Source organism: Ochotona princeps, chromosome 1, assembly GCF_030435755.1.
Source record: "Ochotona princeps isolate mOchPri1 chromosome 1, mOchPri1.hap1, whole genome shotgun sequence".
Taxonomy (NCBI): Eukaryota; Metazoa; Chordata; class Mammalia; order Lagomorpha; family Ochotonidae; genus Ochotona; species Ochotona princeps.
The window spans coordinates 110,797,196-110,937,042 of record NC_080832.1 but is presented as its reverse complement, the minus strand read 5'-3'; the positions used below and the strand labels follow the sequence as shown (position 1 = coordinate 110,937,042).

The following is a 139,847-nucleotide window of genomic DNA, read 5'->3' as shown; positions in this document are numbered from 1 at the left end:
CTTGCCCTTGCACTTCAAGGCGTCTTCAAAAAGTTCATGGAAAGTAAGTATGATAAAAAAATATTTTTTGCATAGATTTTACATCTTTGCAGCAAAAAATGTATATTTTACTTCCATTTTTAATTATTTATTTATGAGGCCAGTGTTGTATCCTATAGGGTGTGCTGCCACCTGAGATGCTGGCATCCCATGTGGGCACTAGTTCAAGTTCCGGCTGCTCCTCTTCCCATCCAGCTTCCTGCCAATGGGCCTGGGAATACAGCAGACTCAGTGTTTGGGCCACTGTACCCATGTGTGAGACCCAAAAGAAGCTCCTGGTTTCTGCCTTCTGCCTGGCCCAGCACTGACCATTGTGGCCATTTGGGGAGTAAACCAGCAGATGTAAGACACCACTCTCTCTGTATCTCTCTCTCTCTCTTTTTGTAACTCCATCTTTTAAATAAATAAAACACGAATTTTTGATTATTTTATTTATTTGAAAGGCAAAGTTACAAAGAGCGAATGAGAGAGAGAGAGAGCTTCCACCCAGTGATTCACTTCCTAGATGGCCTCAACAGTCAGAGTTAGGCCAGAAGAAGCCAGAAGCTTCATCTGGGTTTAAGGGTTCAAGGTTCATATGGGTAGAAGGGTCCAGGACTTGGGCCAGCATCCACTGCTTTCTCAGGAACATATCTAGGGAGTTGGATCAGAAGCAAGTAGCTGGGACTAGAACTGGCACCCAAATGGGATGATAGTATTTCAAGTGATGGCTTAACATGCTATGCCACAATGGTGGCCTCTCCAGGAACTTTCTGAAGAACTGTCACAGGTGAAGAATCAGTGCTCAGACAGGAGAGCTTGCCTCAGCTTTCATCTTGCCAAGGAGCTCATCTTGATTTTGAACTGAGTCTGCAGAATCCAAAGGCTATATCTAAATCATGTCAATGCTGAAAGCCTTGCAGAAGTTCCATCCGGATCAACCCCAGGGGTTTCCAGGGTCACTCTGGCTGTTGGGCTTATCACACCTGCCCGTCCCACTCTGTCATGTTAGCCGTGGTTCCATTTCTTTCTCCCCTGCTCCAACACTCTGTGGGTGGACAGCTCCCAATGACCAGGCACGTTCACTCTAGTGCCACTCTCAGCTTTCATTTTCTGGCCCCAATGGGGAGGTATCCTGTAGCTGTCAACCATGGCTTATTCTACCTGCATCCCTTCCTGGAGGGACTCCTTACTCGGGAACCTGTCCCCTGGCCTCAGCAGAGCTTTCATGATGGACACCTAACCGAACTCAGTTCAAGCGCAATGAGTTCAGATACTTGGGCCTGGTGGGATCTTGCTTGGCAAAGAGGAGTTATATTAATGTGATGCCTTTTCAAAAATTTTGGGGGCTCAGCGTGATGCCTCAGTTGATTAATCCTCCCCCTTACAAGTGCTGGAATCCCATATGGGTACCGGTTTGTGTCCCAGCTGCTCCACTTCCCATCCAACTCCCTACTTGTGGCCTGGGAAAGCATTTGAGGATGGCCCAAAGCCTTGGGACCCTGCACCCGCATGGGAGATCCAGAATAGCTCCTGGCTCCTGGCTTCAGATCAGCTCAGCTCTGGCCATTATGGCTACTCGGGGAGTGAGTAAACAGATGGAAGATCTTTCTGTCTCTCCTCTCTGTAAATCTTCCTTCTCAATAAAAATAAATTAATTAAAAAACAGAATTTTGGAAGTGGTTAAGAATCTGTCTATCTCTCTCTCCTTCCAAAAGGCTGTGAAAAATGTAATGTTATTTTGGTACTCCCCCCCACAAAATTAAAATGCATACAAGGAGTCTTCCAAAAATTCATGAAAAAATTCTCTGTTAAAAGAAAGCCATGTGCGGATTTTAAATTTGCTTTTGAAGTCAGCCACAAGACCACGCTGTGCTGCAGTTTCTGCCCCAGCAGTCCTGTGGCTTCTCTGTGTGCTCCTGTTAAACCTCCCGAGGAACACTCAATGACTGCCTTTTTCTCCATGAAACCAAAGCGGCTTTGTCTAGACCAGGAGGAAACCGGAAATAATTTCTAAAGTTTGAACTTCCTCACAACTGGCCAAGGACACCTTGGCATTAAGAGATCCCAAAGGCTCCAACCCGCAGACCCCATGCAGGAGACGCTAGGCAGTGAGAAAGGCAGTCACCGGTGCCTCCGGGGATCTAGTGCTGCGAACGATGCCACTCAGAGGCTCAGAAAGTAACATCGTTCCTATGGCTCCTATAGCCATGCCTGGGACAGGGCTCCGTGGGGAACAGCTTGTTTAGGCTACCCTTGGCATCAACAGGGTGTCTCAAAAGCTGGGGTTTGGGGCCCGGCATGGAAGCCTAATGGCTACAGTCCTCGCCTTGCATGCGCTGGGATTCCATATGGGCGCTGGTTATAATCCTGGCTTCCCCGCTTCCCCTCCGGCTCCCTGCTGGTGGCCTGGGAAAGTAGTCAAGGATGGCCCAAAGCCTTGGGAACCTGCACCTGTGTGGGAGACCCAGAAGAGACTCCTGGCTCCTGGCTTGGGATCAGCGCAGCACCGGCCGTTGCAGCCGTGTTGGGAGTGAATCAGCTGACGGAAGATCTTCCTTTCTGTTTCTCCTCCTCTCTGTATATCTGACTTTATAATAAAATTAAATTAAAAAAAGAAAAAAGCTGGGGCTTGGAATCCACCAAAGGCTCATGCGCATCCTCAAGGCTTCACTCACTCCCTGACTCACATATTCACATGTCTGCAGATGGATGGGTGCAAGCTGTGAATGGACCTTGCTGTCAGCCAAACACCTACACATGCCCACTCTGTGGTTTTTTCCCCTTCCCCACCATGCGGTGGTTGTGTTCCCAGGACAAGCCCGGCTCGAGGCCTGGGTGGAAACTGGATCACTCGTCATGCCCTTGCAAGTTCCACAGCCCCCCAGAACTGCTCAGCTTCAAGGCAAGAAAGCCTGTGTAATGGGTAGATGCTAGCATCTGCTGGATGGGAGAGCCTGCGATGTGCATGCTCTGAGCATCTCATCTGCTGCACAGAGCTAATGAGCTCCATCCGTGGAGCAGTGAGCTGACCCACATTCAGTGTGCTGCATGGAATATGCAGCAGTAGATTGAGAGATTCAGTTAAGCAACCACTATAGGGAGGAGTCAGAATTATGAAAGGCAGAGAGAAGTATAACACACAGTAGGTGCAAACAGCTCAGTAGGCCTCAATAAGGGTGGCAGTCCCACTGTTTATGAGTATGCCACTATTTGGGTCAGCACAGTGGCTCAATAGGTTAATCTGCTTGCAGAGCCAACATTTCATACAGGTACCAATTCATGTCCCTGCTGCCCCCACTTGTGATTCAGCTCTCTGTTTATAGCCTCAGAAAGCAATAGAGGATGGCGGAGGAGGTGTGGGACCCTGGTGAAGCTCCTGGCTCCTGGCTTCAGATAAGCTCAATTCTGGCAATTGTGGCCATTTGGGGAGTGAACCAGTGGGTGGAAGATCTCTCTCTCTGTAAATCTTCCTGTCTAATATTTACACACACACACACATATATATATTTAAAAGGTATGCTAATGCTGAGCTTAAACTCTGTTAAGTAGGTAGGTATGAAGTGATACATATTTGGAATTCTACCTCATGTTTTGTTTCGTTTTTAAGATTTATTTCATTTTATTGCAAGGCAGACTTACACAGAGAAAAGAGATAGAAAGATTTTCTACCTGTTAGTTTACTTCCCAAGAAGCTGCAACGGCTGGAGCCGAGCCGATCTGAAGCCAGGAGCCTCTTCCAAGTCTCCCACACAGGTGCAGGGTCCCAAGGCTTTGGGCCATCCTCCACTGCTTTCCCAGGCCACAAGCAGGGGACTGGATGGGAAGTAGAGCAGCTGGGACACGAATCAGCACCCATGTGAGATCTCAGTGCTTAGAGGTGGAGGATTAGCCAACTGAGCCATCGTGCCAGACCCCTGAACTCCCCCCCTCCGCTATGTTTTTAAAAAAACAGTGTTTTGGCTTTTATGTGGATAACACCAATAACAGATTAAATTTCCCTAAAATTATATATAAATATTGGTATGGTATGCTGTAATTATTTATCTTACCTTCCAATCTACCTTACAGATGTGTTAGATGCATCATTCTATTAACTTCCTTTTTACTTAAAGATTTATTGATGTATTTGAAAGTTATATGGATGCCAGTTTGAGTCCTGGCTGCTGCACTTCTGATCCAGTTCCCTGCTGATGTTCCTGGGACAGCAGCAGAGGACGGCCCAAGGAGGTTGGGCCCCTGTGCCCACATGGCCGACCCAGATGAAGCTCCTGCTTTCCAACCCCAGCCTGCCCCAGCCCTAGCTATTGTGGCCATTTGGGGAGTGAATCAGTGTATAGATGATCTCGCTCTCTTCTTTCCTCCCTCTCTCTGCCATTTTGCCTTTCAAATAAAATAAACATGAATTTTTAAAAAGGAAACTTTTAGTGCTCTGCTCAGATCTTCTTAAATCTCTTTTCGGTTCTGTTCCTTTTCTTGGTTTCTATGTTGGCTCCTAAGAAAAATACCCTAGTGGCTGGAGTCCTTGCATTGCATGCCGTGGGATCCAGCTACCTGCCTGTGGCCTGGGAAAGCAGTTGAGAATGGTTCAGAGCCTTGAGATCTTGCACCTGCATTGGAGACCAGGAGGAAGCTCCTGGCTTTGAACTGACTCAGCTCCAACTGATGCAGCTGCTTGGAGAATGAACCGGGGATGGAAGATCTTTTTCTCTGTCTCTCCTTCTCTCTGTAAATCCAATTTTCCAATAAAGATAAATAAATCTTAAAAGAAAAGGAACATACAATTGTGACTTTCTGATTGTCAGTTACAGGAAGGCTCTTAGAGCTGCTTCCCCCAGCTTTAGAAAGCTGAAGAGGGCCCAGCACAATGGTTGAGTTGGCTAATGCTCTGCCTGCAAGTGTTGGGATCCCGTATGGGCAGCATTTTGTGTCCTGGCTACTCTACTTCCCATCCAGCTCCCTGAGAAAGCAGTGGAGGATGGCCCAAAGCCTTGGGACCCTGCACCCGTGTGGGAGAGCTGGAAGCGGCTCCTGGCTTCAGATCAGCTCAGCTCTGGCCATTATGGCCATTTAGGAAGTGAACCAATAGATGGAGACTTTTCTCTCCATCTCTCCTTTCTGTAGATCTGGCTTTCCAATAAAAATAAATAAATTAGTCAGTGACTGGCAACGTGGACATTCAGAGCCAAGCTTCCTACCTTGAATGGAGATAAACCCTGAGGTATAACTTACACGTGGTCGGGCTGAGCCTAGGACCTGGTGTGAATGATACCCTTACTTGCTTGCATCTCTTTTCCTGTCCTTCCCTGGATTCTTCCAGGAACACTTCCTGGAAGCTGGCCATGTGATATGCTTCTGCCCATGGAATGTGATAAGGAACCATGGGGATGTCACATGTTGCTCGTGACTCATCAGCCATCCCATACTACTGCCCCACTCTTTCTTTGGGTCTCGGAACAAGACATGTGACACATGTGACTATAGCTGACAAACAATGTGTAACCTGCGCGAGAAAAGATCTTTCTCTTTGTAAGACATGGAAGTGTCAGGTTGTTACGGAGGCCTGACCTAACAGATAGAACATGGCCGGTGCAACACGGTCAGTTAGGGGTATATTGTTAGAGTCCGACAGCCTGGGATTAGAGCCAAAGTTTCCTACTGTCTAACTGTGTTGTACCCAGATTTTGAGATCCCCAGAAATCATCAGGAGTCTGGAGTAGATGCAAATGCATAAGAGCTGTTTATTCAGGTCAGCCTAGGCTCCCAGTCACCAGCCCAGCCCAGCAGGACTGGAGGAGCATCCGCGGCATCAGCAGCAAAAACAGGCGGCAGAAGCAGCAGAAAAAAAGGGCTGAGGTTGGACAGCACAGGGTTTGTATACATTTCAGCCAATTCCACAGTCATGATTGGTCAGTTTAACTGTTAACTTTTAAAAAGAGCAAGTTGAAAGAATTCTATTGCTGTTTTTTTTTTTTTTCAGATTTATTTATTTTATTACAAAGTCAGATATACAGAGAGGAGGAGAGACAGAGAGGAAGATCTTCCGTCCGATGATTCACTCCCCAAGTTAGCCGCAACGAGCCGGTGCTGTGCTGATCCGAAGCCGGGAACCAGGAACCTCTTCCGGGTCTCCCACACGGGTGCAGGGTCCCAGTGCATTGGGCCGTCCTCTACTGCTTTCCCAGGCCACAAGCAGGGAGCTGGATGGGAAGTGGAGCTTCCGGGATCAGAACCGGCGTCCATATGGGATCCCGGGGTGTTCAAGGCGAGGACTTAGCCACGAGGCCATGGTGCTGGGCCCTATTGGTGGGTTTTAAGTAAGCAACTTTCTAATAGTATAAACTGGTGGGTTATAGGACAGTGAACAAGTCTTATCTAACACCAGGGGCGTCCTTCCTGAGGAGGGCTCTGCCTATGTGACCTGCCGGGTGTCACGCAGGCTGTCAGGCCTGGAGTTCACACAGCCCCCAGCCAAGCAAGCAAGGCAGAAATCACAAAAGCAGAAAACACTTAGCTTCCTCAGCTGTATGATATCAGCCAAGTGATGTAGCCCCAGCCTCAGTTTCTCCAATTGTAAAACAGGGTTGTTAACGAGATCCATCTCACACTATTATTGTAGGGATCAAATAACTTACCATATATTAAGTACTTCAAGCAGCATCTGGCATATGGTAAATGTTTAATAAGTATTCACTCAAGTGAAGTATAATTATGAACTGCCCTAACTCGGCCCCAAGTTTTCCATGCTTTCTTCTACAACCACTCAACTTGGTGGTTTCTTCCTGTGTCTGTTGGGGGGCGGGGCCTCTGGGAGGTGACCAGGCCATGAGGAAAGAGCCCTCACTAATGAGTGCTCTATTTTTTTAAAGTTTATTACTGCTTTTATGAATTTGTTTTATTTTTGGTGATGTTTACATAATTGAGAAGGATGTATCCCCATATGAACCACTGATTAGGATGAAAAGAGTTGAGCTATGGGAGAAAGTGGATGAAACAATTGCTTTATTTTTTATTTGAAAGGCAATGTTACAACAGAGACTGTAACATCTCTCTCTCTATTGAAATACACAGATTTCTTCCATCTGCTGGTTCGTTCCTGCAACAGGAAGCCAGGAGTATCTTCAGGGTCTCCAAGGTGGGTGTCAGGGTCCAAGCATTTGAACCATCCTCCATTGCTTTCCCAGGCCACAAGTAGGAAGCTGGGTCCCAAGTGGAGCAGCCAGGACTCAAACTGGTGCCCATAGGGAGTCTCCCATGGGGGCTGCAGGGGCGCAAGCACTTGAATCACCTTCTGGTTGCTTTCCCAAGGAGCTAGAATGGAAGTGAAACAGCCACGACTCAAAACAGAGTGTTATGGGATGCCGGCACTAAGACTGGAAGCTTAACATACTATGGCACAGCACCAACTCCAGGGATTAGCGTTCCAAAAGGGCCACCGGAGAGCTCTCTCACTTCCTCTCCTGCCCCAGGAGGATCCTGAAGATGGCAGCCAGGAAGGAGGCCCTGTAGGAACCCAGCCCTGCTGGCTCCTCCAGACATCTAGTCACCGGGATGCAGAGAAACACATCTCCCTTGTTTATAAGCACACAGCCCTTGGTAACAAGGGCTGTTTATTGTAACAAGTAAAAACAAATGAAGGCTCTCTCCAGCACCCACCCAGAGCCCTCAGTTTTACTTAGGGGTCTAGGCAGTTTTGGAAGAAATCATTTTACTGTGACATTACCTGGCCTTGGTTGTAAAAAGCCACACTCAGGGGCCCAGCGGCGTGGCCTAGCGGCTAAAGTCCTCGCCTTGAAAGCCCCGGGATCCCATATGGGCGCTGGTTCTAATCCCGGCAGCTCCACTTCCCATCCAGCTCCCTGCTTGTGGCCTGGGAAAGCAGTCGAGGACGGCCCAATGCATTGGGACCCTGCACCCGTGTGGGAGACCCGGAAGAGGTTCCTGGTTCCCGGCTTCGGATCGGTGCGCATTGGCCCGTTGCGGCTCACTCGGGGAGTGAATCATCAGACAGAAGATCTTCCTCTCTGTCTCTCCTCTCTGTATATCTGACTTTGTAATAAAAATAAATAAATCTGAAAAAAAAAAGCCACACTCAGCAAATTTAGTTCAAAGATCTTAAAAAAAAACCAGACTGATGTGCATTTTATGCTTAGAATCTATTCAGTTTGTATTAGTTGTATTTCTTTTTCTTTTTAAAGATTTTTTTTTTTTTTTATTGGAAAGTCAGATATACAGAGAGGAGGAGAGACAGAGAGGAAGATCTTCTGTTTTCTGGTTCATTACCCAAGTGGCTGCAGTGAAACTGATCCGAAGCCAGGAGCCTGGAGCCTCTTCTGGGTCTCTCATGCGGGTGCAGGGTCTCAAGGCCTTGGGCCGTCCTCAACTGCTTTTCCAGGCCACAAGCATGGAGCTGGTTGGAAAGCGGGGCCATTGGGATTAGAGCTGGCACCCATATTGGATCTCAGGTATGCAAGGTGAGGGCTGTAGCCACTAGGCTACTGCGCTGGGCCCTCTCTCTTTAAAAAAAAAGTTTTATTTATTTATTGTTGGAAAATCAAATATCCAGAAAGGAGGAGAGAAAGATCTTCCATCCGCTGAATCACTCCCTAAGTGGCAGCAATGGCCAGAGCTGATCCGATCCAAAGCCAGGAGCCAGGAGCTCCTCCAGGTCTCCCACACTGGTGCAGGGTCCCACGTCCTTGGGCCGTCCTCAACTGCTTTCCCAGGCCACAAGCAGGGAGCTGGATGGGAAGTGGAGCTGCCGGGATTAGAACCCATGTCTGTATGGGATCCTTGGCATGCAAGGCGAGGACTTTAGCCACTAGGCCACGGCACCAGGCCAGGCTCAGAGTTTTTAATTGGCTTGATTTAGAATTCTAGAAGCAGGCATACTTCATCCTATTAATAGAATAAGCATTCAGATGGGCAGTTTGAGTTTTCTGAAAGGGAAACAGAAACAGAACTAAATGTGGCTTTGGTGTTTCCAAGTGGCTTTTCTTGTAAAGGTTAAAGCAGGGAACTCCCTTATGTGGCCACCTATCCCTGCCTTGCTTGGGGATTCTCTCTCTCTCTTCTGGGTTCTCGGAAGATCAGCTCAACAAATTAATTTCACTGGATGACTTGGGACTTTCACCCAAGGGACTCCATTTTGGTTTGGCCAATGGGACCTAAGTGTCGCAGCTCAGCTAAAACCCTATGGCTTCCTACACAACTTATTTTCCACATAAAATGAGCCAATTCTTCCTCTGCCCCCACCTCCCAGAAGTGTGCTGGTAATTCAGGTCCCAGAAGGGAAAATGAGAAACTGGGTAAATATTCCCCTGGGGCTGGTTTATGGCATAGAGAGTAAAGCCTTCATCTGTGGTGCCAGCATCTCAATGGATCTGGTTTGAGATCTGGCTGCTCTACTTCCAGTCCAGCTCCCTGCTAACGAGCCTGGGAAAGCAGCAGCAGAATGGCCCGAATATTTGGGCCCCTCTACCCACGTGAGAGTTGGAATGAAGCTCCTGGCTTCAGCTTGGCCCAGCCTTCGCCAATGTGGCCTTTGGGGATCAAAGTTCTCTGTCTCTCCTCTCTCAGTAAGTCTGTCTTTCAAATAAATAAATGAATATTTTATTTTTTAAAATATTCCCCTCATGCCAGGATCAGGCATGAACTTGGAAAGTTCTCCCCACTACTTAGCAATGACCTCATGAACCAGTATTAGTCAGCTCCAGTATATCATGCAGCCCCTTTAAGCCAAATCCTTCTATGCAAATGGCTCCCATCAGTGGGACTCTCCTGTCTCATGTCATAAAACCTGAAGCTTTCCAAAACATATTAAGCTAAATATGCGGAATTGCCCATATCTGACCCTGTAGATCTACAACAACTTTGTAACAAATACAAAATACGGAGGACTGAAAGGACAGGAAGAGGAGGAAGTCTGCCGTCCCCTCTCCCCCAAGCAGATCTGAAGCTTGATCGCTGGGAGTTTAAAAAAAATAAAAATGGTAGTTTCGTCCTTTGCTGCACGAAGGCACTGGATATCATTTGGGACCATCATTTACTGCACGGTTCAGCTGCGTGCCCTGAGCCGTATTTCCACTGTAACAGAATTTCTGTCACGGGCAAGACATTCAGAAAGGCCTTGGGATAAAGAGATTCTGGCGTGCCCCTTCTGACAGGTTTTTGGGGACACACTCTCTAGAGAGCTTTTTGCGGTGGGATTCGCCAGTAGGTGACAGGGACGGGGTGGGCGGCCTTCACGGCGCTGCGGGGGTATGCGGTGGGGACGGTTAGGAGAGACGCTGAGCATGCACGGGGTGGCTCCAACAGCGGCCATCCCGGGCCAGGGCAGCGGGACACGAGGCCCGCACAGCGCCCCCGCGCGCGCGTCTCCATAGCGCACACCTTGGCCCTGGTCCCCGGCGGCCTCCCGCCCCCTCAGGCTGCGCCGCGTACACCCGTGTGCACTGTGCACACGCGGCCGCCACCTCAGGCAGCCCTCGGCGACGCGCCCCTCCTCTCTGCCTGAAAAAGCCCTCGTGCCCCCTCACACGAAGCATGCGCACAGCACTCCCCTCCACACTGACAAGAATACTTAGGCACTCCATGAGTTTCCCCTTCACCAACGCCCTATCCAATTCCACACCACACCACACGTAAGGTCCGTGTCTCCACCCCTGCTGCATAGCAAGCACATTCATCACATACCAACCCGCATGTATGCCCTTACCCATACCACAAAAAAAAACCCACTCAGCCTACAAGCCCTATACATATACACACATCTTCACATACGTGGCATCCTAAGGCCAGTGCAAACCAGATGTACCACTAAGTCCACAGTGCACCCAGTGTGTGCAAGCATGAGTAATCACACATAGACCCACATCTAGCACACAAGACTTGCATTTAAACCACTCCAGTTCAGCAGCTCAGCAGCACCTGACCTGCACCACCCCCAGGGATACCTGAAATAGTCAGCTGTCCATTCTATGTGCCTGGAGAGGCTGGCTTTTACCACAACACATCCTGGGGTGCAGGACACCCTTCAGTCCTGGGCAGTCCCACTGGGTGATTCATCTCACACATCTTTCGATGAATCCTGCCCAGCCCCTTAGTACACATTAGTGATTAAACTCCAGCGGCAGCGGCAGGCCAGCTGACTTAGTTAAGACATGGTTTGGGGCATCCACGTCCCAATCAGAGTGTCTGAATGCCAGCTCCAGGTCCTCTTTCTGTTCCAGCTTCCTGCTAATGCATACCGTGGGTGGCAGCAGGGGATGGCCCAAGAGGCTGAGTCCCTGCCCTGGCTCTGTGCCTGTCAAATCAAAAAACCAACAAAAGCTTCCAACCTGCTCGGTGAGGAGAGAGTTGGGGACCACATTGACTCAACACCCAGGGAACCCAGTCGCCCTCCCTGAACACCAAGCTCCCCACCCCCCACCTTTCTTGTCTGAAGGGCACACCTGGATGGAAATGCCTGAAAACAACAACAATGAAGAGCCGTCACCTGTTACGGAAAGAGGCAGGAAGATCCAACCATGCCTGACTTCCGGGTTTCACCCTTGGCGGAGCCCTTTCACTGAACTTAGCTCACCTGATGGCTACACAAACCTGTGAGGCAGGTGGCGTAGGTGCTGTTGGGACAATAATGACAGAGCAGCCTGGGTGAGGCAGACAGAGCAGGTCTGTGAAAGCCTCTCTTTTCCCCAACTCCGGCTTCCCAGCTGTCCGCAGTCTTTTTTTTTTTTTTTGTCCGCAGTCTTTTCTCCCCACTGGGTACCCACACCACTCCCCCACCCCACTCCCCCACCCCACCTTGCCCCACCCCTCGCCCAGCTCCCCTATCCTGACCGAGACTTTGTGGCGGAACTCAAGAAGCCACCTGTCTCGGGCCAAGCCACCACCCTTCAAAAAAGCCTTTCATTCCGTGCTAATGGGGCAAGATGCCCAGGGCGCCCCACCCTCGGGCTACATCAGGCGCCTGCCTCCCTTCTGGAGTGTGAGGGACATCAAAAGAACTCCCTGAACCAAAATAGTTCTTGCAGGCCCTGCCTGGCAGTCTGCACTCACAGCAGGAGAGCTTCCTTTTAGGCTAGGGCATCGTGCCTCACACGCACCAGTGAACTTGGTTGGGACTCCCTGACAGACAATGACAGACTACTTCCAGCACCAACACTGATATTTTCTCCCCGTCATGCCACGCATTGCAACAGAACCTTGCCTAATGCCAGCTGCTGATGGGACTGGATTGTTTCCAGCAAGTTCTGTGGGAAAGGGGCATGCGATGAAGAAGCTTGGGCTGTGGGTGGAAGAGGGTGTGATCAGTGTGCAGACTGACTTGGAGGGGGGTTTCCCCGGGTAGAAGAGGGGTGAGGGTGTTGAGATGGGTGGGGCACACACTTTGCTGGGTCTGAAAAGGAAGCTAGAGGGGATGGGATGAACTTTCTGGAGATGCCAGGAAATAGAAAAGGGTCAAGTGTGTGGGCTTGGGTCAGGAGGGGTCCATGCCTGAGGAGGGCAGTGTTTTGTGGGGGCTCCTCTGGTGCGCAGGCAGTCACGGAGTCCTGCTCTGTAGAAGCTGAGGAAGAACACATAATGACTTAGTAACATGCTTGTGACCTGTTCCTCAGTGAGGAAAGCGAGGCTCAAAAACAACGCAGAGCAAAAACAACGGGCACTTAGCCACAGATTTCCTGCCACGAACTTGAATGCGGAAAATATCTAGCCTGTGCACCCCCACCCCAAAATTCAGAAGCAGTGAAGTGAGCAAAGGATATGTCAATCGTTGATCGCTTATTAAACTCTCCAGTGTTGGCTTCAGATCAGCAGACACCAGGCTCACTGCTCTCCAGTGGCCTGAACCCCACTGTGCTGCAGGGCGTACAGTTCAGTGCAGAAGGTTCTGGGGGGTAGACAGGCTTCCTGGGTTCCATGAGTCTTCAGAGGCTGTGTGACCTGCACAAGTGGCCTGATCTTCCCGTGTCTTGGTTGCCGCATCTATGAATTGGGGGTGATAATGGGACTGGTCCGGAGAGGTGGAGCTGATGTGTGTGAACACTGTGGAGAGCAGCTGGTAGAGGCAATCACAGCCCAAGCGTCAGCTGGTACTGCCATTAGTGGTTTAGCACTCAGCCTCTGGAGCCAGCCTGTCTGGGTTCAAATCCTCAATGCCTTCTGTCTGGCTTGGGAAACAATTTCATCGCCATCACTACCTCAGTTTCCTGATCTGTAAAATGGGGATGAAAGTAATTGTGCCTCACTCATGAAATGAGTAATGGTGAAAATGAACCGGGTAACTGCGGACACAGGCCAGCACATAGAAAGTGCTCAGCAAATACAAGCTGCTTTAACATTAATTGTTACTATTATTTTTGGGGCGAGGCAGGGCATGGAGGCTGGGAGGTGCGAAGCAGGCACCCTGTGTAGAGCCAGTAAGGCTGGTCCTGGATGCATGAGACAATTGAGGTCCTTCTCCTGTCCCATTCAGCAGTTTATTATCCCGATCCTCTCTGTTTTAGCACTTCTTGAGAGCTTGTTGGCGGTTCTAGCAGGGGAGCACAGCTACTCATATACCCTTGACTGAAGACCGGTCCTCGTCTAGGGGGGATGGTTGTCCTCTTCCACCAAGAGCACAGCTTCGGGAGGGACGCACATGGAGCGCTGAGGGAGGAAGGGGACACCCGCTTAGCCAGCCAGATCAGCCAAATCAACCCTGGTGATCAATGGGGTGACAGATGTAGCAGCCAGATCGCCCTCACATCCTGTTTTAGCACTTTTTTTTTTAAAGATTTATTCATTTTATTACAGCCAGATATACACAGAGGAGGAGAGACAGAGAGGAAGATCTTCCGTCCGATGATTCACTCCACAAGTGAGCCGCAACGGGCCGACGCGCGCCGATCCGAAGCCAGAAACCTGGAACCTCTTCCGGGTCTCCCACGCGGGTGCGGGGTCCCAATGCATTGGGCCATCCTCCACTGCTTTCCCAGGCCACAAGCAGGGAGCTGGATGGGAAGTGGAGCTGCTGTGATTAGAACCGGTGTCCATATGGGATCCTGGGGCTTTCAAGGCGAGGACTTTAGCCACTAGGCCATGGTGCTGGGCCCTGTTTTAGCACTTCTAAAGGCCAGTGCATGACACAGGAGGTTAAGCTACTGTGAGGCCAGCATCTCAGATCAGAGTGCAGATTTGAGGCCTGGCTGCTCTACTTCCAATCTACTCCCCTGTCTATGTGCCCAAAAAAGCATCTTAAGATGGCCCATGTGCTTGGTCCCCTGCCATCCTGGGAATTCCAGGCTCCTGGCTGCAGCCTGACCCAGACCTGGCTATTGCAAGGAATTAGCCAGTAAGCAGATCTCTGTCACTTTTTTTTTTTAAGATTTATTTATTTTTATTGGAAAGGCATATATACAGAGAGGAGGAGAGACAATAATTCACTTCCCAAGTGAGCACAATGGCTGGAGCTAAGCCGATCCGAAGCCAGGAGCCAGGAGCTCTTCTGGGTCTCCCATGCGGGTGCAGGGTCCCAAGACTTTGGGCCGTCCTCAACTGCTTTCCTAGGCCACAAGCAGGGAGCTGGATGGGAAGCGGGGCCGTCAGGATTAGAACTGGTAACCATATGGGATCCTGGCGCGTGCAAGGCGAGGACCTTAACCACTACACTATTGCGCCCGGCCTAACTTTTCAAATATTTTTTTAAATCAAGTTGTGATTACCAGGTGCCATCTCCTTCCCCCACCTGCCACAGCCACAAACGCAGGTGGATTTATGGCGAAGTGAACAAAAACAGCGTCCAGGATTGCTGTTGGCATGAGAGTTGCCCTGACCATGTTTTTTTTTTTTTTTTTAAGATTTATTTTTTTTATTTTTATTACAAAGTCAGATATACTGAGAGGAGGAGAGATAGAGAGGAAGTGGAGCCACCGGGATTAGAACCAGCAGCCATATGGGAGCAAGGCGAGGACCTTAGCCACTAGGCCACGCTGCCGAGCCCAACCCTGACCATGTTTTAAGTCTAACCCTGTCCCCACCAAGCCAGGAGCCTTCCTTGGTTTGGGGAATCTGAATTCAGATTCTCAGGACCCTCTCTGCTGAAATCCAGCCCCTGTCCTTAGGCTGGCCATCTGAGACCTCTGGGAGCTGTTATTTTTGCCCATGTGAGTCTATTTACCTTTGTCCCTGAATGTAACCTCTTGGGTCTCCTCCAGCAGCCACATTTCTACCTACCACCCTGGGAGCTGGGAATAGTTTTGACCCTTTTTTTTTTTTTTAATTGGGACCATCTCTTGCAGGGCTAGCATCCCATATAGGTGCCAGTTCAAGCCCCAGCTACTTCACTTCCACCCAGCTCCCTGCTGATGGCCTGGGAGAAGCAACAGAAGATAGCCTAAGTATCTAGGCCCCTCCACCCACATGAGTGACCTGAAAGACTTTCCTGGCTTCTGGCTTTGGCCTGGCCTAGCCCTGGCCATTGCAGCCAATAGGAGGTAAATCAGTGGATGGAATTATCTTTCTCTCTGTGTCTCCTCTCTCTGTAACCCTGCCTTTCAAACAAGTAAATAAATCCTTTAAAATGTTTTAAATGTATTTGAAAGACAGAGAGATGGGGAGAGAGATAGATATCTTCCAATTGCTGATTCACTCCTCTGGATGCCCACAATGGTTGGGGCTGGACCAGGCTCAAGCTGGAAGTCTAGAAGTACAACTGAGTCTGGGTGGCAGAGACCCAGGTATTCGAGCCATCACCACCGCTCCCCTGGGTCTGCGAGTGCTGGGAGCTGAAGTCAGGAGCCAGAGATGGGAGTGGACAGCAGCCTGTCCTGCGTTGGTACACTGGCATCTTGACCACCAGGCTAAGCACTCACTCCTTGAGCTGGTGTTATCCTGGATGAATGAGTATGCCTGAGGTCTGTTTTGTTCCTGAGGAAAATTAGCAGGGAAATGGTTTAGGATTGGGATGGAGCCAAGCCTGGAGTGATTGGCAGCTCCAGAACCCAATCATGAAGCTAGTTAGGAAACCCTGATGGGCCTACCTCCTTAAACAGCAGCTGACATCAAGTGAACAGACTCAATCCCGGGCACATGTTTTTACATTTAGGCTTTATTAATGCTGCTCGGCTGGTCTGCTTTATTCAAGACTGTTTGTTTTTTTAATTTAAAAAGAAAAATCAAACAAACATGGTGGTGCAGCAGGTTAAGCCATCCCTTGGGGCAGGTGGAGTTTGAATTTCACCTCACTTTGGATCATTTCTTGCTGAAATTCCTGGGAGCCAACAGGAGATGGCTTAAATTCTTGTCACCCACATGGGAGACCCAGATGGAAGTCCTAGCTCTTGGCCACCACCTGGTTGAGCACTAGTTATTGCAGGTGTTTGGATAATCAGTCAACAGATGGGAGATCTTCTCTCTGTCATTCCACCTTTCAAGTAAAAATAAAAAAAATAATCATAAAGTAACTAAATAGGACTGAGAAAAGGGAGCCTGGCCACTTCTCTGTTAGGTGTGAATTCCCAGGGTGTCTCTGGCTTTCGGGATTGGACCTGGGTAGTTTGTTAGGCTGAGCTCAGGATCTGCCCTCTCCCACCATAGACCCTCCTCCATCCCAGAGTGTTTCATGGGCTCCAGCTTTGTCTCCTCCCCACAAGGCAGGGACACCTACAGCCCATCCCAGAAGAGCCAGAGTCGAGGCCAGAGTTCGAGGGTCAAGCAGCTGTACGACTAACTTTATGTGTCAGCTTGGCCAGGCTGTGAGAGTTGATGGTTTGGTCCAAGCTGCTCGAGATGGTGCAGCAGAGATATTTGTGAGTTGTGATTGGCATTTAAATCAGCACATGGCTGAGTCAAGCTGACGATCCTGTTATACGACCGAGCCTCATGCAGTGTGCTGACAGCTGTCCTAAAAAAGACTGCGGTCCCCCAGGAGCAAGTCTTTTGCCCTCACGCTGTCCTCTGGCCTCAGCACCGCCACATGTGCTCTGCTGTGATTCCTGGGCCGCCGGCCTAGCTGTCAGTTACAGATCTGCCAGTCCCATCAACCAACTCTGGTTTGTTATTATTATTATTATTATTATTATTTATTAATAATGCAGAAGGCAGAGTTATATAGAGAAGGGGAGTGAGAATGAGAGAAGGAGAAAGAGATATCTTTGATCTGTTGGTTCACTCTCCAAATGGCCCCAGAGCCTGAGGCTCAGCCAGACCAAAGCCAGGAGCCTGGGACTCGATCCAGGTCTCCCATGGGGGGAGGGGGTGCAAGGCCTTAAGCACTGCAACCATCATTCTATTTTTCCAGATGTATTAGCAGGGAGCTGTTTCTAAAGTAGAACAGCCAGGACTTGAACCAGCACTCATTTGGAATGCTGGTATTGCAGACAGTGGCTTAATCTACTATAGTACAATGCCAGCCCAAACTAACTTCTTAAGCATTTTAAAGCAATTTCTTTCTCACTTTTTTCCTTCTTTATTTCCTTTCTCTCTTTCTTTTTCTCTCTCTTTCCCCCCCTTCTTTCCTACTGATCTAGCCAGCTATTGTTTCTCTGGAGACCCTGGCAAACAAGCAGGTGTGACTTTAAGCTCTTTTATTGCTTAGAAGCACCATTTGGACAGGAATGACTTTCATGATGAAGTGGACAGACAGAGCCAAAGGTCCCGGTGACCTCAGCTGGCTTCTGGCTCTCCCTCCAGGCCTGAGCGGGTTTGGGTATAAACTTCCCGTAACAAAAAAGCATGAGAATGAAAACCAGGCCTGGCATGGTAGCCTAGCAGCTAAAGTCCTCGCCTTGAACGCGCCGGGATCCCATATGGGCGCCGAGTCTAATCCTGGCAGCTCCACTTCCCATCCAGCTCCCTCCTTTGTGGCCTAGGAAAACAGTCGAGGACGGCTCAAAGTGTTGGGACCCTGCATCCATGTGGGAGAACCAGAAGAAGCTCCTAGCTCCTGGTTTTGGATTAGCTCCAGCCATTGCAACCATTTGGGAAGTGAACCATCAGACAGAAGATCTTCCTCTCTGTCTCTCCTCCTCCATATCTGCCTTTCCAATAAAAATAAATAAATCTTAAAAAAAAAAAACAAAAAAGAATGAAAACCAATTCTTTTTCCGTCCCCATGCAGTGTTCCATGGAAAACCAAACAAATTCACCCTATACATCCATCCACCCACCAGAGGGAGTACGATGCAGAGGCGAAAAGGAAGGAGAAGACTTTGTGTTACTGACACAGAACAGCCCAAGAGAAATGGAGCAGAGAGAGAGAGAAGAAAAACAAGGTGCCAACAGTGTTTCCATGTGGATGAATGAAAAAAATAGTATTTACTTACAGCTCTACAATCTCTCACCCATCAATTCAAAACCCTCAAATCTCCAAAAGCCACAAATGTTTTTTTGGCTTGTGGCAAATCCACTTGGTACCAAAACCAGAGCTAAAGGATGTGAAGCCATTTGCCCTCTTTCTTTATCCCTGCTTCTGTGTGAATTTTTGGTGCATGCTAGAACAATGGAACCAATTGTCCTGGGGTGCCTAAGCTGAAGGTGCTAACCTCAGTTCAGTCTGAGGCAGGCTGGTACCACTGGTTATTCTAAGCAGAGGCTCCTGGGGGTGCTGGGAACTGGGTGCCAGCAGCACGTTATTGCCTGTTTGAAATCAGGAAAGTTGTGGATTTTGCAACTCAGAGATCCCAGGAGTTGCTGCTGAAGGGCCATGGACCCTCCATGCGTGGAGACAGACTAGGCCGGCCCCAGCCTCTGGAAGGAAACGAGGGCAGCTGGAAGGCATGGGGGTGGTTCACCACATTTCCTTCTGCATCTTTTCTCTGCGAGCCATGTGAATATATTACCTACAAAGAAAAAACAAATACAGGAAATTATGGAAAAAGGAAATGGCACTTTTGACTACACTGCAGGCAGTTTTAAGGATCTTAGCAAACACAAATGACTGTATTGTTGCTGATGCTGTGGATTGCAGCTGGCCAGTTTCCAGCCATCCCCAGCTGGCCCCTACTGGGGGACGCCAGGGTCTTGGCTTTCTGAGCAGAAAGGGTTAGAAGCCGTCAGGAGCAGCAGGTGGAACAAAGATCTCAGACTTCAGGGACAGGTTCCACACCCTGGAAGATTTCTCTCCCCCCCCCCCCCGCCCCGCCAACTTGTTATTTGTTATTGTTATTATTATTTTGAAAAGTCAAGAAGTATCCCACAGAACAAGTAGGGACAGGCTGGGCCAGCTGCAAACATCCACCGGCCTCTGCCCTGGGTCTCCAGTGATATAATTAGCTGGTTTTTTTCCAGCGGTGAGTGGGTGGCTCACTCCTCCACTCCCGGCAAAGCCAAAGCCACACAATGATGCAACCGAAGGCAAGCCCGGGCAAGGCTGGCCACGGGTGCTGCTGAGATGTAGGGCGGTGGGGAGAGCGTCCTCGCCCAGCGGGCAAAACCGGCCTCCTGCTCACTTGGCCTTGAGCTTGCCCACTCTACCAGGTCCACATCCTGGCCCCCTCTCCCTCCCTTACTCAAGGACAGAATCTATCCCCACTCCCTCCTTCTCCCAGAGGGGGAAGGGAAACTTGGGAACTTCTGGCGGTGAGATGGGGGCACCCCATACCTTGGGGATAGGGGCAAGGAGTACTCAATCACCTGGCGTGATTGTTCAGAATACCTGTGCTTGCATGCTGACTGCCCCCTCCCCGTTTTAATACAGTAGGGTCAGATAAGGCCAGAACTTGATGTATGTTTACAGAGTGTGTTATTACCTCCAATGATATTAACCATTCTAAAATGGAAACATTGTGAGGGGTAAACCTGCTTAACAGCCAAAGACGCATAGCATAAGTCTAGGGTATGCCACCCATGTAGCCTGCAACGCTGCTGCTGGGGGCCTGGAGGCAGGCAGCCCCCAGGACCTGCTCCTCTTCCCAGAGGTGGCTGCTTTCTGGTCCTTTTGTTGGGTTTAAGTACCCAGAGCTCCACAGTGTTTTTGCATGAGGGAGTTTAGCTTCCTCCAGGCTGGCCAGGAGCAGGGACTCATACACCCCACCCCACCCCAACCCACCAGGTATGTTGAGCCCCTAGGCTACCACAAAGTGGGTGATAACCCAGGTCTCCCCAGGAACCCACTGCAGCAAGCTCCTAGAACAGTCCTGCACCCCCTCCCACAAGCCCACCCACAAACTGTTGGGGTCTCAGCACGTGCAGTTCTTTAATCAAGCAGCTTTTTGTCTCTGGAATCCAGGTCCGAGGCCCCCAGGGAATTTTCAGGTGGATGTGCTGACTCAGGGCTTTCCTGTACTGGGGACCAGGGACTTGTCATCAGACTTTGATGTTGACTAGCTGCAGGGGGGTGGGGGTGGAAGGCGGGGAGCCAGGAGAGTGCTGTGTGTAGCCAGTGGAGGAAGCAGTCCTACTGGGAAGCTCAGACAAGTTACACTGTCTCTTTGTGTCCTGCTTTCTTCCTCTGGGAGCCAAAAAGGGCTTGCTTGTTTGTTTCTTTGTTTTCCAGGAGACTGGTAAGGCTTGGAACAGGGAAGTACCCATTTGATAGATGAAAACACTGAAGTCCAAGCTCGCTTCATAGGGCAGAGGCAGAACTGTCCTCGTGGCCATGTCTTGCAGGAAGATGAAGGCGAGAGAGGGATCCCCTCTGCTTGAAGCAGTGGAGGCAGTTAGCAGGTCACCCCAAATCTGGGCCCCACTCAGAGACTCCACCCACCTGTGCATCTAAGATGAAGCTGCAGGGGACGGGGCAGGACAGAAAGAGGGTATCATTTCGGGGCCCTGCCTTCTTTGTGGTGCTTCTCCCCTTGCCAGCTAGAAGCAGAGATGTCCAGGTCTGACAGAACCATAGGTCTGACAGAGCCATCAAACCTAGTGGACTCAACCCAGAGGCAAAGCAGGGTGAGCTGCCACCTGCAATGTCAACATCCGATGCCAGAACGCTAGTTCAAGTCCCAGCTGCTCCGTTTCCTTGTTGATGCACCTGGGGAAGCACTGGAAGATGCCCATGTACTTGGGCCTCGGCATCCACACGCCATCCGGATGTCCATGCCATCCAGATGGCATTCCAAGCTCCTTGCTTTGTTATAGCCATTTGGGAAGTGAACCAGTAGATGGAGGATCTTTTTTTCTCTCTCCTTTTTTCCTCTTCCTCCTCTGTCTTGCTCTCTCCCCCTGTCATCCTGCCTTTCAAATAAATAAATCTTTAAGAAAAACACGCTGAATTGCTTAGTGGCAGTCAGTTACCTGCTGAGCTGAATGCCCTGAATGACTCTTCCTGGTTTCGTAGGTGACTGAGAGATATCCTGGCACGGGGCTGCTTCCGAAACATGACAGTGTATATTTGTCATGGTGGTCAGTGTCATCCTAACATCCATGAGTTGCAGGGGCACCCAGGAGGAGACTTAGCCATTGATGCTCTTAGCAGGTGCAGGGCTATTAGAAGCCACGGGGGATGGGGAGGAGAATAGCATCTCTGTGGTTCTGAGCTTGGTCCCAAGAGGGGCCACCAGCAAATGGGGCATGATGACTGCAGCTGTTGCGTTCCACAGTGGAGCTGCTGGCCCTAGGATCACAGATAACACCCAGGGCCGCTGGAGAGCAGCAAAGCCAGGGACAAGCAGCTGATGGGAGCGGGGAGCTCTGACTCCTGCCTTGTATGACCTTAGCCAAAGCCAGCACCTCTAGGGGCCCCTGTTTCCAGCCTGTGCAAGAGTCCAGAATATCTGTCCTGAAAGGGGGTGCATGAGGGGACTGCTGAGCAGCGATGCATGGATCTGGAGTCACTGAAACTCCACTTTGCTGTGCCATCACAGACTCCAGATGGAGCCAGTGCTGTGGTGCAGCGGCTTAAGTCACTGCCTGCAAGCACCAGTTTAAATCCTGGCTGCTCTGCTTTGGATTCAGCTCCCTGTTAACATACCTGGGAAAGCAGCAGAAAATGACCCAAGTACTTTGGACTCTACACCTTTCCAGGAGACTCAGATGAAGTTCCAGGCTCTGACTTTGCTCTGGCTGTTGCAGACATCTGGAGAGGGGGCTAGCAGATGGAAGACATCTCTCTCTCCTCTCTTTCTCAATCTCTCTTGTTCTCAGTCTCTCTCTTGCTCTGTCTCTGTTTCTGTCTCTATAACTCTGCCTTTCAAATAAAAATAAGTAAAATTTTTAAAGTTTATTAAGGAGTCTTTATTAACAAGCTTGGTGATAACAGAGCATATTAGAAATAGCAAATCAGAAGTCCATATGGCAATCCAACCAATCATAATCCAAAGGGGAACAAGTGGTTATTACCCTTAAGTCCATCTGTTAAGCTGAAGTCTATGTCCCAGCTTCCCCAACAATGTAAGTTATCCTAAGAGACATGCAACGAATAACCTGGACACACTTATAAAACTGCAGACATTCACCTTTCCCTGGCTTCTCTGCCCACGCTCTACTTCTGCTGGACCTCATCTTTCCTGGAACTCTCAAAAATACACACATTAGAAAGACAAAGCATCTTAGCATTAACATTTTCAGTGTCCTGCCCAAGCAGTGAACAGGAAGACATACAGGGGCCATGCTCAGAGGAAATCTGTCTTTACAATCTGTCCACTGGGAAGCCAGGGAGCAAGCAGGTGAGCAATGGAGGCACACGATCAAGAGGAAAAATAAATCAATCTTAAAAAAAAAACCCTCCAAATGCAAAATTCTTAGCACTTTGACATCTGATGGGCCTTTTCTTGAGAGGGGCCTAAAAACAGTTTGTTAGGGAAGAAAAAATTCGATGTACATTTTGTGTCTTTTTTGATCATCCAAGCAAAGCTAGAGGGCTTGTGGGAAAGTGACTCAGAGGTGTTGAGAGCGGGTTCACATGTCTGCACCAAGTCCACGGGCAGTTTCCCTGGCCCTCCAGCCTCACGGTATCTGAAATTCCACCATCCGGGCTTCATTCCTTCCGATTCCTTTTTGTCCCACCACCAAAATATGCGTGCAGTGGTTATCTTCCAACACCCACCCTGAGAGGGACGTTGAGATCCACACACCTGGGGCGGGGCTTCGTGACAAAGCGTGCTAAGACAACTCTAATTTAGGCCGTGCTCATGAGCATGTCTTATCTCCAGGTGGCTTTAACCAAGAGAATTCAGCTGGGGCTGGAGGACCAGCCGACCTGATGGTAGCCACATAGCTGTCCGGGTAACTTTATTGTTGACTGGGACACCAGCTGTTAGCTGAGAGGGGCCGTGGTCTTCACTATCCCCCGTTATCCTTCATGTGACCCCTCTAGGGGACTTGGTTACACGTGGAGATCTGAGAGTAACTGAGCTTCCTACCTGGTGGTTCATCCACAAACCAGACATAGCAAAGCAGAGGCAAATTTGAGACAGAACAAACCTGATTAGCCTCCCACAGCCCACACCCCCATATGTGCAATCCATGCACAGGGCTCAGGCAAAGATGTTTGGCAGCACCAAGGGACCTGCACACTTCGGGGAGCTCACACAGGCACCCCCCACACAGTCGCTCAGTGCCACAGGCTTCCATCACACCACCTGGGACCTGACTTTGCCACCACTGTTGCGGAGGACAGAAGCCCTGGAGACACTTGCACACAGGGCCTCAGCCCTAAAGATACAAAAGCCTCTTGTATCCCCAGGACATTGGCAAGAGTTGGTCACATGACCCTTCCGGCCTGCAACAGCCCGGCTAAGAGCCCCAGACAGCAGCTGCAAGATGGGTGAGTGGAACTGTCTTACCACAGGTGATGAAACTATTTATAAACTCAGGCCAGCTGTGGTTCATACAGATTAAGCTGCCACCTGCCAGGCCAGCACCCCCATCTGAGCTACTGCACTTGCCACCCAGCTCATTGTTTATGGCCTAGGACAGAAGCAGAAAATGACCTAATATAACATGGGTCCCAGCACCCATGGGGCAGATCCAGAGAGAACTCCAGCCAGTGGGCCAGATATTCAGCCCGTGGGCCAGATATTCCGGACGTCTGCCTCAAATGAATCAATGAACTCATCACTCAATGTCATACCACTCAGAACTGCTGTGGGATGTGGGTACTTCTTCCCGCCTTGGCTGCCTGAATGGCTGACTGATGATCGACCAGCTAAGTCCTTCTCCGGGTCTCAGCAGCTCCCCGGCTTGAGCGGTGTGTCTGCTGACCCTGGGGACAGCCGCTTCCAGGTCCGAGGCCTCATCCCGCCCTTGGATTAGGGGAACTCTAGGGCACCTTTCTAGCCCCTGATGACATCAGCCACAGCATCCCTCAGAGCCCAGCTCCTGCCCCAGCAAGTACTGGTTGCCCAAACAGTCCCCCATCAGCCCCTTTCAAGCCTGTCTTCTCTTCAGTGGGAATTTTCTAGAAAACTGAGCTAAGATACCCACCAAAGTCCAAGTGATTGCTGTATCTCCATAGATATGTGTGCTGGGTGTGTTTGTATAGCGATTATAATAATAACTAATTTTTGCGGTGTGATACATGTGTGTTAAGGCTAAGTACTTTGAGTAGAGGATCTTTGTTCATGAAAAACAGAGGCTCATACAGATTGTTGTAGGATGTTGTTGTAGGGTGATCAGTGCGAAAACATGGCAGCAGCCTCATTTCTTGTCTCACGTGAAAGAGGAATTTTCATGTGGACACACTCTAGTTTGCAAAGTATGATTTACTTAGGAAAGAGAGAAAAAGAGCTCCTGTCTTAGTGACAGGATTGCGCTCCAAGGCATGAAAGACCCAGAAACCGGTGGGCATAGCATTTTTTTATACACCATTCTAAGGATGGTACTTCAAAGGGGTAAAGAAGAAAAGAAAAAGACCCAGCTATTCTGCTCCTAGGAATATATCCAAAAGAAATTAAAACTACATATGAGAAGGGGATCTGTAATCCTATATTTACAGCAACACAACCTACAATAGCAAAGACTTGGAAACAACCCATCCAAACAGGAGTGGCTAAAGAAACAGTGGTACATCTACTCCATGGAATATTACTCAGCCATTAAAAAGAATGAAATTATACAATTTGCAACTGGATGGTTCCAACTAGAAACTATTATGCTCAGTGAAATAAGTCAATTCCAAAAACACAGATACCAGATGTTCTCTCTAATATAAGGAATCCATCATGCAAACTGGAATGTATAGTGATGGAGTAATGGAGACTACCTTATCCAGATGTGAAGACACAATGCAAGATGCATCCCTACTTCCAAACAAAAGATGGACTCCCAATGGAAGTGTTGTATATATCTAGAAAATGGAATGATGGACTGTTTGACATGTCTGTACCAGCAATGTTGGGTCATGCTTCAATAGCAGCCTGATGGAACTGTAACTCCTTATGAAGAGTTGTGACATTATGGGAAAAATCAATCGGGGGGGGGTGGAAATTGGGGGGAGGGGAATCTCAGACTATACAGAATTGTACGATAAATTTCAAAAATAAAAAAAATGTGGAAAAAGTAAAGAAAAAATAGAATGAACATATTCGTGTTGGACAGCAATGTTTACACAAAAACAAAAGGTACAACAGCCTCCAGAAGTTGAAGACTAAAAAAGAACATTCCTTTGACAGTGACCAAAGTGACAGGTCTGGGCCATTCTTCCTGTTTTAAGAAATGGAGGGCCCGGCATGATAGCTTAGCGGCTAAAGTCATCACCTTGAACACATATGGGCGCCAGTTCGTATCCTGGCTGTTCCACTTCCCATCTAGCTCCCTGTTTGTAGCCTAGGAAAGCAGTGGAGGACGGACCAAAGCCTTGGGACCCTGCACCTGCATGAGAGTTCTGGAAGAAGCTCCTGGCTTTGGATTGGCGCAGCTCCAGCCATTGTGGCCCTCTCCCCAGAAGGAGAATGCGCTTGGTGGGCATGAGAGTGTATGGGATAGGAGGAAACCCCGTTTTTACATTGTAAAAGATAGTTTTACCAGGAGCATAATTAATATCTTACAGGTTACCTCGCCAGGGACTGCTTGCCGCCCACCTACCTCTTAACTACTACAGGATGAATTTCTAATGGTGAAATTCCAGATTTAGGCAGCAGGCTTGGGAAGCTGAATGTTTTTGTGATACAGATTCCATCCCACAGCGGTTTAGGAAGCTGGCTGGGTAAAGCCCCTCGCAGCCCAGGGCTCATTCTTCTTCCTCTGTGGATTACTACTATTTCCAAAAAAAAAAAAAAAAAAAAAAAAAAAAGCCAGCAGGCAGCTTCTGCTTCCCGCGCCTGTGCTTTCTCTGTCCCGCCCCTCCTGCGGGGTCTCACTTCTCCCGGGTGGAGGTGAATTCCTCTGAAGGCTGCGGCCCCTGTCTGGGACTGCCCGGGCCCTTTTCTAAGAAGTGGAGACATTGTCCCCACACTTCCTCTCGCTTCCAAGGCAGCTCCTGCAGCCACTGACTGGCCAGCGGGCCTCCTGCTGCAGGCGCCGGCTTCCCACTCTCCTCTCAGTCTTCCACCCCCACCCTAACACACACCCTCCCTACTTGGGGTGGAGGTGGGACTTGGGGGTGGGGTGCCCAAGCGCTCTCTGTGTTCCAGAGCTTCCTCAGGGCATGCCCAGGCAGCAGGCTGTGGTCCTGACTGGTTCTCTGGCCTCCGGAACATGTCCCAACATGTGTAGCCTGACAGCTGCTCCATTCCCACTCAGTCCTTCTGCCCTTGCTGGCCTTCTTTGGGATGGGGAGGAAGGGTCCTGGAGACAGGAGACACCCCCTGCCCGCCCCCGCAAGACCCCAGGAAGATCCTGGCTTGAGTTTCTCTGAATTGAATCTGTGATTTGTAGCTCTGAGACCTGGTGTGTGTGTGTGTGTGTGTGTGTGTGCGCGCTTGTATGTACATGTGGGTGCACACATGTGTGCCCAAGTGTGCCTGTGTATGCTGGGAATCAGATCTTGTGAGTGTATTTCCATTAACACACTCTCTTTTCTCCTTCAGGACACAAATCTTGCCCCTTGGAGCACATGCTTGGCTATCCATTCAAGTCCAAGGTCACACATATATAAACCTATATATATATGGATTTAATATTTTATATGTATGTGAAGTATTAAACAATATCAGACACATCATGGGTGCCTTTAAAAACATTTGTGAAATGTTATGTCTGTGGTGAGACAGAAGCTACAATTTTTTTTGACTGCCCAACAACAAAAGAATTATTTCATTGTGAAGCTCTAGTTTCACAAAACCTTAAATAATTCACTACAAGCCTTCATTTTAAAAGTTCTTTTTTACTGAAGTAAACAAACAATGTCAAGTCTATCTGAAATGCCTGCCAGGCTAGGCAGGCAGGGTTGTGCCTGTCCTCCCGGCTGGACACTTGATGGCTTGGCCTGGGGACAGAGTGGGGCAAGGGGGCAGGGAGAGGTAGGTGCTGAGCTCCGGTGCCCACCGTCGCCTGGTTCCAGGGCCAGGCAGGTGGCTGCGGGTGGCTGTGGGGCTGCTGCCAGCCTTGCTGCCCCTCTGGGGCTCTTGCAGCAGCCTCAGCAGAGGGGCGGGAGGGCTGTGCTCCCTGAGGTCAGCTGCTCAGGGGAAGCCGGCCGGGCATGCCTGGGCAGAGATTTGCAGACACAGCCCAGCCTGCGCTGTCAGCAGCTGTAGCTGCTCCCAGCCTGGATGGGGCTTGCGCTGGGGATTTCTGCTGCTTTGCTGTCTGCAGACAGCAGGACTGCAGATGGTCCAGGTGAAGCCAGGAGGCCAAGGTGCTGAATGAGGAGGTCTGGGGGGTTGAGGGGGAGGGGGCGGTGTGGTGGGAATAGACGGGGTCTGTTTTTTTTCTTTTTTCCAGTCAGTCAGCAGACGCAGTCTCGGAATCGTCCCTTCTCAAAGGCTGCTAGGTAAACAGCATGGGAATGGTGGGTGTTCGATCTTTCCCTCTTTCTGTACCACGGAAACAGGTAGTAAGCTGTGGGCTGAGCTCCCAACTGGGGCTCACCCAGCATTCCAACAAGCCACTGGCCTACTCCAGCCTCAGTTTCCCCAGTAGTGTACATGTGTGATGTTGGGACTGTCTGGGAGTTACCACACCCAAATCCACTGCAATCCCCATGCTTTGTTCAGTTTTGGGGAGGGGGATGTGGGTGTAGGGGACAAACAAACCTCTTTAGGGTCCGCTTTCTCGCTTTCCCATGGAGACCAAGGGTCCCGGCTCTCTCCAAGTTGTGTGATAAGCAGGAAATTTGCATACTTCATTAAAAATGTATATATGTTTACTTGAAAAGCAAAAAGAGATCTCCCATTCACAGGTTCATTTCCCCCACATGCCCGTCACAGCTGGAGTGGGCCAGACAGAAGCCAGGAGCCAGGAATCCCCTCCGGGTCTCCCTCGTGGGTGATGGGCACTGAAGTATTTCATCTGCTGCTGCCCAGGCTGTGCCTTAGCCAGGAGCTGGAATGGGAAGCAGAGCTGGGACTAGGACTGAGTTCTGTGGGCCTCAGTTTACTCATCTGTGAAATGACTGGGACTGAACCCACTTCTGGCCTCAGGCGCTTTGCTGGGGTGTCCTGAAGGAAAGCCTAGGGACAGTGGAACATTTCTGAAAACTGTAGAGAGCCACATGATTTTTATTACATAGGGATTTTTTTTAACAAAAAAATTAATTCATGCTTCCAGATGTTTGCTTCAACCGGGTCAATGCTTGTTTATAGAGTCGGCCAGTGGCGGGCTCCGGAAGGAGCCCTTGCTCTGTCCATGCTGCCCCTACAGCGTAGTGCCAACTCCCCATCCCCTCCTCTAAAGCACAACACGCCGGCTTGCGGCTTTAGGTCTCGAGGAAATGGCTCCGGCAGACAAACCCAGGCGACGGCTGCGGGGAGGAGGGCGCGTCCTCCCGCAGCACGCGAGGCTCCGGCCGGCCGCCCTGCTGGAGCTCAGCCAGGCTCCAGCAGCCAGAAGGGGCCCGGGCGCGGGCACGGCCGGCCACGGCGGCGGCTGCGGTAGCGAGGTGGGCCGAGCACCGGGTCCCGCCCTCAAGAGGCGGGGCGGGCAGTGGTTATATCAGGGCCTTTCCGAACGGCACCCGCCGAGGTGTACGCAGCTGCCCAGCCAGTCCTTGGAGAGCCAGAGGCGGGTGCCGAGTCAGGAACACACCGACAGCCCGAGGAGGTGAGCGAGAGGCGGAGAGCTGCTCCTAGCGCAGCCGGGCGTATCGGTGCGTGGCTGGGGCCGGGGCGTGCGCTGCGTTCGCAAGGTGTTTCCGTAGCAGGTGAACGGCGCGCGTGGGTCTGTTTGTGCGCGCTCGGAACTTGGATACCAGGGGATCCCCTGCCGTGCTCAGCTGCCTTGGGAGCTTAGCTGGGGCGAAGGGAGGCGTGGATGGCACAGCCCGGGGAGCTCGGTCCTTGGAGCCGGTACCCCCTGCGACCGCTGGCGATGTGGAGATGAAATCCGGGTCCCCAAAGGGGCCCAGAAGGGGCGGGGGACGTTGCGTGGTACAGGTTCTTTTGGGATCGGCGCCTGGGAGGGGCTGGGATCCAGCCCGGGGTTCCTGAGTTTCCAGGTCCCTTCAGGGCCGCGGTGTCCGCCTCCCCGGTGGAGCGCTGAGGTCAGCGCGGGCTGTGTCCCTGGCCCTCGGGAACTTGCCATGACACGTCCCCTAAGGACGATGGAGGAGGTGACTCACTGTGACAAGGAGACCCGCGGGACGGACCCCGCCCGGGCTGGGCGAGGTGACACAGCACGACTTTTCCCTGCTTCCCCAATCCCCACCCCCCGCAATCTCGGTGCCCCCCTCGGCACAATGACCTATTTGGCCAGTACAACGTGTTCCCAGGGAAGCCGGGACACTAAGAGGTCCAGGACCGGGTGTCCGGTCCCTCTCCACGGCGCGCCCTCGGGGAACTGGAGCCACGGCAGGGAGCCAGGCCGGGAGTCGTAGGGGGGTCCACTCTAGCCTTTCCCCTCGACCCGGAAGACCCCCAGCCCAGTTCGCCCTGGGGTCGGGCTCTGGAGCCCCGGGAGAGAGCGGAGCCCCGCACTGCCCAGCAGTAGGACGCTCCCGACGCACCCCTATTTCTCCAACCTCCCTCACTCTCCAAACTCGCGTGGGCAGCTAAGAAGGGTCGCTTCCTTTTGGGGTGGGGGCTTCCTTTTGGGAGGGGTTGGCTGCCCTGGGGCTCTGCCCCGACGCCTTCGCGCCCCAGAGGCTCCCTGACCTCGGCTGAGCGCTGCCGTGTGGGCAGGGGACCGTCGCCCCTAAGCGCTACCCACTGCATCCCGGGGGTCTCCCGAGCCCCCTCGGGGGCGCACCGGAGTCCTGGGGGCTGGACGAGGCCCTTCGGGGGACTCCCAGGCTCTTTCTCCCCAACTTTCCGCCTTCCACGTCGCGTTACGGGGAGTAGTTTCGAGCGGTTTTGTTTTCTTTGCCGCCGTCTATTTTTATTTTCCAGGGATCTGACTCATCCCGCGCTTTGGGCGTGGAGATCAGGTGGAGGGGCCGGGTCTCGGCGCGCTCGCGCGTGCGTGGGGGCTACACGCGTCTCTGTGGTGTCTGTCTCTGCATGTCCACATGCGTGCGTGGAGCGTCTCTGGGCGCGTCTACCCCACAGTCTTGTCCCTGTGCGTGTCCCAGACGGTGCGCCCGGGGCGAGCGCGCACTTTCCGTGGCCGCGGTGGCGCGGTGGCGCGGGCGGGACTTTCGGGCTGTGCCGGCTCAGCGTGACGTGTTCGCGGCGCGGGCTCCTCCTGCTCTCCCCGCCCCGAGTGACGCGCGGCCGCAGTGGAAGCGCAATGCCGGCGGGCGGGAGCGCAGTGGGCAGGAAACTGACTCATCACGGCCGCTCCCGGCGAGCTGGCCCTGCCCACGCACCGCCCGCCCGCGCGTGGTGTCCTGGAGACTGGCGCCTCCTGCCGGCTTGGGCGCGAAGGGCCAGCCCGTCCCGGGCTCTCCAGAAAAAAAGCACCCCTTGTGCTTGATGATACTTAGCTAATCCGTGCTACTTTCTGGCATACTAAGATGCAGCCGGAGTGTTAAGGCGAGGAAGTTCCTCTCCCTAACTTGTTTGTACAAGGAGGGTTTGAGATTGGTTTTTTTGTTTTTTTGGGGGGGGGTTGTTTTTGAGTTAGCAGTCCTGATCACAGGCAGGAGGGTTGAGAGAAGGTAGTGTGGTTCCACCTCCCCAACCGTGGGGTACCAACTCACCAGTGCGTCCACCAAGAGAGTCCAGTTAGGAAATGGTGCCAGTCATTGATTTAAGTCCGCTTCAGTTTGGACTAAGTTGCTTGGGGTGGGGTAAGGAATTGATGTGTATCTCCAAAACATGCCCTTTCCCTTCACCCAGAGAGGAGTTTGGTGGGCCTGGGAATGAGAGAGGACGTGGGGCGCAGAGTCAGTGTAGAGCCAGGACTGTCCACGTGAGCCTGAGAAGTGATTCTTTGGGAGCTGGCACAGGTTTCCTTTGCAGATCGTTACTGTTTATTAACTGCTTGGAACAGCCCTGGAGAGTGTGGACACAGATTCTTACGGGGAGAGGGAGGTTGGTGGCCTTTCACTTTTCTAGCTATGTGATTTGGGGACAAGTCTCAGCTCTCTTTGAATGAGGTCACCAAGTGCCTCTTCTCTCCAGCCAGCTGAGTACTGGAGTCATGAGCTCCCCTCGCCAGGTACTGCAGGTGTTAGGATGTCCCTCAACATTGCTGGCAACCCAGTTCCCTGCCCAGGCAGCGACAGGCCAGGGCGGGGCAGGTGGGTGGTTGGGTGTGTTCATTAGCCGACTCACCTTCGCTTTCCTGGGGTGGGAGGAGAGGAGCCAGGTGGACCCGCCACCTTTTCTTCTCACTCTTTCCTTACTCACTGATGAGTTCCTTGGAGCGGGCCTTTCCTGGGAAAACTCTAGACTTGGAATCACCTGGTGTGCCTGGCAGGCTGTGCTGGCTCAGCCTGGGAGAGCTCACCAGCCTTGCCTTGCCCTGCCCTGCTCAGCCTCTCCCTCCCCCTGGGCCACCTGGCTGCTGACGCATTTGAGAAAAGCCCCCAGCTGGTGGCACCTGTCAGCTGCTGTCTGGCGGGGGAGTGAAGGGGAGAAGGCCCAGCCAGAGCAGCAGGCACGGAGGAGTCATGGCAGCCCTGTCTTAGCTTTCCTGGCAGGGTCCCAAGGCTTTGGCCCATCCGCTACTGCCTTTCCAGGCCACAAGCAGGGAACTAGAAGGGAGGTGAAACAGCCAGGACTTGAACTAGCACTCATATGGAATGCTGGTGCCACAAGCAGAGGCTTACCCAACTATACCATGTCTGTGGGCCCCACTTAAAGGCGTGGAAACTGAGTCCCAGAGCCATGCAATGGCTTTGGAAAATCTAGGTGGCAAGTGGCAGAACTAGAATGCTAACTGCAGGCCTAGGTGCTTTCTGATTTCGGATGTCTGGGTTGGGGGATTCGGGAACCTGAAGCAGGAGCTGTGACCCAAGCCTCCATGTGGGAGTGGATTGTCAGGGCTGGCCATGGCTGTAGTTAGGAAACTGTTGGGCTCTGGCAATTCACACCAATTTGGAACATTCACACACCTAAGGGACACTGGGGGGTGGGGGGGAAAGCAAATTGATTTTAGCTGATAACATGTGGTGGCAAACAGGACCCTGAGCCCTGTTGGGGCAATGAAGTTGTCCTTGTGGACATAACCTGCCCTCCAATGCCCATGCTCCCGGAGACATGGGTGTGCCAGGCTGGCTGAGCTCTGCCTGCACAAACGAGGTCTGTGGGTGGCAGCTGTGGCAGCTGAGTCATGCAACGGAGCCCCAGCCCACACCCCATGAGGAACATGAGTGCCTCCTCACCAGGGTCTCTCTCTCCCATTGTCCCAATCCCAGGCACCATGTCGCAGCTGTCTGATGAAATGCCACAGTCCCCCCGCCGGAGCAAGGCCTGCCGCCGCCTCTTCGGCCCCGTGGACAGCGAGCAGCTGCGCCGTGACTGTGACGCACTGATGGCCGGCTGCCTGCAGGAAGCCCGGGAGCGATGGAACTTCGACTTTGTCACCGAGACGCCACTGGAGGGCAACTTTGCCTGGGAGCGTGTGCGGGGCCTGGGCCTGCCCAAGCTTTACCTGTCCCCAGGGCCCCAGAATGGCCACGATGACCTGGGAGGGGGTAAGCTGCCTGGCCCCTCAGCGGTCCTGCTGCCGGGCTCAGCTCGGGAGGATCACCTGGCCCTGTCGCTGTCCTGCACCCTCGTGCCTCACTCCCCTGAGCGGCCTGAGGATTCCCCAGGTGCGTCTGGCAGCTCTCAGGGACGAAAACGGCGGCAGACCAGCATGACAGGTGAGGACGAGGCGGGGGACAGTCCCAGGCCTGCCCTGTGGGCTCTGGCTCCAGACCTGAAGAAGGAAGGCCACCTTTTGGAGGGAGGTTATAGCTAGTATTCATTGAGAGCACACTTCCTGTGACGGCGGGATGTCTTGTTCCTTGCCTTCCTCAAGGCCTGGGATCCAGAAAGGGGTCTGGCACAGAGGGGATGTAGATGTTGATGCAGACATCTGGTCACTTGGCACACAGGGCCCTGCACCACAGCCTGTATGTATGGAGGCCATTTCATGTCACTGTTACCGTGCCCTGCCCTAGTGAAGTCTCATTTTCTATTTATGACTTATTCCTTTGAGAAACTGAGAGGCACCTTCCTCTTAGTAGCCTGGGTCGAGGTTGAAGGCGGGAGCTGGGAATTCAATCTAGGTCTCCCCTGTGGGACCCACTTTCTTGGGTTATCACTTGCAGAGCCTGCATAAGCAAGGTTACTGGGGCCAGGAATCAGAGGCGGGAGTGCAACCAAGCATTCTGGTGCAGAATTCAGGCATCTTTAACCATCGGCTGAAGGCTGCCGAGCACGGGGCACAGGGCTTGTGGGACAGAGGAGCCCAGTCTTTATGTTGCAGCTGAGTCCATTGAAGTGGCCATATTTGATGGCTCTTGCTCCAGGCAGCATGGCCCAGCCCAGCCCTGTGAGGGAGGGGATCACACCTGTGCTGCTATGGTTCCTCTCTATACCTGGCAGCCCTACCACACAGCCCTACCTCAGCCCTACCACACACCCTGTGGTTCCAGGTGCCACCTCCCCAGCCTGGCTGACTTTCTCGCGCTCTCTCCCTCCCTGCAGATTTCTACCACTCCAAACGCCGGCTCGTCTTCTCCCGGAGGAAGCCCTGATGGGTCTGCTGGAGACTGCCGCTCCTGGAAGCCCAGGGGCCCCTTGAAGGCTCCCTTGCACCTCTCTGCCTCCCTTGGCCCTTCCCTATGTGTGTCTTAATTATTATTTGTGTTTTAATTTAAACTCTTCCCTCATGTACATACCTGGGTTGCCCTGACTCCCCTCTCCCAGCCTCTGGCATTACTTATTTAAGAAGAAATTAGGCAGTGGAGTAATAGGTGCCCCGCCCCAGAGTGTTGGGTGTTTTTATTATATGAACGGTTATTTAACGCCTTCTGTCCTACGCCCTTGTCTATAGGTGACCTGGGTCTGGCTCCTCCCCGGGCCAGCACCTGTCCTCAGCCCTGGCCCTTCCCTGCATTCTCAGTGTGAATTCCTTGAGAAGGAAACTCCCAGCACTTTGGAGGGGGACCATCCCCGAGAACTACAGGGTCCCCTTGCCTCCTGTAAGGTTGCACAGGGGACTCTGAGCTGGGCACAGCCTAAACAGACCTGAGGACTCAGTGTTCTGCTGGCCCTAAAGCCCTCTGTCTTTGGAAAGAAAGGGTCCTGTAGCAGCCCCTTCTATGGCCACTGGGGAGCCTGCTGCTCACCCCCCAGCAGTTACCCCTCATTCCTAGCAGGGCTCTAATGTCCCTTCTGCTGCTCTCTCTCTTCCCTGCCTTGTCCCCCCAGTGCCCTCCTAGCTCCAGGTAGCTCGATGGCCAGGAAGGGCAAGCAGATAGGCAGCCCAGGCCTGCCTATGTGGTGGCCCTGGGAGTGGGGTCCTGCCTGGTTGGATGGCCTGCTGCAGTGGGGATCTCCATGAGGGGGTGCTTGTGGGAAGTGGGTGTTTTAGGAGGGAGACCCCCCGTCCCTGGAAGTCTGTCTGCCCCATCCCCTCCCCATCTCATTGCACTTTGAGTAGCAGCTGAACAAGGAGCAGGGGCAGAGGCTGTGGAGGACACATGGGGTGGGGCTGGGAGTGGTGGCTTTGTGTCTCTGGAGGTGCTGAAGCAGTTAGTGGTTCTGATCCCAAGCCCCTTCCAACTCCTGTGACGTGCTGGCCTGGAATGTTTTTGTCCCTCCCCACATGTCCCAGTGCCCTTGTCTCTCCACCTAGACCACACACCTCTTGGGGGCAGGGAATACGCCCCCTTCTTCCCTGTGTCCTTCACAGCCCCTCCCCCAGTGCTGAGTATACAGCAGGTGCTCAATAAATATTCCTTAATAACTTGTGCATTATTGTTGTGGTCATTATACTTTGTCATTTATGAAAATAAATAGATGAGGATGGGGGATGTTTTCATTAAAAATAATTTTACAAATTAAACATTTGCATTTTTTAGAAGAAATTTTATTTATTATTTGAAAGTCAGAATAATCAAGGCAGAAATCTTCAATCTGCTGGTTCACACCTAGATAGCCACATGGCCAGCACAGGACCAGGCCAAACCCAGGAGCTCCATCCACGTCTCCCACGTGGTGCAGGGACCTACGCATTTGCCCCATCTTCCTCTGCTTTCCCAGGTGCATTAGCAGGGAGCTGGATGGGAAGTGGAGCAGTTGGTACCCACATGGGATGTCAGCATTGCAGAGTCTTAATCAGCTATGCCACTGTGCCGGGCCAAGCATTTACATTTTAAAACTTCAGAAAGCTTGGGACCAGCACAATAGTTCAATTGGGTAAATTCTCTGCCTTGCAGTGCCAGCATCCCATATGGGTGCTGATTCATGTCCCAGCTGTTCCACTTCCCATCCAGCTCCCTGTTTATGATCTGGGAAAGCAGTGGAGGATGGCTCAAGTCCTTTGGACCCTGTACCATGTGGAAGACCCAGAGAAGCCTCCTGGCTTCAGCTCAGCTCAGCTCAGCTCTGGATGTTATGGCCATTTAGGAAGTGAACCAGTTGATAGAAAATCTTTCTGTAAATCTAAATATTTTTTAAAATTCAGAAAGCTCAGCAAACAGAAATATAGCATAGCAAACAATAAAACCAAGCGGTCCATCATTGTACTACTGCCAGTACTTGGGTTTGCTCTGTAGTTTGGTGAAGTGTATACCATACCTTAGGCTCATTACTATATGGGAAGTGCAAATTAAAGCCACATACTTGTAAGAGACCAACGTGACTCATGGAGGGTGGACAATGCCAAGTGCTGGCAAGGTTGGGAGAACCTAGAGCTTATTGTTGGCAGGGGCATAAAATGTTTCAACTGCTTTGTAAAACCAGAGATGTCCTTAAAAAAAAAAGATTGATTCCACTCATTTGAAAGGCCGTTACAGAGAGAGACACACACACAGACCTTCCCTATGCTGGTTCACTACCCAGTAGGCCCCAGTGGCTAGGACTGCGCCAGGCCAAAACCAGGAACCTAGAACTTAACCTGGTCTCCCACATGAGTGCAGGGGCCCAAGTTCTTGGGCCATCTTCTACTGGTTTCCCAAGAGCATTAAAAGGAAGTTGGATTAGAAGTGGAGAAGCTGGCATGCAGCTGCTTCTCTTGGCACAAAAAATAATTCAGGCATGAGACAGAGTGCCACATGCAGCGAGGTTGAATGGGACAGGGCATCTGCCTGGACAGATGGGCAGCTTTCCACACACAGTCCCAGAGACGGTACCCAGGCATTCCCAGGCGGGGGGAGCAAGGTGACACGGTGTAACAGCAAGCACCTGAGGGTGCTGCCTGGATTCAGACTGGGGCTAGTAAGTCCTTCCTGCCGTTTCTCCTTCCCCATCTGCGTGCATCTGCTTCTGGCCAAGACTTTTCCTGGGGTGCGGGGTTGGGAAGCTGGGGAGATTGCTCCCCAGGGTTTAGCAGCCAGTGTTACCCAGCAGAGAGGATGCTCCTGAGGAGCTGGCCCCGCCCCTACCCTGCCACCTGCAGAGGTCTCTGGGTGCTGGCAGGACTCCTTAACATGACACTTGGGTTGCTCCCTTCCTTGCTGTGGGTGCTGCATTTTCTTTGGGCCTCCTCACCTACATGGGCTAACTTCTAGCTCCCTATTGACAAACCTGGGGCTTAACTCTGCTGGCATCCTCCAAGATTGCCCTTGGACATCTGCTGGGCTCCTTGCCACCTGACACCCTGCCCAGTACTGGCCAGTTCCAGGTGTGACTCTTCACAGTGGGGTGCTGAAGCAGACAGTCATGGCAGAAAAGTGCTCACCACTGTGGAACTACAACACATGGTAGGCTGCAATGAGCCCAGATGTGGGCCTGGCATTGGCCGGCAGTCACGCCCCCAGGAAGTGGTTGAGAAGTCAGAAGGTCCAGGCTAACTCCAGGTCACATTGCCTGCTCAACAGAGCAGAAAGGGGAAGTGCCTGGCCCCAGCCGCTACAGTGACGGGGTCTGTGACAGGGTTGCTTCTGGGGCCCGACCTTGCTCAGTCCTGGATAGAGCTCAGGTGCTCCAGCTTTCACCCAAAGTGCTACACAAACATGGTCTCAGATATGCCCTCTGGGCCTGGATGCCTGTGGGGTGGCCTGCCCAGCTGAGATCCCTCCCAGAGTATCTATAGTAGCAGCAGATAGTCGGAAGCAAGGAGTGCCCCTGCGGCCTTGTTCGAGGCCCAGCTCTGGTCGCTGCATCCCAGAATGCAGAATAGCTCACTTCAGGCTTTACCCAAGGCCAAGTGAATTCAAGCAAGACAATTGTCCCTGAGGTCCAGCTGTCCCATGACCCCTGTTTAGTTTTGGTTTCTGGCTCCAAAGTGCAGCAGTGTTGTGTTTGACAATTGGCTCAGCTGTTGCCCGAAGTGCCTGGCTCATGCTGCTTTTAACTCCCCGCACATGCTCTGTGCTGCCTGCCTGCTAGGTCTTTGCCCCTCTCCTGAGCTGTCACAGCCCACGGGACTCAGGTTGTGAGCACCCCTGACTTCCCCCATGCCGCCTCATCGTGACTGGAAGCTGGGGGGCACATGAGCTGATGCTTGAGTGAGGCTCTGGGGACTTCACTCTGTCCCTAGAAAAGAGAGAAAGTTACTGCCAGACAGAAGTTCCCGGATTGGAGCTCCTGGATTGGCTGGCCAGAGCAGCAGGAAACCCTGTATATTTCAGGATGTATCCAGATCCCAGTCCCTCCTCATCTGCTTCCTGGCCACCCTCTCGGTCTGAGCCACCGCCCCTCATGTGGACACTCTGTCCCTCCTTGGCCTTTGCCTGCTGTAGTTCACTTCCCAGAGCAGAAGTAGCTAGCGTGGTCCTTTTCCAACTTGAGCTGGGTCAGGGTTCCTTTTCGTGGCTTATAACCAAAGCCCAGGTCCTCACCCGGCTATCTAGTGCAGCCTGTTACTTCTGACCTCATCGCTTGCACCCTCCGCTCCTCCAAGTGCCCAGCCACACTGCTGTCTTCATGGCTGCTCAAGTGCACACAGCACGTTCCTGCCACAGAGCATTCATTGCATCTTTTCCCTGAATAATTCTTCTTGGTCTTCTTTCTCACACACTCAACAACAATGCTGTTTCCTCAGACAGGCTGCCCTTCACCTTTCTGTGTACTTTTGTCCTGTATTCTGTTCCAAGGATTCTTTTGCAGCTGTAGTCACACTTCAGTTGCCACACCATTGGATGACTGTGGCTCTACAGTATATTCTGGTATCAGGTTATTCCCCAAAGGTTAACTTGGCTGTAGTCCTCCTCTGATGTTCAAGGTCACTGTCCAAGAGTGGAGCCCGCTGTAAGGACTGAGTGCAGCTCCCCAGGCAGTCCACAAGCCTTGTCTGGGGTGCTCCAACCCCACCACCGCAAGCAGAGACTTGAATCAAGTCTGGCTTTGCTCCAGATCGTTAGCAGCCGCCTTCCCTGCTCCAGCACTATCTAGTTTAAGATCCTCGGGCTGGGGGTAAGTGCAGGGGGTGGGTGCCAGGAAAGTTTGATGGGGAGAGCCTGTGGTCATGGCACAGGAAGTCCCTCAGATGGAAACAAGAGATTGTCTCACAGGGAAACGGAAAGGGCTATGAAGCAAGAGACAAGGCTGTTAACAGTCCCAGGAACCCTGGACGGTTCTACAGGTCAGCTGCGCCTGTCACCAGGTGCCACCAACCCAGGACCTTCCAGAGGTGAGATCTGGGGTGGGGCGAGAGTGGGGAAAGTGGGCAGTCCCTGTCTGGCTCCTGTGCCCAGGGCATGATTCTCGGGCATTTGGAGTCACTGGCATGGTCTCTTGCAGGGCAGAGAGGGCGCCTGAGTGGGAGATTTGAGTGGCCTGGGGCAGGGCACCCCACTCCTCAGAACTGCGTTTATCCATCAGCAAGGTGGGAGGAGTAAGGGTGAGGACCGGAGGTGGTCCCTCAGGCCCACCGCTCCGACATGTCACAGCTGGGGCAGTGTTCCCTGCTGTCACCGCTGCAGACTCTATGCTGGGTTCTGGCGCTGCCAGGACCTGTCCACTTCCTCGTGGGCTCCTTTTGCCATGCCTGACCCCAAGGGGCACACATGAGTGTGCACCCCTCATGCATGCAGCACTGCAACAGAGGGGGCCAAGGGCAGCATTGGCCGGGGCACCAGCTGCCTTTTGACCCAGGGTCACGCCAAAGCACTGGTGTCCTGCATAGTTCAAAGGGCACAGCCCAAGCCAAAATGGGCAGTGGGAGCTATGTTGGTCCCCACTATCCAGGGGATTTCTGAAAACAATGCCAAGGGGACCCCGCAGTTCACAACACTGATATAGGGAGGGAGCTGACTTGCTTTCCTTATGGGGCCCTGGCAGGCTCAACAACACAGCCTCCCACCCCAACACAGAAGACTCTGCCCCTGGTGGTTTGGTTCTGGAACTTTCTACACTGGGTCTCTTTTCTCACTGCTTCAGGCATGCTGTCCCTGTCATGGAAATAGTGCAACCCTGCACAGGGCAAGGACGGGAGGGACTGGGTCTCAAGAGAAAAGACCCCCACCCAGGTCTGCTGTGCTCTGAACTTGCTGGAGTTAGATCCTGTTGGTATTGGAGTTGGATCAACTTGGCTTGTTGGTGGACTCAGGCAGAATTCACCCTTGCCAGTGTCCTCCCCAGTCACTCACTCTCCGCCAGGCCTGACTGCAAGTGCCTCACGCAGCTGACATCACCAGCACACCTGACAGCTGCAGCCAGCTGCTCTAGGGCATTTTCGGTAGAGCCAGGAACAGAATCACTCCCTGCTTGTATGAGGCTTATACCAGGGGACGTCAAGAAGTTTATCAAAATTATGGCTTAGCGGGCCTGGAGGCGTGGCCTAGCGGCTAAAGTCCTTGCCTTGAATGCCCCGGGATCCCATACGGGCGCTGGTTCTAATCCCGGCAGCTCCACTTCCCATCCAGCTCCCTGCTTGTGGCCTGGGAAAGCAGTTGAGGACGGCCCAATGCATTGGGACCCTGAACCCATGTGGGAGACCCAGAAGAGGTTCCTGGTTCCAGGCTTCGGATCGGCATGCACCAGCCGTTGTGGCTCACTTGGGGAGTGAATCATCGGACGGAAGATCTTCCTCTCTGTCTCTCCTCTCTGTATATCTGACTTTGTAATAAAATAAATAAATCTTTAAAAAAAAGAGAAAAATATGGCTTAGGAAAAATTGGGCATGGATTTCAACCTTTTTATGCCAAAAGAAACATCTTAAATAAATATTTAGTTATTTGAAAGGCAGAGTTACAGAGTGAGAGAGAGATCATCCACCCACTAGTTCACTCCCCAGATGGGCTGAACTAAACTGAAGCCAGATCTGGATCTCCCACATGGGTGCAGGAGATCAGTCACTAAGACCATCTTTGGCTACTTTCCCAGGCACATTAGCAGGGAGCTGGATCGGAAGTGGAGCAGCTGCTGGGAGTTGAACGAATGTGGGATGCCTGGGTCACAGGAGGTGGTTTAGCCTGCTATGCCACAATGTCAACACCAATATTTTAAAAAATTGTTTATTTGAAAGTTAGATGGAGGGAGAGAGAGACAGAGGGAGATCACTTATTTGATAGTTCACTTTTCAGGTGCCCACAGCTTCCAGAGCTGGGCCAGGTAAAGTCAGAAGTCAAGAAATGTATCTGGGTTTGCACCCCCTCTCCTGGGGACTGCTGTTCCACATCTCCAAGGTCAGGAGAGTGGGACTGACCCTCTTGTGGCAGGTGCCTTGTCAGCCACGGAAGGGTCCCACAATCATGTAGGCAGCAGCTTCCTTCCTTGGCGGTGGGGGGAAGGTAAATAAGGTTGAATGATGGTTTCCTGGATAGGGACCAAAGTGGCCCAAGGAGGGCGAAGGCTTGTCCCCATCTCATGGCACAATGAGGGACAGTGTGAGGGTGCTGGGAGAGCCATTGGGGGCCTTCCGCAGCCAACTCACTCTTGGCTTTTTTCTTCCGGCTTTTTAGTAAGAGAGTTTTGCAATCCCCAGAGTAGCCAATAGCACAGGGTGTGCTGCTGGGTGGCTGGCTACCACTGTATCTCCTTCCTGCTTTCTTCCTCCACATGCGCATATGCACACACATATAGGCACATGCACTTGCACACACAATACAATTACACACACGCACATATATGCTCACATGCAAACACGTGTGCACACCTACGTACCATCACACGCACACACTTGCACTTTCTGTCTACTGCAGGCATAAGTGCATCCTGAGCTGCTCCACCATGCATCTCTCAGACGCGAAGGTTCTGCTGTGTGGTCTCAATACCCCGATTCCAGGTTGTTCACCCTCACTAATGTGTCACCCAATGGTGCCTGGAGAGGGCCTTCTCTCCCCGTCATCCCATGTGAGCACTTCAATCAGGCATGTGCTCCTACAATAACAAACTCCCCCACTGTGGGAGACCCAGATGGAGCCCCAAGCAGCTTGGCTGTTGTGGGCATTTGGGGAAGGAACTAGCAGATCTCTGTCCCTCTCTGTCTGTCTGCCTTTCAAGTAAGTAAAAAACAAGCAGATAAAAATCGAAAAAGCAAACCAACTGCCATGACAATGGCATTAAACCAGTCACGAGGGCTGTCTCCCAGTGAGGGGCCAGCCACAGCTCACCATGGGCTGGGAGGGTGCTGAGATGGGGAAGATGATGCCGGAGCAGCCCCTTGAGGGGAGCTCCTGGTTGCCGGCTGTGCATGGGACAGGCAGCAGAGAAAGATTTGTGGGATCGGGGTGGTTTGCAGCTGGGATGCAAGAGGCCGTGGTGGAGGATCCCTAACCCGAAGGTGAATGTCAGTTGCTGTGACACGGTCAGGATCTGGTGGGGCCATAAAGGAGGGATGACCCAGGACACTGCTTTGGCCTGGCAAACAGCAGGTGTGGGGTTACAGAGGAGCCACCTTCAGAGCCTTACTGAAGAGTACTGTTCACGAAGAGTGCCCCAGGAAGGGCAAAGACACCCTGTGTGATGTCTCAGATGAGGTGGTGGGCTGGGCTGGGGGAGGAGTTTGCAGGACCTTCCGGCCAGGGTTCTACACCCATGGCAGGTCCTCCCTTTCCCAGTGGGTGACAGAGAGCCACCGGAGGGTTTGGGGCTATGTTCAGTGACACAGTGCCCCCACCCTTCTCCTCTGTCCCAGGTTCAGGGCACCATGGAGAGTGGACAGAGAACATCCCGAAAGAGCCGCAAGCTGGGCTCCAATCGCCGGCAGCAGATGCGAGAGCCAGCCGACGGTCAGGATGCTCCCATGGCCCAGGAGCCCGTGACCTGGTCCTCTCAGGCTCAGGAAGAGCTGCAGGCTTTTCTCCAGGACTGTGGGGCCAAGAACAGGAGCTTTGTCACCCGCCAAGACCTGGAGGTGAGCACCCCCTGGATTCCCATTCTGCCATCTCCTGATGCTCCTTGTCCCAGGAAGGTAGACCTTCCTGTCTTTGCTTTCTTTCTATCCCTTTCTCCTGGTTAGAATCTGCTCTCAGGAAAGGCCGGAGATGTGTTTATACTAGCATGTGAATGACTGATGTGACTTTCACATGTAACAAAGGAAAGGACTTTAAGGCAAGCAAATAACTCCCAGATGATGTAGTTTTGGGTCCATTGAGCAGAGAAGTTTATGTTGGAGAGTACTGAGAGCCCTGGAAAGTGAACTATGTCATTGACTATAAACTTCAAATATAAAATCTCAGTGGCGACTTAATCCTGCAGCGAACAAGCTGGTTGACACTCACATCCCAGGACAGACTAGCACTGCTTGGTACCCAGCTCTGCCTCCAGCTTCCTGCTGGTGCAGGCTGCGGGAGGCAGCAGGGAAAGTTTCAGGACCTGGGTTCCTGCCACTTGTATGGGAGACCTGGAGGTTTCTCCTAGTTCTAGGCTCCAGCTCAGCCAGGCCTGGCTGCAGCAGGCATCCAGGGAGTGAATCAGCAGATGAGCACTCTCGTCCTCTAGTTGTTTCTCTGCTGGTCAAATACATTTTGAAAAATTAAACAGGATTGGCACTGTGGCATAGCATGCTAAACCTCCACCCACATGGCCGCTAGTTCGTGTCCTGGCTACTTCACTTCTGATCCAAGTCCCTGCTTATAGGCTGGGAAAGCAGCAGAGGATGGGGCCCAGGTTTCTTTGTAATTCTGCATTTCAAATGAATAAATAAATCTTTATGAAAATTTTTAAAAGTAAAATAAAAGAAAGGCAGGATCAGCCATGGTGATATGTCCCAACGAGGAGCCTCGGGCTGCGGTCGAGATTGGCCGTGCTGTTGTCTAACTTGTCCTCACTTGTGACTCACGAGGGAGCCTTCGCTGCTCTGGCTTGTTCAGCAGTGCATTTGCGAGGCTGCTGTATTTCCAGGCAAGCGCAACATGTTGGGCTAAGACATCTGGGTTCAATTTTTAAAATGGCTGAGGGCCAGCAGGCCATAAATCTTTGGGGGTTATCTGCTCTGCCAGACAAATATTCTTTTCATGGCTCCTGGACAAAAATGTGCAAGTTAACAAGTAACTTCAGTATGTCTGGGACTTTTAATTAAAGGTAAACTTGACCTGAACAAAGTCCATCTCCCACTGTCTATACAAGGCCAGGCGAGCCTCCTTACTGTATTCCTATGCTGGTTACTTCTCTGCCTTTTTCCAAATTTCAGAGTGTTTTTCTGTGATGAGAAATCATCTTTGGAGTTCTTTTCTTGACCTATAAAAGGCGGATCTTCCAAGTTTTTGGCTTGATGGTCTCCATAGTTACAGTCAGAGTAGAAACCAAACGTGTGGGCCTCGGCAAGTTGAGACTTGCAATATTGAACTGTTCCAGCTCTGTCCAGAAGTTTTCATATGCAGTCTTAAGTTGGAAGTTTTTTTATGTTGATTTGTCTGAAGGGCATGGTGATGGAGAGAGGAGGAGATAGAACTTCTACCCACTGGCCCACACCCCACATGGCCACAGCAGTCTGCACTGCTCCAGACCAAAGCCGGGAGGCAAGAACTCGATCAGGCCTCCTCCGTGGGTGGCAGGAGCCCAAGTACTTGAGGCTTTGTTTACTACTTCCCAGGCACCTTAGCAAAGAGCTGGATCAGAAGCCATGTCTCTGAAACTCTAACTGGCACTCTGAATATTAAATGCAAGTGTGGGGCCTGGCGTGGTGGCCTAGTGGCTAAGTCCTCACCTTGAATGTGCCTGGATCCCATGTGGGCACAAGTTCTAATCCTGGCAGCTCTACTTCCCATCCAGCTCCCTGCTTGTGGCCTGGGAAAGCAGTTGAGGAGGGCTCAAGGCCTTGGGACCCTGCACCCACGTGAAAGACCCAGAAGAGGCTCCTGGCTTTGGATCGGCTCAGCACAGGCCGTTGCGGTCACTTGGGGAGTGAATCATTGGACAGAAGATCTTCCTTTCTGTCTCTCCTCCTCTCTCTATATATGTGACTTTGCAATAAAAATAAATAATTCTTTAAAAAAAATGTGATGTGCCAAGCAGTGGATTAACTCACGGTGCCACAATGCAGGCCCCAGATTAGCTTTTTTCAAACCACTGAAATAATAATTTTGTGCTTTCAGTGAATGACAAACTGTCCCAGGGCTCAAAGAACTGAAGAGTTACCTGGAACGTAGGCCACTCAGTGCTAAAACCGGGGAAGACCTGGGCAGACTGGGATGAGTTGCATTTATCCCAAGGTTAGAAAACCAAGTCCATGCCAGGGTCAGCAGCCAGAGGATGTTACCCGTAACCTCTCACTTCCCTAGGGACTGGATTTTCCTAAGGTTCCCCTTCTGCCAGGAAGTGACTTTCCTGGTTTTGTAGTGCTTTTATTGAAGTTGGTCACCTAAGTGTTTCTCCTGGGGTAGGACACCAGGTGACATGTATCCTTCCTGTTGACAAGGGTATGATCTGTTACACAGACCTTGTGAACCGCCTGTGGTCAGGCCCAGGAGTGCCAAGAAGTCTGTCCCTGAGCTGGGGTGGACCGTCCTCTGCCACAATAAGCCAAGCGCGGTTGGTGGGACCAGGGGACGGCTCTGAGTTAGTCTTTCTCCATGGAAGACGTGAGCTGTGATCCACACTTGTGACAGAGCGTCCATGGAACTGCCAGAAAGCAGCAGAAGCCTGTCTAGGGACAAGACCAAATGTTTGTGTGTGTTTATTGTGGTAGTTGACGCTCCTCAGAACGGGGAGCTGGTGAAGTTGTCTTCTTGGGCCCCAGTGTGAAATGATCATCTAGGGGTTCAACCAGGGGCTCCCCGCTGCAGACAAGATCATGTTGCCAATAGTCAAGGTGTGAGAAATCTCTGGTGCTTTCTCGTACAGTATGTGAATGAAGCAGCCGGGACGCCAATGGGGGTCCATAAGGGATGCTGATGCTACAGGCGATAGCTTTACTTGCTAAATCACAACACCAGCCCCCCATTCCTTCCCAACCCCCCAAAAAGTTTATAATAGCAACATTTTGCCCAAGCAAACGCTAGCCTGGGAACGGCTGAGTAAATCTGCTGGCTTGCCCCACCTTCTCTCATAACTGCATTGAGGGATTTAATAAGGACAAAGGTGTTTTTATTTGTCTTTTTTTTCGTTCTATAATTGATCAGATATCATGCAATGGCAAAATAATAATAATCAAAAAAGTTGTCAGAGAAGATCTGAGCTCTAGATTAAGACAGGACCGTGGGAGCCCAGGCAACAGTGCTTGGTTATCTGTGTAATCAAAACGACAATAAATGTGGTGTTTTGAAACAAACATAGGAGGTAATAGGGTTGCAAGACTATCTATAGCTCTTTCATAAGGAGCTGTCTTTGCCCTTTTTTTTTTTGTAAATTAGGGTGTGATAAGATCAAAACAAAGCTGAGAAAATTATTGTTACCTGTGCAGCTCACCCAGGAGCTAAACAGAAACTTTCCTGTAACCCTTGCAAAGAGTGCTAGGACCCACATACCATTTTAATGGAATAAAGCTAGGTGCTCTTCTTCTTTTTTTAAAGATTTATTTGCTTGTGTCCGGCGGCGTGGCCTAGTGGCTAAAGTCCTTGCCTTGAATGCGCCGGGATCCCATGTGGGTGCTGGTTCTAATCCCGGCAGCTCCACTTCCCTTCCAGCTCCCTGCTTGTGGCCTGGGAAGGCGGTCGAGGACGGCCCAATGCATTGGGACCCTGCACCCATGTGGGACACCCGGAAGAGGTTCCTGATTCCCGGCTTCTCTGTCTCTCCTCCTCTGTGTATATCTGTGTATATCTGACTTGCTTTATTGCAAGGTCATATATATATGCATATATATACACACACACACATATATATGTAGAAAGAGGAGAAAAGACAGAGAGGAAGATCTTCCGTCCACTGATTCACTTTAATGAACTTTAATGAACTCTTTGAAGACCCCTTCTATGCATGAATTTCAATTTTTTTTTCCATTGAGGCAAAGTTATATTTTAATTCTATTTTCCAATAAGTTTATGCATTTGAGAGGTAGAGAGAGAGAGTGAGCTGCTATGTGCTGGTCCACTCCCCAGATGGCCGTGATGGCTGGACCAAGGCTGGGCTAGGACTAAAGGTCAGAATCAGAGTCAAGAACTGAATCCAGGTCTCTGAAGTGATGGGTGGCAGGAAGCCAGTGACTTGAGTCTTTGTCATTGCCTGCTGAGGCTTACATTAGCAGGAAGCTGGAGTCAGAAGTGGGCATGAAATACAGTAGTCTCTATATGGATTGTGGCTTTTTAAAAAAATTATTTGTATTGGAAATATAGATTTACAGAGAGAGACCCACCAACCATTAGTTCACTCCCCAAATGGCTACAATGGCCAGAGCTGGTCTGGTCTGAAGCCAAGAACTTCTTCTTGGTCTCCCATGGGTGTGGCAGGGGTCCAAGAACACGGGCCATTAAGCAGAGAACTGGATAGGAAGTAGAGCAGCTAGGACTCAAACCAGAGCCCATATGGGATGTCAGCACTGAGGGTGGCAGCTTTATTCACTTATACAGTGCCAGCCCCACTAACTCTCCATTTTGCATCTTACAGAGCTCCCCAAGTAGACCATAACATTAAATTCTCCATCATTACTGCCTCTCATGCAAAATAATCACTCAGTCATGAGCCATCAAAATTAGAGATGCAACATCAGCAAGCAGGGAAGATAGGGAAAGAAGAGGGATGGGGAACAGGCAAATTAAATTCCTATTCCATGTGGGATTCTCTCTGAGAGCCAAGAGCAGGGCTGCAAAGGGCCCCCGAGGTTGCAGAGTGTGCTGGGCCAAAGACGTTGTAAGAATCGTGAGATCTGGGCCTGGCGCTGTGGCCTAGCAGCTAAAGTCCTCGCCTTGAACACACAAGGATGCCATAAGGGCTCCGGTTCTAATCCCGGTGGCCCCACTTCCCATCCATCTCCCTGCTTGTGGCCTGGGAAAGCAGTAGAGGATGGCCCAAAGCCTTGGGGCCCTGTACCCGCGTGGGAGACCTGGCTTTGGATCGGCACAGCACTGGCCATTGCGGCCACTTGGGGAGTGAATCATTGGACAGAAGATCTTCCTCTCTGTCTCTCCTCCTCTCTGTATATCTGACTTTGTAATAAAAATAAAATAAATCTTATTTAAAAAAGAAAGAATCATGAGAGCTTCCAGAGAGGGCAATGGTAACTTGGAAGCCACACAAAACAAGCTGGTTATCGAAGACTTTATGTTACTCATTTATTAATGGTGCATGTTGTGAAAAATTCAAAAAATGTTTAAAGCCATGCAGCTTTAAAAAGGAATGTTAGAATGCTGACCTAGATTTGAAAACGCAGGAGCAGGCATTTGGCACAAAGTGATTTAGATGCTTAGGAGTTCAAAGCCCCAGCTTCCACCTGCTAATGTACATCCCGGGAGGCAGCAGGCGATAGCTCAAGTGCCTAGGCTCCCTGCCACCCACGTGTGTGACCCACATGGAATTCCAGGCTCCTTCCTGGCTTCAGCTAGGCCCAGCTCTGGCTGTTGCTGTCATCTGGGGAGTGAACCAGCAAGCGGAAGGTCTTGCTCCAGCAGTCTCTCAGCCTCTGTACCCTGCAAAGGAAGTGAAGATGAAGAAATTATTTTTTGAAACAATCTAAATGTTTAGAAGCTGGTTCGTGTCTATCAAGCCTCAGATCTTTGGAGTCACCTGTTGTGTTAACATGCAATGATTGACGGCCCCCGTAGAGACTGTCCACAGGGAACAGGTGCATTCTGTCCACTCAGGCAGGGAGATGAGCATGTTTGTGAGATCAAGAGGTGGCCCCGGCCCCTGTGGCATGCTGGGAGACACAAGTTTCCCCTTTCCACTCATTTTCAAGTGTCAGGTGGTTGGTAGACCCTGGTAGGATTAGCTGTTGTTCTTTACCAAGGTCCTAAAAAACTAGGATTCAGCACAGATGTGCTTGGATTTTGTATGGAAAAAGGATCAAGGCCTGGAGCCAGCTTAGGGCTCTGCCGAGCAAAGAGGAGCCCTGTGGTGCGCACTGGGGCAGTCGCTGTGGGGAGAGGGGAGGCAGGCATGACTGGGGACAGCCACGTGGGCCCAGAGCTGCAGGAGCAGCTGCCCACTCACTCTTTCCTTCCAGGCGGCCAAGTTCAGCTTCCTGGGCAGCAACGAGGAGCTGGAGATGATCTTTGACTGGGTGGACGTGGAACGGAAGGGACGCCTCTCCCTGGAAGAATTCAACACTGGAGTCAGTATGTGCATCCTGGGAGGAGAGCCTCTGGGACATCCATCCCAGTGTGCCCAGCCTGGAGTGAGGGTGAACTGATGGGTCAGGCAGCCAGGGAAGCTCTCCCCGAGTACTCCCTCCTCCAGAGAGGCCTCCAGTCTTGTTCTCTGCCCCCTCCTTCATCTTCTCTCCAAGAAAGGGCTTCCCTTGTGTGACAGCTGGCACTTCTCCTTCACTTGGGGCCACAGGCGAAGGCTCACACTTGGACTCGGGGTGAGGAAGCTACAGGCCCTTGGCTGAGCCCTCATACCTGCCCTGACATCCTCTTTATGTCATCAGCTGCTCCACCCCTTGGGGGAGACCCACTTGCCTAGGGAGGGAAGGAGAGTGTCCCTGCAGGACCCACGAAGTCACAGAGTCTGCCAAAGGTTGCAGACAGCAGAGGAGGAGGCCAGGAATCTGCATTTGTGGTCTGGGGCCACCCCAGGAGGTAATAACTCCAGTGCCAGGGTTTGTGAGGAGCAAGGGTCAGGGCCTGAGATTGCAGAGGATGGGCCATCTCTACAGCTGGATCCAGTGGTGCCCACCACCACCTGGGATCAAAGCTGCCCACCTTCTTACGGTAGGGAGGGCCCATGTTTTCCAGTCTCTGCTAACCCCTGGGTTTCCCTCCATGCCACATGCCCCTCTGTCTTGTCAGCCTGGTTCCTTCCTCAAGGCCTTTGTTTACGCTGTTCCCTCTGCCTGAAAATCCACAGGGTTTACTCCTTGCTTCTCACTTCTCAGATCCATCCTACCTGAGGCAGAGCCTCCCCAGATTCTCAGTGTAGGCCTCTCTGTGCCTTTAATTTAACCAGGAAAATCGTTTTTGTTTTTGTTTTTTTTAAAAAAAAGTATCCTGGGACTGACTGGTACATTGATGTAACAAGCTGATCCTCTGCCTGCAGTGTCAGTATCCCATATGGGTGCCAGTTCAAGTCGTGGCTGCTCCACATGCTGTCCTCCTCTGCCCCACAGAAAGCATCTTTGGCTCCAGCCTGAGCACCCACAGGCTCAGGAGAAGACGGCCACGGCCCACGAAGAGGGTGCCCACAGCCAGCAGCTTCCTGGAGCTAGAACAGGCCAACGCAGAGGAGAGGGAGGCCTTCCTGGCATTTGTGGAGCAGCTGGGGACCAGCCGCTTTCTTCCTGAGTGAGGCCCATACAGTGTTGGGACAGGGGAGGCCCTAGCCACTACTGAGGCAGGACTATCCTGGGCCTGGGGCCCACCGGTCATGCCACAGGGTAGGGCCGAGTGCAAACCCCAGCATGGCTATTGGGCAACTATGAGACCTACCCCCAGCCAATGTTCTTACCTCTGACCTCTGCTCCCCACTGTAGAAAAAGCGCAAAAACCATTCTGGGAATAGAGACGAGTGCAGAGGATGCCTGCTCCACCTTGTCCTGCAAGCTGGAGCATCAGTCGCCCAAGCATGCTCATGTTCTTGGAACCACATGGTCCCTAGGGATGCCTTTCTGAGCTCAAAAAGAGGTCCCAGGGGGGACTTCAGGCAAGGTGGCTCTTAGGCAGGGCAGGTGCAGAGGTCAGAGGGCATTCCCTCCCATTTGTCTCTGTCATGGGCTTAGAGGGCTTGCTCCTACCCTCTTGCCTGCTGTGGGCTCCTCTACATCTCCAGACCCCCAGGGAAGCCACCCTCAGCTCACCCCACCCTCTTAGACAAGGACTCTTAGAAAGTGGACTGGCAGGGTGAGACTCAGGGTGTAGGCTGAGGCAGGGGGTGGGAGCCAGGCACCCCCCAGGCAGCCTGGCCTGGGCTCAGCCCCTGGCATCCACCTCTGGGTCTTGGTTGGATCTATATAAAAGCAGGGCTCTTGACTCTGATTCCTGCCCTGCCCACTGCACTCCCCACCTGGACCATGATCCTGCTCGTGCACCCGTTCCCAGGCAGACGGAGATCTGGCAGTTGTGGAGAAGGCTCCGGCAGGAGGAGCCCCAGCTGGTGGGCAACCTGGAGGGCTTCCTGGCCAGGATGAACAGTCACCTGCAGGAGGCCCAGGCCAGCAAAGAGGCACTGGAGCAGACCCTGAGGAAGTGAGTGAGGGTGTTGGACCCCAGGAGCAGCAACATTAGGGCAGGGCTGAGCTGAAGGAAGAGAGGATTCCAGGGACTCGTGGGCAAGACCCAAATGGTCCTTTAGTGAAAGTGGATTATGCAGGGCCACCGAGGCATCCAGCTCAGGGGCACTGCTTATATGTGGTAGCTCTGGAGTGGGGTAGGACACTGTCCGTGAGGGTGGCAGTGGTGGGTATGACAGCGCCTGGGGTGTCACCATAGTGATCATCAGAGTGATGGGATGGGGTCACCCTTACCAAGGGTGCCAGGCGTCAGGGCAGTGGGATGGGCTCCAGCCCCAGGCTGCCTGGCCCCTGCCTCCCACCCTGCCTAGGCGCGACTCTGACCACCACCACGAGGTGCGGCGGCTGTACGAGGAGATGGAGCAGCAGATCACACAGGACAGACAGCAGCTACAAGCCGAGGTGGGGTCCCCTCCCGTGCCAGCCTCACCCTGCCGGGCTCCCTACAGAGGTGGGGTAGGAGTCGGGTACCTCCTTACCATAGTCCCCGGAGTCGGCCTTCCCTGTCTCTGAACCGCAGCCTTCTGCTGACTGGAGGAGCAAGCAGACCTCAGGCTGTCTTCACTGGGCTCTCCTGGCACCTGTTCCCGGGGGCCTGGGTGGAGGTGGCAGGCAGGGAGAGCAGCAAAGTGTTCAGGGCAGAGCTGAGTCCATCTGTTCCACAGAGCGACTCGCGTGGCCTGGCCCTCAGCTCCCAGGTGCAGGATGTGCTGATGGCCAAGGAGTGTGAGGCCCAGCGGCTGGCTGCCAGCCACAGGGAGGTGAGTGCCCGAGCAATGGGGGTCCCTGGAGGGTACGGAGGACAGACTGGATCCCCTATGAGAACAGCACCTACACCCAGCCCCCAGGGAACAGGTATCAGGGGCCCTCAAGACTGAATAGTGTGGCCGGGCTCCCTGGGGCCACTCTTCCTAATCCAGTGGGAGTCATACGGGGCCCCTGACCTCTGTCCACCTGGCCGAGGGAGGAAAGAGCCTGGGAGACAGCATGGAGATTATGCAGGGTCTGGGGGACCCTGTGGGAGCCCTGCCTGTCACCTGCTCTTCACTCTGGGATCTGCCGTTGGTCAGAACCCCAGGCAGAGCAGCTGGTGCAGGGCCTGCTTGTGCTTCTCCCATGGACCCCTTCTTTCTCCTCCCAGGTGGAAGGCAAGGTGCCAGCTGGGCCTCCTAACCCTGGACTTTCAGCCAGGTCTCCAGGAGCCTGGGGGTGTGGGGTGTGGAACCATGTCCCACAATGGCCTTGAGCAGCTTTTGCGGTCTGGGAGGGCAAGGGGCCCACTCTTGCTCCCCACCCCGCCCCCCAGCTAGAAGCCCAGCTCCAGCATCTTAGCAGCGCACAGCAGGAAGCCCATGCGGAGAACCTGCAGCTTCGGGAGGCTGAGCGGGAACTGGCTGGGAGGCTGGAGGAGGTGCAGGGGCAGCTGCAGGTGACGAGGGGCCACCTCGCCACTGCCAGGGCCCGAGTGTCCTGGCAGACAGAGGAAGAACCCAGGCAAGTACAGTCACTCCAGGCTCAGGGTTGGGACAAGGAGCTTCCTGGAACCGGAGATGAGGGGCCCTATGTTTTCAGAGGACTTTGGGTGGCATGTGGTACAGAGACTGATTCCTCACACCTCACAGGAACCCTGCCAAGCTGCGGGGAGCAGGCCCACTTCTCAGATGGGGAAACTGAGAAAACAGAAAAGGGAAAGACCAAGATGCAAGGTCCCACAACAAGGGACCTTGCATGCACACACACACCCTTAGTTGGCTTGTGTAGGTTCAGAGGTGTGGATGGGGTCACTGTGGTAGGGCTTGAGTGAGACAGGATTGGACGGCAGGTGGGAGGGGGTGGTAAGTCAGGTGACAAGGGTGTCCCAGAGGAGTCTCTGTAGAGGCAGACGAAGGCTGGGACCCGCAGCCATGGTAACACATTGCACCTGCTCTTCCTTTCTTTCATGTCCCTACTTCCTTTCCAGAGTCCTCAGCACAACAGAAAAGGCCCTCCTCACCCCAGAGGAGGCCCCCCTGCCTGAGATATTGGGGGATAATGATAATGACTGGGCTGAGCTGCTGAGCCGCTTCTGCAGCCCACCACAGGGAGCCCTGCAGCTCACCTGGAGCCCACCCCCGACTCCCAGAGCTACCTTGAACTCCCTGACGCCCCGCGTAGTCAGGCAGATTTCCATCTCAGAGTCCTGCACCTTGCCCTTGGCTCAGGAGCCAGTTGCAGATCCAGATGAGGCTCAAAGGAGCAGCCCTGCGATGCCTGCCGGGGCTGAGGGTGAAGATGGGGTAGAGCTGGAGGGGCAGGATGTTGGCCCAGAGCTGCCTGCCAAGCTTCCTATCCTGGAGCCCAGGTCCCAGCCAGAGCCCCCACCTGAGGCCCACCTTCCCAGCAGGGAGTCACGGAGTCTGCTGGTGGCAGCTTTCAAAGCTCGGGTGCCTTTGCAGGAGGATCCCCCTCCCCAAGCAGGCTTGCCCTCTCCCCAGGCTCCAGTTGGGCCCAGCAAACAGCTCCAGGCCTCAGACCCACATGACCAGGCTCCTGGGCTCACATCTGCTGCAGCCAGGTTGCCCAAGCAAGAAGGAGCGGCCCCTGCTCAGGACCTGCAGGCCATAGGCTTTGAGCCAAATCCAGCATCCCAGAGTCTAGGAGAGAAAGTCAGGAAGGAAGAAGACATAAAAAGAGGAGGGGACCTCAGCTCTGTGCAGTCTCTGGAGGTTTCTGGCCCGCCAGCTGGGGTCTGGGAGCAGCTCCCACATGGAGCTCTGCAGGCTTCTCTCCAAGTTTTGGCGGACACAGAATCCCCTGATCCTGGCAAGCTCCCTCTTGCAAGGGGCCCCCCTCCCTTGGCTCCACTAGGGGCTGTGAACACCTTCTCCTACCTGCCTGAGCTGGGAGCCCAGCCCAGTCCCCCAGCAACAGCTGCTCATCAAGAAGGATGGCCAGACTCCCCTCCATCCAAGGAGCCCAGGGCAGACAGCCATCCTGCAGACCCAGGAATGGACTCTCAGGGCACTGGCCAGAACCCATCCTCAGGGACCTCCGGGCCAGGTGAGCCTCAGCTGCACCCGGACTGTGTCTTCCACATCATCTTCCTGGGAGATTCCAACGTGGGCAAGACCTCCTTCCTGCACCTGCTGCATCATAATAGCTTTGCTGCCAACCTCTCTGCCACCGTGGGTAAGCGCCCAGTTGGGGAGGATGACGGGAGGCGGAGGACACCCAGGGGCCGGGGACAATGCACCGGAGCAGGCCTGGAGCAAGTAAGAAAGTTGCGAGTTCACCCTGGCCACGGGCCCTGCGGGAGATCATGTTTTATATGGGCATCATCTGGCTCTGTCACTAATCGTTTCTAATTACAGGTAATTTGCTTTTTCTGCATTGATCTGATTAGCTTCTAATAGGCCACGTCAACAAAGCACCCTGCAATTTGGGGTGCCAATGTTAGCTGGCAGGGAAAGCAAGCATGTCCCCACCCACGTGAGCGCCAGATCAGGGCAGCTCGCCAGCAGCCCCAGGCTGGTCAGCCTGTCTCAGGCAGGAAGCCATCTGGGGCAAGCTGCATGCATGCCTTACCCAGAATGCCTTGGCAGAGTGTGGTGAATGAGGAATCCAGGTGCTCAAGTTCAAATCCCTGCTCTGCCGCTAATCAGGGGCATGAAGTTGGGCAAGTTGCTGGACTCCTCCAAGTGGCCATGCTCTCACATGTGGAGTGGGGACAGCAGCAGCGCCCACCTCCAGGAGTGATATTAGAATGTGCTGACCTCACATGTGTGAAGTTCTTAGAATCCTGCCTGGTACATAGTAAGTGCTAAGGAAGGAAAATTTGACCACGTGAAGTCCTGAGTCTTCCTGTGTACAGTGTCGGGGCATGCGATCCGCAGAGCTGCTGAGTAGCAAGACCTGGGGAGGGACAAGGACAGTGTGGCCGTTGCCTCTGTGTTGGGCCAGGCACAGCTGCCAAGGGACCTGTGCTGGGCCAGTGCTTCAGTGACAGGTTTCAAATCTCTGCTGCCTGTGCATCCTGGGCTGGAGAGCTGATTAGAAAGGCAGGCATGGCTCGGTGCAGAGTGAGGCCACACCACCATGGATTACCCGGGCCACCTCATCCTCACCAGTACAGTGCAGCGGGCATCCTCCATGCATGTCTTAGTTCTTCAGAGAGTGGATCCCTTCCTATTTTATACAGTAAGAAGCTTCCAGAAACATTCAAAAGAGGAACTCCCAGGGTACACAGTCATAAAAAGCCAGGGCTAGTGTGCCATGCCCTGCCAGCCAGCCTGGAGTGTCCCAGATACACGCCTAAATCTGTCCCAATCTCGGCTTCGGTTTGCTGTGCCTCTGGTGGCTGTCATCTCTTCTGACATAACCATCACAGAGAGAGAATCTGGCTTCCTCAGGTGGCCTTTTCCCACCTGATGTCAGCTCCCTGCTTTCCAGCTCTGTGCCGTGGGGAGTGAGGACCTCAGCCAGCCTGTGTGTGAGGGCTGAGCAGACTAGAGCCAGTGCAGCCATGGCTGGGAGTATGGGGGTAAAGTGAGCAGAGCACTGAGCACTGGGTTAGCCCTGTCTTAGCTGGGTCCCAGAGGGCTTGCCTAAAGCCTCAGACTCCCAAGTAGCCCTGTTGGAGCCTGTCTGGGAGACAGGATACCTGAGACCTTTGGGAAACATGGCAGGAGAGAGAACTAGGTATTTCACCACTCTGCTGGGCTCAGGTTCCAGGGGCTGCTGCTCCCAGCTTCCTGGGAGGAGCAGGGTCTCTATTAACCTGGGCGCGGCCTTGCTGGTGCTAGGAGCCTGCCTGGGGCCTGCAGTGCATCGATAGTTTTTCTCCACTCAGCGAGGTGGGAGAAAGCAGCCCGTCTTCAACACTGTCGTTGCCCTGGGATCTCACTGCGAAGTGGGGGCTGGCAGGATGTATACACTTCTCAGAACTTGTCTCCATCCTCTTCTCCTCCTGGGGACAGAGAGGGTCTGGAACTATGGCTGCAGGAGGGGTGGGCTGTCAGGGCTGGCGTCCAAGGAGATGAGAACTGGCCTTAGCCACACCTACCAGAAGCCAGGCTCAACCTTAACACCCCAGCATCTGCCTCGCAGGTGAGGAAAGGGAGGAAGTGACCTGCCCTGGGTGACGCAATCAGGGCTGGGATGGTCCAGGCGGCCAGCCCTGTGGCCATGGCTCCTTCTGCCTCTCCCACCCTGCCCCCCATGGAGAGCGGGTCCACCTGTGGTCTAGTTGGAGGGGAAGATGCAAGCAAAGGGAATTGCAGAAATAACATCATCCCACTTGCTTCCTGATTGGCCTGGAGCTAAACATCGTGGAGCTGTCACAACCAGCTCCATATGTCTGGATGACCTGGAGAGGCTTGGAGAGCAGAGGGCACTCAGCTGCCCAAGGCTCAGCCAGAGCTGGGGCTGGGTGTCTGGGGGGATGAGTTGTGGCCGAAAGTCCCAGATGGGGAGCTAAGAGGTCTTACCCCACGCTGTATGCATCCTAGGTGTGGATTTCCGGGTGAAAACCCTGCTGGTAGACAACAAATGCTTTGCGCTGCAGCTCTGGGACACGGCTGGCCAGGAGAGGTAATGGGTGTTTCTGTGTCACATGTGTCAGGGAACTAGGCTAAGCCTGAGCTGCAGCCCCCACAGCATGGGCAGGAAACAGCCAGGCACACAGGAGAGGCTGGCCCTGTGTGGGAATGCAGGCAGTCAGGAAGCCAAAGCAGGACAGTGGGCAGATACAGAGCCCCCTGGATCTGGAGAGCAGAGTGGCCATTGCCTACCCTTTCCCTCATACGCAGTAGAGCTCCAAACTCCTCCACTAGAAACCCAGCCTGTGCAAGCTCAGGCAAGAGTGGAGAGCCTGAAGGGACCACGGCTCTCTGTGCTATGGGACAAGCCCGAGGCCGGCAGCCATTGGCTGAGCCACATGACAGTGCAAGCACAAGAATGATAGAGGGCGCTGTGGAGCAGAGGGAGGTGTCCCCAGGGCAGACACCTTGCTATGACAAAAAAAAATGTCAGGGCCCTGGGCATTAGCACACATAGTTCATGCTGCACACTATGGGCAGTGCAAAATGGGGAAAGGGTGTGTGGGTATGTGCATGTGAGTATAAGTGTGTGAGTGAGAGTATAAGAGTGTGAGTGGGTGTGTTTTAGATAGTGTGTATGTACGGGTGAGAGTGTGTGTGTGTGCAGGTGAGAGTGTGTGGATATGAATGTGTGTAACAGAGAAGTCTTCAAAAAGTTCATGGAGGGGCTGGCATTATGGTGCAGCCAGTTAAGCTACTGTTTGCAATGCCAGCATTTCCCTGGTGCTCTGGTCCAAGTCCCGGCTGCTCCACTTCCAGTCCAGCTCCCTGCTAATGCACCTGGGAAGGCAGTGGGAAATGGCCCAGGCGCTTGGTTTCCTGCCATCTGTGTGGGTGACAGATAGAGTTCCTGTTTCCAGCTTTGGCCTGGCTGTTGCAGCCGTTTGGAGAGAGAACCACAGAAAACCTTCTGCCTCTGATATAGACAAACCTTTTTTTAAAGAAGTTCATAGAAAATGCGTGTAATTTTTAAAAAGTCATGGATTCCAAAGTGTTCTTTTTCCCAAGAAAAATAGCCCTTTTCCCATTGCATTTCCCATGAATATTTTGAAGTGCCCTTGCATATACATAAAATACCCCCTGAAGACACAGGTGGGCCTGTGCCTCTGGGTGTGGATGAGGGGGCTGCAGGATCGGGGTTGGGGCAGGGCTTTCCCTGGGTGCTTCTGTCTCTGTTTGCAGTCTGACCCAGGGGACTGTGAGCAAAAGCTAGGTGGAGAGATGGAACCCACATGCTTACCCCATCAGGAACATGACTGGAGGGGCAGTAGGCACTCCTTGGCAGAGGGGCTGGCAGAGGCCTGGAGGCACCTGGGCCAACTGACACACACTCTCTGGACAGGTACTTCAGCTTGTCGCGGCAGCTGCTGCGTAAGGCCGATGGCGCTGTACTCATGTATGACGTCACTTCACATAGTAGCTTCACCCACATCCGCTACTGGCTGGACTGCCTGCAGGTGAGCACCTGTGGCCAGGGTTAACCCCACTGTTCAAGATCAAGGGGAGTTTGTATCCTGCTCTTCTTTCTTTTTCTCCCAAGCTTCCAAATGCCCAGGAGATCTGACACCAGTGTGGCTGGATGAGCTGAGAACTCAGTAGGACAGGGATGCCACTATCACCTCCTACAGTCTCCAGATCAAGTTACTTCCTTTGTCCTATGACCATTTATTTCTGCAATGCAGCAGCTCTTTTTATAAGTTTCTTCTTGACCCCTGAGCACCACATGTTGGCAATGCTATGCTAGGGGATAACTCCAAACTTAGATGGTGGAGTTTGGCAGTGAGACCTACCTAGCACAGCTGAGGGTAGGAAGTCAGGCTTGCTGAGTTCTCTCTAGGAGCTTCTAGTCTGATGGGTGTAGTGACCCAGCAGGCTACGTTGCCTTTTGCTATGCCAATATCTTGTATCATATTGTTGGTTTGAGTCCTAACTGCTCTCCTTCTGATCCAGCTCCCTGCTAATATGCTTGGGAAGGCAGCACAGGATGGCTCAGGTGCTTTTGCCCCTTCCATCATGTAGGGAACTTGGATGGAGTCCTGAGTCACTGGTTTCTGCGTGGCTCACTCCTGGGTGTCGCGGGCATCTGGGGAGCGAGCCAGCAAATGGAAGATCTGCCCTCCCCTTGTCATTCTGACTTTCAAATATATAAATCTTCTTTAAAAGAAGAAGAGGATTGACTTTGAGGTCTGCCAGGACCTAGGTGTGAATTCCAACTCCCCCCACCCCAACACTGTGAAGTTGCATAGTGATGTCATGTCTCCAAACTTCAGTTTTCTGGCTTGTCTCATGGCAGAACTGTGAGGACTGAGGGACAGAAAGGCTGGCAGTACAAGACAGCATTCATGTGCTCAGAACCTGTTGTTACTATCACCCGTGGGAGTGCTGGGGACAGGTACTGGGCAGGCTGTGCAGTCAAGAGAGGCTTTAGCATAGGTAGAAGAGAGGGACACAAGCAGGAGCCCTCCTGGAAGGCATCCAGGAGAAGGTGTCCTTGAACTTGGCCTTGGAAAGGATGTTTGTAGCCAAGAAGAGGGCAGACTCACTGGAGTGAGGGGTGTGGAGCAGGTGTGGCATGAGGGATGTGCTGCTGGTGGGGTCAGCTCTGGCTGAATGGGCCTAGGGTGGGTGTGGCTAAAGGAACCTGTTCTGTGTGCAGGACGCCGGGGCAGATGGGGTGGTTGTCCTTCTCCTGGGAAACAAGGCAGACTGCGAGAAGGAGCGGCAGGTGCCCACCGAAGCTGGGCAGCACCTGGCCCAGGTGAGCATGGGAGTCCCTGGCAGGCAGCCCATATTAGGCAGACCCCTCTGGAAAGGGCCAGCAGACAGGGGTCACTCTAGCCTGCACAAGCAGGAAGGATCCACTTGTCCATTCTTGACCACAGCCTTTTGGTCAGAATGGATGGCAACTTGGCCACGTCTGCCTCCTGGCCACTGCAGGGGAGGGTGGGTAGAGGAGGGCATTGGATAGCGGCCTTAGACCCAGACCCGAGGCTAGGGTGAAGGGTGTGACATTAAACCTTACTGTTTGAAAGCAAATTCCCACACCAATTCTCCACCTACACAAAGAGCTTCGCTCAGAACTCCCCATCCAAGCATTTGACCTCTGGTCTCTAATTAACATCCTCCCTTGTAATCTAGTCTCTCTTCAGACTTCCTGGGGAAGATCACATCAAAAGCGGGGCTGCCATACAGTGGATCCCGTTTGTTTACAAATAAGACTGAGGCACATTCCAGAAAGTCTGTAGAGTAGTAAAAAGGGGGAAGCAGGGGCGGACAGGATCCCTCCCTTGTCGGCACTTGTGTGCCATGCTCTGTTCCCGTCTCTCATTTCTCATAATAGAGCCATCATCATGAGGTTCCTGGGTGGCGGGAAGTCTTCCGCCTCTAGAGTGGCCGCCACAATCCCCATGGGAGCCCAGAGTGCAGAGTCACACCCAGTGTGTAGTCACGCATGTTTACAACAGCACAGCCTGCCTGGCACTGTTTACCAAAGAGGGGCTGAGCTGTAGTGCCTCACGTGACCATTGGCTGAGATTTGTGTTCTGGAAAAATATTGAAGTCTGGGGCAGGGGGCCGGGCCCTGCTTGCAGAGCAGCTTCCAGCCCAGACAGAGGTGAGGTTGCATCACATGCAGTCACTGGCGTGCGACTGTTCGGAGTTACAAAAACAGTGCTTTCATTCAGCTTAACCTTGCTCCTCTCCCTCAGTAAAAAGACTACATAGAACACAATGGAAAGGTGCCTAGAAGTTAACAATAGTGGCTTCTGTCCTAATGAGGAGTCTGAAAACAGACCATGGAGAATATGTGTGATGAAACACACACGATTCCAAGTGTTTTTGCACCACAATAAGCTTAGCTTTTAGTTCTCCAAGCACTTTTTTTAGAAGCATCTTTATATACGTTTCCATACTTCATCGCCCAGCATTTCTCCCAGCGAGGAACACAGTACAGGAACTGTGGCAGCAGAAGGGCCACTTCAAGGTCAGCTGAGGGAAGTGTTGGGCAGGATTCTGATGGCCAGGACTTTGTCAGCGGGGCAGCCACTGCTGGTCTTTAATGGATTTCCCTTGGAGCTCTGGCTGTCATCGTGGTGCCACGGGTTAAGCAGCTGCTTGGAACATCCACATTGATTTCAAACACCAATTTGGGCCCTGGATGCTCTACTTCCAATCTGAGTTCCTGCTAATAGACCTGGGAGAACAGCGGTTGATGGCCCAAGTGCTTGGATCACTGGTACCCACATGGGAAACTTGCATGGAGTTCCTAACTTCTGGCTTCAGCCTGACCAAGCCCTGGCTATGTGGCCATTTGGGGAATGAACCAGGAGATGGAAAATCTCTTTTTTTTTTCACCCCCTTTATTTTTAAATTTCGTTTTGTTTATTTTTCATCTTTAAGTTATTTTTGTTGTTTTTTTTTTTAGAGATGGAAGATCTTTCTCCATTTCTTCCTCTCTTTCCATCTCCCATTTTTTCCCTCTTTCTCTCTCTTTTCTTCTGTCACCTGCCTTTTGAAAAAGGGATTTATTTGAAAGAGAGAGTAACAGAGAAAGAGTCTTCTACCTGCTGATACATTCCCCAAATGGCCACAATGAGTAGGACTGGGCCAGGCTGTAGCCAGGAGCCTAGAACTCCATCAGGGGCTCCCAGGTGGGCAGCAGAGGTCCCAGCACTTGGCCATCTTTTGCTGCCTTCGCACTACCAGGAAGCTGGATAGGAAGTGGAGCAGGCAGGACTTGAACTGGTGCTCATATGGGATGTTGGCATTATAGGTTACAGCTTCACCCACTGCACTACAAGGGCCAGCCCTGTCATCTGCCTTTTAAGTTAAAAAAAAAAAAAGATATTTTAAGCCCCTCTCCAAAATCCTGGGTCTCCCTGTCTGGCCTGCAGGAGCTGGGAGTCTCCTTTGGGGAGTGCAGTGCTGCACTAGGTCACAACATTCTGGAACCCATGGTGAGCCTGGTACGGTAAGTGTCGCCACCGTGCCACACCTGGAAGCCCCAGCCTGAGAACCATGAGGGGAGGGAGTGAGAGCTCTACCCTGGGGGCCTGCACCTGCATCACACCATTCGCATGGCTCTGTGGCTCCCTAGCGGCCCTGCCCTCTCCAAGCCTCAGTTTTTTCATCTGTAAAGTGGACTGCAAGAAGTAGTATCTCCTTGCTATTCTACACCTGTTAGTAACTTCCATGAATTTAGAACAAAATCCAACTGCCTTGCAGGGGCCTGCCCTGTGCCCCATGTCATAAGCACTTCCGCCACCAAATACACATGTATCACCATGTGCCAGCCATAAAAGGTCCTCTCTGACACCTCACTCCTGCTCTTCCAGGTCCCATCCCCTATGTCCATCCCAGCCTTCCAGATAAACTGCAGTCCTGGATATGTCGCTTTCTTGTTGTCCAGGAGGGCAAAGCCCTGTGTGGCCTAGCCACTCCCCAACCCTGGGGTCTGACACAAGCCAGGGGCTCATGAATGAATGCAATGAGTGCAGAGGAGGAGGGGCTGCGGTGGATGAGCTCCCTCGGGGGTTGGGAGAGAGGCCTGACGCCCAATCGTGACCAGCAGGTCCCTGAAGAAGCAGGAAGACCGCCTGAAGCAAACAATGGTGGACATGATCCCCAGGAAGCCACCCAAGAGAGCCGGCTGCTGCTCCTGACTCCAGCCACCCCATCCAGGCTTCCCGTCCGTCAGCTCCTGTCCACCAGCTGGAACGTTCTGGGATACTACCCTGGAATCAGGACTTGGTCCCCAGGGATGGACCTGCATTGCTCCTGCCCTCCCCACAACGACTTGGTGTAATAAATGGGAGTGGGGGACGGGTGGGACAGTTGGAGTGGAGGCACTACGCCACTCCTTAAGGAAAGGAAAATTCCAGAACCACAGTATAAAGAAGGCTCTGACCAAGCAGTTTCCAGGGCAGATGCATTCTGGGACACACTTGCATTTTCAGCTTTTCTGCAGCGCCAACATGTTGCTTGCATAGTAGAGAAACATTGTGGAGCAGGAGGCAAGGCCCCCAGATCAGGGTATGGCTGGCCCTAGGCCACTCACCCGGGTTGGCACCTCTCAGTTGTGTGGGTCCTGGGCCATTCCCTGGTGGACAGACACAGAGCAGAGAGCCTGGAAAAGCAAGTGGGAACTGGAAGGTCTGTCCAACATTGGAGGTCTCCCGATTCCCGCCTCCATCCCACTCTCCATTCTTAAAGGTCTGCTCAGTCACAGTGAGCGCTGGGTGACTAAGGCCTTGCACACAGAGGCCAGGTGGGGCGGAACCTCACCTCTAAGAGGACACGCCCCACCCACTGCCCATGCCTGGAGTGGCCCCTTCTCTCGCCTGCCATTCAGTCCTGCTTTGTACTGCATGACCCCCAGCAGCATCTTGATTTTCTTACCCCAGAGTTCTCTCCTCTCCAGGACCGGCTTCCCTCTCACCCATCCCCCACCCTGGCCGGCTCTGAGCAGTTTCCAGTCCACAGTGCCTGGAGAGAGAGTCTAGGCAGGACCCTCTGGGCTGTCCGCCAGCTGTTGCGTCCCATGGTACAGCTCAGCATCAACCCTCAGGAAGTGGCTGAGTCACCAGCAAGCTTCTCCCAGCTGTACTTCGAGGGCGCCAGCCTGGGCTCCAAGGCACATTGGGGGATTCCTGTGGGACAACTCTCACTGGAGGGAGGGTGACATGTGGGACGTCAAGCTTCTCCCCTCCATGCCAGGTCCCTAAGCTCATCTGCCCCCTAGAATCAGTCGGAATCCTTCAGCAAATGCTCAGTGCTAGGCTAGCCGACTCACACCTGTGGGGGCAGGACTCAGGGACCCCTGGTGGGGGCACTCTGCCTTCTCAAAGCGCTTTCACACCTACTTTCTCATTTGAACCTCAAATGCAACCTGCCTGTTTCACAGGTTTTGCTTTAAAAATTAAAAATATGTAAACGAGTACTTTACAAATGTGTTGGAGAAAGAAATTTACAGATAAGTTTATTGTAGCACATTTTTTTTTTAAAGATTTTATTCATTTTATTACAAAGTCAGATATACAGAGAGAAGGAGAGACAGAGAGGAAGATCTTCCGTCCGATGATTCACTCCCCAAGTGAGCCGCAACGGGCCGGTGCGCGCCGATCCGATGCCAGGAACCTGGAACCTCTTCCGGGTCTCCCACGCAGGTGCAGTGTCCCAAAGCTTTGGGCCGTTCTCAACTGCTTTCCCAGGCCACAAGCAGGGAGCTGGATGGGAAGTGGAGCTGCCGGGATTAGAACCGGCGTCCATATGGGATCCCGGGGCTTTCAAGGCGAGGACTTTAGCCGCTAGGCCACGCCGCCGGGCCATAGCACATTTTTTTAAAATTCATGCATATGCAGGGTCTTTGAAATGTTTGGGGGAAAATGTAAATTATGAAAAAGCTATTTTAAAACATTTTTTCACCCAAACACTTATCTTTTAATTCCATTTTTCATGAACTTTTTGGAGTATTGTTATTAAAACATATTTTAAAAAACATATGATAAAGATCAATAGATTCACCAAGTAATTTCTGGCAGAAATTTTAGAAATAAAATAGACATGAAAATAGATTGAATTCCATTTAGTGACAGTTATTGTTGACCTGGTGACATCTGTTTTGTCACCCTGAACCTTTAGAGCTGAGATTTTTTTTTTCTTTTTTTGAAAGACAGATTTATAGAGAAGAGAAACAGAAAGATCTGTCCACTGGTTCACTCCCCAAGTGGCTGCAACATCCAGAGCCGATCCGAGGCCAGGAGCCAGGAGCTTCTTCTGGGTCTCTGACTGACACAGGTGCAGGGTCCCAACGTTTGGGCCATTCTCGACTGCTTTCCCAGGCCTCAAGCAGGGAGCTGGTTGGGAAGTGAAGCAACCAGGACACGAACCAACACCCATATGGGATCCCGGTGTGGACCCATAGCTGAGGTTCTATAACTTCCGAGGAACACTATCAGGACCTGAGCCAACGCAGGTGCTGTGTGAGGCAGGCTCAGCTGTAGACTGGGCTCTGCATGTATAAGGCTCAGCAGGAGCAGGGAGGAGGCTGTGGCTATTCCTACATTGCGAGTTTGAAACAGGATGCAGTGTCAGGCCATGTTCACACACCTTAGCCACGGTTCCAGTTCATCTTTGCCTGATTTTACAGCCTCATCCTGCTGGTGTGGGGCTGCCAGCCAAAGGGTTGCATGCGGCGGCCCATGCTGGGGCTGGGGGCTTGAGGGAGCACTGCTCATTCCTCGCCCTGCCCGCCGCCTCATGGTGAACATAACGCCATCTGATCTGCTCCTCCTGACTTGATGCTGTTGCATATGTCATTGATAACCGGTGGCTAGGCCCTGCCATGTGCACCACCAGCCAGGTCGCCAACATAGCCACCATGTTCTGCTCCTTCTACAGTGTTGGTAGCTGTGGCTCCTAGGCCCTACATGCTATGTCCTAGCTAGCCTGGGAGCACACCTGCTGCTGTGGGTCCTGGGCCTGGCTCTTTCAGCAGGTGGTATTGGACGACAGGAGCCCCAGGGTCTGGACCTGCTTCTCTGCCCACACCTTCTGTTCCTTCATCCTGCTGGGAACCCTGCACCCTCCTGCCTTGCACCATGGAGCTAGGCTGCTCATTCAGCCTTGTGGGCTGGCTTCCGTGGACTCAGCCCTGCGGGTCCCGAAGTGGGGAGAGTGCTCAGGAGCACCAGAGAATATGGGCTCATCTAGTTGGCACTGATGTTTGTGTGCTGTTGCGGAGGCCCTGCTCTGTGCTGGGCTGTGTGATGAGCATGGGCCACCTGCCTGCCACACTGGTGGCCTTCACCGCCCCAGCCCCTGTACTCTCCTAGCCTACTCCAACGGTGCTGTCTGCCCTCCTCTGCTTCCATCCCTCCGCCCCTTCCTGTCAGCACTCAGGAACCTCTTCTGCAAACTCAGGCATCCCTGGGGAAGGGAAGGTCCCCTCCCACACAGCACCCAGCGGGGGGTGGGGGAAAGTGTGGAGGCCTTCTGGACTTGGCAGAGGGTCTGAGAGGATAGGCCAAGGGTATGGTTGAGATTTAAGGGGGTGTGAGAGGCCCTTAGGGATACTCCAGCCCCCACCCTCCATGTCATCAGCAAGGAAACTGAAACTCAGACAGCAAGCAGTCCAGCTGCAGAATTCCTCTTTATTCTTAATGTGTTTCCTTTTTTTAACCTGAGACAGCGAGCTCCCACCTGCTGGTTCACTCCTTAAATACCTGTAAAGGCGGGGGCTGGGCCAGGCTGGAGCCTGGCGCCTGGCACTCCATCCAGGTTTCCCACGCAGGTGGTTCATGCCATCATGGAATCTGTGTCAGCGGGGAGCCAGAGCAGGTGGTAAAGCAGGTGCTATCAACCCCAGGCACTCTAATGTGGTGTGAAGTCTGAAGGCCGGACTCATGCCTTTAAGCAACTCCCTCAGTCTTCCCTTTCCTCCTTCGGCTACACTATTTGTGTGGACCTTGAGCGAGGCCATGCCCCATGTTTCCTGGTGTGGAAATGGGGTGATGAGAGTATCTTGTTCACAGTTCTGTTAAGGATTCACTGGATACAGATTTAACCACTCAGCAGCTGCTGTTGCTGTTCATTCTGGGGCATGGAGGGGAGTGGACAAGAATGGATTTGAGGGGCTTCCAAAGGGTGCAGGGGGGACCTGGGTGCTCAGAGCCTGGGATCTTTCATCCTGGGGAGCCTGGGGACTGGGCGGGGGTCAGGTGGTGGCAGGTGCAGCCTGAGGGGGAGGAGTGCATGCAGCCCCTGTGGAACCTTACGCCCATGTCTCCCTTCTCTTCCTTCCCTGCTCTCCTCACCCCTCCTGGCCGCCACGCCACCCGCTGTGAGGGAAATGGGCTGCTGCCCATGGAGCCAGGACCCCACCCGGTTCCCATTCAGTGTGTATCCAGACAAATGCAGGTCACAGGACATCTAATTATAGGGGCGGCCAGGGGCCAGCTATAATTTGCCATAAAAAATCATCAGCAGTCCACAAGTCCCAAACTCTGGCATCATTCGTGCCAGGTTCCCCGGGAGAAGCAGGTTGGGAAGGACTGTGGAAGGGCTCATCTGGGGGCAAATGTGCAGGGAAGAGGACATGTCCCCTTGCCTGTGACCCTGGTCCCTGGTGGCCCATCCCAGGGAAGTGGGGCTAAGGTGAAGCTCTGTGGAATCCCAGAGTTGCTGTTTGCCCGGGGGCGGGGGGCGTCCCATGAACAACAACACCTCTACTGTGGTTCACAAGAGACAGAAAGGCAAAGGACTCTCTACTAAAAGAACCAAATTTACTGGAGTTTAAGGCAAGTTCCACACAGAAACTGTCTCAGAGACAGGCACGGGACCAGACAAGGCAGACACACCACCATCATGCACGACAGCGAGGGAAGTGGCCGGGCAGCAGACGGGGTGCGGCCTGGTCTCCACCCAGGCCTGGGGAGACGGGCGGCCGGGAGCCCCATGCGGCAGGAAGGAGTGGCATGCATGGCTGCTCCCCCCACCCCCACCCAGTGGGTCAAGGCCGGGCGGCTGGGGGGGGCTCAGGGGGAGAGCCCCTCCCTCACCTTTCCCACAGCAGGACATATGCTCAGGGTTGAATCCACAGAGCCCAAGGCGGAAGGACTGGGGTGGGGTGGGCATGGGCAGTGATGGGATAGGGTGACCCCAGAGCCAAGACAGCCCAGAGTAAGGGTCACATGAAGGGGCAGTGAAATGGGGGCTCTGGACAAGGAGGAACAGACTCTTAGGATATCAGAGGTGAAGGACACTCATCAAGACATCTGATCATCCCTCTCACTATACAGATGTGGAAATTGGCTAGGCTGGGCTTCCCACAGCAGGCAGGAAGTGGAGGCAGGGCTGGGACCCAGAGCCAGGAGGGAGAGCAGCATGGGCTGCCCTGGGCAGGATTAACGTGTCCACGCTTCAGGAAGGCTCCTGCCCCACACACTGGGGGCCCTGAGCAGGCTGTGGAGAGTGTCAGGGAGGTGTGGAGGCAGCAGTCCACGCCAGGGAGAGGCCCACAGTGCATGGCAGCTACCTCCTTGACACATCCCACTGCACGGATCCCTGCAGGGTCATGTGTTTAGATGTTCCTGCCAACCCATTAGCCCTGGGGTAGGGGCAGATAGTACAGGAGGCAGAACAGGGGTTGGAGGAGGAGGCTGAGCTCCGAGCCGGAATGGGACGGGTGCTGCCCAGGGCTGGCCTGCCAGAGAGACCCTCTCAGTACCTGGCTGAGGGACCCAGGAAGAAAGGACCTGAACCCCAGCACTCCAGCATCCAGCCTGTTACCTGTCCCTGCACTGGGCTGGATGTGAGACAACGAGCCTGTCCCAGACACACAGAAGTCCTCGCAACAAATGAGGTGACTGAACAGGGTCTTGAGTGGGTTCCCCCGGAGCCCCAGTCACCTGCCCGCATGGCCAGGCTCAGATGTTCGTGTGCATCGGAGAGGCGGGGGGTGTGCGGGCTGGGGACTGCGGTGCGGAGTGCTCTGGGGCAGCGGGCGGGGGACGAGGGCGGATGCCCTGAGCCTTCATGTAGGACACCAGCTGGTCGGGGATCTCTGCTAGCACATCTCGGGCTAGGCGGGCCATGCTTAGCACGTGGTTGCCTGTGCGGTCCACGTAGTCCCGGAAGGGCACGAACTGGCAGGCAGAAGGCAGGGTCAGGCAACTCCTTCCACTGGAGACCAACTCAACCCTCACCCTCACCCCTACCCTCCATCCCCCACCAGATCCAGGCCTCTGCTTCTGGCCTGTCATGCCAACCTTCACACACACACACACACACACACACACAGTGCTCCACCCCTTGGAGACCTCCCAGGCTCCGGAATCTGTAACCAGCACCGAGAGGTAGAGGCAATGATTTCATGAGCCCAGCCAGGTGCCTGCCCACTTGATGCAGCTATTTCATGGGACGAGGTAAGGATGGGGGCAGGGGTGCTTCTAGGAACAGAGAATGGGTGGTCCAGGGAAGTCTGCGGATTCTGGGCTCTGCTCTGGGAATTGTGGCAGGGTACGGTCCAGTCCCTGTGGAGGTGGTATGTATGATTGGAGCACTGACCCCCGTTCTTTCTGCGGCAGCCACCAGAGATGAGGCCAGCATGGCCATTGGGGCTCTCACAGGTCCCTGTGGGGCAAGCAGGCCCTGGGTCTCACCTGCACAATGTCCCGTTCAGCCAGCTTCCCCCGGGAGGAGATCCGCACGTCATCACCATCCAGCTCCACCATGGCTGCACGGGGGAAACACAGCATGGCAGGTAGGAAGAGGGCATTAATGGCAGATATCTTGGCCTAGCAGCATGGTGGCCTTGTCCCCCAGTCCTAGGCTAGTGCAGGGAAGAGACCTCACAGGCCCAGTCTTCTGGGTTATGGCTAAGCAAACTGGGGCCTGGGATCCTCCAACCTGTGGCTCAGTACTCTGCCCTCCCCAGCTCCCAGGGCTGGGGGCAAAGGGAGTGAACCAGGCCTCCTCCCCACAGTCCCAGGAGGTGGGTACAGTGCATACCCTGACAAGCCCCTCCCTGTGCAAACATGCGTGCCTCCACATCCTGCCAGACAGGTGTACACACCCAGACAGCAGCTGTCACTCTTTGGGAAGGGTGGTTCCCAGGGTCTGGAGTCTGTGAGATAGCAGCACCTTACGTGGGGGGACAAACTCACCATCGAACTCTGCCTGGCCCACGCCGATGATGATGATGGACATGGGGAGTTTGGCAGCCTAGGACCCCGCAAGGGTGGAAAGAAGAGAGACAGGGATAGGGAGGAGAGGGACAGACATAGGAGCATATAGGAGGGCACCCAAAGACCAAGGGAACCAGGGTGGGCCCCAAAAGGGAAGAGGCAGGAGAGAGGGCAGAGTACATGTGGGTCACAGGTGTGCCCCTGTGCACCAATCCACCTTCTCTGCCGCTGGGGCCCCTCTGGTCTGTGGCCCAGAGCACCGGTTCTCTTCATGGGGAGACCATCACTCAGGTGGTGGGGGAGGGCAGCTACACTCCTGTGTCCTCCAGGAACCTGAGTCTGGCTGGAGTCGGAAGTGGCAGTCCCAGAGATGGGGGAAGAGAACGAGCACAGAGCTCCTCAAGCCCAAAACCCCACTGCCTGCCCTCCGTCCCAGACTCATGTGAGAAAGAAAGGGGAGGTGGAGAATTTGAGGACATGTGGCAAGGAGTGGGTGGGGGATGCAGGGTCACCCCAAAGGGCAGAATCCACCCTCAAGAAGGCCCCATGCCATCTTGGCAGCTCACGTTGACAATGGCCTCCTTGGTCTGCGCCATGTCTGAGATGACCCCGTCGGTGATGATGAGCAGCACAGAGTATTGGGAGCCATCCTGTACGGCCGCTGCATTCCTGGGGTGGGCAGCACAGGCTTGGATCAGCCTCGGGGGGGACCTTCTGGGCTTGTGCATGCCCAGCCCCAGCCCTCTGCCCTCAAGGACCCTGCCCGTGGTGGGGGCACCTGGCCACATGGGTGACGACGGGTGCGAAGTTGGTGGGGCCGTAGAGCTGCACGGTGCGCAGGCTGCGGTGGTAGGCCTCCAGGATGCCATCGATGCCACAGCATGAGGGATTCTCCTGGTTGCCATTCTGCGAGCACAGGGCACGGGGAGGCTCAGGCTGTGCAGTGGAGTTGGACTTGGACCTCCCAACACTTCTCCCTGCACATCTGCTCTTGCCCTGCACCTGAACCTCATGGACCCCAGAACCCAGCAGGGAGCCTCTTGCAAGCCCACTGCCCACCTTCCAGTCTTGCTGACTCTGAGCAACCTTGGGCCTTGGAGGGAACTGTGGCTACTCTGTTTCTCTGCAGCCTATGCCTGGCATGGCACCTGCATTCCCGAGTATGGGAGGATGCTGCCAACTGGTTGAGACCTTCATAAGAGGGAGAGAGGGAGAGGGAGAGGACATATCTGAGGTTTCACCTCCATGCCAGAGCCTGGGACCCCATGTGACATCAGCTATGGGCTTCTGAGGCCACTACAGCCACCCACAATCCTTACTTCTTTCTAGTCCCAGACCTGGAGGAAGACTTTGTAAGTCCTGGTGTAAATCCCTCCCCATGGCTTACACCCAGGTTGGCTTCCCACTCCAGAGCTCCATCTGAAGTCCATGAGGCCAGAAGTGGGAATGCTCAAGCCCACCCTGGTGCTTGCCCCCACGCCCCTTCCCTAGCTCAGGTTTGGTCAGCTCTTTCTCTTACCAGTGGGAACTCATGGGACACCCTGCCGTCCGGGGGCAGCTTGGCCCCAAAGCCCAAGGCAGGGAACATCTTGTCGCTGTCGTAGTGTTGGATGATCTCACCGACGGCGGTCAGTGCCAGGGCATAGGCATTCAGCTGGTAGGGGCTCATGTAGTGCAGGGATGTGGACTGTGAGGGGTTCCCTGTGGCACAAGACAGAGCCGCTTCGGGCAGCTGCCGCCCCCCAGGCTGCCCCAGGCTCAGAGTCCAGACGGGCGTGTTCATGGTCTTCTACTTGCTTTTCTTCCCTTACCCTTTACCCTGCCCCTCGCTGCCCCACATCAATCCATTAGCAAACCCTGGTTGCTGAGAGCTCCCTGGCCTTGGCCTTTGCAGACACCACCATCCTCCTGCCGGATGGGCTGCCCTTGGCACCATGGTGCACAGGGAGCCACGCAGGACGCCTGGTGCCCACAGCTCACCTGGATCAGCACCCAGAATCCTCATGACCATCCTACCTGTCAATCACCCCATTCCAGCCTCTGGCCATTCCCACTCCAGGACCTTAGCACTGGCTGTCCCTTCTACCTGGGACACTTTTCCCCACCCATTCGTATGGCTCACCCCCTGGCCTCCACAGGTCTGAGCAGTTACTTGTCTCTGTCGCTAGAGCTCTTGGTACCACGAAACCCAGCTGCCATGTCTCTGATTTGTCATTGGTGACAGGCAGGACAACACATGCTGCCAAGAGCCAACCCTGTGTGACTTCAGGGAAACTGCCTGGCATCAGGGCTGGCATCAGTATCCCACATCAGAGTGACAGTTCAAGTGCTGGCTACTCCACTTTTGATCTAGCTCCCTGGGAAGGCAGCAGAGGAGGACCCAAGTGCTTGAGCTCCTGCACTCACATGGGAGACCCAGATAGAATTCCTGATTTGCTCCTGGCTTCAACTTTTGTGGCCATATGGGGAATGAACCAGAGGATGGAAGACATCCTCTCTCTGTCTCATCTTCTTTACTCTGCCTGTCTTTTGAATCAATACAATAAAAGCTCTCTAGGCCCTGCTTTCAGTCTCCTTTTCAGCACCGTGGGGACAGTCAGAGTTGCCACCTACACGAAGGGGCCACAGCAGCCCCAGCCAGGGTTGGCACCAGAGTCTCTCCCTGAGGAGTGCACAGCTGAGCCCTGGCTTAGTTCTCCCTCCATTCGGCAGTGGGGCTGCACATAGAGGTGGGGTCTGACACCCCTCTCCCAGGGCTCTCTGTGAGCTGAGGCCTGCCCCCAGGGAGCTAGGGCACCCTCCAGGACTGGGCTGCACCTCCAGCAGAGTCAGCGTGTTGGTGTGAGCAGTCAGCCTGGGCTGACCTTACAGTCCTGAGGGAGTGGCTCTTCAGTAACGAGGAAGTCAAAAGCCCAGCCTGACCATGACATCCTGAACAAGCCATCTCCCCCTCCCCGCCCAGTCCCCCCAGCTCACCGTTGGAGGCAGTGAAGTCAATGGCCACGGTGAAATTGATCTGGGTCCTGGAATAGGGAGAATAGCCAAGGGAGTCACTTGGAGAGAGGCCAGGCAGTGGAGTGCTGGGTAGGGCGGGAGGGGCCTGGCTGCCACCCTGGCCTCACCAGCACCCAGGTGAGTGGCCTTGGGAACATCACACATCTGCCACTCTTGGGGAATTAGATCATGACACCAGCCAGGCTGTCTTCCAAGGAATTGCTGGGAACGTCAGAAGGAGTAGGACAGCGTGTGAGTGTTCCAAAGCACTGTGTCCGGTGTGATCACGGATTTGCTCCAAAGCTGGCCCTAGACCCGCCTGAGGGTGGCTCAAATTTGGAGTCAGATACCAGATTAAAACTGGCCAAAAGGGCTTGGCATGATAGCCTAGTGACTAAAGCCCTCGCCTTGCATTCGCCAGGATCCCATACAGGCACTCGTTTGCATCCTGGCAGATCCACTTTTCATCCAGCTCCCTGCTTGTGGCCTGGGGAAGCAGTCGAGGACAACCCAAAGCCTTGGGACCCTGCACCCGCATGGGAAACCCGGCAAGGGAGAAGCTCCTGGCTCCTGGCTCCTAGCTTTGAATCAGCTCAGTTTCAACTGTTGCAGCTACTTGGGAGTGAACCAAAGGACAGAAGATCTTTCTCTCTGTATCTCTTTCTCTCTATAAATCTGCCTTTCCAATAAAAATAAATAAATAAATAAATAAATAAATAAATTAATTAATTAAAAAAAACTGGGTCAAAACAGGGACTGGCACTGTGGCATAGCAGGTAAAGCATCTGCCTGCAATGCCAGCATCCCACACAGGTGCCATTCAGTGTCCTGAGTACTCACTGGTCCAGCTCCCTGCTGATGGTGCATGGGGAAAAAGCAGCAGGGAGGAGGGCATGTTCTCAGGCTCCTGCACCCACATGGGAGACTTGAAAGAGGTTCCTGGTTCCTGGGTTCAGCCTCATCCAGCCACTTGGACAGTGAACCAGTGATGGAAGATCTCTTTCTCTATGTCTCTTTTTCTCAGAATTGGCCTTTCAAATAACTACATGTTTAATTAAAAAAAAATAAAACTGTCCAGGTGCTACAAGTTCTTTAAAGGAAGCTAGAATGCCACCCATTAAACTGTCTCGCCAAAACAGTGGACCGGAATCTGGCTAAGTCTCCAGGCTCTCTGCCAAGTGTTTACAGGAAATCCAGGGGACAGCGACACCGTGGGGGGTTCAGACAACACAACCCAGACTGGAGGAAACTTTCCAGGAACACTGCCCAGGGATCCTCCCTGGGGGACTGGCTGGGTATCCCAGGCTGCTGCACACCCACTTAGCCTGAGTGTCTCCGTGGGGTGCAGGAGTCCATCCTAGCACACACCCTTCCTGTGCTTGGAGGAGCCTGCAGATGAAGAGAGAAGTCCCAGAGTCCCAGGCCATGGCCCTTCCTATCCCCACCCCAGGCCCTTGGCTCTTCAAAGGGTCATCTCCCCTCCAACCCTGTGTTTCATTGGGACCTGATGTATCCCAGTGGCTTCCATACTGCAGGGCGGCAAGGGAGACTATTAGAGGGAACTTGTTTAAAAAGATAGGGGGGCAGGTAGCAGGCAGGCATTTGGCCTGGTAGTTACCACGACGCAGGTTGGGTCACCTGCATCCTGTGTTCGAGTCAGTGTGATTAAAACTGCCCCGGGAAGCAGTGAGTGCTGGGTCAAGTAATCGGGAGAACTGAACTTGGCTTCCGGCTCCTGGCTTTGTCCTGGACTAGTCCCTGCTATTGTGGGCATTTGGGGCATGGACAAGCAGACAGGAACACTATCTGCCTCTCCCTCTGCTACATATATATACATTTTAAATTTTTATGTGTGTGTGTGTGTGTGTGTGTAAATTCCAGAGTTCCACTCCCAGGAGGCCAGTTGAGTTGCTCTGGCCAGGGGATCTTGGAATCTGCTTCTTGAGCAAGCAAGCCCTGCCCTCCTCCTGGGCCTCCAGGACTCTATTTCAGTGATTCTGAGTGGGGGTTGTGGACAAACTAAGAGGCAGACCTTGCCTCACCCACATCCCCACCAGAGCACACAGCTCCCTCTGCACCTGACCACGGTTGAGTGGGGAAGGTCACGGACAGGGTTAGCAGGAGAGACGGGTGGCAGGGTCCTCTAGTAGAGCCAGCCCTTCCTGCAGCCTCTCCCCTCTTCTGCCAATTAGAACACAGCATCAGCGGAGTTGGGGGTCTCCAGGTTCTAAGTGGGACAGAGCCACAGGACAGCAGCAAGAGCTGCGGTCCCTGAGTGCCTGAGTGCCTGGGGGTCATCCCTCCCACCCAAACCTGCTTCAGGCTGGGAGAGCCTGATACAGCTGCTGACCTGGGAGGGTGAGCACCTTGCTCCGGGGTGGGGGTCATCCTTGGGAAGTAGCAGGAATGCTGAGGGTCCCTATAGTAAACACAAGTGTGGGACTAGGCTGGACTCACCCCTCACCATTCCCTCCCTACTCTGGTCTCTGAAGCCACCAGGAAAAAAGTTCAAGAAGGCAGACCAGCTCTCTTCCCTAAGAGCAGAATGCAGGCTGCAGGATGGGCCAGTGCCCATGCCTTCTTCCTGGGCCCACATGGGCGGAGAGAAGCCCTAGACATGCCTGGACATGCATGCAGGTTCTTTGGAGCTTGGTGAGGATAGTGGGGGTGGGCCTGGGGCCCTGGCTCGCACAACACAACCGTTTACATCAGCCAGAGAGCTGGGTCACTATGATGCAGCAGCCCGGCCACTACCCAGGCACGCGGCTCCGGGCAGGTCATGTGGAACAGCCAGTACCGCCCTGCCCTGCCTCTCTCTGCAAGCTCAGAGTACCATGCAGGTGAGACTCGTGGAAGGAGTGGGGACTTTGTGGACAGAGCAGGGAACAGTGGGGCAGGGCAAGGAGGGGCGAGTCAGGGTGGAGGGAGGGAGGGTGCGTACTTCCCCAGAGAGCAAGGGAGCAGGCAACCGTGAGACGGTACACGTTCAGGGCAGCAGAGAGCAGAGTCATGGGAAAACAAGTGTGGCCGCCCACGGCCCGACTCATCCCTCTTCTTGGCAGAACCAGGCAGCCAAGCACCTGCCTGGCTGGGCTGAACCTTGGCAGTGGCCCCTGCCTGTCTCCTTTCCAGACAGGTGCAGCAGCTCACCTGCCTGCACCTGTGGGCTCTCAGCCACCCACACCCTGGCCTGGCACCTGTGCTGGCAGTAAGCATGCCAAGTAGTCCTCATCTTGGGGCCTGGTTCATTTCAGGAGCTGTTGGCGGCTCCTGGCTTCTCTGCTCTGCCTGTGTTGGCCTGGGATTATGTCCCCGGCCCACCCCCAATCCCACCTCCCCCACCCCCAATCCCACTTCCCCTTTCGGGACCCAGACAACACAAAGCAGGTTAATTCGCCTCCCCGCCTCACCACCAACAACAACACACAGAGGTCAGAGACCTGGGAATACACACACACACACACACACACACACAGGTCAGAGGTCCTGAAAACTCACCTACCATGACCTCTATATACACAGTAGGACAAGGACATCAAGGAGGTCAGCTTGCCCCAAGCAACCCAGCAAATTCACACAGAGAGGCCTCCATTATGGGCCTGACTCCTGGGCCACGGCTCTTCCCACCCTCAGTGCCTCCCTGGCTCTCTTAGTTACAGGGTTCCTATCCTGTATTCCCTCCTCCTCTGTGTCTGCCTGGGGACCTGCCATGTCCCAGGGGTCTCCTGGGTCCTGGAGCTTGCTCTGGCCCTGGGGATCCAGGCCGGGCTTGGGGCCAGCTGTTGCAGCTCACAGCCCAGCACCACAGCTTCGGCCAGGGCCTCAAAGGGGAGGCAGGGGTGGGGAGGGCACTGGTCACATGGGTGTGGGGGGCCCCTTCCTCTCCACACTCGGCATTCTTCTCACCCTCCTTTGATGTAGTCCAGGAAGGTACACTCCGACTCCACAGCAAAAGAAAGCAGGGTGACCTTGAAAACAAAAGGGGGCCTGGTCAGTGGAGGGAGGGGTGCGGGGGAGTGCAGGATGTAGAGTGCTGACACTTATCCAGGAGTCGGTATGAGCCAGCTGGGCTCGCAGGGCCTGGGAGATGCCAGGGAGCATGTACTATCACCCTCATTTTACAGCCAAGCCAACTGAGGCTTAAAGAGGTGACATAGTGGGGAACTTAACCTAGACGCCAATCTGCAGCCCAGAAAGGGCGACCGCTGTCTCGGGGTGCAGTGTGGAAGAGTATGTGTGTGGGGGAGTCTTCTGCCAATGGCAACAAGTCCCATGCTGCCACGAGCCATGCACGCTTAGCCCTGGGAGGCGTCTGTAGCCAGCACGCACCCACTGTGCATCACCCCGGAGTCTCTCAGCCTCCACCATCCTACCCCCAGCCCACCCCTGAGTGGCCTGGCCTCTCCCCTCACCACCACCCCATATAACTGAAGCCCCCAGGAACTCTGCTTGAAGTGGAAATCTCTGCTTTTCTACCTCCTCCGGCAGGAGCAAGGAACAAGTTATCCCAGCAGAACTACTACTACAAAGGTTCAAGCCCCGTTCTGGGGGCAGAATCAGCTTGCCTGGGAAGAGGCAGGGAGGACTAAGCCCAAGAGCCTGACAGGTGTGTGACAAGCTGGTCCGGGAGAGCCCGCCCACCGTGTCCCCCACCCTCACCCTGTTAGGCACCCGGCTGATCACAGCCTCCTTCCAGGGGTGACTTCAGCCCTGACTCATGATTCTTACGTCTTCATCCGGGGAGCTTTGTCAGAGATCGTAGTATTTGCTCCCTGCTGCCTCCCACAAAGGCCTCCCTGAGTTGAGGACCTGACTTGTACCAGTCATTTTCCCAATGTCTTGACCAGTGGCTGGCCCAGAGTAGCCCTCAGTCAATATCAGATGAGCACAGGTGAGAATGTTCTAATGACAGACCCCCTGCAGACCCTGGGGCAAGGTGCCATCCCAGCGTGGTCATGGTTAGGCAGGACCAGATCTGGAGTCCAAGGTGGTGTCTGCCCCACCCTGACCACGCCCTTAGCTGTGTGACCGTGCTTGAGTCACCTTGTGCTGGCAGCCTGGGTTTCCTCTTTCATGACAAGGGATGAGAAATCTACCTCTCAAGGAAACCACCTGTGAACAGCACCACGCTGGGCAATTCCCAGGGCAGGGGCCCCAGGAACGCCACCCCTTTTCCTCTTCCTCACTGCCGGAAGTCCCCCTGGGCGTTTCTCCATGCAACTCTGTATCCTGTGTCCAGGTCTTGCCATGTGTGGTCTGCACAGACACTCAGCCTGCACTCCCCACAGGTGCGCATGCACACACGTGCAAATACACACACACACACACACACAGAGCCAGGGAGCCGAAGAATTCACCCCACCCCACCCCCACTACAGACAGCAGTGTCTACTCACTGTGCCAGAATTCACGTATTTCTTCTTCTTCATTTTCTTTTTTGGATTCACCACCTGATGAAGAAACCAGGTTGCTATTTCCAGACCATCTGGGCTGGCCCTCAGGGCTTCCCCCAATGCCCACACGTGGCCTTAGCCATGGTGGAGCCAGGGGGAGCAGGGCAGAGGGAAGTCTGGGGAGAAACTGGTGTTCAGGAACTTGGGATCCATGCTCACATGCACCAGGAATATTTCTTTAGCTTTCCTTCCTGCTGTGTTCCAAACCGGCCCTGCTTACAAGGTCAAGAAAGGCTGGTGGTGCCAAGTGGCCCCCTTGGCACCAGCCTGCTGTGTGCCCAGGCTGTTTCCTGTTCTGTTGCTCTCCCAACTCATCCTTTGAGACCTGCCACCACCCCCTGGTTCCTGTTAGTGACCGCTGTCACCCTGGCTGGCCAGTTGCAAACTCCTTAGTTGTCATCTCACTGGGACATTCCGCAGCTCATCCAGAGCCATCCTCAGAGAACAAATCACAGGGCTGGCCTATAGGCCAGCTCTGTGGTGGCGGTGCCCACTAGGGTTGGTTTTGCCCTCTTAGCAGAGGGGACATTCAGTCATGTCCCAGTTGTTTGGATTGTCACAGCTAGGCGGAAGCGAGAAGAGGGCCGGCACAAAGCATGGTCCAGGCCAAAGGGTCGGCAGCACCGAGGTTGAGTATCCCTGAGCCGAGAGAGGCCCTGGGCCCCGGGAGCTCCCTGAGGGGTCTAACTTGGTTCTCTAAGCATAAGGAATCTGGGTATAACCTACACCCAAGGTGCTGTCAAGCCAAGCCAGGAGGTTTTCACATCTGACCAACTTCTCTTCCCTCTCCCGCAGCCCTGCTCTTGGCAGAGTGGCTGCAGCAGTGTCTAGATCATCGGTGTTGAATGACTACTGAACCTACTTCTGGAAATAAGAAGACTATGTTCTGAGATGCCAAGTGTCTCCCCTCACCCCCCAAGTCAGGCCAGAGTGACTGGAATATAAGCCTGGCCTCCAGGGGTGGGCCTCGGGGTGCAGTGGGTTGAACTGTCTCAGACGCTGCTACCCCATATTAGAGCACCAGTTCAGGTCCCTGCTCATGCACGAGGGGACGCAGATGATGATAACCTGAGTTCTTGGGCTCCTATCATCCAGGTGGGACATGCAGATGGAGTCCTGGCCCCGGGCTTTGGCCGGGCCTAGCCCAGGCTGTGGTGGCCATTTGAGGAATGAACCAGCACATGGAAGATCTCACTGTCTCTCCCTGCCCCTCTACTTTTCAAATGAAAGAAAGAAGGCAGGCAGAAAGGAAAGAAGTAGGATTTCAGTCCCCAGGCCAATGGTGCCACCCCCGTAACAAACACATCTCCATCAGTTCTGTGAGACAAACAAGAAATATCCCCAGGGCAGTGACAAAGGCCACCAAGAAGGCAGAGTGAGAAGTGTCCGGCAAGGTGGTACTGAGGGCGGACTGAGGGCCAGGCAGCCTTGGGCAGGAGGAGATGTCATGGAGAAGCCCAGCACTGGGTTCCAGCTGGACTGCAGAACCACAGGAGGGAAGCATACGTGGGGCTGGCTGGTCGACAGCCTGGAATGTCATGCGGAACGTCGGAAGCTGGCAGGGGCCAGCTCCCAGCAGGCTCTAGGATGCAAGCCACCGGTGCAGGTATGTGCAAGGGGAAGAGGAAGGAGGTTGGGGAACGTGTATGCAGTTCTGCCACCTGACAACTCCATGGCCTCCATGTGCCTCTGCCTCCTCATCTGCCGAATGTACCTCCCTCATAGAAAGGTGTGGGAGGAAATGAAGGAAAGCAACTACAGAGCTGAGAAGGCGGTAAGTGCTATAGGAGTGTCAGGTGCAATTTAAAAACGTTACTGCTACTGTAATTTAAAAACATCACTGCTACCACTAGTCCGGTGAGAGGTTCTCCTGGTGGGGAGAGGGGCAGGGGGGACAGGTGCTGAGCAATGGCCAGACAGTACTAGGGAAAAGTGACTGGGGAAGAGTGTGTGCTGGGGGAAGAGTCAGAGGGACCCACTAGACACAGAAGGAAAGAGGAGCTGATGGGGAGGCGGGGGTGGGAGGGGTACAGGTGCAAAAAGCCAGGTGGCAGACACGGAGCTTAGGGGGTGGCCCAGGAGTAGCTTATTGCACCCTCTTCTGCCCTGCAGAAGGCGCCAAGGGGCCACACATGACCCCAGCCCAAGACGTCACTGTGCCTGGGTCCCCCAGCCCGTCCCACCTGGTGCATCCCCAATTTCTCCAAGCAGCTGTCTGTCCAAGAGCAATGACGAAGGATCTCAGGGCTCTGGGCCTGGCCACATGCACAGTTCTTGGAACCCTTCTGTGCTATCCTAACATCAGCCTGGAACCCATAAGTCCTCCCTCTAAACTGGCCATTTCAATGTCTGAGCCCTGGTTTTGTTCTCAGTTGTATGTGTGAAGCGGGCACCTAGGAAATGCCCTGTGTGGTGTCAAGAGTCCTGCGCTCCCCTCCCCGACACCCCGCCTCTTCAGTACCGCACGGGGGCCCAGCGCCCTCTAGAGGCCATCCTAGAAACCCCGGCACCCTGCTAAGCCACCTCCTTTGCTGGTAGGGGAGCCAGCCCCCAGGCCCCCCAGCACAGATCCCTCCAGGGCCTGCCACCTGATTCAGCAGTGATGGAATCATCATCCAGCCCCGCGGGGACCTCAGGTCTTTAAGGGGGTTGCCTAGCATCGCCACAATCTACCACAGCCACAGGGGCAGAAGGAGTGCTGGGTGAGTGCGTACTAGGTATGCAGGTCATCAAAGCAAGGCTGCAACGACAGTGGATCCCAACCGGGACAAGCGGACAGACTGCAAAGAACAGAATCCAGCTAATGTTTCCTGCCTTAGCCCATCCCCTCCCCAAACTGGCCCCAGGGCTTTGTGCCAGTCCCTTTGGAAACCCAACTACATCATAGCTGACCCCTCCACTCCCTAGAAACCACCCCTCCACACACACACACAAAGGCAGCCAGAAAGGTGAGGATTTAACTTCCCTGCACTGGTGGAGGCTGAGGCACAGGCAGTCCCTCCCTACGTAGATGTGGGAAAACAAAGCAATTTGCTGGGCCAGCAATTCTCCCGCGCCCACCTTCACAAGAGCCCCCGGTCAGTGTCACTCGAGATGAGGAAGGGGGATCATGCACCTACTTGGCTGTGGCGGTGCCCTGGCCAGCTGGGGAGGCAGCAGGGAGGGCTGGCACTTGTCCTGCCCTCAGGAGTCAGGGTACAGCACAAGCAGGGCCAGGCAGCGAAGGGAGCTCAGCTGCAGGTGAAGCTGGAGTTGGCTCCTAGCGTGCAGACAGGGCATGTGGTAGGGTGGTGGGGAGTGGTCAGAGAAGGGCAACAGATGCCAGCGGTGGCCCTGGGCTGGGTGGGGCCCCATTTACTGCTGGCACTCTCAGTGTTGGTGCAGGGACTTAGCCAAGGTCAAGGCAGGAACTGAAGTAGCTCGAGGGACCATGAGCATTGGCTGTGAACTGTGATGCCCACAGCTCAGGGCAAGGGCTGGGAGGGCATGTGGGCTGGGGAGGGCATGTGGGGTGGGAAGGCACACACTAGCAGGTGGAAATGGTCCCTGAGAAGTCAGTGTTGTTCTCCCAGATGCAATGGCCTTCCCCATGGCTCTCCAGCCCAGGCCAGGCCAGTGGAAACATCCCGGCCCCTGATCTTGAACTCCTTCCTAGAAAATGTGATAGTCAGCTCCTGAAACTTCCGACTGGAGGCAGGGGGCCGTCTCAAACTCTGGACTTCAAGGCTTACACCTGCCTACCCTCACCCTGTTGGAAGTCCTCTCGTGTGTGTGTGTATACACACATGCATGTGTGGCATGTCTATAACCCAATGACTGGGAGACAGGCCAGTCGGGGTAGTTTGCCTCTTCTGAAGTGAACTTAAACTGATCAAACGTAACCATATGATTCACAACCAATTTCTCACACTGCTAGTGACAAAATGCAATAATAGTATCTGCCTCTCAGGAGGACATCCTAAGCCCCCAACCCCCTACCCAGCATAAACTGTAGCCCTCTATGTCCAGGAGCTGCCCAGCGCCTGCCTCACCTCATAGATGTTGAACTGGCTCTGCCCACGGGCCAGCTCCCGGTAGCTCGTGGTGAACTCCCCAATGAAGTCATGGCTGCAAGGCAAGAAAGTGGCTGAGACCCCGAGGCCTAGGCTCCCCAACACCCCTGCCCCTGGCTCCCAGGTCTGTCTAGGCACTTCACTCCAGCCGCCCCTGCCAGCAGAGAGGTGGGTCCCTGGGAAGAATGCGCAGGCCCAGCCTGGGAGGAACAGAATTCACCTCTATTTGGATTCTTGTTCAAAGAAATTTGCAGTTAGAGGTACTGAGAGGAGGGTAACAAGAATGATTTGAAAAGAAAATGAGTACTGGATTCTATTCAGGAATGATTGTTTGGTGCCAGGTGTGGTCATGGCATTTGTGGTTGTGTGGAAAAATGCTCTTATTTTTCAGACATTTCCAATGGGATATTTAGAAGTAAAAATGCCACAATGTACTTTACTTTCACTGACTTTAGCAACACAGAGAGAAAGCAAATATGGCAAAATGTGATAACTGTTAAACTGGAAGAATCAGATAATGAGCTAAAAGGTGGTCCTGAAACTCCTTTTCTGTATGTTTGACATTTTTCCAGTATGTTTTCAAAAGACAATTAAAGGGCCACCACCTGTGGCACAGGCATCTCACATAGTTGCCGGTTCAAGTACCATCTGTTTCACTTCCGATCCAGTGCCCTGCTAATGTGTGTAGGAAAAGCAGCAGAAGCTGGCCCGAGGGCTTGGGTCCCTGCACCCCCATGGGAGACATAGATGAGGCTCTTGGTGAGTCCAGCCACTTGGGGACTGAACCAGCAGATGGGAAATCTGTCTCTTCCCCTGCCCCCACCCCTCTTCGTAACTCTGACTTTCAAAGAGAGAGGAATAAGAATAAAGAGACAATCAGAGCTGTGTCCCATCAGGCAACTAGCGGGGTGTCCCGCCTTAGGGAGTAGGTCTGAGTTAAGTGCAGCAAGCCCTGGCCACAGCAGGACTCCTACTGATTGTGTAATTGGCCCCTTCACTTTCACTGTCCCTGTTAGAGGGCAGTGGTCCTCGCTGGCCTTGGTGTTCAGGTGGGGCATCCTGGAGGTGGGCATCCTCCTTGGCCCTGCATGCACCCACACTCTTTTGAGTATGTGTTTGTAGCTCTTGGCATGTTGACTACAACAGCCTTGCCAGGGTCCAGTGGCAGCTGCTGGCTATCCCCTGTTGACCTGGAAGAAAATACTGCAGGTGAAGGACCAGGGCAGAAGCCAGCTCTGCTAGCTGTAAGGCCATTCAAGAGCAGAGGGAGGGGCTGGGGCAGGTAGAGTAGGTCCTGGCGCCCCTGGAGCAGGCCTTGGGGTAAGACAAGCTCCTGGGAGAGCACACAGGTGAGCCAGGGCCAGCTGCCCACCCTACTGACTCAGGAAGGACTCCTCAGTGGTGCCACAGTATGGGTGACCAGTCAGGACAACAGGTCTGGATGGGCTCCAGCGAACAGCAGGATCCAAAAGGGCTCGGGTTGAGACTCCAGGAGGCCTGCTCCACTGGCCCAGTCATATGGATGGGCTCTGTCCCCACCCTAAGCCCCCCACCCTCCAGGGACGGCCTTGCACCAGCCAGGCACAGCCTCCAGAGGCCCTGCCTCAGCCCCTGGCCCCACCCTCATTCTCTGATAGAAGACCCCCTCAGCCCATAGTCCCAACCTTGCACGATGACGGACAGCAGGAAGCCCCAAGGGTTTATCCCCTGTGCTCCCCCAGACCCCAGACTCAGCTCCTCCCCAGGGGAGGCCGAGCACCTTGCAGCTCCTGCACGCACGTGGCATCATCTCACCTCTCACCCGCTTACCTGCCATCTCGGTCCCAGTCGTACACCTCCACCTTGATGGTCCTGCAAGACAAAAAGCCCTGGGTGGGACCAAACCAGGGCTGTGTCTCCTGCTCTGGGTACCTGGAGAAGCCAGGACATCCTTCCCATTCCAGCTGGCAGCACAAGAAACAAACAAACCCTGGGAGCCTTTTAGCAGAGGTTTGACGGGAAGGAGGCAACCCCTGCAAACTGGGCGGGTGCTTCCAGGAGTATGGGGAGAGGGAGGCGCTCAGACATCCGTTCAGTCCCCCACCCCCTGCATGTCTCCCCCCCCACCATCTCTTGGCCACCCCAGTGGGGTGAAAATGCTGTGTGACCACTGGGGTGCCACAGGACCGTGGGCGTGTGGCTCTCCAAGGGTCTCGGGGCTAAGCAGCGAGAGTGCTTGGTGGGACCACAGATTGGAGGGACTGGCCCTGAACAGCAGGGTTGGGACCGGGGACAGGAGGGCCTAGTGGAGACATCTGGCTGTGCCTGTCCACGCCTGCGACTGGCTCCTGAGTGAGGGTGTAATTAGCTTCGCTTTTTAGCCTAGCTGCTTTAATTAGTTTGTTTTGACTTCTATGCATGGGGCTGGGCTCCCAGAACCCATTTTATTTTTAGCCCCGTTCCCATGGCAACAGGCTAACGGACCAGGCTGCATGGAGGGCGCTAAGGCTGCTGGTTAACCCTCAGCGCTGGCTGCTCCAGTCTTGGGGGATGCCCAGGGATGAGAGCTACCAGGGCCTCAGGACAGGGTTGAAATCTGGCGAGCGGGGAGAGGCTGAGGGAGCCGGTACACCAGCCTTCAGCTCTACCTGGTGCCCTGTCTCATATGAACAACGCAGGGTCTGGCCCTGGCTGCCGCCCATCTCCACGTCTGCCAGGAGGTGGCCTGGGGGCTTCGCGGCTGCCAGCAGGAGGCGCTATCTCACTTCCGATGAGCCTCCCCCAGAGAGGTGGGCAAGGGACAGCTGCAAACCACATCTCTGGGGAGTGAAGGTGTGACTGGCAGGTGTACAGAGGAAACCACAACTCCTGAGAAGCCAGCGGCACAGGTGCCCATGACTTTCAGGGATCCTTACTCCTCGAGGAAACAAAAGCTATGTCTCTCTAGGGAAAATGTGCAGATGGATAGTCCTGGCTCGGACATTGGCCGCACAGGTACCTGCTGCCACCCTGAGCCATGCACCCTCATGTTAAAGGAGGGATAACAAGGGCTGGCACAGCGGCTACCAAGACAGATGAGCAAGATCCCCCTTACACCTGGAGGCGTGGTACATTCTCACCACGATGTCCCTGGGCCACACTCAGGTTTTGAAGTGAAATGCGCTTAAACCAGAGGGCACAGGTCCCTTGCCTGGGAACCTAGGCTCAGCAATTCCCTGTTCCCACACAAACCATCCTACCTGTGACCTCACTGGCACCTCTAAGCCTGGCTACCTGGTAGGGTTGCTGCTGAGGGATCCCCCTCCCCCAGCCCTGGGGATTTGTTCAGAGTCACAAAGCTTGGGAACCTGTGAGCCAGAACAAGCCCACAGCCCTGCCCTCCCAGGCCGGGCCTCCTGCCACTGCCCCCCACCTCCCAAACCAGGGTTGATGTCTCCTAGCCTCCACGTGGGGGCGGAGACCTTCACAGACGCTAGTGACAGGCACCTCTCCTCCATCACTGGCACTGGCTTCTCAGGTGACAACATAGTGACAGCTCAGAGTCTGCAGAAGGACCCCTGGCTTGGGGATAGCCCTGTGATAGCCACGTCGTCGCTGCCTTCCACGTGTGGAGGGCCACCGCGACAGGGCAAGAGCAACTCTGAACATCTGATTTCACTGATTTCGACTGATTCCCATGTGCAGGCAGAGCCCAGCCTTCCCTGGGTGAGACCCTGCCTGCTGCACTGGGGGATCTTCCAGGGAGCCCTGGCCATGCTGATGACCCCTGTGCCCATCCCAGAGGTCCAACTGGGTGGGAGAATCAATGAGGCAGTGGACATGGGGGGGTCAGACTGACACAGTGGCTGTGACCCCCCGTTCTGAGCAGGATGTAGTGTTGGGGGAGAGGGGCAGTGGTGCCCCAAAGCTAGCGGGCCCCAGCCGGGAGCCAGACTGACAGCTCCATTTATAACCACCCAGGCTGACAGCTCCATTTATGACCCCCCTTGCTGCCCCAGCTCCTTCCAGGCACCACCTGCGACCTGTAGGCCTTGGCTCTCAATCTTTGTATCCAGTCCCCATGGAGCCTGATGGCAGGCTGTCATTTCTGAGGACAGTACCCAAGGGTTCTGGTGTGGGAGACAAGGGAATGGGCCCCTGCAGCCCACAAAAGGAACATCTTGTTTGGCATGAAAAGACCCAGGACACAGAGCCTCAACCTGGGAAGGGTACAAGCAGCTCTGGGGTACACCATGGGGTGTAAGCTCAGCCTTTCTGGGTACAGGCAGCAAGGCCCTTAACTCCTGGAAGCTTCTCAGAGTTCACTGGGGGCATGTCACACCCAGGCAGCAGCCCTGCAAGTAAAAGCCGTGGCTCTCAGCCTGTCACTATCTTTAAATCTACTCACCAAGTTAGCCCAGCCGGACAAATTACCGTGTTCTCATCCTGCTTTACCTCACAGGAGGGCAGGACTAGCTCAGACCCTGGCACTTCTTCCTCTGACTATAATTCTATTTAGCTACACTTCCCCTTGCCCCCCACCCTCATATGGAGTGGAGACCCAGTAAAGGCAGAGGGCTGGCCTGGAAGTGACTTCTTCAGAAGGGAAATGTACCTTCTTGTTATGGCTAGTGACATCAACTGACCATCCATTTCCCACCCTCTAGAGCCATTCATAAGGTACAGTAATGCACTGGGATTAGTCGGAACATGTCCTAAATACTAGTAATTTACATAATGCTAATTGAGTCCCTCCCTCAGCAAAGCTGCTGACCAATCACTGATTGGGAGCCTGCCCTGCTGCTTCAATTCTCCCTCTCCTGGGTCCCCTCCTTCCTCTTGAACAAAATCCTTGTCCTGCCTGCTCCTAACCTGTGGCATCCTCCATGAGGCCCTGGGCAGCTGGCCTCTGCCATCCCCTCCCCTGCAGACCCCCAGATCCTACCCCTGCCCCTTCAGTTGGCCCACAGCCACCCCATGCTCCCTTTGTCCTCTTCCTCCTTTCCTTTTAACAGCAGCAGCTCCTTTTCAAATTTTTGAAATTTAAGGATAACGATGCTGGGGCCAGCATGGTGGTACAGCAAGGTAAACTGCTGCTTGTGATGCCAACATCTACTCTTGGTGCACTGGTTCGAATCCCAGCTGCTCCACTTCTGTTCTAGCTCCCTCCTATTATGCCTAACAGGACAGCAGAAAATGTCCCACTGCCACTCACATGGGAGACCAGGATGGAGTTCCTGGCTCCCTGGCCTCGCCCAGAGAGTGAACCAGCAGATGAACAATGTTTCTCTATGTGTCTTGCCTGCCCTCTGTATAACAATTCTGCCTTTCAAATAGGTTAAGTCTTTGGGGGGAAAAAAAAAGATGGTGTTTTGTAGATGGATGGCCTGTAAGCTGTGAAGGAAAACCCTGGAATGCAGAGCCACATCCATGGGACCCTGTCAGGGTCATATTACTCTCCATTTCTCCCGCCCCATGGGCCCCACGACTCCTGCAGCCTCATCCACGGGCAAGCATCAAGCTCCTTTGAGTCTTCCTGACTGCTCTTCCCTCTCCCTTTGGCCATGCAGTGTGCCGAAGTCCTAGCCCTACTCCCACTGTTGCCACCAGCAAGCCCGAGGTAGGGTGAGGACTCTGTTTCCTTCCTGGTAAGGTGTGGCACCTTTTAGTGCTGCCTCCCAAAGAGGAGCTACCTGCTTGCGGGGGTTGGGGGATGGAGCCCAGGGCCTGCCATGGAAGTGCCACTGGGGATCTCACAATCATGGCAGCCTGTGTCTCCACGCTGGCCTGTGAGCCGCCGGCGGCGAGACTTGGCACTCTCCATGCAATGTGTGGCTGGCTGCCTGGCTTGGACGCTGTGACTGCTGGGTGAAGCCGAGCGTGCTTTGTGAGGCTGCCAGAGGCTCTGAGAGAGAGAAGAGAGGGATGGTGGCCTTGTTTTCCTGTGCTGGGGCCACGCCCGCCTGCCCTGGGGGCCTCGGAGTGCTGGCACCTCCTAAGAGACTGCTGGGCACGTGGCTCACGCTGGGACTAGGGCAGCCGGTGTGACATGCCTGGTCCCTATGATTAACCGGGCTGTCAGTCACGTCACAGACTATCTGTGTCTGGGTCTGCAGAAAGGCCCGAGCTGCCACCAGCCTGGAGGGACCTGAGGCTGGCACTCAGCCTGGGAGGGGGAGACAGGTGGGAGCCTGCCTGGTCTGCCTTCTCACACAGTACAGTGTGTACCCGCTCAGTGGCCCAGCAGGCACACCAAAGTTCTGAATCTTGCTGTCCCTCTCCTTCCCTGGCAAAATTGGGTTCTGGGCTCTTGAGAGCCCTTCCTTGGCAGGAGAGGAGGAGGGGTCATCTGGTCACCCGACAGCATCAGGGTAGCTGTGCCAGGGCCTCCCATTCTTTCCACCACACAAAATTTTAACCATCACACGCTCCCATCCACCACCCAAACTCCTCACTTCCTCTCCATCCCAACTATTCCTCCTGAGCCCCTGCCTGCAGGTGCCCCATCTCCCTGAGCTCCCAGCCTTTCCTTGTCTCCTCCCATCCCCCACTGACTGCAGAAGCTCCAGGACCCCCAGGACATGTGACAGGGGTCCAGTGCGGTGCCAGTGCGTGTCCCCAGCCTTCTCATGCACAGTTACTGAGCTATGCAAATCTGCACACACACCTGGCCACCTGAGCTTTCAGGAGACGGAATCCAGGGCTGGACCTGCACAGGTGTATGCTGATCACCTGTGCGACAAACTGTGGCTGCTCTGACCCAGCCAAGAGGCAGGGAAAGGAGTCCCTGCGAATGTTTCAGATCAGTACCTGATCTGGAGGGAAAGAGGCACCCCTCCACCCCACTGCCCACACAGAGTTTCTGGATGGTGCTGCCCTGGAGTCTCCCCGCCACCCCCAGCTTCCCCAGCTGAACAGCAGCAGTCACCAGGAAAGCAGAATGCGTTCCCACGGCCCAACCCGCACCACGGGGCTCTCACGCAGCTCCACCCTCCCCTGGCCCTCCCCGCAGTGTGCAGATGCAGCTTTCTTTGCATGACTTCTGGATGAATGTCCCCCAGGGGCGCGTGGGCTTGTGTGGTGGGGTGCAGGGTGGAGACTGCGCTCTGCTCTTGCTGACTTCCCAGCTTCCCTGCGCAATGCACACAGCAGGGGCCTGCAGACACACGCTCTTGCACAGAGCGCTGCGTTGTGTGGCTTGTGCATGCCTACTCATGCAGCGTGTGTTACAGAAGCCTGAGAGCAACCCCACCAGGTGGACAGTGTGAATGTCCACTTTGCAGATTAGCAAACTGAGGGTCAGATAGGCCAGAGCTTACCCAGGCTCATGGGCCTCTCTGGTCATAGGGCCAAACTACAGTCATGATAACAGCTAACACATGTTAGTAATAACAGTGTAGGGATCAGAAAGCACAGCCCCTCAACCCTCCTGGCTGGGAATGGGGCCAGCAGGAATGAGGCCCAGGACCCTGACTCCCAGAATTCCCCGGGCTGGGCCAGGAGCTACAGCTGTCCCATACCTCTCCAAACCTCCTCTGGTGGCCATGAAAGACAAGGTGCTGAGCCCAGGCCTGGGCACAGGGACAATGGTTGGTTTCCCTGGAATGCCAGATACTTCCTGTACCTCAAGCTTTGAGATTTTCCCATGCACAGGAGGGGGTGCCAGTCAGGACAGGGTGGGGTGTGTGACTATGGTCAGTGCCACAGTCCTAGGAGGCCCCTGCACACTTGCCAGCAGGACTGGATCCTGCCCGGAGGGAGGATAGGCATGCTCTCACCGATCGTAGTCCCCGTTGCAGAGCGCTCTCACAGGAATGGAGAAGGTCTGCCAGACTGGGTTGAGAGTGTTCTTCATGACCTCAGTCTTGTGGCAGATGGTGAACCTGGCAGAGACAGAGACAGGGAAAGGCTGGCAAGTACGAACCCCAGGCAGGCAGCCCCCCAGAGCAGCAGAGCAGCCAGCTGGTGACCCCAAGGCCGTGAGCTGTGGACTGAATCCTGGAGACCACACTGCAGGAGGCGGCTGAGATCTGGGCAGGCAGGGCAGACATGTTTCAGGAAAGGGTCAAGAGCTCTGGGTCCTGGCTCCCGCTCTGGGTTCACTGGCCATGTCTTTGTGCTGGCCTTTCCTGTCTGGGTTTCTGTTCCCTGCCCCGTCAGCCTCCCTCCTAGTTTCCAGCTGAAAAGCATGGATGATGCTGGACATGCATGTATCCCTGGGATCGCAGGGGAAGCTGGGTGTCCAGGTGGGCTGCCCTCTGTCAGTCCAACAAGTGTGTCTCCCTTTTCTCCATCTTCACACTCACCTTTGTCATCTTGGAGTCAAACGCCACCCCCATGAAGCCCTCCCTGACCTACTAGGTACCCGCACTCTGGTGACTGCTACCTCTGTCTCCTTTCACTTCCTTTCTTTTTTCATTTATCACCAGCTAGCATTTCGACAAGGGCCAGCTTTCCCCAGTTTATTCTGTTTGTGATCTGTCTCTTGCGGACACATTCCCCAGGAACAAGGATTTGTCTCTTTTGGTCACAGGTGTCCCCGCAGGGCCACCACGATGCTTGCCACTTAGCTGTTTTCCAATCTTCTTAAAAAGGTGAGCCAATAAATAAATGAATTTCCATCGGCATTGTAATCCAAGAGGATTAAATCACTAAGACCCACCCTTTCCAGCCTGGATCCATGACCTTCCTTTTGCAAACTAAAAAGTACCAAATGCTTGTCCCCGCTGGGCTGCCATGCGGTGTGCCTGCCCACTCCCACCCTTGCCGCCTGGATGGGCAGCTGACGGCAGAGCTGGGCTGGGGGCGGGGGTTTCTCCCTGACATGTGCCAGCACCCACCTCAGCTACACCCCAACTTGCAAAGGCCACAGGGTGAGTGCCTGGGCTCTGCCTGTGCCCACACAGACTATGCCGCTGCCTCGCAGGCAGACTTCAAGTCAAAATGTCACTCCTGTCACTGTGGCTCAGCGTTCCTCTTCTCTGCTCCTTCTCACCCACCCGCTGGGGTGTGGAGAGACACGTGGGAGACCTCCCTCCACACACCAGAGCTATGATCCAGGACAGCAATGGGCATGGGGCAGCAGCTGCCAGGACTTGAGACAGGCTGGCAGGGTTGGAAGGGAGATTAGGGGCCTGGGTGGTAACAGTGGGGAGGAGAGGGTTATGCAGAAGTCGGTAGCCATCATTCTAGAAAGAAAGTTCTACTGGATTAGAGATTTGTTAAACACCACTCCACTCCTACCTAGCAGCACTGGGCGAGCCTACCTGGCAGCACTGGGCGAGCCTTAGAGAGAGCTCATCTCTCCACAACACAGCCTGTCTCCAGCTGCTGCGCTCTGGGTATGCTTGCTTTCCCTGATGCCCTTTGCATGGCCCCACATGGCTGCAAATCTCCAGGTCTCCTCCTCCTCTCCCTGCTGGGGGTCTCCCTAAATCTTCCAGTCTCTCTCCTCAAAACCTCAGGGACCCCTGTTCTCCCTGTCCAGCCTCTGTCTCTTCACAAATGCCTGCCTCTAGGTTGCCTCTGGCCAGCAGCAAGCTTGCCCCTTAGAATGCCAGCCTGTGCTTCAAGGAAATCTGCCACTGGACAGGTGCTTGGCAGAGTGGCTACAAGGTTGTCTGGGATAGGTGTCTGCTGCCTCAGAGACCCTCCCAGCTCTGCTCTCCACTCCAATGCCCTGCATGCACAGCCTGAGGTCCTCAGGTGATGGCTCAAGTGCTTGGGTCCCTGCTCCTGACGTGGGAGAGTAGGCCAGAGCTCCAGGCTCCTGGCTTTGACCTGGCCCAGCCCTAGCTGCTGTAGGCATTTGGGTGTGAAACTGCAGATGGAAGGTCTCTCTCTCTCTCTCTTTCTCTCTCTGTTCCTTTCAAACAAAAGGAAAAGAGAGGAAGGAGTGATGAATAGATGAAGAAGGGAAGGGAAAGAAGGAGAGAGAACAATACAGATCTGTCCCCTAAATAAACTCAAGGCCTCCCCCCTCCAACCAGCTCCTTTGCTCTTTCAGTACGCTGGATTGTCATGGCTTTGCCACCAGGGAGGGGTCTACATTTTGGTGTAGGAGCCAGGTCTGTCCAGTGGAGTCTCTGTGCTATCCTTTTGGCCTTGCCCATGCCTCCCTTACCCACTCCCCACCTCACCCCCTGTATTTCCACAGCAAAGCTCGGTGCTAGCTTGGCTCGCGGCACCTCCCACCAGTTAGCACATCAGTCAGCAGCCTTTCCCTCTTCCCACCCCCTCCATCCACACCTCACCACCACAGGTGGGAACAATGATGTGCATGCCCCCATAGCTACACACCCCCTCCTGCTGTCCAGTTCCTTGGGTGCCTCTGGCCTGAGGCTGGCAGAGCCCACAGTAACCCTCCCCTCCCACCCTGGCAAGCCCTGGCCTGGGACACTCTGCGTCTCAGGCCCTCCCCTCCTCCACCGCAAGTCAAGTCCAAGGCAACCGAGATTATTTAAAGAAACACCAGCGAGACAAAGAATCCCTTTGTTACGCAAATGAGTACACCTAATTTCCCTTGTTTTGTGTGTTCAGGTTTAAAAATCAGTTTTCCCTGGAACTGAACATCCCTTCTCCCTGCCACCCCCTATCCCCTAACACATGCACACATGCACACCCCAGAATTTCCAAATCCATGTAAAGGCTTCCTGCCTCTGATGCACCTGCCGGGGCAGTCATCTCTCCAGCTGCCAATCATCCCTATCACAGCCCCACCCAAGTCCCCGCCACTGCCTCCTTCCCAGCCTGCTCCCCAGGCCCTTGTCCAGAATCTGCTCTTCAGTTAAAGCTCCCTGGCCCCATCCCCTCTCACTTCTGCAGCTTCTCAGACAGGCTGCAACAGCTGTCCCGGAACCCTGCTGTGGAACGAGACGGTGGAGAAGCATCATAGATGAAACCACAGGCCCAGAGAGGCTGTAGGACTGTCCAGGTTAAAACAGCAGATGGTGCGGGAGGGGCCCAGGCCCCCAAGCCCTCAGCCCAAAACATGTCTTTCTGTGTGTAGTAGGGACCCATGTGTGTCAGTGTGTGGTGGATGTATCCATCACACTGTGGGTGGCTTCCCGAATAGAGAGCAAGAAGTGAGGATGGAGCCTGAGGCAGGGTGTGGGCTGGGGGGTGGGGGGGCTCCAGCTCAGCAGCTCTGCGGGGACTGACTGACGAGCTGGGCAGAGGGGACAGGGCTTGCAGATAAGAGCGAGGATGTGTGCAGCAACAGACTGATGGACTGACGGAGTTGCTGCTAGGGGGTCCTTCGCCCCACTCCAGCCCTGTTTTAGCCCTGACATCAGCTCTGTTTTCACCAGTATGGAGGCTGCCCCACCTCCAACCGACTGGCCCCTTCTGTATACTTGGGGCGCTCCCCTGGAGCCTGCACTTCCAATCCCGAGCCCCTCAGCTCTTGTGAGCAGAAGGAGGTGGGCCCAAGCCACCCACTACTACCCACCCTGGTCGCAGAGAAGAGCATGCAGAAGGTGGGCGCTTGCAGCCACTCACGTGCCATCCTCATTGCTTCTGTAGAAGACCAGGAAGGGATCAGATTTCCCAAAGAAATCTTTCTTGTCCAGCTTATTGGCACAGAACTGCATTGTGGCTACATCCTGGAGGAAGGGATGAAGAACAAAGTGGGGTGAGGCAGGTGCAGGCAGGACCAGCCCAGGCTCCAGGCAACCAGGCGGCTCCCAGAAAACAGCCCTGGCCAGAAAGGGCAGTATCTCCACTCCCCCAACAGCAGTCAAGGGCCAGCTCCTGGGCTTGCTCACTGGGGGATCACTTTGGGAGGGCTCCCTTGCTGTTCCTCAAACTCCAGCATTAAAGACCAAAGGGCTGTGGCCAAGGCCCAGCCTGCAGTCAGAAGCCTAGAGCTTAAAGCAGCAGAAGCTGTAGCAGAGCTCGGCGTGGCTCATTGGCCTTAGCTGACCAGTCCCACAGTCCAGGAGTGCAGAGCCGCTCAGGTCCTGGTGAACCCTGAGGGGCCTGCTCTTATGGGGCCCCCAGACATGGCCAGCACGGTACAGGGCACTGGGCTGAGCCAACCCTGGGACCTCTTCCCCATTCTGGTCCCCAACTTCAAAATCTGCACGGAGACTCAGGTTCAAGGTTGTGCCCTGCCCACCCTGGGGCCTGCCCAGAAGTCATCTGGCACACGTCCCCTGGGGCAGGAGTGTGAGGTTAGTGACCCTGGGCCCTGACAGGCAGCTGCAAGTTCCTGTGAGTTAAGAGGCTGAGTCATGGTGGTAGGGGTGCAACGGGTAGGAACATGGCCACTGGGACCCTGTCCCTCACTAGCTGTGTGTCCTGGAGCAAGTCACTCTCTCCATGCTTGGCTCCCCCAACTGCAAAACAGCGGTAATGCTGGCCCCTGGCTCAGAGTCTGTGAGAGTAAAATGAGTTCACAGGAGTGCAGAGAACAGTGCAGGGCACAGCCAAGGGCTGCATGCCTGTGAGCCATTACTACTATTATTAATATTACTATTCTTATTATTTGGGCACTTCTATATGGCCTCTGTCCCTGCCCCACGCCTACCTCTGCCACCTGCCAGGTTTTCCCTCAAGGACACCTGACATAGCACAAGTGGCATCCCTCCCTTCACTCATCAACAAATATTTATAAGATCCTGTCTAGGCAGGATAGTTTCTGAGCTCAGTGCTCACATCCCTTGTCATGTTGAACCCTCAAACAACCCTGTGTGTGTGTGTGTCGGGGGTGGGGTGGGGTGGGCAGCACAGTAGTTTAGGGTCTAAAGTTCTCACCTTGCACGCACTGGGATCCCATATGGGCACCAGTTCATGTCCCGGCAGCCCTACTTCCCATCCAGCTCCCTGCTTGTGGCCTGGGAAAGCAGTTGAGGACGGCCCAAAGATTTGGGACCCTGCACCCACATGAGAGACCCAGAGGTAGTTCCTGGCTCCCGGCTTCGGATCAGCGCAGCACCAGCCATTGCGGTCACTTGGGGAGTGAATCATCGGACGGAAGATCTTCCTCTCTGCCTCTCCTCCTCTCTGTATATCTGACTTTGCAATAAAAGTAAAATAAATCTTAAAAAAAAAAAAAAAAGCTCAGGAACGAGGTAGAAATATTAGAGAAAAACAAATGCAAGGACTTGACACACTGTAGCTTCCAGGGTCATTGAGTGCTCCATGGAGAGCCCACTGCCCCCTCCTGGCACCTGACTGACAGCCATGGGCCACCTGGCTGGAAACCCAGCTGGGCAGCCTGGAGCAAGGGCTTTCCCCTCTCTAAGGCTCCATACACTGGATACAGTGTCACCCAGGCGCTTGCTGGGAAGATGAGAAGGAAAAGCAAATGTTGGGTTCTTCCACCAGCCTGGCCTGAGCAATGGATGCACAGGGGCTCCTCCTGCAGAGGCCCACCCGCTTCTGGGTAGGAGCTCGTAAAACCACCAATAAGCAACTGCTGTTTGTCAGGAAAAAGGGCACCTCACATGTGCCAGGCACTTTTTGCTATCTATTCATGCATGGAGTCCTCACCATGCCCCCACGAGGTTGTGTTCTGTTATTAGTTCCAGTTTAAAGATGAGAAAACTGAGGCACCAAGAAGGCCATGCCCTTGCTTGAAGTCGCATGGCGAGGGAGAGAAGCTGGGATTCGGACAGGCAGTCTGGCTCTAAAGATTAATAACTGAGCCTCTAACTGATGCCCCATAATCAAGATAAGTTTAATTATGCTGTGCCACCTCTGATGGAGAAGTTAGAGAAGTGTGAAATCCATTTCAGACAGGCTTCCGTGCAAAATGAAAAGAGACAGAGACAGTCTGGCTCTGAAATGGAACTGCTGGAAAAATCCAGAAGGCAGGGGACTTAGTTCAATGCTTAGCCTGACCTGCCCTCCCCAACACAATCTAGAGTCAGGGAGCATTTGCCAGGAGCCCCGAGTTGTGTTTTGTTGGGCCACTGCAGAATCCCGGATTGGGGGAGAGCTTTCTGAACCTTTCCCAGCACCAGCTTCCTCCCCATGGGCAGACCGGGAAAGCCACCTGCAGCCTGCACTTCAGGAGGTGGCCCTGAGTTATATCAATAGCCACAGGAACCAGGCTTTCACTTCACCCACCCTCCCCCCTTCAATGGCCCTGACACTGTGGTATGGGCCAGCAGGGTGGGCCTCCACCAGGGACTGGGGCTCACCCAAGCAGAGATGCTCTTCCCAAACACCAAGAAGAGAAAACAGCTCCTGCAAGAGATGTAATTTCCTGCAATTTCTGCCTTCCACCCTATCTCTTTTTAAAAAACATATTAAGTTCTTTTAAACAGCAGGATTGCCTCAATTTGCATTTCTCTGCATGTTAATCAGGCTGCTTGGCATGCAGCAGCACACAGCCTCTTTCCACGGGAGGGCAGGATCACCTGACCTGCTGTCCCACCTTAGCCCTGAGGGCTACAGGGGTCAGAGGTGAAGCCCAGAGGCCAGCTGTGCAGCAGGTGTGCAGAAGGCTGGCAACAAAGAAGCAGTGCCCAGGAGGCTAGAAGAGAAGATGGCTCTGGCACAGGTTTTGCTGGCAGCCCCAAGGGTCTAAGCTGAAAGTAAGAACACAATTTTAAAGCCTTGGTCATCAAAATGATGTTAGCTCATCATTTTACAACCTGAAATTAGTAGGTAGGTGTTCTGGCGCAGTGCATTGAACCGAAGTTTGGATGCACACCTCATTCAAGGTGCCTGGGATACAGTCTCACCTTCACTTTTTAAAAAATAAATTTTATTTATTTATTCATTTTAAAGATTTGTTTTATTTTTATTACAAAGTCAGATACACAGAGAGGAGGAGAGGCAGAGAGGAAGATCTTCTGTCTGCTGGTTCACTCCCCAAGTGACCACAACAGCTGGAGCTGTTGTCCGGAGTCTCTTCCAGGTCTCTCAAACAGGTGCAGGGTCCCAAATCTTTGGGCCGTCCTCAACTGCTTTCCCAGGCCACAAGCACTGAGCTGGATGGGAAGTAGGGCCGCCAGGATTAGAACGTGCGCCCATATGGGATCCTGGCACTCTCAAGGCGAGGACTTCAGCCACTAGGCCACCGCGCTAGGCCCATAAAGTTTATTTTTTAATAATGATTACATGGTTGATGAAGGTGGGAAGGATCGAGGTTTAGGGAAAATAGGGTGAACTCATTGCTTCCAAATTTGCTATTTCTTCTTGTTGTTCCTGAGGGAAGGGAAGAGACAAAGGGAGAACCACTGATGACTTTCCACATGTCCCAGTACCCAGGGATGAGGAACTGCCACCTCATATCAACCCAGAGTTTCAATGTGTCCATATTCCGAGGGTTTTGTCCAAGTGGTTTCACCTTCACTTCTGATGCAGACTCCTGCTTAGGCACCTAAGAGGCAGCAGAGGATGGCCCAAATACCTGGGTTCCTCCCACCCATGTGGGAGACCCAATGGAAGTTTCTGGCTCTTGGCTCTAGCCTGGCTCAGCCCTTAGCCACTGCACACATGTAAGGGAGCGAACCAGCAGATGAAAGCTATTTCTTTCTCTCCCTCGCTCTCCATCATTTTGCCTTTCAAACAATTAAAAAAAAAAAAACCTCAAATTTGAAATCAAAGCCCCAGGATGAACTAAGTATTAAATCATAAGTGGTGGTCATTTTTACGAAGGCAGCCCCAAGGAATGAAGTCCCTGGCTCAGTGTCACATCAACGGCATTTGGTCTTTGACCTAGAGCCCCAGCTCTCAGCTGTCCCTTCCACAAGGCACCTTCAAATGTACACAGAACAGGGTACCTTGGAGGATTTGCATTGTCCTCTTTTTAAATGTGCTGGATTTTCCAAATCTTCAAGGAGTGCATCTTGTTTTTTTTTAGATACAAGGAAGAACACTGTAAAGAAGAGTGGCCCCCTGGGGCCCGGCGGCGTGGCCTAGCAGCTAAAGTCCTCGCCTTGAACACGCCGGGATCCCATATGGGCACCGGTTCTAATCCCGACACCTCCACTTCCCATCCAGCTCCCTGCTTGTGGCCTGGGAAAGCAGTCGAGGACGGCCCAAAGCCTTGGGATCCTGCACCCACGTGGGAGACCCGGAAGAGGTTCCTGGTTCCCAGCTTCGGATTGGCACAGCACCAGCCATTGCGGTCACTTGTGGAGTGAATCATCGGACGGAAGATCTTCCGCTCTGTCTCTCCTCCTCTCTGTATATCTGACTTTGTAATGAAAATAAAATAAATCTTTAAAAAAAAAAAAAAGAGTGGCCCTCAGCAGCAGCAGGGTGACCTGGAACAGAAAGGTGTCTGAGCAGGAGGGGAGGGGAGCCAGCACTGGGCTTGCTGGGTCTCCAGGCTAGTCATCACTAGGCACCTGCTGCCCCTGTAACTGGTCTGTCCCATGCTTTGACTACAATTCTTTTTTTTTTTTCCTTTTAATTATTTATTATTTTACTTCATTAATTACATTGTATTATGTGACACAGTTACATAGGTACTTGGGTTCTCCCCACCCCTCCCCAAACCCTCCCACCATGGTGGATTCCTCCACCTTGTTGCATAACCACAGCTCAAGTTCAGTTGAGATTCCCCCATTGCAAGCGTATACCAAACATAGAGTCCAGCATCTTATTGTCCAGTCAAGTTCAACGGCTTCTTAGGTATACCCTCTCTGGTCTGAAGACAGAGCCAGCAGAGTATCATCCCAATGACTACAATTCTTTTTGTCGTCACAAAGACCCATTTCCCAAACAGCCCAATCAGCTCTGCATCAGCTCATTCAAAGGCTGAAAACCCCAGACAGCCATTTCTCCTCCCACTCCCTGACCGTGTGTGTGTGTGTGTGTGTGAGATACTAACCTAAATCCATAAACTAGGGACAAATGTTGTGATACCAGGGATTAAGCTGTTGTGTGTACTGTCAGCAGTCCATATGGAGGCACTGGTTCAGGATCCAGTGGCTCCACCCCAAACCAGCTCCCTGTTAACATGCCTGGGAGAACAGCAGAGAAGGCAGCACAAGAAGCCAGGAGCCAGCATCCCCACAAAGGTGTCAGGGGCTCAAGTTCTTGTGCTACCTGGCTTGCTGCAGTCACTGGGGACTGAACCAGCAAATGGAAGACCTCTCTCTTTCTCTGTCAGTGCCTTTAAAATAAATAGATGATGCCGTCACCTAAAAATGGAACAAGTGGAATATAAGGATGTTTACTACAGTTCAGTTTCTATTGTTTCCTATAAGAGACTAAGGTCAATAAGTTATGGCTCATCCATACAGTATTCTTATGTGAGGCGGCGCCAGGGCATAGTAGGCTAGGCTTCCACTTGTGGTGCCACCATTCCATACGGGTATCCACTCAACTCTTAGCTGCTTCACTTTCTGACCCAGCTCCCTGCTTATGCCATAGAAACGCAGTGAAGGATGGTTCAAGTCCTTGGGACCCTGAAGCCATGTGGGAGACCTGGAAAAAGCTCCCAGCTCCTGGCTTCAGCCTAGGCTCAGTTCTTGTGACTACTTGGGGAGTGACCAATGGATGGAAGATCTCTGTCTGTACTCACTGATCTGAAATATATGGAGGAAGCTCACGGGAGCAGGCTAGGGATTGGTGCAGTAACCAGGTGTCTAAATCCTTGCCTTACATGACCCGGGATCCCATATGGGTGCTGGTTCTAATCCCAGCAGCTCCACTTCCCATCCAGCTCCCTGCTTGTGGCCTAGGAAAGCAGTCGAGGACGGCCCAAAGCCTTGGGACCCTGCACCTGTATGAGAGACCTGGAAGAAGCTCCTGACTCCTGGTTTTGGATCAGCTTAGCTCTGGCCATTGCTGTCACTTGGGGAGTGAACCAGCAGATGAAAGATCTTTTTCTCTGTCTCTCCTCATCTCTGTAAATCTGCCTTTTCAATAAAAATAAATAAATAAAACACTTTAAATAAATAAAAATAAAAAGGAGCAGGCTAGTGACCCTTATGGGACAGGGAGAACCCCTGGGGCACCAGCACCATGAAGCTTCATGGCTTGACTGGTTGGAGAACAAAGCAAGCCCCCTACCACCACCGGCCCCAGCCAGGCTAGCAAGGCAGGTACAGAGGGACCCAAGGGGCTGAGAGGGAAGAAAGCTGCCCACTCTCGGCATGGACCTGACCCTCATCTCTCTGCAGACTCGGTCACCACTGCTCAGAGCTTCCAACCTGTGTCAGGCCAGCAAGCCTGTAAGACCATTAAGGTCATGACTGTGCAAGCACAGCTCGTGGTAGTGTGGGGCCGGGGGAAGGCTGAGGCTCAGGGGTGTGAGGCTGAGCTAGATGGAAGTTCAGGGTGGGGGGCCCAGGGAGGCCACTTGGGTCTCTGTAGCTGGAAGTTCTCACTCCTACCCACCAGCTGCCAGCCAGCCCTGGGGCAGATTCAGAAAAGACTGCCAACAGAAGTCTAGGTGAGCAGCAGGCTGTGTTGCCAAGGGTCCCTTGCTTTGCCAATAGCAGCAGTGTCACTATTGAGCGTAATTAAGTCAGTGACGCTTCAGACCATCCTGCAGGAGTCTCATTTTCTGACTGACGTCAAGCACCACTGTGGAGTACTGGGATCTTGACAAGGCTGGGGTGCTCACTCCAGCCCTCTGCTGGTCCCTGCCCCAGTCCCTGGTGGACTCGCCACCTCTAAGACTTCGCCCTCTTCCTCTAATCCACCCACCGAATGCTAAGCTGGAAAGACAGAAGCAGAGCGGGCGAGAATGCAATTATTTTAATTCAGCCAGATGCTGGGATTTAGTTCCTTTTCTTTGCAAGTATTCTGGGGAAAGGCAGAACTCAGCCAAAGATGCGCCAAAAGAAAAGGAGCTGACGAGCTGACAGGAGGGAAGGAACGGCAGATCTCAAGGACCCAGAGTCATCCCTGGGGGAGGGGGAGTAGGCGGAGGAAGAGAGGGAGGGCTCCTCCCCCCCCACCGCAGGCACTGAACCAAGAGTGCTCACCAGCCCTGGCAGGCGCACCCAAGGCAGCCAATTGTATGAGGAACTTCCAAAGCAGGTTCACTCATTTTTATTTACCTATTTAGTGGTCTACCTGGCAGGCAGTCACCAGCTGGGGCAGCAAATCTGAATGGAGGCTTCAAGGAATTCAGAGTCCACCTTTGCCATCCTCCTCCCATCCTCATAGCCAACCACATCAGCCCTAACACACAGGTGGGACGAGTGGCACCGGGACCTTGGCCAGCAGCTCTGTTCTATAAGCCGATGGGCTTCTCTCCCCGCTCGTCCGCATCCCCAAGCCTGGAGTGGACACAGCTGTAGGAGCCTACCTGCTGCTGAACTCTCAGTCCGGGGCAGGTGTTTGGCACAGTGGGTGAGTCCCTGCTGGGGACACCTGCAGCTCACGTCAGAGTGCCTGGGTGTGAATCCCAGCCCCTGTGAGGCACGCCCGAGGAGCAGCAGGCCACCCCCTGGGAGTGGTCTGGATGGAGTTCTGGACTCCTGGCTTTCTCCTGACAGAGGCCTGGTTGCTGTGGGCAGTTGGGGAGTGAACCAGCAGAGGGAAGACCTCTGCCCCCTCCTGCTCTCTGTTGCTGTCTACATTTCAAATAAATTAAATGAAACTTAAACAGAAGACCCTTCTTGGAATGTCCTGATCCAGTACCAGAGCGCCTGGGTCAGGTCTTGGCTCTCCCAATTCCAGCTTGAGAAGGTAGCTGGGTCCCCATCACCTAGGTGGGAGACACAGCTCGAGTTCCCAGCTCCTAGTTTCAGCCCGGCCCAGCTCCAGCTTATGAACATTTGGAGGGTGAACCAGCAGATGAGAGAGGTGAACCTGCACCTCATGCCGCACTGTGTCTCAAACACATACAAATTTTAAGAAGCGGTACATATAATTAAAAAAAGACATTAGTTATAGATACAGGCTGCCTGACCACACTACACCAGGAATTACCTCATACTGCATCATATATTATAATACCACAGATAAATGAATCAAGACATACAAACCACACAACACAGTGTATAATAGCTGCTTAAGCAATGCTAGCTAACACCCACTACAGTTTGTAGTTCTCCAGGTACAGAACAGGAAGCCTTGGCAGTGGGGAGGTTGTTCTTTGAAGCCAAACGCATTTTCCTAATAGTAGGGATCTTCAAAAAGTTCATGTAGGGGGCCCTGCAATATGAACTTCAAAAAGTTCACACAGGGGATTAAACCACCATTTGGGAGGCCCAAGCCCCATACAAGAGTTTCTGCTTCTAGCACCAGCTATTCTGTTTCTAGCTCCCTACTCATGTGCCTGGAAGGCAGCAGACAAGGGCCCAAGTATTTGGGACCTGGCTACCCATGGGGGAGACCCAAGGGTTTGGCGCAACCCAGCCCTAGCAGGTATGGCCATCTGGAAAGCACACCAGCAGATGGGAGATGCGTGTGTGTGTGTGTGTGTGTGTGCGCGCATGTGTGTGTGTGTGTGTTTTGCTCTGCCTTTCACAGAAATGAAGATAAACTTTGTTAAAAGTTCGTGTAAAAAGGCAGGGCCAGCGCCGTGGCCTCGTGGCTAAAGTCCTCGCCTTGAACGCGCCGGGATCCCATATGGCCACCAGTTCATGTCCCAGCAGCTCCACTTCCCATCCAGCTCCCTGCTTGTGGCCTGGGAAAGCAGTTGAGGACGGCCTAATGCTTTGAGACCCTGTACCCGTGCGGGAGACCTGGAGGAGGTTCCTGGCTCCTGGGTCCAGATCGGCACAGCACAGCACCGGCCGTTGTGGCTCACTTGGGGAGTGAATCATCGGACGAAAGATCTTCCTCTCTGCCTCTCCTCCTCTCTGTATATCTGACTTTGTAATGAAAATAAAATAAATCTTTTTTTTTTAAAGGGTACTAATGTAAAAGCTATATGTAGCCTTCAAATTCTTTGCACCAAAATAAGCTCCTCTTTTAATTACATTTTTCCATGGACTTTTTTCAAGTCTCCAAGGACTGTCAAGCCAGAGTGTGGCAGAGGTCACTGCCAAGGTGCCATCAGGGGTGGCAGACACAGTCCATGCCATTTACGCCAGGGAGACCTATAGGAAGGTAGAGCGAGGCTCCTCCTACTACTACATGGCTTCTACTGCGGAAAGCAGTTATTTTTCCAAATGTATTGTAAGCCCATAATGCCCATAATAGCTTCAACTACTGTCACTTTCAAATGAACATACACATTTCTGTAATTTTGCTTTATGTCCTGGCACAGAAAATAGTGATAACTCCACTTACTGCTTGTAAGGTCCCTGCTTGTCCGTTCTACCTCTCCCCGCCTCGACCCCTGCTTCATTCTCTCCCCACCGGTAGCTCCCAATTAACCTAAGAGGTGTTCAAGCCCGGGCCTCAGAATCCAGCTGGCCTGAGTTCAAACCATGGCAGTGCTGCCTACTGCCCTGGAACAGGGCAGCTTCTCTGTTCTCATCCATGCATCGGGAATATCATTTCAGGATGAGTGTCAGGAATGGTGGTAACTCAGGTACAATGCCCATCCCCCAACAGACAACCACCATAGCCCTCATGACACCTCATGTTATGACTACATGGGTGGTCCTGAGTCCCTCCTGGGTAGCTCAGCAAAGCAAAGGCCACCTGGGGTTACAGACGCTGGCCTCCCAGTGTGTGTACACACACCCATGCATGCATGGGTACACACATGCATATACACAAACATGCACTCACACATGGCTGGGTGCACACACACTCAACTGCCTCCCTGCCTCTGTCCCAGCCCAGAGAGAAAAGTGAAAAATGACAGTTAAATGTCAAGTGCTCAGACTCCCTCCCATTACTGAAAAGACTCCCCGAATGCCAAGGCAGTCTTGGCTGGAGGCCGTGTGACGGAGCGTGGATACGGCGGAGCGTGGATACGGCTGACCGTGGGCGTGGGTGCTGGGCCCGTGCCTCCCAGCCCCCTCACCTCACCCAGGCCTCAGTCTGTTCAGCTGTGAGAGGGAGGAGGTGGCACTGGGAGACTGGCTGGCCCAGGTTTGCTGCAGGCACACACAGGGGCCTGGACCAGGGCTGCCGGCCCAGGGTCCTCTGCCACTCACCCGACAGTTGCTGAGCTCCTCTGCAGACAGGACGATGGTGCCACATTTCTTTCCTGGGACACCACTGGGAGAGAAGATGACAGAATGCAAAGCCAGGCGACACAGAGACAGAGACAGCCCTGGCTGCTCCCCGAACCACCTTCCCCGCCCTGCCTGGAAGCCCCTGCAAAGACAGAGGCCTCTGCGACCCGTGGGAAGGAGGTGTTGCTTGCTGGGGCCCTGCCCTGTGAGGGACCTCTAGGGAGGGCAGCATCTATTAACCAAGGACCTTGAATCACAGCATGTCCAGACTCACCCGGAGGCTTCCGGACCCGGGGTTCTCAAACTTTCCATCCAAAGACCACTTCTGTGGGCAAAAGACCTCGTGGGCTGGCTACCCGACCCTGCACCCAGTTAAACCCGAGCCCAGGGGTGGCCCCGCTCAGGGCCTCTGTGGTTAGCCATGGCAGGGAGAGCAGCATGAGGGGAAGACAGAAGGTAGCCTGCTCCAGGGGGTCCTGGGACACCTGCCCATGCTTTCGCCCATGACTAGCACTTCTCAAACTCCTTGGCTGGGGTCTCCCTAGGGATGAGAGATCCCAGCCAGCCATGCTGCTCCTCAATGATGGAGACAATTGGGATGAGGTCTGCGAGGTTGCCCCCCCAAAAAAATTCCTTCCGGAGGGCAGGTATCTAGGCCGAAGCCCTACCCAGGGCACCTGAACCACCTCTTTCCTGGTCAGACCAGATACCTTCCCCCAGAGCCTCAGCCAATCCCATGCTAACATCTGGGACCAGGCCAGTGGGAACCCCAGAGCAGCAGCAGCAATGCCAGGGCGTTAAGCAGCTGTGTGTTCTTGGGCTCCTTACTGTACTTCTCTGAGCCTCCATCCCCCTGCCCAGGGAGCCCTCCCAGCCCCTAGCCTGCTCCTCAAGCTGCTGAGCCAGGATCTGTTTGACCAAGGAGACAGGCTCCTCAATGCCAGCCTCCTCCGCCGACTTCGCCATCTGTTCCTCTCCTGCCTCAGAGTCCTTCTTCTATTTCCGATCTCTCTTTGCCTCCTCCCCAGCCCCAGCCTGCTCTCCCACTACCCCGAGCCCGGCCTCCCTGCTGTTGCCTCCACTTTGTTCTATGGCTGCTTAGCCACTCTCATTGTCATTTGGCATAGATGCCCTCACCCTGGGCTACTCCCCGCCCTGGAGGTCAATCCAGTCAGCAGCCAGGACTCCAACCGGGGGTTAGGCGATGGGGCGTCAGAGAAGGCCAGGGGAGTGCCGCTTACCCAGCCAGCGCCCTTCTGCAGAGGCCCCTCCAGGCTGCTCCCACAAATAAAGCCTGCTCCCTGCCATGCCCTCAGCTGGTGTGGGGAGGGTCTATGTCACTCCTCTCATACCCCCATTTGCAGGAGGTCAACCAAAGCAGAGGGGTAGGGTGGGGTGGACTGATGAGCCCATAGGAGAGGCAGGTGCAGCAGGATCCACTCAGCTGAGCTGGGCACTGACGTCCAGTGACAAAAGCAGGAATTGAGGGGGAGGAAGTGAGGGACCAAACAGCAGGGCGATAATAAGGGGTGGGGAGGACCCGGGCCAGGGAGAGATGACAGGAACAGAGGAAAAAGGCCCTGCTGATGCCTAGAAAAGTCCTTCCCTCCAGCGCCACATGCCATGGGAGTTCAAGCATCAGGCTGGAACAGGGAAGGGCAGGCTGCATAGTGAGGGGCTCTATCCAGAGTCCAGAGCATTCAGGTTCCTGCAGAGGGACTCAGGACCCTCCCTGACCCCGGGCCCAGACTCTGCAGAGCTGGCCCAGTGTCTGAGGGCTCCAGGTTCAGCGCTGTTTGACGACTTACCCGTTGGACACAGCTGGCATGGGTTTGCCTGTCCTGGAATTCAAGCTGAATGCTCCTATCCTATGGGGAGAGCAAGAGAGAGCATGCCGTGAGCCATCTGCTCCGTCCAGAGAGAACACCGGGCACCTGCTTCCAGCATCCAGGTTCCTGAAGTATGACCAAAAGCCCTGGGTCAGTCACTCCTTCCCAAAGGGGTCTTCAGAGTGGGGTCCATGGACCGACTCCCCTTGGGAATGTGTGAGCAGCGGGGACTCCCAGGCTCCAACCTGGCAAGCAAGGCCTCTGGCTGCAGCAGCTGCACTCACAGCCCCAGCTGACAGCCCTCCCTGGCCGCAGCTCCCACGTCACTGAGAGAATTGCCCGAGTCTACTGTGGGCTGGTTCGTGTCCCCCAACACTGCTTGGCCGAGTTCCTCATTCCAACCTGAGAGTAGAACTGTACCCAGAGATGGGGCCACTACACAGAGGTCCCTACAGGTGGACCCTAACCCAATCTGACCAGTGTACCCCTAAGAGATCAGAATACACACACCCACACACACACACGGGGAACCATGTGAGGGCACGGGGAGGGGACACAGACAAGAGCCTGAGAGACAGACTATAACCACACATGTGCACACATGCATACACACATATACAGGTGTGTATATATGTATGCCCATAACACATGTACATGCAGACATAGAAACACGCAATATATACATGCACCTCACACACAGAAACACACTTTGATCACAAGGAAGGGACAACATCCAGCAGGCACGTAGCAGCAGCAAGCATGGGGCCATTACTAGTCCAGCCTGACCCCCTTTCTTGCCGCTCTGCCCCGACCCAGTCAGTGTGTCTGGTAGAGGTGCTGCTTGCCTGGGGCCAGCCCCTGGGACTTCCTGAGAACAAGAGTAATCACCCCCACCACCCAACCAGCCCTGGCAGGGCACTGAAATGCAGTGCTGGGTGCAGACGCTGGCCCACCTACTTTCTGGCTGGCGTGAGGTAAATCACTTGCCCTCTTAGGACTTCACTTTCATGTGTAGAGTAGAAACGACTTGACTGCAGCTCAGGCCTTGCCGGGAGATAGGGTTCAAAGCACACCAGGGCTAATAGGTCAGCAGTTTTAGATGGGTGGGGGCGAGACATGGGCTGTCCTTCCTCCGCTTGCACAGATGCCCATGAGGGCCAGACCGGCTGACTTCTCCATTCCCAGTCTGAGTCAGCTCTCGGCAGGGTGAGCACGAGCTTGCCCACCACTGGGGAAGCTGCCACACTTACATGAGGGGCTTCTCCAGGCGGCTTCCGGGAGACCCCACAATCTCTCCAAGGGTGCAGAAGGCTTGGCCCAGGAAATCCTGATATAGGGTACAAGAAGACCAGGGTCACCCTCCCTCCTGGCTCACAGTCATCCAAGCCCCCCAGCCCCAGTCTCAGGCAGCCTGAGGACATCAGGACGAAGCACCGTCTCTGTGAGGCCTGACACCCACCCAGGACATGGCACTGCAACAACCCCCCTGGCATCGGCAGGCAGTGCCTGGTAGGACTCACGTGTTTAGACAGATCCGGGCTCTTGGAGTCGACATCATACCTATAGGGGACCCAGAGCAGCATGAGGGTGGCTGGGGGCACTCTGGCCAGCCCTGCCCAGGTCTCTACATACCCCCCACCCTCAACAGGCTCCAACTCCCTGGAGGCTTCTAGCACAACAGCTCAAGGGCACGGCAGCAGCCTCTGTGCTAGACACGTTCTGTCTTGAGCCATTACACAAATAGTGCCACACGGTGTAGCCAGCCAGCCAAGTGGACCCCAGGTGGACCCTAGGTGGGGAGGTGTTGTACCCCTCGCTGTATATGTGTTACACATTGTTCAAACTGGATAGATAGAATTTGTAGGTTCACAGCAGGCTGTGCCCCACCTCACTCTCCACTCCTAGAATTTGTAGGTTCACAGCAGGCTGTGCCCCACCTCACTCTCCACTCTCCGTTTTTCATCTTCCTGAGCAAAGCTGGCCTGCCCACCAGGGCTGGGGGCCTTGCCTCTGACCTGCCTGTCCTGCTTCCTCTGGGCCTAAGCCTGCCCAGGCTGCCCCAGGGCCTGGTTGCCCAGGAAGGAGGGAGGTGCGCAGGTGGGCCGAGGCTGCAGCTGGGCTCTTCTGGCCTCCCCTCCTAGCCCGGCTGGAGTGCCTTCCCTCTGCAAAGAGTCCCCAGGCTGCCTTTCTGCCACAGCCTTGTCTCTGCTCCTCCTGCCACTCCTTTCTAAGTCATTTCCTCTCACTGCTGTCATCTGCCCTTGGCCACTCTGACCCAAGCCTCCTTCTTTCCTATGCTGCCCACTTTCTCTGGGACTCAGACCACTCCCACCAACTCATAGCCACTACACACGACACAGCTCCCCTGCCTGTTCGCCCAACCGAGATCCTACTCTGACCTGACCTTGACCATCAGGGGAGAGGCCTCCTTGGCCAGCTTACTTATGCACAAGGAGGCACCAGCAGGGACCTCTGCCAGGTCATGCTCCGATGGGAGGCCAGAGGCCTGTGAGGACCTCTCAGTTACCATGGAGAAAAGGGCTCCTGGTTGGACAGCCTGGAGTCATCCTAGTAGACACTGCCCATGGCAGTGTCCCCCCACCGACTCTGCAGACAGAGGTGGGTGCCCACTATCCCTTCTCATGGTCAGGTCAAGGGAGGAACTGACTAGGCCAACCCAGGTTTCTCTTTCTTCAATTGCCTCTGCCCCACCCCCAGTCCTGGCCATCTCTCACTTACAGGTCAAAGCGAAGGTTCTGCTTCTCCTCGAAGAAGTAGTCCACGATGAACTTGCGCACAAAGTCGGGGTTGAGTGTGTTGTCAATGACTTCCGTGCGGCCAAACTGTAGGGCAAGGGGTGTATGGAAGTCGGGGCCCAGCCAGGTGGCAGGGGCGAATGCCCAGGCTCAGAGGCCTCTGCATCCTGTTTGGCTGGGGCAGCTTTGGAAGCCCAGCCCCAAATGATGGGGACTGAGGACATCACAGCTCCAATCCACATGTGAGCTTTATTCTCCCACCTGAGCAGGTGGCTTTGGTGCCTTTACTTCCTGCCCCATTGCCTTTGTGAAGCTGTGCCCTGCACCTGTCCTCCCCTTCCCTGCCTATTGTGGAGGCTGCTTCCTCCAGGAGGCCTTCCTGACTTTTCCAACTAGAGACTGTTGCTTCTCTGAGCCTCCACTGAACTTGTGCCCACCCTAACACAGCACTTTTCTCAGACTAACTTGACACCCCAACTGTCAACATGAGGGCAGAGACAGGGCTTATGGGAGGAACCCCTAACCTGGAGTTCGTGCTCCTGTGTAAGGCCTTACTCAGCACCGCAGGTAGGACCTGGACACTGCTAATGAACAATCCTGAGATGTCGCTTGCCAGCTTAGGTCATCAACAGCCATGACTTCCATCTCAGGGCCTCTTTCTGCTCCACCCTACTTGTTAGTTTTAAGGCTGGTTGCTAGGTCATTGGCTTCCTTCCAGGGATGGAGAGCAAGAAATTGAGGGAGACTCAGGCCAGCAGCCATTGAGGACTGTGCTGTCAGTCGCCCACCCACAAGAACCTGGATCCTGCCAACAGCATTGAGCCAGGAACCGGATCTTGGCCTCTGAATCTCGCGATGGTCGTGACCTCACCCAGACCCTGCCCTGCCCTGCAGCCACAGGGCAGCTCTCCAGCCAGGGGATCCCCGCAAGCTGCACCCAGGTTCCTGACCCTGCAGTGTAAACCACAGCCCTCCCGGGTAACTTGTCACTCAGAAGGAGGTAACAAAAAAAGAGGTAATAAACTTCTTTGGCTTCCCCAACAGCAGATGCTCTGGAATTTGGGGACACAACAGGGTCTTGATAGTTGAACGCCATTAAACTGCCCTAGATGACTTTAGGTAAGTCATCAAAGAATTATCAGAAGGATGTTCCACAGGCCTCAAACCCACACACATACACACACACACACACACATACACACACACACAGCTGTGACGACTGCTTGTACCCATGGCTAATATTGATCTGAGTCTCTGCCTTCCCAGATCCCAAGCTGTTCAAACAGCAGGCTCCAGACCCGCCTCATTTTCCAAGCCCAGGACCTGACACAACATCTAATACTGAGTCCCAGGCTCACAGCTGGAGAAGACAGCAGCTCACGGCACACCCCATGCACTGGGAACAGCTTTCAACACGCGGGCTCGTTACTTCTGAGCAGTGCTTTTGTGGTAGGTTTCCCCACATTATAGATGAGCAAATGGAAGTACAGAAAGCCAAGCAATTTTTTCAGGGTTGCAGTTAACAGCTGCTGACTTCTGGAGTGTGCCCGTGGAGCCATGTGGCACCACACGTTAGGGCAAGGCTGCCAACCACTTTTCTCCACTGCTGCCAGTGGCTGCCACAAGGCAGGTCCTCAGGAAGTGCTGAATGGGCTGGCTGCATGAGGACATGGAAGAATGGGACTGTGCCAACCTCCTCCCAGACTCACGGAGCCACTTTCCCCAACGGAACATCATCCTCCGTACTTCCCAGAGTTAGCAGCCATTCAATTCAATCATCAAGTTAGCAGGCTTGAAGCACTTATGGAAGGGTGAGCTACAACATGAAAATGGGGAAGGAGGCTGGTGCTGTGGCACAGCGCAATAAGCTGCCACTGGCAAGGCCAGCATCTCAGATCAAGCTGTCCTAGGGTCTGCAGCTCCACCTCCAACCCAGCTTCTTGATAACGCGCCTGGGAACACAACAGAAGATGGCCTTCGAACTCATGCCACCCACTGGGAGATCCAGATGAACCTCCTGGCTCCTGGCTTCAGCCCTGGTTCTTGTAACCATTGCGGGAGAGAACCAGAATGGACAATCTCTCCCTCTCTTTCTCTCTGTAATTATGCTTTTCAAATAAATATAAATATAAATAAATATGTAAATACATACACCTTTTTAAAAAATTGTGGAAATTGAATTAAAAAGTAAATTTATCTTGGTATATAAAATAATTAGGTCCTTTTGCATGGACTTTCTGAGGTTCCTCATGCCTGCCCCTGTGCTTTTTACAGCTCCTCTGGGTGATTCTAACATGTAGATGGAATGGAGGACCACTAATGAATGAGAACACAGCAAAATCCAAGAGGAAAGCTTCTAGCTATGGAGCCTCTACTGAATGCTCAATGGATGAAGCGGGCCCTTAAATCAGCCCCAAGCCTCACCGAGAAATCCTGTAAATCCTGATTCATTCTACAAGGGAGGAGACAGAAGGGATCAGAGAGGTTAGGTAAGTCGCTAAAGGTCACACAGCCAGGTAGAGCTAGGATCTAATCCTAGGATCGCTATCTGCCTGCAAGGAGTCATCAGGTACTATGAAAATTAAACAAAGATATGGCTTCCTGTTTTGGGCAAAGCACCAGGCAGACTGTCAAGTCCTGTGCCACAGGCAGGTAATTCCATAACAATCTTAACAAGGTATCTTCCTTCAGACAAAAGAGCTGCGGCATTCTCCTTCTGAGCTGCAATACCATCTATCTGTAGACAAAAGGAAAATGTCTCCTCACAGTGTTTCTGCAGAACATTCCAGATAGAGGTGTGAGAGAATCCTCCCTTCAGGTAGGATCCCCACCGTGGCAAATGCACTGCCTTCCCCTCTAAACTCCTCCAACCCCAACCCCTATCCCACAGGACTCCAGACACGCAAGAGCGTGTACTCCTTCCAGCATTCCCTCGCCATAACCAACTCCCAGGAAAGCACCCATTAGGGAAGATGACAGCGCAGCTTTTAAAACAGCACTTGAAGCTTGCAGAGAGGGGAACTCCCTGGAGAGCAGTGGCTGCTGGAGGAGGAAATGGAGTTCCCCTGGAAACAGAGCAGCGAGGGGGGCTTCAAGGGCCCCCTGATGATCTTCCAGGGCAGGCGTAGAGGGCTGGGCTGGGAGGGGCTGGGCGCAGGGAGTTGGCAGGACCGGAGGTAATTAACCCAGGCAAACTACAAACAACTGTGCACTTCTCGCCTTCAGCCCTGACTGCAAATGTTTTATGGCCTTCATTACTAGGACTAATAACGAAGAGAGGAAAACACTAAAAATGGGATTTTTTTCAAATCCAAGGAGCCATCAGGTCCCTGTCAGATTCAATGGACATCCCTATTAATGATGACAGGGACACGACTGAACTGATGTTAAAAAAAAAAAATCCACTTGGCCGCTGTGTGCTTTGTTCTACACAGAATTAGAGTTTTCCAGCTGTGAGGGACTTGGCAAGACGAGGATCAGCAGGCAGCGGTGACGATGAGGGACCATGTAAGGCTGAATCCGGCTTGGGAGGGAAGCCATCACCTAGAGCTCAGAGCCCAGGCAGCTCCCTGGGGGTCCACGCTGCCTGGGCTCTGAGGCTGTGGGGAGGAGGGGCTGGGGTGCTATTTTCACACAGCTCAGGGTCTGGGGCCCAGACCAGGACACACAGGTAAGCGTGGGCATTGCAGTTAACAAACGTCCAGAGACCTGCGTGCCAGATTTGTGGGTCAGGAGTGGTGGTGGTGGGGGAACCCCCTGAGAATCATTACAGAAAGTGAGCACTGTGGAATGGAAATTGGCCAGGAGGAGGTTGAGTGATGAGGGAGGGGCTGGGGGCTCCATGATCCCAGAGGCTGGGGTGGTAAGGATGGGGTGGGGAGAAACAAAAACAGAAGGAAGCGCCCTCTGCAAGGTTGCTTCTCGCTCCTGGCAGCAGAGCCCACAGAGGATGCTCCCAAGGGTTCCCGAGACCTCTGTGGCTAAGCCCCCCGCATATCAATTAAGCAGTGTTCATTAGGCAGCATCAGCTCCAATGAGCCCCTCAGAAGCAAGGCGGGGTAGAGACTCCTCCGGGGATAGAATCCAGCAGTTCCCAGGGGCTCTGCTGCACAGACAAAGGCCAGGCTGTGGCAGGTGGGCTGGGACTAAGGGACCTGGGCTCAGGCGAGGCCAGGAAGAGCAGGTGCCTCCCGACCCTGGGGTGGGTAAGGGCAGGGGTGGCTGGTGTTGGGGTGGGGGTGGGATCCTGATGATACCTTCTCTGTTCCCTATGTACATTCATACACACGAAGCCCAGCGCTGCTCAGAAGAGTCCCTGCTCCCTATCCAGCCTGTTCTGCTCAGGTTGGCTGTACAATGCTTCCCACCCCAGGAAAGTGAAGATTCCCACTCCTGCAGATGAAGGACCAAAGCTGACAGACAGCCCTCAAGGGGGCACAGAGCATTGCTGTGGGCTCCCCTAGAAGCCCCAGGCCAGCCTCTTCCACTTAGGTGGTCCGGGAAGGGTCATGAACATGCAGATCGCCTGGATAGGTCTGCATGTTCTGAGGGAATGGGCTATGGTTTCCATCAGTTCTTCGTTGAGAAGCACATCTCCAGAAAGCTAAGAACCACTGGTTCGGGCTTTGAAGGCATTCACAGGGTTTCCCGTGGAAACCATCCAAACCAGGTGATTACCAGAGCCGAGTGTGGGGATACGCCCCTAGGCTTCACACGTGGTGCCCTCCCTGTTGGGGGACGCTGCTGCTCTGTGCCCCAGTTCCTCTTCTACTCCACAGGAGTAACAATGGAGCCACACCTCACAAGGTTGCTGGAGGGTTCAAGGACTGAATTCACACAAAATGCAGTCTGTCCTTTCTCACCCCGTTATATCTGGGGGCCCTGGGCCAGGACTCCCCACAGATATCAAAGTCCGCAGGTGCTCAGCAAACATGGGTGGGCACCTGGCCTGGTGGTCAGGACCAAACTTGAGATGCCTGCACCCCGTGTGGGAGCACCCATCTTTGAGCTGCTAGTCTGCTCCCAAACCCTGCTTCCTACCAATGTGGAGGAACAGGTAATAGCTCCGCGCCACCCAGGATGGAGATCCTGGCTCTGACTTTGACCTGGCTTGGTCTTGGCCATGGCAGGCATTTGGGGGAGTGAACCGGCAGATGGGAGCTCTTTGCCTCTTCAACACATTAAATAAATGAATGAACATATTTTAAGGGGCATGGTGTTTGCATGGTGTAGCCCTCCCCTCTACCTACAGCCTTTGGAGTACTTTAAATCATCTCTAGATGACTTACACCATCTAATATAATGCAAAACCCATGCCAATAGTTTTTTTTTTTCTATACTGTATTGTTTAGGGAGTAATGAGAAGGAAAAATGTTCAGTGCATATGCAATTTTTTTCCGCAGTTTTCCAGCCCTACTTGGTGGAATGGGTGTGGTGGTGATTACTTAAAAGACAGCTTGGGACACAGAGGGTAAATTAATCTGTCCACACTCGGGGTGCTCACTTTCCCTGCTCACCTTCCACACCAGGGGTGGTCTCTGTCCCCCACCTGCAGAGCCCCCGGGGCCTGCATCCACAAGGGTGGGGCTGAGGGGCCAGCGTGGCACAACCTCTCTCCTTTTACAAACCAGCTACTGCATGGAGACCCAGTCCTGTCCTCCCTGCATGTCCCTAACACTCTGGGCTGCAGTCAGACACATGGGCCTTGAGACGATGAGGCTGCTGGGTGAGGGTGGGGTGGGCTGGTCGCTCAATTCTGCCGGTACAGGCAGAGGCCAACTAAAAGGCACCAGGGATGGCAGCCTAAGGGGGGGACTTCCCCCATGGCTTCTAGGTTTCTAAAATAAGGTCCCCTTCTTCCCCCTTGCAGCCCATCTGCTAGAGGCAGGAACAGACAGCTTAGGGGACATCTCCCATCACCTGCACAAATTCCCATAGCTAAGGGGGCACTGGCAACAGAGCCAGGGCGGAGAAGTGAGGTGGCCAGGCCATGAGCCCAGGACTCTTTTAGCCTGGGTTCTGATGCTTGTGACTCAGGGGGACAACCTGGATCAACCCTCAGAGGGGGCACCTCCATGTCGCCAACGTGGAACGAAGAAGGCAGGTGGGAAGCTACAGAGCTGATCTCACTGAGAAAATCACCGCACTCAGCAGTACCACATCACTTAACACTCACAGCAACCTTCTAAGACATCATTATCCCATCTTAGAGATGAGCAAAGCAGCTCAGAGACATGGAGACACCTGCCCAAGAACACACAGCTAGCAGGGTGAACAGGCTTCAAACCTAGGCAGGGTGGCTCCAAATAAAATAACAGTCAACATTCAGCTCTGGGTTATAACAGTGTGACAGAGATCAGGCTATAGCCACCCTGTCTTCACCCCTGAGGGTCTCCAGCCTTCACACCCCTCTTGCCCCCCACCACCCCACCCCAAAGCTTTGAATGCCATCGTCAGTCCTGCCTGCATCTTCCACCTCCTTCCTCTTCCTGTATTTCGGGGTGTTTCTCACTAGCCTCTGCCATCTTCCCTCTGCACAGTCCTGGATCTCCTGCTTAGTCCTCTCAATGGACCAATGGGAAAACAGGAGCACACTGCTAGGGAGGGAGGCCAGTGGTGGCCGGTTTCGGATTCTGCCTCCTAGCTCGGGTTTCTTTCTTCCATTAGATCCTTCCACAGTGTAGCATGACTTTTCATCTTCAGATCACTTCCACACTCTCACGATCCCACGTCACCCCCTACCCAGGGCTCCAGGAGATGATATTACCATCATCCCAGAAGGGGCAGCCTGCGGTACATGCTGCAGGGCCGTGCCTGGGTGTTGAGTGGGTGGCTCTCCAGGAGGTGGGCAGCCCTGGAGGTGGGCAGCTCTTGCTGTCTAAGATAATGACTGCCAAGATGCCCCCAGACGCAAAGCACCCCTACCCACCCTGCGTGGTGCAGCTGGGCAGGGGGAGGCCAGACCTAGGCCATGCTTCCTCGACTGGCCAGGGCTCCCCTCTGGTTTTCCTGTGTCTCTTCATGGCCGCTTATCTGGGACCCCTCATGACTGAGGTCCATGGGCATCAAGATTCCAGGCCAGAAAGTCCTAATTCAGCTGGAACTAGACATAGGGTTGGCCGGGGCCCTACGGCACCACTGGTTGGGGGGAGGAGAAGGGCCTGGAAGAAAGGTCCGGCTCCACAAGGCACCTGCCAGCATCATAGATCTGCAAGGTTCTCTCAGGTTCCCTCGCTGGAGGAGTTCAGAGTTCTCTGGCTGTGAGAATGGGATGGATTACTAGGCAAATAGGGAAGGTCTCTGTTAAAACAGGAAAAGGCAGAAAGACCCATTCAAAATATCCCTTAGAATAAACAAATAAGGTCTCCCCACACACACCTGGGGTAGCCTTTAGCGGCACTTAGCTACATCTCAGGTTGTTTGCCAGAGATAGTCCAGCAATAGTCCCTCACCCCAGTGTTAAGTGAGGATGCTGACCGGACCATGGTTTCTATCCTTGTCTCCCTGATTGGGTGTTAAACCTCTATCTTAGCAGACTATTCACAACAATACATTCACACACCCCTTTTTGCTTTGCCACTGGGACCCACAAACCAACCCAAGAGTCTGACACCCCTATTGGTGCCACTTGGTGTGACCAGCCAACCTGCACAGGGCAACGCCTCCCTGGAATTTGTCTCCTGACTGCTGAGGGAGGAAGCCCCTGCTCTCGTCCTCCCCTCTGCTTTGCTTGCTCTCCTGGTCCACGTGCAAATTCTTCAATGGGGGACAAGAACCAAGCTGAGAGAGGGGACTGAAGTCCCACAAGGGGAGCCCTGCCAGCTGTACCTGCATTTCTTGCACCTGCTAGAAGGCCTCGTGAAGACCCAGCTTTGAGGGTCTCTGGACCCTCGGGCCTAGATAGAGCAGGCTCCCTCTAGCCCCAGATGCCAGCAGTGGCCTATAAAATTGTACCAAGCTCATAATGAAAGACTTCCTGCCAGAAAGCTTGGTGCCTAATTATCCATTGTTCCAGGTAATCTGTTAAATGGTCTTGGCTCCTGGGGGAATGGACCTTTTACCAAGGAGCCTGGCTGCCAAGCTGTTAGTGAAGCCCTCTGTGCCCCACCTTGTCTGCTGACCCTGTCCTCAAACCAGAGGTCCAGCTACAGGGGATGGGAGGGCCTGAGCAAGCCCCCTCCCCACTAAAAACTACCATGCCCCATGAGGGAGGCAGGGCCCTGGGGACCCGTACCCCAGCTCATCCCAAAACAGCTACAGATTTCAACAAATGACTTGAAGATTAGTGAAATGACCCTCCCACCGGATAAAGCACGGGCTTACTGGCTTCTCCTAAACAGAGCCGCGATGAGATTTTTCCATGAACTAGCTCACTGAACGCTCACCACAGGCCCTGGGCCTAAGCACCTGCTCAACAGTTGAAGGTCCATTCTGGATGACTTCAGAGCCCGTACTCTCAGCCGCAGCTGTGAAGTCACCTGATCACTGATGCCCAAGAGCAGATGCTGTTCAGCCACCAAGTGGCTGGGGTAGGACCTCGGAGTCCACTAGAGAGCAAACTTCTTTCTCTGCACAACACCTCAGCTCACATCTGATGTGCATCTCTCCCAGCTGAAGGGGGTAGGAGGACACACACACACACCCCCAAGCCGGCCCCTGGGGTACTGCCAACAAACCCACTTTGATCATCAGAGAGCAGTGGTTAAGACTCTGAATCCTGGGGCTAGTGCGTTAGCTCAACTGGCTAATCCTCCACTCTCAAGCGCTGGCATCCCATATTGTTTCCAGTTCCTGTGCTAGCTCCACTTCCCAGCAAGCTCCTCTAATTGTGGACAGTGTCCAGTCCTCTGGTCTCCCACATTCCTCTACTGGCACACAGTAGGTACCTGCTGGTATCAGAATGTGTGTGTCCTCCAGCTGTAGAGGGGGAAGGTACTGGGGAGAGGGTCCTTGGGGAATTAATGAGGCCCTGAGGTGCAGCCCTCACAAACAGGACCAGTGCCCTTACACAGAGGCCCCAGGTGGCCTGTGCAAGAGACTGGATGGTCCCTCATCGGACAGCACCACTGCTGGCATCTGGATCCTGAGCTTCCCAAATTCCAGAACTTAGGAAAAACCAATGACTGCTGTTTGGCAGCCATGTACCCCAGGTCACTCCAGGAACAGCATTCCAAAAGTTTAGAGAGAATCTGTTTTTCCCAGCTAGTGGTAAAATGTTAAACAGGCTGAGATTGCACAGAAAACAGGTTCAGTGAGCAGGGTCTTGGGGGTAGGGGAGTATGGGCACTGGTCTCCCTCTAGGGTGTGTCCCTCTGTCCAGCCCTGTGTGTTTCTGAGGCTCTGCCGGCCTGGTCAGCCAGCAGCCCTGGTAGGTCCTGATGCAAATAGCGCTCGATTTTCTGGACTAAAATTATATCTTGAGTCAATTTTCATAAAATGCAGTGACAGATTTAGGTGCTGGGAAGATGAAGCTTCCTCAGAAGGCATGGACGTGACCCGAACGGTTAAAATCAGCCAAAACCAGGCAGCCAGGGGCCACAGGAGCAGCTTTGATCATCACGGGGACTGTGGGCCTGGCTCCTTGGTGGCCTGAGCTCCGCCTGCAGACGCTGCAGTGCCTGCGTTCAGCTCCCCCTGGTTACAGGATGATTAGCTCTCTCTCAGCCAGGACTCTGATAACTGAGGAAGGCAGCCGCTCTCCTGAGGACAGTGAGCTGGCAGGTGGGGTGGCAGGCACTGGTTGCTGTTCCCTGGCAAGGTAAGGCTGCACTCCCAAGGGCAGTTCCAAAGAACTGGATCTGGGTTCTTCTCTACATGTCTCCGTTCTTGATACTTTTTCTAATGCAGGTCACAAAGGAGGCCAGGCCCTCCGCCCACTCCCAATCTGTGTAAATGCATCTTCCCTGTTCCAGAAATAGAGCCAAGCTCTGCTCCCATCACCCCCTCGCAGCACAGGCCCTGATGGCCTCCTGCAAGGGAGCTCAGTCTCCGGGACCCAGTAGGATGTTCACCAAGAACTCGGGCTGTCCTTGATTCCTACCCACAAGTTCCCTTCTGTGGAATCCCTCCCTGATTCCTCCTGCATGCGGGAGCCACCCTCACTCCACACTGTTCTGTGCCAGGCGACTATAGTAAGGTTCCACTAACAGGAGCCCCAGCCAGAAATCGGGAATATGGGGTGGTGATGGAAGAGAGGGAGGCTCCCTGGAGTTGACTGGCACTGTCTGAAACAGTCATGGCTCCCGACTCTTGCTAGCCCATGACTCACCTGTCTTTGCCCTGGCTGTTGTGGCTACTGGGGGAAGAGGTAACCACCAGATGGAATATCTCTGTCTCTGTCTCTCTATGTCTCTCCTTATCTCTCAGTCATTCTGCCTTTCAATTATTTTGTTTTTCAAATGTGACACTTCGGCTGGGCATTCTCTCCCATTGGACACTTGTTTTATTCTATCTGTACTCCTCTGTTCCTGTTAGGGTCAGTACACACACACACACACACACACACCTGGGACCGCCTAGTCCCAACTCACGCTTCTACTGAAGTGCTTTTCTTTCCATCCACGCCCTTCTTTCCCCTAGTCCCTGGTACAATGACCAGCACTGCATAGATGCCTACTGTTGCCAATGTTGACCGAGGCCAGTGGTGCACAGGGCCCAGTGTTTCACAAGTCTCAGCAAGGATGATGCCTTAGGATCTCTACTTCCTTGTCTCACCCCACCACAGGCCAATAAGGTGGGCATCCTCCCCAAGTCCTAGGTGTGGGAATAGGCATGGAGAGGTTAAGTAGCTAGCCCCAGGTCCCACCTCTGGGGCTGGATTGGGGCCAGGAGTGAGGCATGGGTGTAGGCAGCAGCACCCTGTCCACTCCTTCCCTTCCACTCAGCCCTGTGAGAACATGAGGTCACCCAGGTGCAACAGAGACCCTGATAAATCTCAATTACAGAATGCAGTCCATGGCTCACAAGCTGGCAAGCAGGGCCCTTGTAGGCTTTCCATAACAAATCACAAGGAGACATTAGCATAGGCCCAGGTACCAGACAGCCTGGCCCAAAGGCCTCGGAAGAAGTCATCAGTCCAATTAAGCAGACTACCCTGTCCCCCGCAGGCTGGCTTACACTGCTTGCAACTCAGAGTCCAGAAGAAGGTCGGAAAGCCAGTTTCACCTCAGTGTCCCCATGCAAAGCATCTTCCACATTTTCTGAATCAAATTCAGCTCCTTCAGGCACTGCTCAGGTGGTGGCAGGTGCTGGGGGCAGGGGGAGGACTGGCCTTTGAGCAGAGGAGGAGCAAGGACCAGCCTGGGAACAAAGCCCGAGTCACGGCACTGTGTCATGCTCCTGTGGGTCTCACCTTTTTGCCCTTTCCATGCACACTGGGCACCTGGCATGCGTCCTACCACTGTGCCCCTTGCATCAGCCACTGGGACCTCCCTCTCCAGAGCCCACAAGCCTTCATCCCAGACATCCGTGGGGAAGGACACAGGTGCAGCTGCCAAGGCCCAGCAGCAGACCCAGCCTCAATCATGCTTGTCCACTTCACCCCATTCTTGGGCCTTTGATCACTTGGAGGAAGAGGAGGGGTGAGCTCAGTTTCCAGACACCACCAGAAGGCAGCCTGGGCTCGGAGATCCCATGAGCTCATTCCAGAATCCATCAGCCCAACCCAGAACCCCTTGGCCTTATGTACCTGCAGACAGTCTCCCATCTCCCCCAGGGCCTCAGCAAGGGGGAAGTGAGGCCGAGGCAGGGACAAGATCACAAGCGCCACCTCCCTGTCAGCCTTTCCTGGGCCTCTCATCCCCTTAGCCATCATGTATTAAGTACCAACTGCATGCTAGACACACTCTAGATGCTCAACATCGTACAGTGAATAAAGGAGATAAGACATGATCTCCACAAAGAACGTGGGAGCTAGGCATGGCTGGTGGTATTAAGTAGTAACTCAAACATAGGAACCAAGGAAGGCAGGCAGAGTAGGTGTGGAGAGGTCCCAGTGTTAGATGGGTGGCCTGGGAAAGCTGCTGCAGGGTGACCTGAGGAATGCAAGCTGGAGGGGTCGCAGGAACAGGAGGGAGAAGAACATCTGGATAACAGGGACAGCAAGTTCAAAGGACCTGTGTGGAGGATTGTGTGGAAGGCATGATGGGGCATAAGCATGGGGCTAATTAGTCCAGGAAGGAAGACAGGACTGGGCCCAGACCAGGCAGGCTGGCACCGCGACTGTGGTCTGGCAAGAGAGTGCCAATCAGGGCCTCTAAGGAGAGGGACAGAATATGACTTGGGTTTAATAGGGTCTTTCTGGCTGCAGGGTAGAGGACAGACTATGAGCCCCAAGTCTGCCCTCTCCTCACAGACCCCGTCATAATGGGTTCTGGCTTTGGAGGGGAGACCCTCCCCTACACAAGTGGCTTTCCTGGAGGTTGGGTGGAGGAGCTGGCACCAGGGTGGGGAGATGGACCTTTGCTGTAGGTGGGAGGGAGCCACTGCAGGTGGCTGAGCAGGGGCTTCGCCCAAATGCACCACTCGGGGAAGCCTGCACAATGACAGACGCAGTGCGGCATACTGTGCTCGTGCCTTAAGCCTCCAGACAAGGCAGTTGTGATTGACAGGTCTGGATGTCCTTGGTCTTCCCATCAGGCTGGGGGCCCCTGCGGGTGGGGACCATGGGCTTTCCTCCTGTAGCTGCCCTCCCACCCCCTTGCATGTCTCAGCAGCCTGCTATGGGTCATGCAGGGATTTGTCCAGCATCAGGGAGGGACAGACAGGCAGCTAGGGATGGCTGACACACCTCTGGGCCAGAGAGGGGCTGTACTTACCTCCCGCCACTGCTTGTTCTCCATCCCTTGTGTATACATGACGCACACTGGAGGGAGAAGAAAAGCATGGGTTAATGTCGCAGGCCAGAAGAAAGGTGGAGACCTCAAAGAGTGAGGGCCTGGATGGGGCAGGTGGCTCAGGCTACTCTAGCCCCGGCCATACTTGTGAAGTTTGCTGGGGAGAGTCTGCTCAGGGGGCTGGGGTCTTGGTGAGCAGGTCTAAGAGTCCAGCCCCCAATTGATCCTGGAAGCACTGCTTTGGAGAAGGGGCCAGGAACTCAGGTGTGTTTGGAAGGGGCACCAGGGCAGGGGCAAGGTCATTCAGTACCACGCCACAGCAAGGCTCTGAGTGTCTTCCTGAAAACAGGGAAACAGAGGGGGGACTTGGAGTGGCACAGGGCTTGGTGGGAGCACACCAGAGCCACACCCTGCTTCTTTAGGAACTAAGACAGCCTCTTGAGTTCTATGATGATCATCAGCCCCACTTTACAGATGGGGAAATTGAGGCACAGAGAAGGTCTAAGACCCACCTATCTACACTCATTACACACATGGGTGCTACTTCTTGGGGTTATAGCCCTGGACTTCCACGTCAGTGCACCCACCAGACCCTGGCCAGTCCATGGAGTGTGCGGAGGCCTGGCCCAGACACCCCGCCCCCTCCCTATAGGCTCTGTTGAGTTGAGGTTTCACAAGTGTGGGGGCTGGGAAGGTGCACACCCCTTCCCACCCTTGGGCTCTGTCTGCAGACTCCATAGGAAAAATCTCAACCGTGTGGAAGAGCAGCCAGCACAGTCAGCTCTGGGCCTGGGCCGAGGTGCTGCCTGCTGTGACTGCGGTCTGGGCAGGACTTACATGGGTCAGACTTGGAGAACATGTCTTTGTCCAGGAGGTTCCTGAAAGAGGGGGAGAGCAGAGTCAGAGGCTGTGACCCAGTAGGCAGGTAGATAGAAGGCAGCTCCTTTTGTTGACTTTGTCATTGCAGATGCTAGGCATGCTCTGGAAGCCTGTGGCCTCAACTCCCTGAGGTCAGTGGCTTCCCTATGTGGCACATTCCAAGGACGGGTAAGCCGGTGCCCCGTATGACATCAGCTGCTTGTTTTTGGGGTCAAATCCTAATGTGTTTAATGTGTTAGCCCCTTCTTTTTTACCATTGTCTCTCTCTACAAAAAAAAAAAAGACATCCCCCAAATTTAAATCAAGCAATAAGAACATTGCTACCCTGTCTAGCATTCACTGCTCTGAGCCACTACCTTCAATCCCCAACCCCTGTGGATTAATGAGCTACACCTCCGTCGGGACACAGACTGGTTGAAACAGAGTCCTTCTACGGTCAAGGGTCAGGGCTAACACTAGACCCTGACAATCAAACAGGAAGAGCCCTCAGGATCATCTGGCCTACCCTCTCTTGATGCTGCCATCTCCCATCTCCACCAGCAGTGGTAGAAGCAGAAAAGTCTAGAAGAAAGTCTTATCCTGAATCACCATCCCCAAGGCCATCAGCAAGGACGACCTGACCTCCCAGTGCACCCGCCACCTCTGCCCCAACCCCGAGGTGGAAGCCCAAGGCTGCCTTCCTCACAGGTGACCGCAGCAGCATCAGGTGCTAACATGAGTGTCCACAGACTCTGGGATGGCCCAGCTCCTGCTCCTGAGTGCGTTCTCAATGATGCAGACTAAGAGAGGGGTCCCCAGACAGCTAGTGGGGAACTGGGCCCTAAAGAACTCTCCCCTGCATCCCCACTTGGGGACCTCTCCCCAAAGACAGTCTCCCCACCAGCAGCTTATCCCACAGCACACGGCCCTTCTTGCTGGTTCCCAGGGCCCAGCTGCCAGCTGTCACTCAGAAGTCATCAGACAAGGTCTTGATGAAATGCCAGGGGCGCCACCCGATATACCACAGGCACCTGTTACCAGTCCCACTGAGTGAGGCCAGCTTCTCTCTAGGCTGGCTGTCTTGCAGCATGCTGGATCCAGAGACAGGGATGTCTGCCTTGATTTCAGCACCCACGAATTACCCACACCTCAAAGAGGAATCCACCGTGGAGGGCCCTGAGGCATGGGATCACAATGGGAAGAGCTGAATGTGACAAACAAAAGCAGGAATTGCCTTTGCAATCTAAAAGGAAATTCTATGATTGCACGATATCCTTGACAGTCAAGCTGGAGAGGCCCTCAGAGGGGCCCTCTCCCCTGACAGGTCAGGAAAGCTGGGCTCAGGGACCCAGCAGGGAGGTCTGGTCTCCACAGCTGCACCTGAAACTCAGGGTAGTCATGTCTAAGTAGTAAGAAAGAGTGAATCCCTGAGTTTCAGTCTAGGATGTGTGTTTGTGTGGATGAGAGAAAGTCGTGTGCTATCTTCAAAAAAAAGCAAATGTGGCTTTTTTTGGTCCTGCCTGCTTCTCAGCCAGGTAAGTCACAGAACCAAACTGCCTGCAGTTCTCAGTGTCCTGGGGCCTGGATCACCCTGATAATATGCACTCAACACCACTGAAATTATTCCTGTCATCCTTCTAGAACATTCTTGGCTCTCCTCCTCAATTTCTTGGATACTGACCAACAACCGTGTCTTTCCCTGATCTCTCCCGCCTAGAGTGGGTCACCCTTTGCCCCACTACAGGACCCAGCTTACCCCAGGATGCAAAATTGTGTGTGTATGTGTGTGCATCTGACTCACAGGCTGAGAGATGCTCCTGGCACAGCCCCACTTGGCATCTGACCCAGAAGAGTGATCCGGTGAGGGCAGCCCTTGCTGCTCTCCCTGGTGGGTGCCCATTCCTGCTCAGGTCATGCTTCGTCCTGGCTGCAGGGAGCAAAGTTAAGGGCATGGTCAACCAGGCTGGGCTCATATCCCAGCTCCGGACAAGCACCTTTCTTCCCTTGTGTCTCAGTTTCCTCATCCATAAAGCGGGGACTAAAAGCAGTCTGGGGGCGCCATTAGAATGTGAAGCCCTAGGACAGGCTGCCCAGCCTGGTCTGGCTCCATCAGTCTGCTGCTGGGTAGGGCCATCACTGCTCCAGGGGATGCTCAAGCTAACATGGGCAGGAGGGCAGCATGAACCACCTGCACCTCCATGGCCTCAGCTTCCCCCTGCCAAGTCACGGACAATCTGCACCTGTGTGCATCCTTGCCCACTCCCAGGCCCAGAGCAGCAGGGTGTGGCCTGTAACACACAGCTTCCCGCAGCCTGAGAGGAGCCAGGTCTGTTGCCCTGTGCAGGCCTGACCACAATGCCATGGGCGAGCCCAGACCCTAAGTGCTTTTCCTCTGCTTGCTGTCTCTGTCAAGCGCAAACAGAAATATTTTTTCCAACAGGCAAAATGTACTTTTCCCCCCAAAGACCATAAAGCCCTTCCGCTGTCCGCAGAGCAGCCTGCAGCCTGGCTGCTTTTGTTCCTGAAATCAAGGCCAGGCAAGCCGAGCTGAGGGAGGGCCCCACTCAGAGGCATCCAGACAGCGGTGGGCAGCCCTTGGGCTGTGAGGTCAGGGCCAGAAGGCGCCAGCAAAGGGAGAAGGCACCAGAATGTGAGCTAAGCCCCGGGCAGGTGCAGAGGAGGGGCCTGAGGATAACATCTCCCACTAGGTGCTCCAGACTGAAGCTGGAGATACAGCCCGCTCCTCAGGGAGCCAGGCACAGTCTGAGGGGGGAAACACAGCCGCATCCTCAGGGAGCCCCGGTCTGAGAGGGGGAGACACAGCCCCGTCCTCAGGGAGCCCCGGTCTGAGGGGGGAGACACAGCCCGCTCCTCAGAGAGCCCCAGTCTAAGAGGGATACACAGCCCCATTGTCACAGAGCCCTGGTCTGAGGGGGAGACACAGCCTTAACTTCAGGGAGCGCCTGAATGACCACACTTGCTTCTGACCAGACCCGCTGGTGGAGTGACCCTGTCGCACATCCCAACTGTCTCTCAGCAGAGCCCATGACTGCACCCAGCCATGATGTTCGGGGGTCCTCACGAGGAGCATGTCATGAGGCCCCTGGGGCTGTAAAGCAAGCTTGCCTGTCCGCACAGACATAGGGAGTTTTCCTTGAGAGTCCCAAGGAGACTCTTGAGACTGCCAAGGCTTCTAGAGATGCGTCTGTCTTCTCCCCAGCATTTCTCATGCTTATGGGGGGCTGGTGATGGGGGCGCGCTGAGAATATGGACTCGGCGGTTCCTTGCCGGCTCCAACACCTGTCCTGTCCCCTAGCTAGCACCACAGCCTCAGACCAATCACTCCCAGCTCCCCAAGGCTCTGGCACCCACAACTGGAAAGCTGGGGTAGCCCTAGTCCCCGCCTCCCAAGGGTGCTCTGAGATCTCTCATTGCAAAACAACAAGGATGATGTTTGCCACAGAGAAACTGTGCCAGGTATACAGAAGGTGCTCAATAAGGGGCTCATCCCCTATCCCCTGCTCTGTAATGCCCGGATGCAGCAGTATGCCAGTGGCTCTACAACCCTTCCTGCAGGAGTGCAGACCCTGGGCAGAGGAGGCAAGCTCAGGAAGCAACAGGACTTCTGAGAGTCCCAGATAGACGCCCTGACTGCCGGCACCACCCTGCCCTCTACAGCAACTCCAAACAACTTGCAAACGGGTAGGAGGATGAAGATACTGTGCAGGTATACAGTGCTGTGTTGAGTAGTTAACTGGTGGCCTTGTGGACCCTGCATGTCAATGCCAGGCAGTTGAAGCTGTGTGTGTGTGTGTATGTGTGTGTGTGCGCGCGCGCGTGCACGCACGCGCATGCATATACTATGTCATCAAGCTCATTGGGACGTGCCTCCCAAGAGATCTCCTGTCCTGCTCCATGCTCCTAAATGGAAGTCATGGGAGGGGAGAGGGAAGAAACAGAGGGGACCCCGGCGCCCAGCCCCTGGCACTCCCCCACACCCTCTCTCAGATGCCTGTGCCATCTCCCAGGCTGGTGATATCCCCAATGTCTGCACAGTAGAGCTGCACAGTAGTAGAGCTGAAAGAGCTCTTCTTGCTGGGGCTATTTGCATTTTTATTATCGTTAATTGTGATCCCTGTCCCTCCCACACTGGGAAAACAGCCTGAGTTCTGGCGTCAGCTGTAGCCAGCCTGGAGTCTCCCCAGGGTCCTCGGGCCATCCTGTGACTCTGAACAAGCCCGGCCCCTCCAGCTCCCCTCACCTGTGCACAGAGTCACACACCTGCCAGAGTGGCAGGGAAGCCAGGATCTTAACCAGGAAGTGGGCTTGGTACCTCTCCTTTCCCTATGCCTACCCCACCCCCTCACCTAAGCCCAAAGGCTCCAACTGCAAACATATGGGAAACCCACCATGCCCTTCCCCTGCCGCCAACATCAGGAACTCCACACTGCGACTCCCTTCACACCAACCTGCAAAGTGTTTAAAGGTTAACTAGATTCCTGGTTAGCACCATCCAGCCCAGATGCTGGGTGAACACCACATGAAACTCCTGGGGCTCAAGCCTGTGGTTGCAGTGGGTTAAGCTGCCACCTATAATGCCAGAATCCTTTATCAGAGCACGAGTTTGAATCTCAGCCACCCTGTTCCCAATATAGCTCCTGGCTAGTACACCTGGGACAGACAACCCCAAGGACTTGGGTCCCTGACACTCCACGAGGAAGACACGGATGGAGTTCCAGGCTCCTGGTTTCAACATAAACCAGACCTGGCTGATACAGCCATCTGGGGAGTGAACCAGTGGACGGAAGATCTCTCTTTCTCTTTTCTGTAACTCTACCTTTCAGATAAATAAATTTTGTTTTTATAAAAGTTTCTGTTAATATTCCACCCCCAGCTCTGTGAGAGCAGAGTGTGTATCCTGCTCACCACTACAGCCTAGCAATAGGACCGAGTCTGGCACAGGGAGAAGTTTCAATAGCTGAGGACAACCAGCAGAGATGACTGATGGAGTGGCTTGAGGCAGCAGCAGCAGCACTGGGTCCTACGGCCTCAGCTAAGCACATCGCTGCTCACAGAGAGCACCCCCAGACTCCACTCTCTGTGCTTCCATGGCCATCTTAGAGGACATGCATAAGAATGTTCTGCTGTCTCACAGATGGAGACTCCAGCAACTTGGCCCATGTGATGCTTGAAGACACAACACCACCTCATGGGACCTGCAGGCACCATGCGAGGCCATCAGAAATGCCAGCAGGAGGCAGAGGCACCTTGGTGTGTCTTACAGGTGTACCAGGCAAATGGGCCAGACAGGCAGGCCATCAGGGCTGCAGGTGCATTGCACCTTCACAATCAAATCCCCTATCACCTGACATCAGATGTGACCAGCTGCTCGGACATGAGAGAGCGGTCCTCACAGCTGCCGCACTTCAGGCACCTGCTAGCCCCAGGGAGCTTGGGCAGCCTCCAGGGCCACTAAAAAGTCTCCGTGGATGCCCACTCCACTCTCTTCCTAGGAATGGGGTCCACATGATGTAGAGCTCCTGAACCTAGGGAGGGTAGACCCTCTACCCCTACTCTACACAAGACCCAGCTTCGGTCACTGAAACAGAAAGGCAACCCTGTGGAATACAGTTCCCCAGGATTCCCACTACCTGGGGACCACACTGGTCGATCCCCTCCCCTTGCATGTGGACACAGTCTGGGGACAGAACAGGCTAGCCACATGCATGATCAGGTCATGACACACAGTCAAGGATGCCAGCCCTGACAGCTGATACATCCAAGATTCTGGAACAGAAGGTCATGGAGAAACTCCCAGGGACCTGGAATAAGCCACAACCTGGTGCCAGTGTTACCTGGCCGGGACTCGTAGGTGCACAGACTGTAGAAGCCCTGAGATGTCTCTCTGGCCCAACAACCAGCAAGAAAACAGGACTTGAATCTTATAGCTGCAAAGAGCTGCCCACATTCAGGGTGCCTGATGGGACCCCCAACCCTGGATTGAGGTCCAGCCCTGTGGACACCTTGCTTTGAGCTCAACATGGCCCTGAGCTCAAGCAAGCCAGGCCAGAAACATACAAATAAACCTGTGATGTTGCAAACCCTACACTTGTGACAATTTTGTTCCCCAGCAGTTCAAAACTAACACACTCACCAATCTTAGTTCCAACCCTAGTTGAGCAGGTCAGAGACGGCTGGGCACAAGTCACCTCCTGGGGTTTAGGCCAGCGTAGGCGTGAAGTGTCCAGCGAGGCACAAGCACTCAGTACCTGCTGCTTGCTCTCATGCCGCTGCCTCCACTGAACAGTGCCTTGCTGTTGTCAAGGGTTCACAGGCCCTCCCAGCCTTCTGGCTCTGACAGCTGCCACACCGCCCCCAGCCCCGCCCTCTGGCCGAAGCCAGGACTCAAAGCAGATTCACATGTTTGGGAGAAGAGGAGGCAGGGCACAAATGCCAGCCTTGCAGTCCAAATACAGAATCTGCAGGTCAGAGTCCACCACTACCCACCAGCCTCGTGCCACCAACCAGCGGAGGAGTCTGCTGTTGGACAGAGTCCATCAGGGCTGGGGGACTAGGCAGGCTCCAGGCTCGTGCATATGCCCTACTTCCCGGACTCCTCTGGGGGATCCTATCCCATGCAATAAGGCTTGCCTGCTCCAACCGGCCCCTGCCTGAGTGTGAAGGTCTCCTGTTGCCCACACAATGTGAATCGTTCCTCCTAACCAACATGCAGCACATGCAGAACAACCAGTACACAGGTGGGCCTGGGTGGACTGCAGAGCAGCAAAGAGACACACAGGTCTAGAACAGACATGGCAGGAAGGAAGGTCCTTGAAGTCCCAGCCAGTGCTGACGCTGACTTCCCTGGCCAGCTGCCTCACCCATTGCCGCACCACCTCCACCTCCAGGAACCTGCAGACTGATGGCTTCTCCAGCACCCCCTGTTCCAGAGACCGATGTCCATCTAACTGCAGGCGTCCAACAGCAGCCTCACTCCTTCGTGTGGGTTACTCTGTCTAATCCTCATAAGTGGTTAGGGCAGCACAGTTCTTTAAAAACGAAGACACAGGGCCCAGCAGCGTGGCCTAGAGGCTTAAGTCCTCATCTTGAACGCACTGGGGATCCCATATGGGCGCTGGTTCTAATCCCAGCAACTCCACTTCCCATTCAGCTCCCTGCTTGTGGCCTAGGAAACCGCATGGGAGACCTGGAGCAAGTTCCTGCTTCCTGGCTCCAGATTGGCACAGTACCGGCCGTTGCGGTCACCTGGGGAGTGAATCATCGGATGGAAGATCTTCCTCTCTGTATATCCGACTTTGTAATAAAAATAAATAAATCTTAAAAAAAAAAAAAACCACGAAGACACAGGGCCCTGCACGATAGCCTAGCGGTTTAAGTCCTTGCCTTCAATGCGCCGGGATCCCACATTGGTGCCAGTTCTAATCCCGGCAGCCCTGCTTCCCATTCAGCTCCCTGCCTCTGGCCTGGGAAAGCAGTCGAGGAAGCCCAAGGCCTTGGGACCCTGCACCCGCGTGGGAGACATGGAAGAAGCTCCTGACTTCTGGCTTCAGATTGGCTCAGCTCCGGCCATTGCGGCCGCTTGGAAAATGAACCATCAGACAGAAGATCTTCCTCTCTGTCTCTCCTCTTTCCAACAAAAATAAATAAATCTTAAAAAAAAAAAAAAAAAAAAAAGGAAGACACAGGGCAGCTCACCCAAGCTCACAGAAGCAGAGCTGGGATTTGAACCCAGGCACAGTGAGATTAACCACTGCCCAGTAACTACAGGTTTCTCGGAAATCAGCAGAAATGACTGGTTTGGGGTTGACTACCTAGGAGCCAAGACGTATGAATCCATCCACTGATACACTTGGCTGGGGCCCATGGCAGCCTTGAACTCTGGCCAGGATGTGTCCTGGGACAGGCACAGCAGGGAGCCAGGAGCTCCCTGAGCCACAGGGCAGATAGCTAGCTCCTGGATGACTACCAGGAGGGTGGCAGAATTAGGGACCTGCCAACTAGGATTCCAGGGTGTCAGTGGTGGCAATTCAGAATCTTCCCAAAACACCGCCTGCCCTTAACCCCGGCTGCCCACCCTGGAGCCCCTGGAGTTCTCCCACACACGCCAGACCTTCCAGGGCCTGGTCCACAGTGCCCTGCCAGCAGCAGGTATCACCTAGGCTTTCAGCATCCACAACCTCCACTCTGGGGCACAGTGGGGCTGATCATGGGGTGATCTGGCAGGGCATGGAGTGAAGAACACGCTGAAGAAAGCTACTCTGTGCCTGTGTTCCCCCTCCTTGCACCCCGATCCTGCCACGCCCTCTCCCTGCTTCAGCCTAGAACCTGCTGAGGCCGAGAGATGGCCTCTGACCCGCAGGGCTCACCCTGCTGCTTTGGGGGAGGACTTCTAAGCAGTCTGGTGTCAGGATGTGAGTGGCCTCATGGCCAGGGCCAAGTACTCAGGGCCCAGGGGACACCCAAGACAGGGATCAGAGGAGGGTATCTCGTGGGTGTCTGTAGGCATGGAGCACAAGGCTGGGCCACGGAGGATGGGGGACGTGAAGAGGCAGGGGCAGGGCAAGGAAGTCTGAGTGGGGGACGGGTTGTGCAGAGGCTGGCAGGTGGGAAGGTTCCTGAGAGTGAAGACAACAGGCGGCATGACTGACAGCAGAGAGGTTCAGGAGTGTGTGTGTGTGTGTGTGTGTGTGTGTGTGTGTGAACAGGGAGGGAGGGCTGTGGCAGCTGCTGGCAGCTGGGGAGGCAGGCGAGTGGGAGCTCGGGAGCCATCAAGAATCTTCCGGCAGGGTAACTGCAAGATGCCAGTGGGGTAGAGAGGTGATCTGGACATTCAGGAATTCCCTGGAGGGCCCGGCTCCCAGCAGCCCCGTGGCACCTCCCCAGCCGTCACTCCTGCGGGTCCCAAGTCTCCAATCTCACTCCACCCCCTCTTTCACACACCTCTTCAGCTCTCCATATACCTCCCTGATGCCACAATGTTGTAGCTGGGCCACAGGGCAGAGAAAGCGTCTTGACCTAAGAGGGTCCTGGCAGGAGATGCGGTGGGTGATCAAGGAGAAGGACATAGCCAGGCCTCCAGAAAGCTGTTGGTACTTTGGGGGAAATGACATCTGGGGGCAGGGGCAGTATGCCCCCTCTCTGTCCCAGCAAGACAAGCAGGGGTATTCAGCCAGTCACAGGGAACCACTGCCCAGGGCAGCATTCCCCACCCCAGCCGGAGGAGCCTGGTGCCTGTGTCAACACAGCCCCTGGAGACTACACCCAAGTCCTGGGTCCAGGACCGGGCATGCGAGTGGTGCCCCACCAAAGCACCCCTCCTTCTGCCCAGTAGAACCCAGCTTTCTACACAATCCCTGTTCTAATCCTTGGCTGAAGATCTTGGACCCAAGTCGTCATTGTTTGAAACAGCGCCACTGTAAGTTGCAGTGGGTTACCACACCTGGGCAGGAATGGCTCCATCTGACTCCTTTCCCAAAGTGGATTCTGCTGCCGTAGGAGAGAGAGGGCAGGGCTAGGCTACTGGGGTCTAGGGTGCGGGGGTGGGGGAAGGGGGGACTGCGGAAGCCACGAGAAGACTGGGGAGACAAGAGCGGGTGCAGTCTGTGAGGGATGGGGCAAAGCGCTCACTCCCAGATATGGGGAGGGGTTGATCAGACACAGCCCAAGGGGAACCCCACCGCTGTGGCCTCCAGCCTCCTCTTCCTCCCACCCCCCCACTCAGGTACCCCTCCTGCTCTCGCAGCAACAGCAGCAGCAGCCTGGAGCACAAACTTTCCGGGACAGGACCCCCGCTTGGCTTCCCCTTCTGCCGTCGCCACCCTCGGCAGCTGGCCAGCGGCTCTGGGCGATCCGGGCAGGGGAGATCCCCGGGGGTGGGGGTGAAAGGGCGAGGATATTTAGGGAAGGGCAGGGGATGCGCGGAGACAGAGCGACGAAGGGGCAGGAGCCGCGGGGCTCCAGCTGTCCGGGGCGGGGCAGAGGACCGGGGCGGGCTTCTCACCTGCAGGACACGGTGATCTCCACCTTGGTGGCCGGGATGCTGCCCGCCAAGGAGTCGAACTCACTCAGCGACGCCATGTCCTCGGGCGGCTCCATCGCCTGACTCGCCCCCCACCCAAAATGAGTCAATCAATTGCTGCGCGATTCACGCCTTCTGCCGAGCCACCGGAGCCCCGGCTAACCCCCAACTCGGGAGCCGCGCCGGGAGGCAATGGGCGGAGAGAGGAGTGCCAAGAGGGGGCGTGGGCAGCGAGGGGGCGGAGGGAGCGGGGCCCACGGGTGGGGAAGGGGCGCTGGGGGCGCCGCGAGGAGCCTGGGAAACCAAGGGCTGGGGCGCCGCGCGGAGAGCGACGCGGGAGACCCGGAGAGGGGCGTGGGTGGCCGGGGCGCGGGCAGCGCGGAGCCGAGAGCGCCCGGGCTGCGCCGCTTGCGCTGGGTCTCGGCGCAGGAGGCGGTGGGGCTGGGGCGAGACTGCTAGCGCCACCTCCTTGGCTCGGGCTTCGGCTCCGGCTCCGGGGCGCCCGGCTGCGGGAAAATCAAATCTGCCCGAAGTCGCCTCCCGCCTCCCCGGCGGGCTGCGTGCGGGGCCCGGGAGCGCCGGAGGGGCCGCCCGCAGGGGCCGGGGCGGGGCAGCGGGCGGGGTCTGCGCGCGGTGCGAGTGTCTGTGTGCGTGGCGGGCGTGTGGTCGCGCGGTTCCAGAGGCTGGGGACTTGGGGGCGACAGCTCGGCTCCATCTGCGCCCTCCGCTCCCCTCCAAGGTCTCCATCCTGGAGGAGGGACGGGGGTAGGTACGAGAGACCCGGCGTGGGGGCGGGGCGGGGAGCTGGGGGAACAGGGTGTGTATGTGCAGAGCTCGGTCCACCCGGGGCGGGTCTCAATCCAGCCTCCTTGGGAGTGGGAGACCCCAGTGCCAGGAGGACCAGCCTGCTTTCCCGTGTACCACTCAGCTGAGCCAGTCCCCCTGAGAACGTGTCTCAGACCCAGCCTCCACCAGACCAGGTGGGTGGGCGGCGGGAACTCCCCAGGGCCGGCCAGCTGTATGGAGTAAGTGCTTGTTGAGTGCAGGGATGCAAGGGGTGTGAGGAGAAATGAAGACTTACTTCTCCAACCCCGTGGTCCTGAGTCACTTGGGTGGCTGGGGGAGGCCTTGTCTCTAGAGGGAGCCTCCCCTTGTGTGTCCCGCTCCTGTGAAACCCAGGCCCAGGGAGCCCCAAGCTGGGCACAGAAGAGTGACCCCTCTGAGCCTTGCCTTTAGCAGCAGGACCAGAAGGAGCGCCCCAGATGCTGTGTCCTGGGACAGCAAGATACAGCCAGAGCCAGCGATAAGTGGGAGAACAGATTCCTTATCTGGGGACAAGTGTTTCTAGTTTACTTACAAGCCAGGATCAGCTGGATTTCATTCTGCCACCACAATGGAGACAGACGGGAGGAGCCTGGGTTTGAAGGACCTGGTGTGGGTTTGGACCCCAATCTTCCCCTCTCAGAATAACCTTGGCTTCCTTTGCTGGGGACACAAAATCTACCCACCTCACCTAGACAATGCTAGAAATCCCATTTGTGGATTATGTTCTGCATTCACTGCTTGAATGTTAGCTGAGTACTTGCTGTGTGCCCAGCAGGTGCTGGGGTAACTTGGGAAATCTTGTGGACAGCAGAAATTGCCATTGTTTCATTTTCAAAGAGCTGGGCCACACACCATGCTTATGACCATTACATTGTCAATTAACATGGTATAGTTCAGTGGTTTATAGTCTATTCACAGGGAACATAAATGAGTTTAGGGGTTTTTTTTAGGATTTATTTATTTTTATTGCAAAGTCAGATATACAGAGAGGAGAGACAGAGGAAGATCTTCCATCCGATGATTCACTTCCCAAGCGACTGCAACGGCCCACCGATGCTGTGCCAAGCCAGGAACTTCCTCCAGGTCTCCCATGCAGGTGTAGGATCCCAAGACTTTGGACCATCCTCAACTGCTTTCCCAAGCCACAAGCAGGGAGTTGGATCAGAAGTGGGGCTGCCAGGATTAGAACCTGCAGCCATATGGAATCCCAGCGTGTTGTTCAAGGCGAGGACTTTAGCCACTAGGCCACCGCACCAGACCCTACTTTAAGTTTTTAAAATAACGGACAGGGTAATAATATGACCCACTCGTAACGAAGCCAGTTCCCAGAGAGGCTATGCATCTTTTTTTTTTTAATAATCTTACTTAGTACAAAGGGTCAAGGGTTACAGGATGGAAGTGGGCAATACCATTGTTTCCACACTAATACCATTTTTTCCCTCCGTATCTGGGGTGAGGGGAGAAACAGAGGGAAAAGCCCCACCCAGCCTCCCACCCATCCCAGATCCCCAATGTGAGGCGCGCTCTGAGGGTCCTGCTCAAGCAGTTTTGATAGTTCAACAGTTCTGGATTGCTGCCAATCTTGCTGTTCCAATCGCGATGAAACCTATTCAGAATCCACTGGCTGACATAGTCTCTTCTTGGTTGGGGTTCTGAGATCAGCAGTTCAGTTGGAGGGATCTCCCAAGAAACTTCATCTGAGATGATCCCAGACCTGATTCTTGCGTGAGTTTGCCAGTATAGGGTCCAACACCATCTGTCGCCCCAATCAGCTTATGCACATGCTGGTCGTTGCTATTGCTGGGTCAGTTTTGTTTCCAGCCCTGTCTTCCAAGTGAGCCAATGGGTGTTGTAGTCCAGCTTGATCCTACCCACTTCATACTCGATCTTCACACAAACCAGTGGGAGCTGCAGCCTAGTTGGGGTGACACCCCATAACTCCCACCAGTTCTGCACCCTACCCTGGTTCCCATGTTTGCCACTATGTACCGCAGGGTTGTTCAGTCTGTCCCACATCCCATTTAGCTCTCATACATGTCATTGGGCATTGAAGCCTAGTTCAACCCAACCAACCTACTATCCAGCCCACACACATACTGGCAGATGCCTTTCTGTCTAGCCACCCCTGCCCCTGTCCTGGTTCTCGTGCTCTCCAGTGAGAATGGTAACCCCAAGGGAGGTGCCCACTATCTCCCTACTAGGCCACTCCCCCTCCCAGATTATGCAGTCTGCAGGTGGTTCTGGCATTTGACTTGACAGAATTAGCTCCCTTTGCCAGCCTCTGCCAGCTGATGCTGCGGCAAAGCCCAACCATCCCTCACCCATTCTGATTTATTCTTGCACCAGTAGGGATAGTCATCCAAGCCTGGCTTTTCCCTGATCTAGCTCACATGAGGCCCACAGGTATTGTAGCCCTACCCGGTCTGGTCTGCCCCCATCCCGACTCACGCTTTCCAATGGGAGTGGTTGTCCAGCAGGGGAGCCCACATTCCCCTGCCAGCTTTGGTTTTCACATGTGCTGTTTGGGCGCTGCAACCACATCTGATACAGCTCATCTCACCTTGGTATTTCTTTTTTTTTTTTTTGAAAAAAAAATATGGAACGTTTCACGAATTTGCGTGTCATCCTTGCACAGGGGCCATGCTAATCTTCTCTGTATCGTTCCAATTTTAGTATATGTGCTGCCGAAGCGAGCACCACCTTGGTATTTCTTAATGTGTCGCAACCGAACCTGGCCCAACCCACACTCTATTCTGGTGCTCGAATTCGCCAGCGGGTGATGTGAATGGGTTCAGCCTGGTCTGCCTTCAACCCATGAGGCTACACATCTTGTCCATGCGCACCCAGCCGGGAATCGGCAGAGTGGAGACCTGAACCCTGGGCTGATCCCGCCTTAGCTGCCTAACTGCCTCTTAGACTGAGGCCAGGTATAAACCTGTCTTGTCACAGCATTTGGAGCAGCTTTCAGGAGGTCAGTCTTAAGATTCATTTACTTGTTTGCAAGGCAGTGTTGCAGAGAGAAAAGGTGAAAGAGAGATCTTCCATCTGCTGGTTCACTCCCCAAATGGCCACAATAGCTGGAGCTGGGCCAAGCCTGGGGGCCATGTCAAAGCCAGTGGTCAGACATTCCATCTGAGTCTCCCACATGGGTGGCAGGAGCCCAAGTGCTAAGAGTCATCATCCACTACCTTCCCAGGCACATTAGCAGGATGCTGGAGCAGCAGGACTTGAACAAGAGGTCTTAAGAAATACCAGTGTCACAGGCACCAGCTTAACTTGCTATGCCACAATGCCACACTCAACCCCACCTCTTCCTAGAAAGATGTGGGAACCTTCTATGTTACCTGCAGTCTCTCTTAGTCTTACGTTTTCCATGGCTAGCTCTTTGGTAAAATAAACTCTTTGGGAACCTGCTTTGCGTCAGCTGGCTGTGCAGATGGGCAGAGCAAGGACCTAGGAACACAGGAGAGCGGCCCTCAGCTTTGCCCACCTGGGTAGGGACAAGGGAGGGTAAGGAGACATTGCTAAAAGGGGTGAGGGTGATGGCTCTGTGTGGCTCCTCTGAGATAGATGCCAAGACAAAGATGTGACTGTGAGCAGTGCATCAGGGGGACTCAAGATGTGCTGTGTGAGGAATTGGGAGAGGGTGGAAAGACAGCCAGAGTGCTGTGCAGAGCTGTAGGCTGTAAGCTGTTCACCCCAGGCAGGTCTGGGAGATCTGAGAACACATCTCAGACCCAGCCCTGCAGCAGAGCAGGGCAAGAAGCTGTGGAACAACACCCCCATGCTGGCTCAGAGGCTGAAGGCTGTCCCTGCAGGGTAGTCATTTGCACACGGGGCCTGGAGGGACCTAAAGTGGTAAAGACAAGGGTGGGCTGGGGCGAGGATATGGTAGCCCCAGGTGATGACCTGGTACCTGGGCCCCTGGGGTTGAGCAGGCATTCCTGGTGGGGACAGCATGATGAAGGGCCAGGGAGCCAGGATGGGCACCTTGTGTGACCAGAACACACAGGGTAAGATCTGAGGCTAGGACAGGAGGTAAGGTCATGGCCTCACCTAGACACATAGCTTTTCAGAAGGAGGGATGTTTCAGTCACACCAGCCAGTGGTCCTAAAACATAAAGCTGGAGGAAGAGGCCTAGGGCCTGAGGCTTCCGTTTCTTCTGCACAAATACATAGCTGATAGTTCCAACGTAGTCCCAATGGATGCTGCTACCATTGGATGCCACTGAGGGAACATGATGGTGCCAGGTCACTGCGGTCACCTGTGATGTCCAGAGCTGGACTAGCAGGTGCAACAGACATGCTGTCTGGTCCTGCAGCCAGATGAGAGCCAGCGGTAGCCCTGTTCCACCCCCCACCACATGATGGTTTCTTGGCCTTCCGATTTAGAACTTCAAGCACGCAAGGGGTCATGCCCAGAAAATCTGGAATACTTGGCATCAGCGTTCTGCCTTTCGTTATCTAAGGCTGCAAACACACTCTCATCTGACCTAATCTTGGTGCTAATGACGGCAGAGCCATTTCCAGAAGCAGCTCTCAGCATTGATAAAGATAAGGAAAAGCACCGCTGGGCTTAGGAGACAGCTGCTGACCCTGCCACGCCCCCTGTTCAGCCCTGTCTGAGGCTGTGGATGGAAGATGAGGGATGTGAGAGTGGGAGGGAGGACATCTGTGGGACGAGGTGATGAGGGCTGTGCACACTAAACCTCAGAACAAACTAGAAGAAGCCATCCTTTACTCCTGCATGGATACATGCAGGAGCTGGACTGGGCACGGGGCTTGCTGGACAGTGGATGGGCTACCTGGAGCCCCCTCTTAGCACACCATCACGCATAGCAGGTTCCAGAGACAGGAAGGAAGGACAGAGGATGCGGTGGGAACTTGATACCACCAGAGTGATAACCAGGCAGTGTCTGATCCCAACCATTAATAGAAATGCTAGAAGGGGCTCAGTTGGAGACCATCTGGGTGAAGCCCTATCTCATACTGAAAAGCTCCAAGAGGGGGATGGATGATAGGCCGGTGGCTGCCTGGGTCTGCCTGTTATTAACAGCAAGGTCAGCACCCAGGAGTGGCAGAGACCTGCCTGTCTCCCAAGCTGTATGAGAAGCCATGCTCTGACAGGGTGAGGAAGAGCAGGAGACCAGCCCTGGGCCTCTGCACACCCCTGACCCTTGTTCCTCCTGCGATGCTGCCAGCTCCCTGCCCAAGGCACTGCTGTCTCCACTTCACCCCAGCAGGCTCAGCCTACGGTTCAGTGCCAGGATCTGCCCCTCTCACCTTGTCTGCAGCCCAGCAAACACTGGCTCCCTCTGTGGCTTCTCACGCCCTCCTCTTCCTAGCAACCCTCCTGCTTTTCCAGGTGAAGGAAGTTTCTCTGTCCTTCCGGTCTAGAGAGCCTGGGTCATCCACAGGAGATGGTCAGGTTGTGTCCCTCCTCTGCCCTCACTTGCCTTTTGACTTCCATGACTTCCTCCATCCCCGCAGCGTCCCACCTGCCTCAGAGCCTTCGTGCCAGGGACACCCCACCTTGGAGAGGTTTTCCTGGCCACACACTGACCAGGGCACCCTGCGCCTCTCATCCTCCTTGTAGCATTCTCCCTTGTCTGTCTCCCCAGCCAGGACACAAGCTCTGTGCAAGCAAAGATGAGTGGTGTTCATTCTTGCACGCCCAAGCTCCCAGGGCAGCCTAGGGTGGCACACAATGGGTGCCTAGAGAGAGATGTCAGCCCCTTCTGGAGGACCCCAGGCAATCCTGGGTCTTCTGTCCCTCCATCACACAGTTCTGTATCTTTTTTTTTAAAGATTTATTTATTATTGTTGAAAAGGCAGATGGAGAGACAGAAAGATCTTCCATCCATTGGTTCACTCCCCAAGAGGCCACAACAGTCAGAGCCGAGCTGATCCAAAGCCAAGAGCGAGGAACATCTTCCAGGTGTCCCAATTGGGTGCAGGGTCCCAAGGCTTTAGTCTACTGCTTTCCCAGGTCACAAGCAGGGAGCTAGATGGGAAGTAGAGCAGCCAGGACACGAACCAGTGCCCACATGGGATCCCAGACAGATGCAAGGCAAGGATTTAGCCACTAGGCTAAGCAGCAGCTCTTAACACCTGTTGTGACATCAGGCGCTGGACTGTGTGTGACAATACTCTCAGGTTAGGGTGCCCTGGGCCTTTTGGCTGCTACCATAGACAAGTGCATGGGTGTGGTTGGGGAGTGGTTCCTAGGTTTTTATGTCACTCAGAGCCTGCCCTGCAAGCACCAGGGCCATGAGGATTTAATGCATCACGTGTTTCGTCCTAGCTCTTGTCCTGTTTGACACACCTGTCCTGCCATGTGCTGGGTGCTGGAGATATGGTGGGAGGACACAGGTACTCCAGTATGAGTCCCAAGCCCTGGCCAGATACCACACAGCCTCCTCCCATAGCCTGCTTCCCTCGCCTCTCTTGGGGAGCCTCAGCCTCTGCCAGTGTGGCCGTTGCCCTGCCCCCAAGCCCACAGGGCCCTATCCAGCACCCCCAGTTCCACGTTCAGGCCCTTGACCCTCCTCCACTGTGCACTACGTGCGAGTGTAGACATGGCCACCTGGTCCCCCCTCGCGGGATCAGTGAGTCATGACCTTAAAAAACCATCCAACTCTCTTAGAGTTGACAGACCCGGAGCCTAAGGCCTAGACAGGGAAAAGCCTTCTGCCCTGGCCCTGGCCCAGGCTACCTGCTGAAAGTGGACGGGGGCTTGGGCCAGAATCGGAGTCCCAGGCTCCTTGCTCCGGG

General features: G+C 54.1%; 3 protein-coding genes and 1 non-coding gene across 7 annotated transcripts; 2 read left to right on the top strand and 2 right to left on the bottom strand.

Moving 5' to 3' along the window:
• Positions 1 to 28,920: 28,920 nt before the first annotated feature.
• On the top strand, positions 28,921 to 35,322 carry CDKN1A (cyclin dependent kinase inhibitor 1A). 3 transcript variants are annotated; one of them, XM_058663930.1, is made up of 3 exons: positions 28,921 to 29,076; positions 32,774 to 33,223; positions 34,053 to 35,322. In XM_058663930.1, the coding sequence occupies exons 2-3, from the start codon at positions 32,779 to 32,781 to the stop codon at positions 34,100 to 34,102; spliced, it is 495 nt and encodes a 164-aa protein (XP_058519913.1). In that variant the 5' UTR covers positions 28,921 to 29,076; positions 32,774 to 32,778; the 3' UTR covers positions 34,103 to 35,322. The 3 variants fall into 3 exon arrangements, with proteins under 3 accessions (XP_058519913.1, XP_058519911.1, XP_058519919.1); XM_058663928.1 differs by having other exon boundaries at positions 29,007 to 29,122; XM_058663936.1 differs by having other exon boundaries at positions 29,048 to 29,176.
• A 3,690-nt stretch (positions 35,323 to 39,012) lies between these two features.
• Positions 39,013 to 63,601, top strand: RAB44 (RAB44, member RAS oncogene family). Its single transcript, XM_058663919.1, has 14 exons — positions 39,013 to 39,144; positions 42,592 to 42,810; positions 48,997 to 49,108; positions 50,101 to 50,275; positions 51,029 to 51,175; positions 51,531 to 51,621; positions 51,885 to 51,980; positions 52,526 to 52,739; positions 53,197 to 54,387; positions 56,706 to 56,787; positions 58,138 to 58,252; positions 59,452 to 59,553; positions 61,688 to 61,764; positions 62,365 to 63,601. Exons 2-14 carry the CDS (start codon positions 42,604 to 42,606, stop codon positions 62,453 to 62,455), a joined length of 2,700 nt encoding a protein of 899 aa, XP_058519902.1. The 5' UTR covers positions 39,013 to 39,144; positions 42,592 to 42,603; the 3' UTR covers positions 62,456 to 63,601.
• A 4,199-nt stretch (positions 63,602 to 67,800) lies between these two features.
• On the bottom strand, positions 67,801 to 132,743 carry CPNE5 (copine 5). Of its 2 annotated transcripts, XM_036493838.2 has the most exons (22): positions 132,231 to 132,743; positions 122,189 to 122,229; positions 121,334 to 121,380; positions 108,502 to 108,605; positions 107,283 to 107,322; positions 107,013 to 107,089; positions 105,742 to 105,801; positions 104,208 to 104,258; positions 103,913 to 103,976; positions 93,435 to 93,538; positions 89,714 to 89,818; positions 83,787 to 83,828; positions 81,957 to 82,032; positions 77,869 to 77,922; positions 76,379 to 76,440; positions 72,455 to 72,501; positions 70,998 to 71,179; positions 70,257 to 70,384; positions 70,045 to 70,147; positions 69,458 to 69,515; positions 68,954 to 69,027; positions 67,801 to 68,437 (listed from the first exon to the last, which is right to left on the bottom strand). In XM_036493838.2, the coding sequence occupies exons 1-22, from the start codon at positions 132,323 to 132,325 to the stop codon at positions 68,219 to 68,221; spliced, it is 1,833 nt and encodes a 610-aa protein (XP_036349731.1). In that variant the 5' UTR covers positions 132,326 to 132,743; the 3' UTR covers positions 67,801 to 68,218. The 2 variants fall into 2 exon arrangements, with proteins under 2 accessions (XP_036349731.1, XP_004590382.1); XM_004590325.2 differs by lacking the exon at positions 104,208 to 104,258.
• Positions 132,744 to 135,663: 2,920 nt separating this feature from the next.
• Positions 135,664 to 135,770, bottom strand: LOC131481972 (U6 spliceosomal RNA). The gene has a single exon (XR_009246676.1). It is a non-coding gene; the product is annotated as a U6 spliceosomal RNA (small nuclear RNA).
• Positions 135,771 to 139,847: the final 4,077 nt, after the last annotated feature.

Bases quoted from the DNA above. Each gene is read 5' to 3' on its own strand.
- CPNE5 (XM_036493838.2), bottom strand. From the start codon at position 132,325: ATGGAGCCGCCCGAGGACATGGCGTCGCTGAGTGAGTTCGACTCCTTG. The intron at 105,802-107,012 runs GTAAGTGTGGCA...CTCTCCCCATAG, and splicing joins CGCCTGGAGAAGCCCCTCAT to GATAGGAGCATTCAGCTTGA. The intron at 103,977-104,207 runs GTGAGTCTGGAC...CTTCTCTCCCAG, and splicing joins CCGGGTCCGGAAGCCTCCGG to TGGTGTCCCAGGAAAGAAAT.
- CDKN1A (XM_058663930.1), top strand. From the start codon at position 32,779: ATGTCGCAGCTGTCTGATGAAATGCCACAGTCCCCCCGCCGGAGCAAG. The intron at 33,224-34,052 runs GTGAGGACGAGG...CCCTCCCTGCAG, and splicing joins GCGGCAGACCAGCATGACAG to ATTTCTACCACTCCAAACGC.
- RAB44 (XM_058663919.1), top strand. From the start codon at position 42,604: ATGGAGAGTGGACAGAGAACATCCCGAAAGAGCCGCAAGCTGGGCTCC. The intron at 50,276-51,028 runs GTGAGGCCCATA...ACCCGTTCCCAG, and splicing joins ACCAGCCGCTTTCTTCCTGA to GCAGACGGAGATCTGGCAGT. The intron at 51,176-51,530 runs GTGAGTGAGGGT...CACCCTGCCTAG, and splicing joins CTGGAGCAGACCCTGAGGAA to GCGCGACTCTGACCACCACC.